Consider the following 144,179-nt stretch of genomic DNA (forward strand, 5'->3'; position numbering starts at 1 on the left):
ACAAAAGAGAGAGGGAAGGAGACAACAAAAAAAAAAAAAACAGGCAGGCCAACCAATAATCAGGCTTCAATATTTGTAATCCAAACTGCAGCAAAAAAATAATCCGTGTGCAAGTCCTCCAGTTCATACAATGTTGGGAGTCGCCATTTGCTTGAATATCTTCTCTCGTTCCGTTGTCCCGTAACAGCAGTAAAGTATCAAAGTAAAGATATAAATCAAACCAACTGGAAGAAAAATAGGACCCAACACGGAAGTATTGCCCAACGAGCACTGAGCAGCGTGTGATAATAGCTATTGCACTAGTATTAGTCGAACCCGCTATAGAAACTGGTAAAAACCAAAACACGGTTGTTTGACATAACACCGACTAGAAGCATGCTATACACAGACTAACTCGTTTTTTCTGCCGTTTGAACAGGTTGCCTGTAAGTTTTTCCTCTCTCTCTCTCTCTCTCTCTCTCTCTCTCTCTCTCTCTCTCTCTCTCTCTCTCTCTCTCTCTCTCTCTCAATTCAATTCAATTCAATTCAATTCAATAAGCTTTATTGGCATGACAGGAATAAACAAGTTTTGCCAAAGCAAAATAAACCTACAAACAGACAGGTACAGTGTATAAACAGACACAATGAAAAGACAATTTTCAGTGCAGGTTAATTTGTTTCTCTTAGACTGTGGCAGGCAGTCACATATTCAGCAGCTAGTGCACATGTTATCCCCACCTCTCCTAAAAATATTTGTAGTTTTTCAGTTTCTGTGAGGTGGGTGAAGTCATTGATGTGACTCGTGAATTTAGGTAAGAATGTGTTCCTGTGCAGCTTGTATTTGGGGCAGTGCAGTAGGAAGTGGAGCTCTGTCTCTATGTGGTGTAACTCACAGTGCTCACACAATCTCCTCTCTCTGGGTCTCCACGTGGCTCTGTGTCGACCCTTTTCAATTGCTAATGTGTGGTCGCTCAATCTGTATTTGGTCAGTAGTTGTTTTGTTTTTGGTCTTTAACTCTGACCAGATATTCTGCCAGGGCGTATGGTCTGTTTAAACTCTGGTAGCACTCTAGTTTATGTTGTGATTTTACTTGGCTCTCCCAATGTATCAGGTATTTGTTTTTCAGGGCGGTGGTTATTTTAGATCTCAATGGGGCCTGATTAGAGCAGCTGTTCTGAGGCTCTGTGATGCTGATCTGGTTCTCCTCACAGAGCTTCTCCATCATGTAGTTGATGGTCTTTTTATTTGAGCAGCTCTCCTGGCTCTTCAGGTCTTGAACTGGTAGGAGTCAGGTTTGCTTTGGTGCAGGTGGCTCCAGTACCTCAAAGCTCTCTTTTGTACAGTGAGCAGTAAGGGAAGACGTCCTAGCTCAGCTCTACAAGCATTGCTTGGAGCATTTCTGTGCAACTGCAAGATGTTTTTGCAGAATTCTAAATGTAAGATTTCTGTTGGACTTTTGTCCCAATTACTATATTCACAATTTAGAGTGGGACCCCAAACTTCACTGCCATACAAAAGGATTGGTTGTATAACTTGGTCAAAGAGTTTGAGCCAGACCGTGATTGATGGCTTTAGGTTATACAGACGTTTCTTTATTGCATGAATGGCTCTGCTGGCTTTTTGTCTCAGTGCACAGACAGCTGGGTTAAAGCTCCCTGATGCACTGATCATTAGTCCCAGGTAGGTGTAATTTGTTGTGTGCTCTAATGTTTTGCCAGTGAAGGTGAACTGGTATTTATTTCCCTGTATCCTGGCTTTTTTTTGGAAAATCATAATTTTTGTTTTGTTCATATTTATGTTTAAAGCCCATGTTTCACAATACTGCTCCAGCAGGTTCAAACTCTGCTGCAGCCCGTGCTCTGTGGGAGATAACAGAACCAGATCGTCAGCATAGAGCAAGCATTTAATCTGATTGTCATCCAGAGTTACTCCTGGGACAGAGGACTGCTCCAGCACTGTAGCCAACTCATCCACATAGATGTTAAAGAGAGTTGGGCTCAGGTTACACCCTTGTCTCACTCCCCTGCCCTGTGTGAAAAACACTGCTTTTATTTCCTGAGTACATTGATTTAATAATATCATACACCTTGCCCCCTATGCCACTTTGGAGGAGTCTGAAGAAGAGACCAGGGTGCCAGATTGAGTCAAAGGCTTTTTTAAAGTCGATGAAACAAGCAAACACTTTTCCTTTGCTGGTCTGATTGACGTGCTTGTTAATGATGGCCTGCAGGGTGTAAATGTGGTCTGTAGGGCGGTGCTTTGGTAAGAAGCCTATCTGGCTTTTACTCAGCACGCTGTGTTCTGTCAGAAAGTTCAGTATTCGGGTGTTAATAATACTGCAGAATACTTTCCCTAAGCTACTGTTTACACAGATACCCCTATAATTATTCGGGTCTGATCTGTCTCCATGTTTATAAATTGGTGTGATGAGACCTTTGTTCCAGATCTCTGGGAAGCAGCCTGTTCTCAGAATGATGTTAAACAGTTTCACCAGGGCCTCTTTCAGATGCTTGTTGCTGTATTTTAACATCTCATTGCTGATGCTGTCGAGGCCACAGGCTTTCCTGGCTGAGAGGGACTTCAGTTTGTCTGTCACCTCCTGCAGGGTGATTAGGGCATCTAGAGGTGATTGATTGTCTTTAATAATTCTTTCCAGGTTTGCTAATTTATCAAGTAATCCATTTTGATTTGGAGTTAGATTATTTTTTGGGATTGGTTTGTAAAGTTTTTCAAAATATTCTTTCCAAATAGTTCCATTAAGGATTGCCAATTCCTTGTTACTGTTACTGGAGTTCAGATTCTTCCAGTTTGACCAGAAAGAATTATTATCGATTGATTGTTCAAGCTGTAATAATTGTTTGCTCACGTAGGCTTGTTTTTTCTTTTTAAGTGTGTGTTTGTAGTGTTTTAAAGTTTGACAGTAATTGAGTCGTAATTCTTTATTTTGTCGATCTCTATGTTTCAGATTAGATAGTTCTCTTAATTTGTTCCTCATTGCTTTACATTCCCTGTCAAACCATTTTTCTTTAGGTTTTGTTTTCTGGATCTTAATAATATTGTATTTTTTCTCTCTCCTCTCCTAAACAGACTTTCAAAAACCCTTTTTTATACCCTATTGGTCTAGCACTTTTAAGCAAAGGAAGCTCCGCCCCCAATTACAGAAAACAATAAATGCAAAAATACCTAAAACTAATTAGTCTAGGACCATAACGTTTTAACCCAAATATAAACAAATGTACCCAGCACACGAACTAAAACAATAATTGCCCCAAGAGTTTATTTTTAAACCAGGCACGGGTATAGATTATATACACACGTATGTATGGCGAAATATTAAGGAGCTAATTAAAAAACGCTGTCATGAAATAACTAGATTGCCTGGCCAGGCTTACTGGCATTCACTTAAGAATGCGCAGGTGCTACGTTTCTTGCAGCACATTGTGTGGCGGCTGCCACATAGTCATTTATGACATCAGTTTGTTATGGCAACTAGAGCTTCATGATGTCACTAGGGATTCCACAGAATCTTGAGGAAACTCTTATTTGCTGTGTTTTCTATGTATTTAAAGAAATGATCTATGTTTTAAAAGGTAAAACACAATCATAGGCACATAAAGATGGTTTAAGTCTACTTAAAGTTTAAAATGCACATAAACTGATTTATTATCAAAGTTCAGCACATTAAGGACAACATGTCCTTCTTCACAGTGTAGGGTCAATTATTGTGCTATATTTTTGCTAGTTTTAGAACATCTGTTTGTTTTTTTTATTCTTTTCCAAGAATAAATAAATGCTACTTTGCACTGGCTTCCAAAGCAGTTTTGACTGTGTCCTTTCCAGAGCTGAACTGTTCATGCAAAATAAGCCTTGTGTACAGTTTCAAAATAAAACCAAAAAAAAAAGTTCCTCAAAACTTGTACTATCACAGATATCATCTTCCACAAACATGTTCCTGTTCAATACTATTTTTAAGATACATTTAGTTCTGAAATGGCATTGACATGAGCTGTGCCCCCAGATGATGACCCCCCCCCCCCCCCCCTTCATAAAACACTCTGTGGGCACATTTCCAGACACTCATTTTTACCGAGGTGTTGAGGAGGTGCTGAGGGCTCAGCTCCAGCCACTCATTTTTGCCGAGGTGTTGAGGAGGTGCTGAGGGCTCAGCTCCAGCCACTCATTTTTGCCGAGGTGTTGAGGAGGTGCTGAGGGCTCAGCTGCAGGGCTGTCTTCCTGTATTTTTTGAGGAATGCCATTCTTCTTGTTTCAGATTCTGGTATGCTGTGTATACTATAGATTTGCACCCTCTAATAAATCCAGGCAGGGTGCAGCCCCATTGCTCTCCTGTGCTGTGATTCGGAGTCACACTGGAGTCACAGAGAGCTGATTACTGTCAAACCCTTTTTGAGAGTATACATTGTATTGTAACAATATTTCTCACTATTTATTTAAATCTCCCCATGTCCAGGTTTCTGTTGGCATGGAAGTCTTAAAGTAAGTGTAGCTAACAAAATAATTTCCTGTGTCTCACTGGCACTGAGCATGAGGTGTGGATTCGTTAAGCAAACACATGTTCCCCTTTACCTGGGCAGCACATCCCATTCATTACTTGATATTGATACCCCTTTTAGGAATTGAACCTCAGTGCTTCCACTCTTTGGATGACAGAAGATTATATTTTACACTGTAGACAAAAAACAAGCAAGCTGCTCACTGCTCAATGACGCAGGCAAACCTGCTCAGGGTGGAAAATCAGACCCAGAGTTTTTAAGGCGGCAAAAGCAAAAGGGGTTTTCCTGAGAAGTTCTGCAAAGACATTTGGTCTTTACCAGAATAATAAGAAATTATAGTACATGGTTTTGTTTGTTTAAATACATTTCTTAAAGTGTGTTAGCACTGAGATTATTAAATCTGTCTGCATATGAAACGACAAAGCAAGCAAACATAGGTGGGCTGAATGGCCTGTTCTTGAATTTCTTATGTTCTTATGAGGAATGAGAAAGGCCAGTGAGGAGACGGAGGAGGAAGGCCATTGAGAGGGAGAGGAGAAAGGTCATTGTGAGGGAGAGGAATGAGAAAGGTCAGTGAGAGGGAGAGGAGAAAGGTCAGTGTGAGGGAAAGGAATGAGAAAGGTCAGTGAGAGGGAGAGGAGAAAGGTCAGTGTGAGGGAGAGGAATGAGAAAGGCCAGTGAGGAGACGGAGGAGGAAGGCTAGAGGGAGAGGAATGAGAAAGGCCAGTGAGAGGGAGAGGAGAAAGGTCAGTGTGAGGGAGAGGAATGAGAAAGGCCAGTGAGGAGACGGAGGAAGGCCAGTGAGAGGGAGAGGAATGAGAAAGGCCAGTGAGATGGAGGAGGAAGGCCAGTGAGAGGGAGAGGAGGAAGGTCAGTGTGAGGGAGAGGAATGAGAAAGGCCAGTGAGGAGAGGGAGGAGAAAGGTCAGTGAGAGGGAGAGGGATGAGAAAGGCCAGTGAGGAGATGGAGGAGGAAGGCCAGTGAGAGGGAGAGGAGAAAGGTCAGTGTGAGGGAGAGGAATGAGAAAGGCCAGTGAGGAGAGGGAGGAGAAAGGTCAGTGAGGAGGGAGAAGAGGAAGGTCAGTGTGAGGGAGAGGAATGAGAAAGGCCAGTGAGGAGATGGAGGAGGAAGGCCAGTGAGAGGGAGAGGAATGAGAAAGGCCAGTGAGGAGACTGAGGAGGAAGGCCAGTGAGAGGGAGATGAATGAGAAAGGCCAGTGAGGAGAGGGAGGAGAAAGGCCAGTAAGAGGGAGAGGAGGAAGGTCATTGTGAGGGAGAGGAATTAGAAAGGCCAGTGAGATGGAGGAGGAAGGCCAGTGAGAGGGAGAGGAGAAAGGTCAGTGTGAGGGAGAGGAATGAGAAAGGCCAGTGAGGAGAGGGAGGAGAAAGGTCAGTGAGAGGGAGAGGAGGAAGGTCAGTGTGAGGGAGAGGAATGAGAAAGGCCAGTGAGATGGAGGAGGAAGGCCAGTGAGAGGGAGAGGAGGAAGGTCAGTGTGAGGGAGAGTAATTAGAAAGGCCAGTGAGGAGAGGGAGGAGAAAGGTCAGTGAGAGGGAGAGGGATGAGAAAGGCCAGTGAGGAGGGAGAAGAGGAAGAGGAATGAGAAAGGCCAGTGAGGAGGGAGAAGAGGAAGAGGAATGAGAAAGGCCAGTGAGGAGAGGGAGGAGAAAGGTCAGTGAGAGGGAGAGGGATGAGAAAGGCCAGTGAGGAGAGGGAGGAGAAAGGTCAGTGAGAGGGAGAGGAATGAGAAAGGCCAGTGAGGAGAGGGAGGAGAAAGGTCAGTGAGAGGGAGAGGGATGAGAAAGGCCAGTGAGGAGGAAGGCCAGTGAAAGGGACAGACAGAGGGAGAGGCCAGTGAGAGGCCAATGGTAGGTATTATTGTTCTTTTTTGTTTGCAGGGTTAGAAACTCCCGCTCGCCCGAGTCCTCTGGGTGAGTACTTAAAACTAATACACATATACTCCCACATTCAGTCTTGCTTTAAAAAATGAAAGGAAGTCTATTTTCTAACAGGGTGTAGCAGTGGTGAATAAATATTCACAAATAATGCTTAGAAAAGTCACTCGGAACTGAAACCTCCCTTCATCTCCCCTGCAATGTCAACCCCACTTAATGACGTTTTACATTTGTGTTCTCCCTCTGCGCAGGATGCAAAGTTTACTGAAACACGTTGCATCTTTTGAAATAAGTGTAAAGTCATTCTACAAAAATGTGTTGATTTATACCGGGTCACAACTGTGACAGAAGATGTCATTAGCAAAGGGGGCCGCTTGTACTAACAAGGTCAAACAATAGGTCACATTTTACTAAACATTTTAAAACTAATAAACAAACAATTACCATCATGAACATTATCGTAGTATGTTGCTTAAAACATAATAACACAATATATTCATAATAAAGTTGAGTTCTTATCTATAAACAGTAACAGGTTTAAAGCTTGGTACTCGTTCTCTGTAGCTTGGTGTTGTTTACATTATTGTCAGCATATTATTTTTTATTAATTATTATTATTATTATTATTATTATTATTATTATTATTATTAAATTTAGTCGTTGCCAATTATTTTTATTATTTTCTCCCAATTTAGAATGGCCAATTATTTTTAGGCTCAGCTCACCGCTACCAACCCTGCGCTGACTCAGGAGGCCAAAGACGAACACACACTGTCCTCCGAAGCGTGTGCCATCAGCCGACTGCTTTTTTTCACACTGCGGACTCACCATGCAGCCACCCACAGGGGTCGCTGGTGCGCGGTGAGCCGAGGACACCCTGGCCGACCTAACCCTCCCTCCCCCCGGACGACGCTCGGTCAATTGAGCGCCGCCCCCTGGGAGCTCCCGTCCACGGTCGGCTGTGGAATAGCCTGGACTCAAACCGGCGACGTCCAGGCTATAGAGCGCATCCTGCACTCTAGCGAGTGCTTTTACTGGATGCGCCACTCGGGAGCCCCACAGTGTTTATTTTTTAGCAAAATAAAATCTAAGCCTATTTTTAGGGACCCCAACTGTTGTTGTTGATTCCAACTTAGGCACTTCACATAAGGACTAGCAAGTTTCAAAAGGTACTAGTCCTTTGGACTAATAGCACAATATTGTTAGTTTCTAACCCTGGTTTGTATTTTGTGAGCTTAATTATTGTTCAGAATAATTGTTTTTACCAAGAAGCACTTACATAAAAATCATACCATGCACAGATGGAAAAAAATAGCGACTCAACTAAATAATATAAATTAATCAGAGCAAATAAATAAACAACAGTTGAGCCATCCTATACTTTTTCATATAAGTCCCTTACATTTTAGATATTTTAGTTGTTCTCTTTCAAGCTTTATAGAAGCCCTTCGTATTTTTGGAGTACTTCAGTACCTTTCTGTAACTTTTAAGCCACTACCTTAAACTCTTAGACAAGTCCCCCTTTAACCTTTATAGGAGTCCTTCTGTAAGTCTTAGATTTAGTTTTCTGAAACTTTTACACAAGTCCTTCTGTAACTTTTAGACAAGTTCTCCATGTTTTAGATGGGTCCTTCTGTAACTTTGAGACTAGCCCATCTGTAACTTTCCTGTAAAGTCCTTTATCTTTGAGATTAATTCCTTTGTAAGCTTTTCAATAAGTCCCACTGTACCTTTGACGAGTCACATTGGCTTTCCACAACCAAAACTGGATTAGTCTAGATGAAGATTAGTTTTGAAGAAAATTCTGTCATATTGACAGGTTCTTCCAAACCTTACGGTACAGTTTGGCTTCAGCTTGGAGCAAGTTATCTTCAAATCATCGACTTTTGAAAAGAGAACATGGCTACCTCTCATCTAAAAAGTAGAGTCCCTCTAACTTTGATGAGTCCTTCTCTAGCTTTTCGATAAGTCTCTCTTGCTTTTCGATGAGTCTCACTAACTTTGATGAGTCTCTCTAGCTTTTCGATGAGTCTCTTTCTTGCTTTTCAATGAGTCCCTCTCTTGCTTTTCGATGAGTCTCTTGCTTTTCGATGAATCCCTCTTGCTTCTTCAATGAGTCTCTCTCTTGCTTTTTGATTAGTCCCCCTTGCTTTTTGATTAGTTCCTCTCTTGCTTTTCGAGGAGTCTCTTTTCAATGAGTCCCTCTCTTGCTTTTCGATGAGTCTCTAGCTTTTCGATGAGTCTCTAGCTTTTCAATGAGTCCCTCTCTTGCTTTTAGATGAGTCTCTAGCTTTTCGATGAGTCTCTCTTGCTTTTCGATGAGTCCCTCTCTAGCTTTTCAATGAGTCCCTCTCAAACTTCAATGAGTTCCTCCCTCTCTAGCTTTGTGATGAGAGTCTCTATAACTTTCCGATGAGTAACATGGGCTTGTCCCAGCCATAACTTGATTCGTCTAGAAGATTAGTTTTGAAGAAGATCAATTATGCCAAATGCCACATTGACATGTTCCTCCAAATATTAAAGCAGTTCGACTTCAGCTAGACAATAATTTCCCTTCCCACATCATGGCTGTTTCTTCTACACAGGGAAAATGTCTACCTCATCTCCTGAAACATCACTCTTTCCTATTTTCCTCTAAAGAAGAGGCCTTTGGGGTCTTGAAAGCATGTGATTAATTTTTGTTTACTTAGTCCAATAAAAGTTATCACATCTCCTTTTCTTTGTCTATCATCTCTGGACTAATACAGCTAGTGTTGTCATGGCAAGTGAGTTTTGTGATGTCACAGCTAACAAGTCCCTCTGTAACTTTGGGCAAACCACCTTTAGCAATTAAAAGACTTGACCTGTATCCATCCCTCTTTAACTTTAGGAAGGCCCACTGTACCAAGAGTATGTGATTATCGGGTGTTGTCAGAAATCAGCCCCAATGATTTATTTACAGTCTCCACTAGACCACACTGCCTCCCTCCCAGTCTCTTAGCTCTAACCATTGACAACACTGCCTCCCTCCCAATCCCTCAGCTCTAACCACTAGACCACACTAAACTTGAATCTGTCTATGTTTGTGGATACTACAATAAGGCTGGTAAACATCTGCTAAAAAAATCAATCTCCATAAAGTTGTTGTATCTGATACCCCTTGTATACATTGCTTTTAGATAATTACTATTGGGTTGTGTCAATCCATGCCTGTATTCCAACCTCCTGATCAGCTGGGCGTTGCCTGGGGCGAGACCTGGCTCAGAGGGTCCTCTGCAGAGCCAACACCTCCACATTTCACAGCCCGATTGCCATGTAGGCCACCCATCAATGTATAAACAGGCCAATCCTTGCTAAACTTGGGATTTGACAAGATCAGGCTTCAGGGTGGACTGGCTGCGCTGACATATTGAAGAAAAAAACCCTGCTGATTAGCGAAGCTTTTATAAATGAGAGGTTTAAAAACTGTACCAGTTCTTAGTGCCAAATTTATTGTATAATCCGTCCTATATACACAGGGAAAGATAAGAGCATGCAGCACGCTGTACCTCAAGATAAGAGCATGCAGCACACTGTACCTCAAGATAAGAGCATGCAGCACACTGTATCTCGGGGATCGGGCGTGTCAGGGTTATGTACACAGCAGCTGGTTATATATATATATAATTTATTAGTGCCTTGCAAAAGTATTCAGACCCCTGACAAATTCTCTCATATTACTGAATTACAAATGGTACATTTGTATATATATATATATATATATACACACATACATACACACATACATACATATATACATACACAGAGAGGGAGAGAGAGAAAGAGGCTATGCTCAAGCAGTTCAAGCCTATTCAAGACTTTTAGCATCCCAGCACGATTGTGCGAGGTCACTGCGCTGTTCAAATGATACACAGTGATTTAAAGAGTGCCTACCAAACCCTGTATAGCAGTGATCATTAATCCAAATATAAGTAAATAGTCTTTGTGAAAGTTGCAGAACCATGAAATGTATTCAGCAGTTCTATGCTGAATGCTCCCCTTCACTCAGGAGTCCTGGTAGTAGCTGTTGAAGTTGATTCGCAGAAGGAAGTCCTCCAGGTGTGGCTGGTAGCCTCTGTTCACCAGCTTGGTCACCACTGAGGGGAAACAAACACCACAGACACTTCAGAAACTGTTTTCTGGAAATGTAAAAAAACATATTATTTGGTACAGATTAGTGATTCCTACTGGACAGGAATCAAGGTTACGTTATTTAGTTTTTCCAGGACACCCCTAATCAGAACTGTGTAAAGCATGGGCAATCACATGCAACACTTCCTCATGCACTGTCCTGCCAAAGTGGCTCAGCCCTGCCCTCAACCCTCCCCACAAGCACAAGGACAGCGGCTCAGCCCTGCACTCGACCCTCCCCACAAGCACAAGGACAGCGGCTCAGCCCTGCACTCGACCCTCCCCACAAGCACAAGGACAGCGGCTCAGCCCTGCACTCGACCCCCCCCACAAGCACAAGGACAGCGGCTCAGCCCTGCACTCGACCCCCCCCACAAGCACAAGGACAGCGGCTCAGCCCTGCACAGCCATGACGATAGAGCTGCAGCTGTCTGAACTGCACAGAGCTGCCAGCTCCCTTCACCAGGGCTGGGGGAGAGGGGAGGGGGGAGCAGGTGGTAATACAGAGAGAGGAAGGGGAGTAATACACAGGATTAGCGAGAGAAGGAAGGGGAGTGAAAAAAAAAGTATTCCAACAAAGTAACTAGAAGGCAGAGGGGAGGCATACATTATTATTATTATTTTTATTATTATTTATTTCTTAGCAGACGCCCTTATCCAAGGCGACTTACAATCGTAAGCAAATACATTTCAAGTGTTACAATACAAGTAATACAATAAGAGCAAGAAATACAATAACTTTTGTTCAAGCAAAGTACAAGTGTGACAAACCACAATTCAATAATACAGCAGATAATAGTGATAGTTACATCAGGATATGATTAAATAGTGATAGTTACATCAGGATGTGATTAAATACAAAGTACTACAGGTTAAACACTTGGCCGATTACAGTATTCTGAAGTACAGGATTAAATGCAGTAAAATAGGGGGCAGATAAGAGCAAAATAAAGCACATTTACATGAAGGGTGATAGTGTCCCAGGATACAAACAGAGGAGTTCTACAGGTGCTGTTTGAAGAGGTGAGTCTTAAGGAGGCGCCGGAATGTGGTCAGGGACTGGGCAGTCCTGACATCTGTAGGAAGGTCATTCCACCACTGCGGAGCAAGGGTGGAGAAGGAGCGGGCTCTGGAGGCAGGGGAGCGTAGCGGAGGTAGAGCTAGTCTTCTAGTGCAGGCGGAGCGGAGAGGTCGAGTGGGGGTGTAGGGAGAGATGAGGGTCTGGAGGTAGCTGGGTGCAGTCTGGTCAAGGCATCTGTAGGCTAGTACAGTGTGGAGTAGTGGCAGCAGTGTGGAGTAGTGGTTAGGGCTCTGGACTCTTGACCAGAGGATCGTGGGTTCAATTCCCAATGGGGACACTGCTGCTGTACCCTTGAGCAAGGTACTTTACCTAGATTGCTCCAGTAAAAACCCAACTGTATAAATGGGGAATTGTATGTAAAAATAATGTGATATCTTGTAACAATTGTAAGTCGCCCTGGATAAGGGCGTCAGCTAAGAAATAAATAATAATAATAATAATAATAATACAAGAGTCTTGAACTGGATGCGAGCGGTGATCGGGAGCCAGTGGAGCGAGCGGAGTAGTGGAGTAGCGTGGGCGAAGCGAGGCAGAGAGAACACCAGGCGGGCAGCAGAGTTCTGGATAAGCTGGAGCGGACGGGTGGCGGACGCAGGGAGGCCAGCCAGGAGGGAGTTGCAGTAGTCTAGGTGGGAGAGTACCAGGGCCTGGACCAGGAGCTGGGTAGCATAGTTGGTGAGGAAGGGTCGGATTCTTCGGATGTTGCTCAGGAAGAATCGGCAAGTGCGTGCCAGAGTGGAGATGTGCTGGGATGATACATGAAGGTAAACCTCAAGTCAAGGAGGATGCATTTGTTAGACCTCCTGTCTTGTCAAGTGAATACTGAAGTGTTTACAAGTTGTTGTTTTTTTAAAAATTAAAAATACAAGTACAGAACACAAAAGGGGGCTAGACACATTGTTAGTGCTACAAGAGGTATAGTGAAGAAGGAAATCAAAAATAATTTAAAACCTTGGTTGGCTCTGCTTGGGAGGTACATAGACAGTGTGGCCCCCTACCTGCCCTCTTGAGGTGGAACCAGATGTCGCGGAGGGTCCAGACCATGTGCTTGAGCTGCAGCAGGAAGGAGAAGATGCGGTTGTACTTGTTCATGCAGCTGTCAGTGATCACGATGTTCAGGGGCCAGTCCACCTGCAGGGGGAGGAGCAGGTTCAATAACTGCAGATACTCTCCCAGCAGGGAGGGCAATAACACTCCCATTGCACAGCAGTTTGATCCATTCCTGCTTCACTAGCAGTTTAATAAGACTCACCTGAGCTTGTTACCTAAACACTGGGGTTAATAAAGCTCCTAGTGAAAACTGGAATGGGTGAAACTGCTACGAGTCTTATTTCCATCCCTGCTCCCAGGAAGCATTGCCCCCCACACTGCGCTGATACAGACAGGCACACTTATCTATCGTAGTGCTAGAAAAAATAACAACTTGATAATAAAACACTACACCTGATAGAGTTTTCTATCCAAGGAATAATTTCTACCTAGAAAAGCCAGCACTCTACCCATGGAAAAAAGTAGGCAAGCAAAGTGAAGACCTGAACTTCATGTACAGTAATTGAGACTTACTTGTTTTACACCATGCCAGTGTGAGTGTGTGTGTCCGTGTGTGTCCGTATGTGTCTGTGTCTGTGTGTGCGTGTGCACGCGTGTCTAATCGCTGGCTGTGTATGCGTAATTGGTGCGTGTGTAATTGGTGCGTGTGTAATCACTGCGTACTCCTGCACCTTGTATCTCAGCTCCAGGCAGGCGAGTGTGTCAGGGGCGTGTGGGTGGAAGCTCTCTGGCAGGAAGCGCAGTGCGAAGGTCAGGTTGGCTGCGAGCTGCGAGTCCCCGTGCAGGCTGTACTGCAGGGACTTGTTCAGGATGGAGTTCAGCACGAGAGGGTTCAGCAGCTCTCCAGGGGTCTGTCCCGAGCCCAGCTGAGGACGCGAGAAACACACACACACTGAGTGAGGGGACACTACCCAGGGCAGCCTCTGCACCCAAACTGCTGCTCTGGTGTTTAGTGCAGTTGGATGTCGTCATGACTGTTCACATGATAATAAGTTCCCTCATTTTGAAAAAACATCGGTCTGATTCCCAGCTTTAGTTCTAAGGGATCACAGTCCAGGTCTCTTGTTTCAACCAGTGGCCATATATTTATTTTCAATCTGCACGATTTACGACAGCATACACAATTCACCTGACTGCAATGCAATTTGTGACTAAAACGTGAATCTGGCCTATCCTGGGCTCAGGAGGCCTGTGCTCACGCGGGTACCTTCTCAAAGAGCAGGTCGCTGAGAGACTGGGCAAACTCTCCATCCTCCATCAGCAGGAAGTGGCGCAGCGCCTCACAGTGCCTCTCCACGTTCAGCTCCATGAAGTAATAATCCACGATGGCCTTGTTCACCAGGAACACGCTGCGGGACAGAGAGGCAGAGGCACGCTCACAGATACCGCAGGGAAAAATACACCGAAATGAAACAATATGTCAATTTATATCTAGTGTTTAGGATGAATCCTTGCAAATTACTTCTTTGTTAACTAAAAAAAAAAAAAAAATACCAAGCAAATAACCAAAAGATCACCACCACTGTTGCTAGTGCCAATAGGATGAATGGGAATTCATTTTAAAACCTTTGTTATCATAACTTTAAAAATGTTATGTTTTGGTGCTGCTTTTGTTTTTTGTTTTTTAAGGGTAGCACTGGGCACAAGGACAGATGGACAGTGCTGTGATCTGACATGTATGTGATTAATTGTGCTTGGTTCACAAAGCTCACAGACCAGCAGCGGGAGCAAGCCACAGCAACACAGCTTTTACAGGGCTGTGGTTCAGACAGACAGCCCAGGGATGGAAATAAGACTCCTATTGATAGCAGTTTCACCAATCCAGGTTTTAATACCACAGCCACAGTGTAGAGGTAACAAGCTCGGTGTGTCTGATTAAACTCGTAGTGAAACCAGGAATGGATCAAACTGCTATGCAACAGGAGTCTTATTTCCGTCTCTGTGGTACTCACTGTGTGAGGAGGGGCGCGGTGACAGAGTGCTTCATCAGCACGGGCAGGGACACCATCTCACTCAGCAGCACGGCCGTGGTGTCTGTGGCTCTGCGCAGAGACGGGTCCACGGGGAACGCGTAGGGGCCGGCCGTCACCTGGTGCAGGAGGTGGGAGTCGGGCGCTGCAGCTATGAGGAGCAGGGAGGGGAGCAGAGTCAGCAAACCCGGCTGCACACGAGGGAAGAGCAGCAGTGCAGTACAGTGCACAAAACACCACTGTACCACATTCACACAGAACAAGTGGTACTGAAAAATAAACTGAACACATGGGCCACATTCTAAATATTGTAAAGTATTCTAAATGAGGTAACACTGTACCTAAGTTAATACTGCTCCCCTGTTAAACAGAGAGGATCAACTGGACGGTTGTCAATTACAAATGAGCGTACCAGCGCTGTGGAGTACATAGTACTGTATGTTGTATATTTAAAGATAAAGGGGTTGTATAATAACATTTCAGGAGGAGGTTGGTTTCTTGATTGGGGAAAATTGTTTAAACAATTATCCAAACAATTCAAAGTAAGTTTGGATAATAGAGGTTTTACTGTAATATGCACATGGGTATGTTTAGACAAAAAGATGTGGCTCTGCAGCACGGCACTGCAGCCTTTCTTGTGTCGCTCGCTGTCCTGTCACACCGGCGTGCGGACGAGAGATCTGTGCTGTCACACTGCAGTGCGGACGAGAGATCTGTGCTGTCACATCGGAGTGCGGACGAGAGATCTGTGCTGTCACACTGGAGTGCGGACAAGAGATCTGTGCTGTCACACTGGAGTGCGGACGAGAGATCTGTGCTGTCACATCGGAGTGCGGACGAGAGATCTGTGCTGTCACATCGGAGTGCGGACGAGAGATCTGTGCTGTCACACTGGAGTGCGGACGAGAGATCTGTGCTGTCACACTGGAGTGCGGACGAGAGATCTGTGCTGTCACACTGCAGTGCGGACGAGAGATCTGTGCTGTCACACTGGAGTGCGGACAGAGAGATCAGTGCTGTTGCAGTTGATTACTCACTCATTAGGTCGTAGTTGTCCTGGTACTGCTCCACCTGGTACTGTGCTGCCAGGGAGTGCAGGTACGCCTGCTCCCTTGGCCACTCGGGCCCCCAACCCTCCCTCTCTCCCCAGGGGGGGCCCTGGCAAAGCAGGCTCTCCACACTGGCCTCCATCTGCTCTGCTGTCAGGCCTCTCTGAAGCACAGCACTCTGACAACAAAACAGCAACATCTCAGGACCCAATTCAGAGGACAGAGGTAAAAAATAAATGCTGGGCGAGCGAAAGCCCTGGAGCGTCAGCCTCTTCTCATACATTTGTGCAGCTCGAGAGCCTTCAGGCTGCAAACCTACAGCGGCAGCAGCAGATGTCTTGCACTATATGGTACTGAGGCTGGGCTAAAGAGCAGCTTCTGGATTATCTTTATTTTTGTATTTTTTAAATAATTAGGAAAAGACACTGAAAAAGAATATTGTCAAAACGTCTTGTAAGGACTGTTGCTGTTATTGCAGAAGGACTGTTGAATAAAGCTCATTGTAAAGCTTGTAATGTTTCAAACTGCTATGTATCATGAGTCTTAGGTAAAGAAAGATTTATTTCTATGAAATACAAAACAGAATCAGCTTAGACAAGGTCAAGGAGGAGATCATTCAAAATATGCAAGTTGGACCAAAGTTTGCAGGGTTTGGTATACTTTACCTTCCCCTCACCCCTAACAGAAGAGATCCTATGCTGTCTTACCTGTGCCAGGGCGCCCTGCTCTCCTCTCCGCGCCCATTCTGAGGTCTCATTCTCAGCACCTTGAACACAAGCACATTCCCATCAACTCTGCCAGCAAACACACCAGGAGCAGCGAGAAACACTCACTGCTTAGGATTAGCTGGCAAAGAAACAACATCAGCAGGGGCGATGATATCGAGAAAGTGGCAAGTGGTGCAACACTTTATATTAAAACTATTTAAAAGACATGTGAAACGTTGGCTGATTTGGTTAGATATTAACTGCTTTTAAATCAGTATCATGCACAACTGGAAAACTAAAAACGTATTCAAACCACTGCCAGTCCCACTTCGCCCCAACTCAGACACATTCCCACTCTTACCTGGTCCTGTTCCAGGCTCCGTGTTCTCTTCAGGAATGCTGGACAGGGCATCACTGCTGAAAGATTTAAAAGGCTCCACATTTGAGAGTAGCTTTCCCAGTCTGAAGTGGGACTGGGAAGCGTGCCCGTGCGAGCTCCACCTGGGTCTGGAGGGCTCCTCGTCAGCTGTGTACTCCCCTACTTTAATGCTGGAGTCCGACGCGTGCCCGTGCACACTGCAGTGAGAGCTTGTCTGCTTGCTGTCTGACACGTAACCTCCCACTTTGATACTGGAGTCTGACGCGTGCCCGTGCACACTGCAGTGAGAGCTTGTCTGCTTGCTGTCTGACACGTAACCTCCCACTTTGATACTGGAGTCTGACGCGTGCCCGTGCACACTGCAGTGAGAGCTTGTCTGCTCGCTGTCTGACACGTAACCTCCCACTTTGATGCTGGAGTCCGACGCGTGCCCGTGCACACTGCAGTGAGAGCTTGTCTGCTTGCTGTCTGACACGTAACCTCCCACTTTGATGCTGGAGTCCGACGCATGCCCGTGCACACTGCAGTGAGAGCTTGTCTGCTTGCTGTCTGACACGTAACCTCCCACTTTGATGCTGGAGTCTGACGCGTGCCCGTGCACACTGCAGTGAGAGCTTGTCTGCTCGCTGTTTGACATGTAACCTCCCACTTTGATACTGGAGTCCGACACATGCCCATGGATACGCAAATGAGGTTGAACATGATCAACGTTCAAGACGTCCTCTCCTACTTTGATTCTGCCTTCAGACGCATGTCCATGAATGTTAACCCTGGGTTTGGACGGCTCTGTGTCTGACATGTACCCCCCAAGCTTAATATGTTCCTCCGATGCATGGCCTTGGATGTGCACATGTGGCAGGATGAGTTCCTTCTCAGATGCCTTCTCCATGATGTTTAGATTTTCTTCAGATGCCTGTCCAGGAACACTGGCCGTTGGTCCAGGAAGCTCTGTAACAGGCACATACTCCCCTAGCTGGACACCAGGTGCTTGATCATGCAGTTCCAGGACCAGCTCGGAGATCCCTGGATCAGGGTCACCCTCACTAACCTCTGTGATTGCTTGAAGAGTTTTACTGTGGACTATGGGTTTAGACTCATCCCCTAGCTGGATGGTGGCCTCTGATACATGCCTGTGAACGCTTGCCCTGGGTGTAGATGGCTCCATGTCAGACGCGTACTGCCCCAGCTGGATGTTGGACTCAGACGAATGCCCATGAACATTTACCACTGGTTTAGCCACCTGCACCTCGGATACATTCTGCCCGACCTTGATGTTGGCCTCCGACACATGCCCGTGAATGCTCGCCCTGGGTGTAGACGGCTCCACGTCAGACGCATACTGCCCCAGCTGGATGTTGGCTTGAGATGTGTGTTGGTGAGTGTTCCAGCGTGGCCTGAGCCTGGCTCCCTGCAGGGGGCTGTAGGGGGCGCTGAAGTCATACTCCTGCTGCAGACCGGAAGCCCCTTCAGGCAGCTCAGAGCCAATGTCCAGCAGAGCTGCGTCCACTGCGGACACCACCGGACAGGTGCCAGCAGGGAGATCAGGAGTTTCTTTGGGCAGAAAGTCGTGAATGTCCAGTGAACAGGCTTGGGGCTCCTGTTCCCCCAGTTCGGGGGGCCCAGTGGGGTGAGGAAGGGGGTCCCCTGGAGCCTCCTGTACACTGTCTGGGGTTGGCTTCTCCGATTCCTGGGGCTCAGCCTCCAGCGCAGGAGGGCGCTCTCTGGGATCAGAGGATTGGGGCTTCAGGATCTCCTGCAATAACAGAAAACACTGAGGTTATCTGTGGCCACCTCCTAGCACAGACGAGTAAAGGTTAGGAAAAGCCTAACATGACTGACACTAAGGTTCCTTTTAGTGGGAAAATCCTTAGTATATAATGGTTGGGAAATGTATAGGACACATAATGGGGGCTCAGTGATACATCAGATTTTCAGAGAGAAGGCATGGAACTGACAAGGGACAGACCTCTCCACTCTCATTCAGCGTTTTTCACATTTAGGAAGGTACGTGACAAACAAAACCCATAATGCACTAGGATGCAGAGATAAGGCTTTGAAAAATACATGTGCCTCGTTTCCAATCATATTCCCAATCCTTCTACCCAATTACAGATTCTCTGCATCTGAAACCCCTCCGTCCTCACCATGCTACTCCAGAGGTCAGTGTTAGAGGTAGATTATCATAACACCTCCCACCGTGGAGGGTTACACTGCAGGCTCATGCTAGTATGAGATGCATCGTTTCTGGGAAGGACACACTAACCTGGGCTCCCTGCTCCCCAGAGTCTCCCCTTCCGCCTGCCGGGAGTCTCCTCGGTGAATCTCCCTTGGGAATGATATCCAGCTGCTCCCTGCGCTCTCCCAGCGGGAATTTCTCCAGCATGGTCTGTCAGAGGAACACAAAGCTGGGGTTGAGCGCCTGACTCAGACAGCGCTGCACAGCCACCCATACACCATGCTGGTTACAGCCCTGCAGAACCTGGAGGATCACCCACGTGCACAAACTTTTACATGAACGGATTACCATTTATTACTTGGAATCTAGCAAACGTAACAATCAAGTGAGTTAAAACTCACTCAAACGACTGAACTGTAAAAGCCAAGTCATGTAGACTTCAGTGTAGGCTGTGGAAGGCACCAGTGGAAACGTTTGTCAGCTTGACTTGGTTTCCTTCACTGCAGTGGCTCACCTGGATGTGACTCTGCTGCCGCTGCAGGAAGCTGTTGCGCTCAGTCTCCAGCCAGTGCCTCTGAACCTTCCACAGCGCTCTCCGCTCCCGCGCAGCCGCCTCCTCCGACAGCCGGCTGTAGTGTTCAATCAGCTCTCTCCTGGGGAAGGGCACAGCGCCGCAGTTACACTTGAAAACTAGATCACACTGCCTCACTCCCAGTTCCTCAGCTCTAACCACTAGACCACACTGCCTCCCAGTTCCTCAACTCTAACCACTAGACCACACTGCCTCTCATTTCCTCAACTCTAACCACTAGACCACACTGCCTCTCATTTCCTCAACTCTAACCACTAGACCACACTGCCTCCCAGGTCTTCAGCTCTAACCACTAGACCACACTGCCTCCCAGTCCCTCAGCTCTAACCACTAGACCACACTGCCTCCCTCCCAGTCTTCAGCTCTAACCACAAGACCACACTGCCTCCCTCCCAGCCACTCAGCTCTAACCACTAGACCACACTGCCTCCCTCCCAGTCTCTCAGCTCTAACCACTACACCACACTGCCTCCCTCCCAGCCCCTCCGCTCTCACCACTACACCACACTGTCTCCCTCCCAGCCACTCAGCTCTAACCACTAGACCACACTGCCTCCCTCCCAGTCTCTCAGCTCTAACCACTAGACCATGCTGCCTCCTCCCAGCCACTCAGCTCTAACCACTACACCACACTGCCTCCCTCCCAGTCTCTCAGCTCTAACCACTACCCCTCACAGCCTATTCTTTAGCCTCATGCCCCAGCCTGCTCCAATGTGCCCATGCAGTACCCAGCAAAAATAGATACCCACCTGGCCTGGCTCTCCAGCTGCTCTTCCAACACCTGCAGCCTCTTCTCTCGGTCCCGGAGCTCACGGGTGAACCCGAAATCGCTGTCCGCCTCCTGCTGCCGAGCTGCAGAGCGTCGCTGAGAGACGGAAGAGGGAGAGATGAGAGGGGAGAGGGAGATTAAAAGGTACTCAGAAGTGCTATCTGTAAGAACCCTACTCGACTCTGAATTGTCAGCATTTAATAATCTTGGTCTAAATACATCAAGCATTATAAAGCCATACCATCCACAATTATAAAACCCTCGCTAGGGCCAAATTTAGAAAAACACAGTGGCTGATTAAGCTCATAATAAAACCTGGCATGTGTGAATTTCTATGGAATAGGAGTCTTATTTCCATCCCTGCTGCAGCACTTCAATCAGACCCCAAGGCGCCTCACCTCCTGCTCCACCTCCAGCTGTTGCTTCAACTCCTGGAATCGCTCCCTTTTCTTGGCTTCCTTGGCCAGCCGCTGAGACACCTGGCACCCTGCGGAGGAGACAGACAGGGCTGGTAACTGCAACCCCCAGCAACCCCCTTGATAACAAACCTCATTACTGCGGTAAAACAAAACAAAAAAGGATCTGATCCATCACCAGTCACTCTGTACAGCCAGAAGGAGGTAACTAGTGTAGAATCTGTCTAAAGTTGTGAATACATGGATACAGGACACCCCTGATTCACCATTACCAGGCACAACACAAAATCCCCACTAGTCACCCTCCTGAAGTCCCCAGAAACACAGCGGAGATGCATGCACACTCCTCCCTTATAAAAGTTTCTGATAGTAAAAGAACAGCAAAGTCTAATATAGCACAGTGAGAGCATGGTAACGTATAGGTAAGCATCATAAAGCACAGAGAAGTATGGCAAACCATGGTACACTTTTCTAAGGGCTCCTAGACTGTTTGAGCAAGGGAGCCGACCGCTACGCACCTCGAACGGTCTCCAGCGCCTTGGCAGTCGTCTCCCGAACCTGAACGATGAGCTCCTGCCTGGCTAGCTCTGTGCGGAGAGCCTGTGGGGGGAAGCAGACAGGCAGTGCTGAGCATCTGGGCACAGGCACAGGGACACTGCAGGGAAGGCATTCCACAGAGCTACACAAAATACCTTTCTAAAATTACAGAGGCTGAGAGCACCGGAAAGCAGTGCAGATTTAAACACAGCGACAACTCTATCCCCTGCCATACTGTACCACTGCCACGTATACAACATGATACACCGGTGGCAGGAACATGAAAAATCGATATGTATTGTAACAAATGCATCTGCACAGGCAAATCAAATTTGGGCAGGAACAGGGTTGTTTCTTGCTTGTAACTAGCGCCTTTCCCTACTGACACATCATGTAGTGTAAGTGGGGCAGTGTAAAGGTGGCGTCACTGTAATGTAGCTTTTTAACAACGTATACAGATTTAGGTCTCGGGGGAAGCTGACTGTTTCTGTTCCCCATTGATTAGAGTTTGTGGGGGTGGATGGTGTGCAGTTCATGTCAGAGTGAGGCAGAGGCCCCTCCCTGCAGTACCTTCTCCTCCCTCTTGATGGCACTGTAGCGGGCGATCCTCTCCATGCGGCCCCCGTACACTCCGCAGTCCCTCTCGATCTCCTCCAGCTCCTGCAGAGAGAAGGTGACAGCGATGCGCGGCACAGGAAGCTCCGACCAGCAGATATAGTGCTGAGAGAGAGAGAGAGCGAGAGAGGGAGAGAGAGAGAGAGAGAGAGAGCGAGAGCGAGAGCGAGAGCGAGAGAGGGAGAGGGAGAGGGAGAGGGAGAGGGAGAGGGAGAGGGTTCACATTAACACAGGAGAAAGGTGCTTCCTGCAATACAATGGGTATTAAAGAGCTATACTAGGGCCTGGAAGGCAGTGGGATCAAGTGCTTGGAGCCCAGGGACTCCCCTTCCCTTTGTTTCAGTACAAGGATGGAAATAAGACCCCTATTTAATATGTGCCTGATTATTCCCAGTGTACAGGTAACAAGCTCAGGCGTGTCTTATGAAAAAGCCATAGTAAAACCAGGAATGGATCAAACCGCTATGCACCGAGAGTTTTATTTCCATCCCTGCAGTATCGATGTAACCTAACAGACAGCACGATATAAGGATGCACTTAGTCTATACAGTGGTAATGAGTCATTAAATACATTAGGGGTGAAAGTGTGAGGAAAAGGACGATGGCAGATGGAAAGGCAGTGCAGTATAGTGGAAAGTGCCGGCTTGGGAAGCAGGATCAGGTGTTTGTGCAGCAGGGGGCTGGCTGGCCTCACCCTGGGGCAGCAGACTCGGAGGAGGTTGATGGTCTTTCCACTGATGTAGATCTCGTTCGCAATGTGTCGCAGGAACACAGGAACACAGTCCTCCACGTCCTTCGAGATCAGCAGGTAGCCCTGCGTCCAGAAGTGTTTATCTGGAACAGAGACAGTAAAGATATGCCCTGTAGACTCCAGACAATGACAATGAGCCGGACACTGCAGCAGGCCTGCAGTGGGTCTTTGTTACCAGATTTACATTCTTACAGCTGCAGAACACTGATCGTTTGGTACCAGAGCACTAACACTTTAAATTAAGTAGCGAAGTCATCGGCGTGGATACTCTTCTGGTGCTATTCCGCACATACCAGTGTTCTTGCTGCAGCTTGTTTTTGCTCATGTTTTGCTATACTGAGTACCTGCTTTTCTTGCTGGTAAAAGCGATCACCTCGTTCTACTGTAACTTCTCACGAGACAGCCGAAGTGGACACTGCTGTGTATGTCACTTTGACACGACACGTAAAAGGCTTTTAGAAATGTCTTTGAATCCTCTTAACATGATAAAACTTCCCAAAAAAAAAAAACACATTGAAGATGTGTTGATTTTCTTTTTTTTGGAGCATGGCAGCCCAGCAGATCCTGAGTGTGCGTGTGCGTGTCTGTCTGTCTGTCTGTGCGTGTCTGTCTGTCTTCCTGTGCGTGTCTGTGTGTGCGTCTGTCTGTGTGTGCGTGTCTGTCTGTGTCTGTCTGTCTGCCTGTGTGTGTCTGTGTGTGCGTGTGTGTCTCTCTGCCTGTGCGTGTCTGTGTGTGCATGTGTGTGTGTCTGTCTGCCTGTGTGTCTGTGTCTCTGTGTGTGCCTGTGTGTCAGTCTGTGTCTGCGGTGGGCCCCTGCCTCTGCTGCACACTCACCTCTGAAGCTCAGGTAGTCCTCGTTCACCTGGATCATGAACTCTCTGTAGACATCCCTGAACACGCCGCTGTACACCCAGTCGTAGATAAACCTGCAGGGACCAGCGGAGTAAGCAGGTGATTCAGAGGGCTGTAACGACACTCTAATGTCATGATACGATGCGTATCCCCATTTGCAGGTCTTGAAACCATACTCAACACGCTACATGTGATGGGGCTGATGGGCTACTTGAATGACAGGATCAAATGATCAATTAATGATGGGCTGCTAATACACTGAGCTGTGCTGTTTTTGGGAGTTAAAAAAGAGGGTGCCATTCTGAACTCATCAGTAAATGCTGGATATTTTTCACAAGTGGAATATTTTTGTCATTTGGAAACAAATTCAAATTAGATACAATCCTCTTGAAATAATATCTCCATCTTTATTTACTATTATTATTATTGCTGTTAAAACCATCACAGCACACTGTTGTCATGGTGGAGGCACTGTAAGCGTTAGATAAATATCTCCTTATGGTAATTTCAGAAAACAATGCTGCTGTAATAGTAACTGTAATTGACCCCCCCTTGTGTAGGGCTCACAGCTGCTCTTGAGCAGGGTGGTGTGTGTGTGTGTGTGTGTGTGTGTGTGTGTGTGTGTGTGTGTGTGTGTGTGTGTGTGTGCACAGGGGGGGGACCCACCTTGTGTAGGGCTCACAGCTGCTCTTGAGCAGGGTGGTGTGTGTGTGTGTGTGTGTGTGTGTGTGTGTGTACAGGGGGGGACCCACCTTGTGTAGGGCTCACAGCTGCTCTTGAGCAGGGTGGTGTGTGTGTGTGTGTATGTGTGTGTGTGTGTGTGTGCGTGCGCACAGGGGGGGACCCACCTTGTGTAGGGCTCACAGCTGCTCTTGAGCAGGGTGGTGTGTATGTGTGTGTGTGTGTGTGTGCGTACAGGGGGGGACCCACCTTGTGTAGGGCTCACAGCTGCTCTTGAGCAGGGTGGTGTGTGTGTGTGTGTATGTGTGTGTGTGTGTGTGTGTGCGCACAGGGGGGGACCCACCTTGTGTAGGGCTCACAGCTGCTCTTGAGCAGGGACAGCAGGACCGGGTAGTTCTCGTTACTGCAGTTATTCTGGGCCTCGTTGTACAGGTAAGACAACAGCTTCACTCCCTGCAACACACACAGTGTAGAGAGGTGTTAGCGTGTGGAAGGGAGCAGAGCACACACACACAGTGTAGAGAGGGGTTAGTGTGTGGAAGGGAGCAGATCACACACACACACACACACACACACACACACACAGGGTGCAGAGAGGGGTCAGTGTGTGGAAGGGAGCACAGCACAGAGCACACACACACACACACACACACACACACACACACACACACACACACACACAGGGTGCAGAGAGGGGTTAGTGAGTGGAAGGGAGCACAGCACAGAGCACACACACACAGGAGGCTGTGCGGTCCACTGGTTAAAGAAAAGGTCTTGTAACCAGGAGGTCCCCGGTTCAAATCCCACCTCAGCCACTGACTCATTGTGTGACCCTGAGCAAGTCACTTAACCTCCGTCTTTCGGGTGAGATGTAATTGTAAGTGACTCTGCAGCTGATGCATAGTTCACACACCCTAGTCTCTGTAAGTCACCTTGGGTAAAGGCGTCTGCTAAATAAACAAAATAATAATAATAATAATAATAATAATAATAATAATAACACACACACATACAGTGCAGAGAGGAGTTAGTGTGTGGAAGAGCACAGAGCACACACACACACACACACACAGTGCAGAGAGGAGTTAGTGTGTGGAAGAGCACAGAGCACACACACACACACACACAGTGCAGCGAGGAGTTAGTGTGTGGAAGAGCACAGAGCACACGCACGCACAGAGCACACGCACACACAGAGCACACGCACACACACACACACACACACAGGTTGCAGAGAGGAGTTAGTGTGTGGAAGGGAGCAGAGCAGAGCACACGCACGTACACACGCACACACACACACACACACAGTGCAGAGAGGGGTTAGTGTGTGGAAGGAAGCAGAGCACACGTGCACGCGCACGCACACACACACACACACACAGGGTGCAGAGACGGGTTAGTGTGTGGAAAGGAGCAGAGCACAGAGCACACGCACACACACACACACACACACACAGTGCAGAGAGGGGTTAGTGTGTGGAAGGGAGCAGAGCACAGAGCGCGCACACACACACACACACAGTGCAGAGAGGGGTTAGTGTGTGGAAGGAAGCAGAGCACACGTGCACGCGCACGCACACACACACACACACACAGAGAGTGCAGAGAGGGGTTAGTGTGCGGAAGGAAGCAGAGCACACGTGCACACGCACGCACACACACACACACACACACAGGGTGCAGAGACGGGTTAGTGTGTGGAAGGAAGCAGAGCACAGAGCACACACACACACACACACACAGTGCAGAGAGGGGTTAGTGTGTGGAAGGGAGCAGAGCACAGAGCACACGCACACACACACACACAGTGCAGAGAGGGGTTAGTGTGTGGAAGTGAGCAGAGCACACACACACACACACACACACACGCACACAGTGCAGAGAGGGGTTAGTGTGTGGAAGGGAGCAGAGCACAGAGCACACACACACACACACACAGTGCAGAGAGGGGTTAGTGTGTGGAAGGGAGCAGAGCACAGAGCACACGCACACACACACACACAGTGCAGAGAGGGGTTAGTGTGTGGAAGGGAGCAGAGCACAGAGCACACGCATCTGGTTATCACTGTAAAATAAACAAGAACGTTTGAATTCCTATTTACACGACACAGGTCTGAACTCGGGACAGTCAGGGGATCTGAACACTCCTGTACCAGTTATACTCCTGTACCAGTTATACTTGAGGAGGACAGTCACTCCTCTCATTCCACACCCTAACCCTGCAGCTCTGCAGTAAAGAACAAGCCTAGAGCAGAGCGTTGGGACTCACCATGGGGAAGGAGGCTGCAGTCCCTCTGTTTAGGCCCTGGGCTCCAGTTCCACCCCCACACCAGCACAGCTCTGAGAGGTACCTGCCGAGACACAGACAGGCTCGCTCAGCAGCGTACAGCATCCCGTTCACTTCATACTCTCAAACCTGCCTTTCTGGTGCCCTGGCACTGGGAATCAACCAGTTCTAACATGCTCGAACAGGACACTACCTGCTAGTAGATACTGCCACTGGGAATCAACCAGTTCTAACATGCTCAAACAGGGCACTACCTGCTAGTAGATACTGCCACTGGGAATCAACCAGCTCTAACATGCTCAAACAGGGCACTGCCTGCTATTAGATACTGCCACTGGGAATCAACCAGCTCTAACATGCTCAAACAGGGCACTGCCTGCTAGTAGATACTGCCACTGGGAATCAACCAGCTCTAACATGCTCGAACAGGGCACTGCCTGCTAGTAGATACTGCCACTGGGAATCAACCAGCTCTAACATGCTCAAACAGGGCACTACCTGCTAGTAGATACTGGTAAAAAAGGGAGATATCACACCTCCTAACAGGGAAGACTGTATAAAGCAGAACATCATTGCATTTGTCACTTTGAAATAACCTTCCATACGTGAAACAGTGGAAGACATCCTGCTTAATTAGGACTATGCCTCTTGCTTTAAGTTGAAGCAGTAGGGTGTACAACAATACATTGTAAAATGATGTCAGTATGCCATACAGAAATGAACAGATCTTTTTAAAAATATATGTATTCATTTCAGTGTATCATGGTCTGCTTTAACATCCCTTATAAACGTTCCCCATAGTAAAAGCACAGCAAAATGTAATAAAGCACAGTGAAAGAATGGTAAAGCACAATTATGCATTGTAAAGAATAGCGAGGTATGGTAAAGCACATTAAAAACCATTGCACACCAGGGTAAACTATGCTAAATGCATAGCATAACCATGGGAAAAGCACAGAAATACTGTGGTAAACGCTTCGAAGGGATGAGCTCCTGAGCAGTCCTGCAGATCCCTGATGATCTCTGCTGCAAGCCTGGGCAGAGGCCCGTGTGGGGACACTTACCGGAGCTGGCGTCCCAGCTTCCTGAAGAGGAACACGATGGTCAGGAGGCTGAGCGTGGGGGGAGTGGAGAGGACACAGGCGCGGTAGTAATGCAGGTATCGCCGCACTCCACCGGTAAACGCCTGCAACACAGACACAGCCCCCTGATCAGCACAGTCACAGTCAAGGGGCTTCTATCCCAGGACAAGCCGTCACAGAGGATCGGAGATTCTTATCATTACTGTTATCATTATTATTGTGGGTGTTGTGGAGAGGCGCTTGAGTGCAGGAACACAAAGCCACAGAGACATTCCAGGCAAAACCAATTCAAAGTAAAATAACTTGAAGGAGAGGGAAAATAATAATAATAATAATAATAATTTGTAAAAGCTTTCATTTCTGTAAATGAGCTCTTTATTGAAATTAGAAGAGAGTGCTATAAGAGTGTGAGAGAGGTATGAGTGGACGAGGAGGAGGAGTCCCTTCATTACAGTAGGAGTCTTATTTCTATCCCTGGTGTAGGGTGAAGTAGTGCTGTTAGTGAATACTGTATTCACAGAGTGCAGTACCTGGAAGACAAATTCAGTGTGATGCGTTTAGTTAAACTGGCTGCAGGGAGAAGGAGGGAGGAGTGTTTGCACGGTACCTGGAAGACCAGCCCCTTTTTGTAGCTGGAGTCCAGGACAGGCTGCAGGGAGAAGCGGCTCAGTCTCCAGTAGTGGGTCCCGTACTCTGCCAGCTCCTCCAGCAGGCTGGCAACACTGTCCGGGGAGGTACCGGACACATACACCCCTGGCATCACATGGAACTCTAATGCAGACTGCAGTGCAGGACACACAGAGATACAGTGTTACTCATCACAGAGACACACACCGGGCAGGACAACACAGTTAATTAGATTTAATACAGAGCATGTACATTGTAAAGGGGAGCCTTCAGTTCACCAAAGAAAATATCCACCATGTGCTGCCTGGTTCCACAGGAAGCACATAGTGTGACGTACTTGGAAACCACACTCACACATTCACTCAGAGCTGTGAGGTCACAGTCACACACCCCAAGGACATCACTGACACTCACACTTCCAGATCCGTCAGTTACAGGCAGAGTGTGAATGCTGGGAGGCCATCTCTGAGCGCACGCACGCACACAGGCACCTGGTCGCGTGAGGTAACAGTCACCATGAACACTCACAAAAGGTTTAAAAAGGCACAAATTATCCCTCTCAGTGAACACTCACACACAGATCCTCACAGCCTCCCTCCCTGGTACCTGGTCCAGTGAGAAGGTGTCAGTGTCAGTGAACACTCACACACAGATCCTCACAGCCTCCCTCCCTGGTACCTGGTCCAGTGAGAAAGTGTCAGTCTCAGTGAACACTCACACACAGATCCTCACAGCCTCCCTCCCTGGTACCTGGTCCAGTGAGAAGGTGTCCGAGGCCACTCCGATGAGCACGTGCAGGGTTTTCTTGACGAGCTCAGCCTCGCTGTGAGGCCCCTGCAGGGGGGGTGTCTGAGGGAGGGTGGTGCTCAGGAGCCGGATCTCTCCCTCTCGAACCTGGTACAGCCGGTCGAAAGCCTCCCGCCCCGCCTCTGTCACATAGGGCTCCTCCTTCTTCCCGGGGGTGCTGTGGGGGGACAGGAGTGAAATGTGACAAACCGCACAGCGACAAACACCGCAAAGCTAGCCTCAATCAATCTGTATTAGAACTGAAAAAATAGTGTAATTGTTTAATGAGGCAAAACCTACTGGCATTCCAATTAAACCTTGGAATATTGATCTTTAAGGATCCCAATGATTCGGCATAAACAACACTGCTAGGTAACCCATTCCATCCCCTCACCACTGTCTGTGTAAATAAGTGTCTACTACCCTCTGTCCTAAGTCTGTCTCCACTTAATTTCCAACTGTGTCCTCTGGTCCTGGTTTCATGCTGCACTAGACTTCTGATCTGAATGGCTCTTCTAATCATTCTGTATCCTTGCATCCTTTTTCCCTCAGCCCAGTCTAGCTTCCCTGAGAGCCAAGAGTGAACACCTGACACTGATCTCAGCATGCAACTCATCCCACCCCCCACGCCTCAGTTATCCTGTCTCTGCAGGGATGGAAATAAGACTCCTATTGCACGGCAGATTAACACCAGTGTACAGGTAACATGTTCTGGTGTGTCTTATTAAACACAGTAAAACCAGGAATGGATCAAACTGCTTTCTAATGGGAGTCTTATTTGCATCCTTGCCCTGTGATGACCTACCAGCCCACTCTCTCCCAGCACCGCCTCTGGCTGGGCTCATAGCTGAGCACAGCATTCCACACGTCAATATCGGGGGTCAGACTGGGCTCTGACTGGGAGTCAGGGGTCAGGTTTGAAGCTGACTGGAACCCCTCGTCTTCAGACTGGTCTAGACTAGGAGGAACCTGTGTCAGAGACATACAGAGGCTTGGACTCAAGGACAGACAGAAAAAAACACATTGCCAGGTAAGCATATAGACAAAAGAGACTAACTCAGACGTATGGGAAATAATTAGGGACTGGTTTATTCCTGAAGAGATATCTGCTAGATGTTAATCGCTCCTCTTATCACAAATAAAACCAAGTAAAAAGATCACTGTTGATTGTACTGTGGATTCCCACTTGTGTCTCAGTGCGTGTCTCTCACTCACCTGGATGGTCAGCCCGATGAGCTCCGCGTTGCTGGGTACTGGGGGCAGGTCCAGCCGGATGTCCATGTCCGCAGAGCGGGTGTGCACCAGGGCCCCAAACAGTGAGAGGCGTGTCTCCCGCTCGTGCCGCTCCTCGCCCTCACCCTCGCCCCTGCCCAGCGGCCCCAGCGCGATCAGCCCAGTCCCAGGGGAGGCCTCCATGGCAGCCAGGGTCCTGTGCAGGCTCTCGGCAGCCCTGCACTCCTCCCTGCACACCAGGGACCAGGCCTGGGCCTCCAGCAGCCTCAGCTCGGGCCCCTCATAGCCCCCCAGCTCCAGGCGCCGGCCCACCTTGCGGCTGCAGCAGAAGAAGTCTCTGCTGTGGCTGGGGGGCGGGGGGGGCACGGAGCCGGCCAGGTGCACCAGCAGGTCGAGCACAGCGTCCATCTCCGAGCCCCCTTGCAGTCCCCCCAGCAGCTCCTCCAGCCGCTCCGCCTCCCCCCCACGGCCCGACACGCGCAGGTTGAAGGACAGCATCAGCATCTTGTTCCTGGCAGGGATCAGGGGAGGCGCGCCCTCACGGGAGGGAAGGGGGCGTTGGGTTTGGTCACCAGAGGGTCCTGGAAGAGCCGGGGCAGGAGGGCTCCATAGGCTCTCCGCTTCAGCTTTCTCCTGAGCGCCTTCCTGGAGACTCGGCCAGCACCTCCCAGCACCCCCTTCCAGGACAGGCCAGCCAGTTGAGACTCACACAGCTCGCTGACCAGCTGAGTGATGCTGCTGCTGCTAGTCATGGCTGTCTCTTCACACCAGAGCCACAGCAAACAGCACTGGCATCCCCACTATCTCTCGGGGTCGATAAACACCTGGGATAACAACACGAGCAATGCAAACATGTTAACATACAATCATTCTCTGTACTTTCACTGCCAAGCTATTCATTTAGAAAGTTTAAGCTCTACTGTTAGCGTTGACTTTAAGAATCTCAACTCTGTGAGTCTGTCATTAGGGGATGGATATAAGACTCCTCTTGCATAGCAGCTTTCCCCATTCCAGGGTGTATTAATTAGCCACAAATTATACATCCAGGAGTGCACTCAAATGAGCTAGCTGCTTAAAAAAATACTAAGAGCAAGAGGATGGCAACTTAAATAACTATTAAAACAGCCTATAGTGAAATGGTTTAATTAGTCTTATTGATTATTTAACATTGTGTCCCGGTTTTGAGCTTTGGAAATCTGGTTCACCCCATATGTGAACTACTAGTAACTACTAGCTAGACTTGCCATGATACGGTACCTTATTATATGTCAGACGTGCAGTTCAGGGACAGACAGACAGACACGGATAGACTTGCCATGATACGGTACCTTATTATATGTCAGACACCGATGAAGCTCTTCTTCGAAACTTATACACAAACTGTATTTCGAGACGGTTCTTGTTTTATTACGAAGATCATTTTAATAATAATACTGAACGGTGTGCTCAATGTCTCACCGCATTCATTCCACACTCTCGTTTATAAAAGAATACTTCATTTGATTTTTACAGCAATTTTAATTAGTTTCCAAAATACGCTTTTTATCTTTCTTTTTGACACCAAACCCAACTCAATTGCCTTAGCTACCGCTCCTCCTCAACCGCCAGCGCTGACGATCCCGCCCACACCTTCACTTCATAGGCCAAGAGGAGTACGGCTTGCTGTCTGGTTGGATAAGCGTTTCCATCATACATATTGGCCGGTGGAAATGACACTAAACACTCTAATTGGACAATAATATTTATAGCCACAGCTTTCATTGGCCAATTTCTTGAGCCCGTCTGTGTAATTGGTCGAACGCTCAGTCTGTCACTACACTACAGAAGCGCAGTTGGCGGTTACCCGCCGCTGCTTTGGGGTTACGTCACTCTGTTTACACATTTGGGATGCGCAAAACTATGGACGCGCTGGTCTAGAGGCAGTCATCGGGAACATCTTAAAACCTTTAATGTGAAAAAACACTAACGTGGCTTAATGTGCATAATGTGAGAACAAGTTTAACACTTCCCAAAACTGTTCCAAAATTGGGGTTCTCAAGCCATTATCTTAATAATCACATTCAGCTACATACAGGGCTGCCAACTTCCCCATAATCCCGGGACAGGAAGACAGGTCAGGTTTTTCAACTCGACTGTTAAACAGCAAAGACGAGAGCATGTTGTGAATCTCCATCGCGTTTGCAGGGAAGGCAATTAAAAACAAACACACTGATGGAGGTGCAGCATTTGTTCCCCATTAATATGGATTATCCTTTGCTGCACGCATTTTTAATATCGCTGTATAACAGATTATTTTGCTCGATGTCTGAATTTAGCCATCTATAGCATGCCCATATTATTATGCCCTTTGAATTTCTGTCCAGGACACAACTAACAAGCACTGCCTCCCGAGCAAGACGTCTCACTTTGCTGAATAATTGTGAAAACTTAAAATACAAAGCGAAAGTTGTTTAATGTCCTAGCAGTGTTTACAAAGACAGCACACACCTTTCTCTACTAGTTTATAACATAAAGCCTTCCGTTCTTTATTTTAGTGCATACATTTTGTCGTGTTATTTTTTTATTTGTGATCTGCTATTTTGTCTTTTTTATCTTTTTTCAATTTTATGTTGCCAAGCTTTTTCTATTTTGTGGACGAAATATCTTTGTTCTCCAGTTTAAATAATCATTGTCTACTCCTAACATTTAGTGAATGTTTAAATATTTTTTGGGGGGGACCAGTTAGGACAGTGAATAGTCAAATTGTTTTCTGAATGGTTTCATGTGGGTACATCCGGCATTAACATTTTTGAAAATCCAGTATTGCACCGAATACAGCCTTGCAGCCAAATCAAATTTCTCAAGAACAGGGAAGGATCGCCCTCCTAGTTTAGAGAGTGAGAGTCTCCTTTTTTCTGGGCTGGGAACCTTCCATAGACAATCTACCCAACAGAGAGATTGGCAGCATTTACAGTTTAACAAGTTCTACTGTTAATTCTAATTATTATACTGATTTATTGGTAGCCTAAAAACTGAGTTCCAATCTTGATATAATTCTTGACATGCAAAAAAAAAAAAAAAAAAAATTCCATCCAATTCACTGTATGCTTTTTACACACCCAGGCGCCCCCAAATAATATCTACAGATCAACTGCTTCATCTTTTTCCATGTAAAATTGACTGCAATGGCCCTGTAAATGTGAAAGATCCCCCAGGGGCTCCACTTCCGCTGATGAAAATGCCCACCGTTGCTCCACATTGGGTAACCCTATAGAGTCCGCTCCCTGTTTTCTGTAGGAGTCTAACCCTGCTCAAATTGAATTGCAACAGAACACAGCTATGCTTTTTGGCTTAAAAGAGCGTCTCAAATACTACAACACAGACACAGACAGGGTTTGCTTGACCTTTTTATTTTTAGAAGCGGTTAGTGGTTTAATGAGCCTTGCAGAGCTTTCTGGCTATCGCTGAAGTTTCTAAGACTAGTGGTGTACGTGCTACAGTCATTTTTGTTGTCCTACAATTCTCTCATGTAAAATGTAAAGCAGTCTGGATACTCCATGTAGCATGTCTTGGTGAGCATGTCAGCATGCCTCAGTGATAGCACAGGGCTTAAGGAAGCAGCTAGGCATACCTAGAAAAGCCACACCACCACAGGTACACTTGAACACAACCAGCAAAGGAACACCCATCATTTAACACAGAGCTTCTACCTTTGGTGGTGGAGAGGACTGAACAGCAGAGTCTCACAGGGGAGCAGGGGGCAGAAGGACATACAAACAGGTCAGAGGTGTGAAAGAAGCCATAGAAACAAAACCATGTCATTTTAAAACAAACAATTCACTGCACAGCAGTAAGAAGTTAATCATTGCAGAGCACAGGAGCACAGCTGTATTTCACACACAACACAGAAGAGTGCAGCAACCATACCAGTCCCCAACATCGAGAAAACAACAGCTTCAGCACAGCAAAGAACACCACCAGGGCGGCGATTCCCTAAGAACACCGCTCCCCTCTTCTGCAGTTAACAAGATAAATATAATCACTATAATAAAAAATCCATTACTGATTTGAACTCCCCCTCCCTGTTCTCCACTGCACAGCCCCGGTTCTGAGCGCATGTAGAATGCGATTCGTTGATCACACGCAATGGCGCAGGGCTCCTGCTGCGGTGTTGCTCTCGAACCATGTTGGGTGTTTCTGTGCTCCTGATTCGGAGACTGCTGCAGTTTTATTAAGGCACACTTTGGCAAATGGAAGGCAGGCAGTCAGCCTTGCAGAGCGCTGTCAGTACTGGAGGTGTTGATGCAAACAACCAGTCTACCTGACCTGGACTCAGTTACACTGGAATGGTGCAATTCACAATTCATCGCAATTACAATGCAGTTGAACCTTGGCACACTTGCGTAATTGATCCATTACAGTTCAATAGTGCATTTATTTGTCATTCAATCATTATTCTTGTATTTTCAGTCTGGTGACCCCCGAGTTTTATATAGTAAGTGTGTGTATTTGTACCTGTGATGATTGCTGCTTATTCAGAATAAAGAGAGTGAGCATGTTAATGTGTGGAGCTGTTCGTGTTTTTTTAATTGTAGTTTGAATTATAATTGTAATTACTGCAGCATCATTGGAATTGGAATTTCAGCAAACAATGCTGCTGTCATTGTGATGTGAACTGAGCCCAGGTCCGCAGTCTACCACCCAGATGAAAGGCAGGCCACTGTGGATCATCCCCCCCGCGACACTAGGGAACTCCTAAAATCCTCCCAACACACACACACAGTCACTGCTGAACAAGTTCACACACACACACAGTCACTGCTGAACACGTTCACACACACACACACACACACACACACACACACTGCTGAACACGTTCACACACGCACTCAGTCACCAGCCCTAACCCTCCGCCCTGGGAATGGCACACCCTCAGTCTGGCTTCACCTCCAGGGCACACTTCCAGTGCAGCCAGAAGCATGTCCAGATATCTAGATATACCATTGCACAGGAAGCACGGGAGGATGCCCCTTCCTCCGAGACACTTCAGAAAGGCTTCCAGCCCATTCAGACAAAAATAAAAAAAAATACATACATACATATTTTCATTCCAACAATAAATACTTTTTCCTCTTTTGTTTGCAATAAGTTTTTGTTGTTTTTTAAAAAAAAACTTTGATGATGTGTAACTTCTAGGGTCACAATTGGAACTATGAGAGAGGCATGTAGAAGCAGGTCTGTTGAGACCTTTACGCATTTCAGATATGCACTGTGGGTGTAACCAGAGAAAAGCACATTCAAAAGACATGAGCAATACAGAAGTAACATTGCTTGAGCGGATCAGACTAGCGTTCCTAATCAGAAATACAATCAAACCCCAGTACTGACAGCACAAAGGAGAACTGAGTGAAATATAGGCTTCTTATTAAAAAAAAATATATATACAGATTCTGTACCGTTACATTAAGTGGTTAATATTCAATTAACATCGATGCTTATTCCTTGAATTTGACAGAAAAGCCACATGACCTCAGCACTATGCTTACATTAGCACTATGCATACATTAGCACTATGCTTTCTCTATCTAGTACTAAAACAGCAGGTACCTATTAGAACACAGCTGAAGCTTTCAGTGTCGCTGCAGTAACAATACAACATTTTAAAACAATTTCAAATCAAGAACAGCATTCCTCTAATAAAAGCAACTTGATTACATTTCATTCCTTTTCAATTCAAACTGATCAATGCTTATAAGAAGTCAAGCCTTGCTGGTGTCCACCCTGCATCACACACGTGTGTCTGCAGCATTGCACCAGAGGAGAGGCAAGTTAAACACTCAAACACAAACAATAGATGGAGCAAGTAGTGAGGGAGTGCAGTTACCAAGCCTCCAGGGTTTGTTTTCAAACACACTTTCCCTTGACAAAGGCATGTTAAACTTTATAAGTAGAAATCTTGCATGGCCCCAGATCCGATGTTTGTGTGGTTTGCAGTGTGCCAGTGCAAATACACCCAGACTGCATTATTGTTCTTGCAGCTGAATGAATGTGCTTCATATTCTATTAAAAATTGGGTTATTAACCACCCCTCCTGTTAAAAATTTACCTCCACTCCCCTGCCAAACACACACTGACATTTTAAAACAGAATAAAACAAAATTATTACATAACAGATGAATCAATTTCATTGGAAGAACATAAACCATTTCACTGAACAGCATCTTGGGTTATGTTCTGATGTGTTCTGATGCGTCCAGAGTGGTTCACTGGGAGTCTGACTCCACCGCTCTGAAGACCACACTTTCACATCTTGGACAGTCAGTGCTGTGTTGCATGGGACACAGACTTAAAAAAAAAAAAAAAAAAAAAAAAAAAAAAACAACTGGCCATTTCTGCAAATTAAAGAAATGAAATGCATGATAAAAATATATAATACTATTTCTTTTTTTTCTACACAGGAAGAAATTCAACAACTGATTAAAAGAGCATCTGACTCAGCAATTAATGCAGGGCTTATTTCACAAAACATTCTGCTCATCAGAAAAGCAACATCCCTGTGGAGGAAACCAGCCCTGTGTGGGTTTCTCAGTCCAGCACAGGACAGCTCTGCGTTTACAATAAACCAGCCCTGTGTGGGTCTCAGTCCAGCACAGGACAGCTCTGCGTTTACAATAAACCAGCCCTGTGTGGGTCTCTCAGTCCAGCACGGGACAGCTCTGCGTTTACAATAAACCAGCCCTGTGTGGGTCTCTCAGTCCAGCACGGGACAGCTCTGCGTTTAGAATAAAAAGTGCAGTCTTTTAACATCGAACCCACACAAAAAAAATTAGACTTTGCAGAGCCCAGACTGTGTTGCTGTTTGTTTTTTTAAACAATTTAGGCACACTCTTATTATTCTTATTATAGTTTGTATCAGGCAGCCAAAGTCCTCCAGGGTATTAAACACCAATCTGTGTGCGGTTCTGTTCACTCCAAAGCCAGCCGAGACAGTAACAGAGTGCAAGGATCCAGAAAGCAAGGAGGAAAGCAACCAGCTGGACTGCTTAAAAACGACAGCCTTTCATCTCCATCCACACGGCCAGTTTTCTTAAATCCAGAGTTTGTTTTCTGTTAAAATAAGCCCTGATTAATGTCTGGACACAGCCCCCCCCCCTCCCCCGCACCCCCAGAGAGGTTAGAGGGCCGTCACTTTGTTTTCCAAAGCGGCCGCTATCTGCTGGAGCCTCACGGTGAGCTGCTTGTTCTGAGTCGCTGGGTCCTCCTCCAGGGAATTGATGATCTGCAGGAGAGACAGAGGGGTTTGTAAACAGCTCCAGAGATAGAGCTCCTTATCAATCATCATTGAAGAGAGACAGAGGGGTTTGTAACCAGCTCCAGAGATAGAGCTCCTTATCAATCATCATTGAAGAGAGACAGAGGGGTTTGTAACCAGATCCAGAGACAGAGCTCCTTATCAATCATCATTGAAGAGAGACAGGGGGGGTTTGTAACCAGCTCCAGAGACAGAGCTCCTTATCAATCATCATTGAAGAGAGACAGGGGGGGTTTGTAAACAGCTCCAAAGAAAGAGCTCCTTATCAATCATCATTGAGGAGAGACAGAGGGGTTTGTAAACAGCTCCAGAGATAGAGCTCCTTATCAATCATCATTGAAGAGAGACAGAGGGGTTTGTAACCAGATCCAGAGACAGAGCTCCTTATCAATCATCATTGAGGAGAGACAGGGGGGGTTTGTAACCAGCTCCAGAGACAGAGCTCCTTATCAATCATCATTGAAGAGAGACAGGGGGGGTTTGTAAACAGCTCCAAAGATAGAGCTCCTTATCAATCATCATTGAGGAGAGACAGGGGGGGTTTGTAACCAGCTCCAGAGACAGAGCTCCTTATCAATCATCATTGAGGAGAGACAGGGGGGTTTGTAACCAGCTCCAGGGACAGAGCTCCTTATCAATCATCATTGAGGAGAGACAGAGGGGTTTGTAACCAGCTCCAGAGATAGAGCTCCTTATCAATCATCATTGAGGAGAGACAGAGGGGTTTGTAACCAGCTCCAGAGATAGAGCTCCTTATCAATCATCATTGAGGAGAGACAGAGGGTTCCAGAGGGGTAGGCAGACACACTGAGGAGAGACAGAGGGTTCCAGAGGGGTAGGCAGACGCATTGAGGAGAGACAGAGGGTTCCAGAGGGGTAGGCAGACACACTGAGGAGAGACAGAGGGTTCCAGAGGGGTAGGCAGACACATTGAGGAGAGACAGAGGGTTCCAGAGGAGTAGGCAGACACATTGAGGAGAGACAGAGGGTTCCAGAGGAGTAGGCAGACACATTGAGGAGAGACAGAGGGTTCCAGAGGGGTAGGCAGACACATTGAGGAGAGACAGAGGGTTCCAGAGGGGTAGGCAGACACATTGAGGAGAGACAGAGGGTTCCAGAGGAGTAGGCAGACACATTGAGGAGAGGCAGAGGGTTCCAGAGGAGTAGGCAGACACATTGAGGAGAGACAGAGGGTTCCAGAGGGGTAGGCAGACACATTGAGGAGAGACAGAGGGTTCCAGAGGAGTAGGCAGACACATTGAGGAGAGACAGAGGGTTCCAGAGGGGTAGGCAGACACACTGAGGGGAGACAGAGGGGTAGGCAGACGCATTGAGGAGAGACAGAGGGGTAGGCAGACGCATTGAGGAGAGACAGAGGGTTCCAGAGGGGTAGGCAGGCACATTGAGGAGAGGCAGAGGGTTCCAGAGGGGTAGGCAGACACACTGAGGGGAGACAGAGGGGTAGGCAGACGCATTGAGGAGAGACAGAGGGTTCCAGCGGGGTAGGCAGACACATTGAGGAGAGACAGAGGGTTCCAGAGGAGTAGGCAGACGCATTGAGGAGAGACAGAGGGTTCCAGCGGGGTAGGCAGACACATTGAGGAGAGGCAGAGGGTTCCAGAGGGGTAGGCAGACACACTGAGGGGAGACAGAGGGGTAGGCAGACGCATTGAGGAGAGACAGAGGGTTCCAGCGGGGTAGGCAGACACATTGAGGAGAGACAGAGGGTTCCAGAGGAGTAGGCAGACGCATTGAGGAGAGACAGAGGGTTCCAGCGGGGTAGGCAGACACATTGAGGAGAGACAGAGGGTTCCAGAGGAGTAGGCAGACACATTGAGGAGAGGCAGAGGGTTCCAGAGGAGTAGGCAGGCACATTGAGGGGAGACAGAGGGTTCCAGAGGAGTAGGCAGGCACATTGAGGGGAGACAGAGGGGTAGGCAGACGCATTGAAGAGAGACAGAGGGTTCCAGAGGGGTAGGCAGGCACATTGAGGAGAGGCAGAGGGTTCCAGAGGAGTAGGCAGACACACCGAGGGGAGACAGAGGGGTAGGCAGACGCATTGAGGAGAGACAGAGGGTTCCAGAGGGGTAGGCAGACACATTGAGGAGAGACAGAGGGTTCCAGAGGGGTAGGCAGACACATTGAGGAGAGACAGAGGGGTAGGCAGACGCATTGAGGAGAGACAGAGGGTTCCAGAGGGGTAGGCAGACACACTGAGGAGAGACAGAGGGGTAGGCAGACGCATTGAGGAGAGACAGAGGGGTAGGCAGACGCATTGAGGAGAGACAGAGGGTTCCAGAGGGGTAGGCAGACACACTGAGGAGAGACAGAGGGTTCCAGAGGAGTAGGCAGACACATTGAGGAGAGACAGAGGGTTCCAGAGGGGTAGGCAGACGCATTGAGGAGAGACAGAGGGTTCCAGAGGGGTAGGCAGACACATTGAGGAGAGGCAGAGGGTTCCAGAGGGGTAGGCAGACACATTGAGGAGAGGCAGAGGGTTCCAGAGGGGTAGGCAGACGCATTGAGGAGAGACAGAGGGTTCCAGAGGGGTAGGCAGGCACATTGAGGAGAGACAGAGGGTTCCAGAGGGGTAGGCAGACACATTGAGGAGAGACAGAGGGGTAGGCAGACGCATTGAGGAGAGACAGAGGGTTCCAGAGGGGTAGGCAGACACATTGAGGAGAGGCAGAGGGTTCCAGAGGAGTAGGCAGACACACCGAGGGGAGACAGAGGGGTAGGCAGACGCATTGAGGAGAGACAGAGGGTTCCAGAGGGGTAGGCAGACACATTGAGGAGAGACAGAGGGTTCCAGAGGGGTAGGCAGACACATTGAGGAGAGACAGAGGGGTAGGCAGACGCATTGAGGAGAGACAGAGGGTTCCAGAGGGGTAGGCAGACACATTGAGGAGAGGCAGAGGGTTCCAGAGGAGTAGGCAGACACACCGAGGGGAGACAGAGGGGTAGGCAGACGCATTGAGGAGAGACAGAGGGTTCCAGAGGGGTAGGCAGACACATTGAGGAGAGACAGAGGGTTCCAGAGGGGTAGGCAGACACATTGAGGAGAGACAGAGGGGTAGGCAGACGCATTGAGGAGAGACAGAGGGTTCCAGAGGGGTAGGCAGACACATTGAGGAGAGACAGAGGGTTCCAGAGGGGTAGGCAGGCACACTAAGGAGAGACAGAGGGTTCCAGAGGGGTAGGCAGACGCATTGAGGAGAGACAGAGGGGTAGGCAGACGCATTGAGGAGAGACAGAGGGTTCCAGAGGGGTAGGCAGACACATTGAGGAGAGACAGAGGGTTCCAGAGGGGTAGGCAGGCACATTGAGGAGAGACAGAGGGTTCCAGAGGGGTAGGCAGACACATTGAGGAGAGACAGAGGGTTCCAGAGGGGTAGGCAGGCGCATTGAGGAGAGGCAGAGGGTTCCAGAGGGGTAGGCAGACACATTCAGTACTTCACGTACAGCCGACTGCACGTTTCGCTTCCAACATTTTGCTACACATCCCTGTCGACCCTTATGAAATCTCAATACCAGTTCAACTGCAGCAGTTTAGCAGGCAGCCAGTGCAGTCCCCAGAATCACCTACCTCATCATAGTACTTGCTGGCATACTGGTAGAGCTGATGCAGAGCTACCTGTGTGTTGAGCTGGTCTGTGTGAGCCTGAAAGACATGGGAGAGGCAGGAGGTCAGGGTCATGGTGCTCCAGCTCTTCACTGCCAGTCCAGACAGGCACACTCCACATTCTCAAACTGTTGCGTTAAATACTGCTGTCCGTACCAGATGTTTTGGTCTATTAAATATTTCTATTTCCGAAGTCATTGTATTTATCTTGCTCTTAATTGTATTATTACTTGTACTGTGATTCTTGAAATGTATTTTTGTTTACGACTGTAAGTCGCCCTGGATAAGGGCGTCTGCTAAGAAATAAATAATAATAATAACAATAATATTGAGAGTACACATATCTTGAGTGGAGGTGAGGCTTGTAGTGGAAAATGCAGTGCTGCCCCTGAGGTTGAACAAGCAACCGACAGTGTTATATATATGCCTCAAAGTGTGATGTCATACTATACACGTGTGTGTGTGTGTGTGTGTGTGTGTCAGTCAGCTTCCTGGTCTGGGGACGTCACCACAATTTATATATATTTATATATTATATGTTATATATATCTCACACATACACACACAAGATATTTAAACATCTTTGAAAGCAAGCAGGCAGGACTTACCCTGGAAACCTCGGCTAAATGCGTGTTCATGTCCTGGTCGCTTACTTGCACCATCTGTCGGATACCTTTATAGTAGCTGTGGAGAGAGGGAGAGAGGGAGGGAGAGAGGGATGGAGGGAGAGAGGGATGGAGGGGGAGAGGGAGAGAGAGAGGACCTGTTGGTGAGTAACGGGTTGAACCAGCAGTGCTGGAGCCGAGGTCTCAAGTCATGCATCACTCCCTCCCGCCCGTCCGTCTCCCTGCCCAGCACAGCAAGCATTTCACAAAGAGTTTCTTATATTGGTTTGCTTGACTGGTTTAATATTGCTAGCAACTGGCCAGGACTCAAATTTGGGTTCATGGCTTCCAGTGTGGGAACAGACGCAAAGGCACGGCGTCTGCTACAGAACGCATTATTTATTGTGTGGTGTTCAAGAGAAAAAAAAAAGGGATGCTACTTACTCATCAACCATTTTCTTGTATGTGGAGATCTCCTTTGCATAGAGTAACTTGTTACTTGGTGAATCCTGAGAAAACAGAAGAACTGTGTGTAAACAACCAAGAATGGAATCAAACGGAGATTAGAAATAATAAACACGACGACTAAACAGTGAAATCAAAGCAAAAAGTACAGAGGAGCACTGAAGTGCAAGTGTGAGTGCTCTTAGTCCTGAATACAAAACTCTTCTCCTCTTGAACACAATAAACAATGCAGTTAAAAACACAGAATTCTTGAACTTGACTGTGACTGGACCAGGTGTGATTTCACTCATATTGTCTTCCTGTAGTTATGGAATAGACACACACACACACACAGAGAGGACGTCTCCTCCAGGTCCCAGCAGCATGGCCGTGAGCCCGTCTGACTGGACACTCACCCTGCTCAGCTTGTGCTCACTCTTGGTGCAGGCGTCCATGAAGGTCTGCGCGATGACGGACAGCGAGGCGTCCACCATCTCATGCACGTGCACGTCGAAGATGAAGTGAGGGTTCTTCAGGATGTTCACCCAGAAGCGCAGGGGCAAGCTGTGAGCACGGGACACATCGTGAGAGAGGAACAGAGACACACGAGACACAGACTGAGCTGTGAGCACGGGACACATCGTGAGAGAGGAACAGAGACACACGAGACACAGACTGAGCTGTGAGCACGGGACACATCGTGAGAGAGGAACAGAGACACACGAGACGCAGACTGAGCTGTGAGCACGGGACACATCGTGAGAGAGGAACAGAGACACACGAGACGCAGACTGAGCTGTGAGCACGGGACACATCGTGAGAGAGGAACAGAGGCACACGAGACGCAGACTGAGCTGTGAGCACGGGACACATCGTGAGAGAGGAACAGAGACACACGAGACACAGACTGAGCTGTGAGCACGGGACACATCGTGAGAGAGGAACAGAGACACACGAGACACAGACTGAGCTGTGAGCACGGGACACATCGTGAGAGAGGAACAGAGACACACGAGACGCAGACTGAGCTGTGAGCACGGGACACATCGTGAGAGAGGAACAGAGACACACGAGACGCAGACTGAGCTGTGAGCACGGGACACATCGTGAGAGAGGAACAGAGACACACGAGACACAGACTGAGCTGTGAGCACGGGACACATCGTGAGAGAGGAACAGAGACACACGAGACACAGACTGAGCTGTGAGCACGGGACACATCGTGAGAGAGGAACAGAGACACACGAGACACAGACTGAGCTGTGAGCACGGGACACATCGTGAGAGAGGAACAGAGACACACGAGACGCAGACTGAGCTGTGAGCACGGGACACATCGTGAGAGAGGAACAGAGACACACGAGACGCAGACTGAGCTGTGAGCACGGGACACATCGTGAGAGAGGAACAGAGACACACGAGACGCAGACTGAGCTGTGAGCACGGGACACATCGTGAGAGAGGAACAGAGACACACGAGACGCAGACTGAGCTGTGAGCACGGGACACATCGTGAGAGAGGAACAGAGACACACGAGACGCAGACTGAGCTGTGAGCACGGGACACATCGTGAGAGAGGAACAGAGACACACGAGACGCAGACTGAGCTGTGAGCACGGGACACATCGTGAGAGAGGAACAGAGACACACGAGACACAGACTGAGCTGTGAGCACGGGACACATCGTGAGAGAGGAACAGAGACACACGAGACACAGACTGAGCTGTGAGCACGGGACACATCGTGAGAGAGGAACAGAGACACACGAGACGCAGACTGAGCTGTGAGCACGGGACACATCGTGAGAGAGGAACAGAGACACACGAGACGCAGACTGAGCTGTGAGCACGGGACACATCGTGAGAGAGGAACAGAGACACACGAGACGCAGACTGAGCTGTGAGCACGGGACACATCGTGAGAGAGGAACAGAGAGACACGAGACGCAGACTGAGCTGTGAGCACGGGACACATCGTGAGAGAGGAACAGAGAGACACGAGACACAGACTGAGCTGTGAGCACGGGACACATCGTGAGAGAGGAACAGAGACACACGAGACGCAGACTGAGCTGTGAGCACGGGACACATCGTGAGAGAGGAACAGAGACACACGAGATGCAGACTGAGCTGTGAGCACGGGACACATCGTGAGAGAGGAACAGAGACACACGAGACACAGACTGAGCTGTGAGCACGGGACACATCGTGAGAGAGGAACAGAGACACACGAGACGCAGACTGAGCTGTGAGCACGGGACACATCGTGAGAGAGGAACAGAGACACACGAGACACAGACTGAGCTGTGAGCACGGGACGCATCGTGAGAGAGGAACAGAGACACACGAGACACAGACTGAGCTGTGAGCACGGGACACATCGTGAGAGAGGAACAGAGACAGATGAGACACAGACTGAGCTGTGAGCACGGGACATGAGGTGAGAGGAACAGAGACAGTACTGGAATGGAGTTCCAGCTCCACACCGCTGTTTATCATCTCATAGTACTGGAATGGAGTTCCAGCTCCACACCGCTGTTTACCATCTCATAGTACTGGAATGGAGTTCCAGCTCCACACCGCTGTTTATCATCTCATAGTACTGGAATGGAGTTCCAGCTCCACACCGCTGTTTATCATCTCATAGTACTGGAATGGAGTTCCAGCTCCACACCGCTGTTTACCATCTCATAGTACTGGAATGGAGTTCCAGCTCCACACCGCTGTTTACCATCTCATAGTACTGGAATGGAGTTCCAGCTCCACACCGCTGTTTACCATCTCATAGTACTGGAATGGAGTTCCAGCTCCACACCGCTGTTTACCATCTCATAGTACTGGAATGGAGTTCCAGCTCCACACCGCTGTTTACCATCTCATAGTACTGGAATGGAGTTCCAGCTCCACACCACTGTTTATCATCTCATAGTACTGGAATGGAGTTCCAGCTCCACACCGCTGTTTATCATCTCATAGTACTGGAATGGAGTTCCAGCTCCACACCACTGTTTATCATCTCATAGTACTGGAATGGAGTTCCAGCTCCACACCGCTGTTTATCATCTCATAGTACTGGAATGGAGTTCCAGCTCCACACCGCTGTTTATCATCTCATAGTACTGGAATGGAGTTCCAGCTCCACACCGCTGTTTATCATCTCATAGTACTGGAATGGAGTTCCAGCTCCACACCACTGTTTATCATCTCATAGTACTGGAATGGAGTTCCAGCTCCACACCGCTGTTTATCATCTCATAGTACTGGAATGGAGTTCCAGCTCCACACCGCTGTTTATCTGTTTAATTTTCTGTGACACCGGAGCGGCGTCCCGGCTCAGCTCCACCCCCGCTTCCTGTCCTACCTGTTTGTTTTCCAGATGTGGACGGTCTCCTCGTCCACATTGTCATGTTTCGCCGCCTGCTCGTCCAGGAAGTCAAAGAAGTACTTCACAGCGGGGGGCACGACTGCACCCGAGCACAGAACACTGCGGAAGAAGTTATCCACAAACTGCTGGAGCGTTCCCTGCAGAGAGAGAGAGAGAGAGAGAGAGAGTGAGAGTGAGAGAGAGAGAGAGAGAGAGAGAGAGAGAGAGAGAGAGAGAGTGTGAGAGAGAGAGGCGACAAGAGGAGTGTCCGTGCAATCAGACACAGCCCGCTGACACAGCCTGCCAGGGAGAGGGAAGCTGTACCCTGACACAGCCTGCCAGGGAGAGGGAAGCTGTACCCTGACACAGCCTTGCAGGGAGAGGGAAGCTGTACCCTGACACAGCCTGCCAGGGAGAGGGAAGCTGTACCCTGACACAGCCTTGCAGGGAGAGGGAAGCTGTACCCTGACACAGCCTGCCAGGGAGAGGGAAGCTGTACCCTGACACAGCCTTGCAGGGAGAGGGAAGCTGTACCCTGACACAGCCTGCCAGGGAGAGGGAAGCTGTACCCTGACACAGCCTGCCAGGGAGAGGGAAGCTGTACCCTGACACAGCCTGCCAGGGAGAGGGAAGACAGAACGAGGGGTGATTATCTATTATATATAGTCTTGAAAACAAATCAATCGTTTTGTCTGATAATTCCTTGTTAGTTCAATTTTGGCTGATGACTAAGTACAAGTGCAATGATCTGATGATCGACATGCTAGTAAGCTGTGTTGTGCTGCACAGCGTTGGTGCGTACCTTGACGGAGAGCAGCCTGGTCAGGTAGATTTCGGTGATGGCTTTGGCACTGCCCTTGTCCTTCATGCTCCCCCTCTTGGATTTGCTCTCATCCACGTCCTCAGCAGAGCGCACCAGGTGCCACACCTTGTTGTCATCCTCCAGCAGAGCGTTTCCTGCAGGTCGGTAAAAACACAACAACGCATCGGACTTGCAGCATCGCAATGACCATCTTCAAATTGAATTCACCCAATTCTCTTTGTTTATCGCATACCAACAGCAGAACCTAATCTAACTGGAACTTTGGGATACAGCATGTTAACCTGAACTGAGGGCCTGGGTGCAGGGCATAGGGTGTCACTAATGCTCAGCCAGGGCATTAGGTAATATAGATTAGGTAATCCTCCCCTGCAGGTACTCGCACTCCTCCCCTCCCTCCCCTGCAGGTACTCGCACTCCTCCCCTCCCTCCCCTGCAGGTACTCACGCACCTCCCCTCCCTCCCCTGCAGGTACTCGCACTCCTCCCCTCCCTCCCCTGCAGTAGGCTCCTCCCCTCCCTCCCCTGCAGTAGGCTCCTCCCCTGCAGGTACTCACGCTCCTCCCCTCCCTCCCCTGCAGGTACTCACGCTCCTCCCCTCCCTCCCCTGCAGGTACTCACGCTCCTCCCCTCCCTCCCCTGCAGGTACTCACGCACCTCCCCTCCCTCCCCTGCAGTAGGCTCCTCTCCTGCAGGTACTCGCACTACTCCACTCCCTCCCCTGCAGGTACTCGCACTCCTCCCCTCCCTCCCCTGCAGTAGGCTCCTCCCCTGCAGGTACTCGCACTCCTCCCCTCCCTCCCCTGCAGGTACTCGCACTCCTCCCCTCCCTCCCCTGCAGGTACTCGCACTCCTCCCCTCCCTCCCCTGCAGGTACTCGCACTCCTCCCCTCCCTCCCCTGCAGGTACTCGCACTCCTCCCCTCCATCCCCTGCAGTAGGCTCCTCCCCTGCAGGTACTCGCACTCCTCCCCTCCCTCCCCTGCAGGTACTCGCACTCCTCCCCTCCCTCCCCTGCAGGTACTCGCACTCCTCCCCTTCCTCCCCTGCAGTAGGCTCCTCCCCTGCAGGTACTCGCACTCCTCCCCTCCCTCCCCTGCAGTAGGCTCCTCCCCTGCAGGTACTCACGCTCCTCCTGGCTATCTTGGTGCAGCTCGTCCTGCTGCTGAGTGTGCAGAACCTTTGACAGCACCAGGGTGGCGTTATCTCTGACCTGGAGGAGAGACACACACACACACACAGCAGTGAACACAGAGTCCATCCCCCAGAGTAGCTTATTGATCCCAGAATCTTATCAAGCAAGAGCTCCCGAGTGGCGCATCCAGTAAAGGCGCTCCGTGTGGAGTGCAGGATGTGCCCTATAGTCTGGACGTCGCGAGTTTGAGTCCTGGCTATTCCTTTGCCGACCGAGGACGGGAGCTTCCAGGGGGCGGCGCTCAATTGGCCGAGCGTCACCCGAGGGGAGGGAGGGTTAGGTCGGCCAGGGTGTCCTCGGCTCACCGTGCACCAGCGACCCCTGTAGTCTGGCCGGGCGCCTGCGGGCTTGCCTGTAAGCTGCCCGAGAGCTGCGTTGTCCTCCGACGCTGTAGCTCTTGGGTGGCTGCATGGTGAGTCCGCAGTGTGAAAAAAAGCAGTCGGCTGACGGCACATGCTTCGGAGGACAGAGTGTGTTCGTCTTCACCCTCCCGAGTCAGCGGTGAGCTGAGCCCAAAAAATAATTGGCCATTTCCAAATTGGGAGAAAATAATAAAAATAATTGGCAAAGACTAAATTAAAAAAAATAAAATCTCATCTAGCAGCTTCTTGAAGGATCCCAGGGTGTCAGCTTCAACAACATTACTGGGGAGTTGGTTCCAGACCCTCACAATTCTCTGTGTAAAAAAGTGCCTCCTATTTTCTGTTCTGAATGCCCCTTTATCTAATCTCCATTTGTGACCCCTGGTCCTTGTTTCTTTTTTGAGGTCAAAAAAGTCCCCTGGGTCGACACTGCCAATACCTTTTAGAACTTTGAATGTTTGAATCAGATCACCGCATAGTCTTCTCTGTTCAAGGCTGAATGGATTCAATTCTTTTAGCCTGTCTGCATACGACATGCCTTTTAAACCCGGGATAATTCTGGTTGCTCTTTTTTGCACTCTTTCTAGAGCAGCAATATCCTTTTTGTAACGAGGTGACCAGAACTGAACACAATATTCCAGATGAGGCCTTACACAATATTCTAGATGAGACCTTCTAGATGAGGCCTGTAAAAGTTTTAACATTACTTCCCTTGATTTAAATTCAACACTTCACAATATATCCAAGCACCTTGTTGGCCTTTTTTATAGCTTCCTCACATTGTCTAGATGAAGACATTTCTGAGTCAACATAAACTCCTAGGTCTTTTTCATAGATTCCTTATTCAATTTCAGTATCTCCCATATGATATTTATAATGCACATTTTTATTGCCTGCATACAGTACCTTTTCTTTTCTTTTTTTACCTTACACTTTTCTCTATTAAATGTCATTTGCCATGTGTCTGTCCAGTTCTGAATGCTGTCTAGATCATTTTGAATGACCTTTGCTGCTGCAACAGTGTTTGCCGCTCCTCCTAATTTTGTGTCGTCTGCTAATTTAACAAGTTTGCTTACTATACCAGAATCTACATCATGAATGTAGATTAGGAATAGCAGAGGACCTAATACTGATCCCTGTGCTACACACACAGTCCATCAACCCAGGCTACAGTGTCAGACTCACATTGCCGTATGCGAGGGTGTTTATAAGTTCAGACTCACGTTATAGTGTGCGAGGGTGTTTATAAGGTCAGACTCACGTTATAGTGTGCAAGGTGTTTATAAGGTCAGACTCACGTTATAGTGTGCGAGGGTGTTTATAAGGTCAGACTCACGTTATAGTGTGCGAGGGTGTTTATAAGGTCAGACTCACGTTATAGTGTGCGAGGGTGTTTACAAGGTCAGACTCATGTTATAGTGTGCGAGGGTGTTTATAAGGTCAGACTCACGTTATAGTGTGCGAGGGTGTTTACAAGGTCAGACTCATGTTATAGTGTGCGAGGGTGTTTATAAGGTCAGACTCACGTTATAGTGTGCGAGGGTGTTTATAAGGTCAGACTCACGTTATAGTGTGCGAGGGTGTTTATAAGGTCAGACTCACGTTATAGTGTGCGAGGGTGTTTATAAGGTCAGACTCACGTTATAGTGTGCGAGGGTGTTTATAAGGTCAGACTCATGTTATAGTGTGCGAGGGTGTTTATAAGGTCAGACTCACGTTATAGTGTGCGAGGGTGTTTATAAGGTCAGACTCATGTTATAGTGTGCGAGGGTGTTTATAAGGTCAGACTCACGTTATAGTGTGCGAGGGTGTTTATAAGGTCAGACTCACGTTATAGTGTGCGAGGGTGTTTATAAGGTCAGACTCACGTTATAGTGTGCGAGGGTGTTTATAAGGTCAGACTCACGTTATAGTGTGCGAGGGTGTTTATAAGGTCAGACTCACGTTATAGTGTGCGAGGGTGTTTATAAGGTCAGACTCACGTTATAGTGTGCGAGGGTGTTTACAAGGTCAGACTCATGTTATAGTGTGCGAGGGTGTTTATAAGGTCAGACTCACGTTATAGTGTGCGAGGGTGTTTATAAGGTCAGACTCACGTTATAGTGTGCAAGGGTGTTTATTCGCTTCCACCGGCCCTCCTTCTGTGATGTCAGGTCTAAGTCAGACAGGATCTGCCCCGTGGAGCCAGGGCGCCACTCTGTGGAGAGGACAGGAAGTTAAGGCAGTGAGGAAGTTGGAGCCTCCTACATCTCTGTCTCTGTTTACGAAACTCAGTTTGAATCTCAGTATCATTCCTTTCTATCCTTTAAACATAAAATCCAAACAAATCCCTGGTTCCACAGACCCTGATTCAGCACTAGTCTTGAACTATCTGAATCAAAGGTAACATCAGGAAGATTAGTGCTAATCGAGATCTGTGAAACCAGGCATGTGGGTTTGGATTTTATTGTGAAAGGACAGAAAATAATTTGATTTGTATTTTTAAAAGGCTGAACATTTACATAAAGGTCCCTTTGTTTGAGCACGGCTGACGTTCTTAGTTCAGTGTTAGTCACTTAACTCACCCAAAACAACTCTGTCGACTTTAGGCCTCTGTGAGTGAGGCGTGTTCCTATAGACCTGGTCTAGTCACTGTAACTCACCCAAAACAAATCTGGTCGACTTTAGGCCTCTGTGAGTAAGGCGTGTTCCTATAGACCTGGTCTAGTCACTGTAACTCACCCAAAACAAATCTGTCGACTTTAGGCCTCTGTGAGTGAGGCGTGTTCCTATAGACCTGGTCTAGTCACTGTAACTCACCCAAAACAAATCTGTCGACTTTAGGCCTCTGTGAGTGAGGCGTGTTCCTATAGACCTGGTCTAGTCACTGTAACTCACCGAAAACAAATCTGTCGACTTTAGGCCTCTGTGAGTAAGGCGTGTTCCTATAGACCTGGTCTAGTCACTGTAACTCACCCAAAACAACTCTGTCGACTTTAGGCCTCTGTGAGTGAGGCGTGTTCCTATAGACCTGGTCTAGTCACTGTAACTCACCCAAAACAACTCTGTCGACTTTAGGCCTCTGTGAGTAAGGCGTGTTCCTATAGACCTGGTCTAGTCACTGTAACTCACCCAAAACAAATCTGTCGACTTTAGGCCTCTGTGAGTGAGGCGTGTTCCTATAGACCTGGTCTAGTCACTGTAACTCACCCAAAACAAATCTGTCGACTTTAGGCCTCTGTGAGTAAGGCGTGTTCCTATAGACCTGGTCTAGTCACTGTAACTCACCCAAAACAAATCTGTCGACTTTAGGTCTCTGTGAGTAAGGCGTGTTCCTATAGACCTGGTCGATGATCTTCTCCTTCACTTGGGAGATGGTGTCGCAGTTCAGAACCTTGACAGCACAGACGTCAGGGCCCTCGCCATGCACCAGCACCTGCAGGGTCTGGAGTCAGACAGAGGAGCACAGTTACAGAGCGCACTCGGGATCACAGCATAGAGCAGGGTCTGGAGTCAGACAGAGGAGCACAGTTACAGAGCGCACTCGGGATCACAGCATAGAGCAGGGTCTGGAGTCAGACAGAGGAGCACAGTTACAGAGCACACTCGGGATCACAGCATAGAGCAGGGTCTGGAGTCAGACAGAGGAGCACAGTTACAGAGCGCACTCGGGATCACAGCATAGAGCAGGGTCTGGAGTCAGACAGAGGAGCACAGTTACAGAGCGCACTCGGGATCACAGCATAGAGCAGGGTCTGGAGTCAGACAGAGGAGCACAGTTACAGAGCGCACTCGGGATCACAGCATAGAGCAGGGTCTGGAGTCAGACAGAGGAGCACAGTTACAGACCACAGCTGTACATCATAACCCTTATCTTACAGTTGTACATCATAACCCTTATCTTACAGTTGTACATCATAACCCTTATCTTACAGTTGTACATCATAACCCTTATCTTACAGTTGTACATCATAACCCTTTATAATCTCACAGCCGCCTGTACATTAATAAGACTGTAAACTCTGGGAGTTCTAATATAATCTATAGGGCTGTAAACGGCTACTACTGAATATTGTAATAATAATTATAATAATAATAATAATATAACAACAACAACTTGGCAATTACAGTATGTGATAATGATAAGGAAAATGTATTATTCATTTTAATATGAAGACACTGATACAATGTGCCCTTCCTGTGCTGAATCCTGGAGCAGCAGCATTCAGATTATACAGTAGTACTGCACTGACATTCCATGCTGCCAGTGTATTTGTCAAACAGACGCGTCAGTGTTTTTACTGATTTTTTTCCCTCTGACATTCTGGATCATCAGAAGAGAGATTTTTGGTCTTTTTCAAGGCTTCAACCAAATACATCTGCTTACATTTGAGCATTACTACAACTAAATAAACAGTACGATTCTATAAGCTTAACATGTCTGTTTCATGTAACGTGCGTACGGCTGCAGGCGCTAATGCACAACAGTGTATATTATTACAGGGATGGAAATGAGACTCCCACTGCATAGCATTCCTGGTTTCACTAGGAGTTTAATAAGACACACCTGAGCTTGTTACCTATACACTGGGGCTGATCAAACTGGTAGCAAAACCTGGAATGAGTGAAACTGCTATGCATGGGAGGACCTGCTGTGCAGAGGCACAGACAGACAGACAGACAGACACACAGACAGACAGACTCACCAGTGTGCAGTACTCCACGTCGTCCCCCAGCAGTCCGGTGTCATTCAGAGTGTACTTGGCTTTCTTCAGCACGCCGTCCACCGGCCCCTTCTCCACCTGGTGCTTGATGGCCTTGAACAGCTTGTAGAGCGGCTCCCCAGCAGAGTCCTGCACTCACAGCAACAACAACAACACCACAGCGCTGAGGAAGCACTCGCCAAAACACTCCTCTGTGTGACTCGAGTTCATCACCTTAACAGCAAGGCACAGCTGCCTCGCCCCCCAGGCTGAACAGCACCCCCTTCCCTTCCTACACTGGCACGGCCTCCACCCACACTCCTGACAGCCTAGCGCCTCGCCCCCAAGCTGAACAGCACCCCCTTCCCTTCCTACACTGGCACGGCCTCCACCCACACTCCTGACAGCCTAGCGCCTCGCGACAGATTACAATAAACCGGAGACAGAATTTAGATTCTAGATTACTGCTGGGATGGAAATAAGACTCCTGCTGTATAGCAGTTTAATCCATGAGCTTGTTACCTATACACTGGGGCTAATCAGGCTCTTTGTAAAGCCTACAGGAGTCTTATGTCCATCCCTGTGTTGTATGAAACCCTCGGGTGCACTGGTTGATGACGATACCTTTAGGAACTGGTACAGGCAGATGGACATCCAGTTGCAAAGCATTCTCTCCACCACCGTCTCGGATCTGAAAACAGGAACCAAGTGAGAATGTGAGATATCCTGGAATGTGCTGCATTTACTTCCATTGCAGAGCCGTTCCAGTCATGCTGGGCATTACTCTAGAGAATAGATGCCCAAACAGACTGCGTGAAAAAGAAGCACAAAAGCAAACCATTCCTTAAACTTTCATTGTAAACCCAGCTGCATTCAAAACCAGAAACACCATCATCATCATCATCATCATCATCATCATCGTAAACCCAGCTGCACTCAAAACCAGGAACATTATTATCATCATCGTAAACCCAGCTGCACTCAAAACCAGAAACATTATTATCATCGTAAATCCAGCTGCACTCAAAACCAGGAACATTATTATCATCATTGTTAATCCAGCTGCACTCAAAACCAGGAACATTATCATCATCATCGTAAATCCAGCTGCACTCAAAACCAGGAACATTATTATCATCATTGTTAATCCAGCTGCACTCAAAACCAGGAACATTATTATCATCATCGTAAACCCAGCTGCACTCAAAACCAGGAACATTATTATCATCGTAAATCCAGCTGCACTCAAAACCAGGAACATTATTATCATCATTGTTAATCCAGCTGCACTCAAAACCAGGAACATTATTATCATCATCGTAAACCCAGCTGCACTCAAAACCAGGAACATTATTATCATCGTAAATCCAGCTGCACTCAAAACCAGGAACATTATTATCATCATTGTAAACCCAGCTGCACTCAAAACCAGGAACATTATTATCATCATTGTTAATCCAGCTGCACTCAAAACCAGGAACATTATTATCATCATCGTAAACCCAGCTGCACTCAAAACCAGGAACATTATTATCATCGTAAATCCAGCTGCACTCAAAACCAGGAACATTATTATCATCATTGTTAATCCAGCTGCACTCAAAACCAGGAACATTATTATCATCATTGTTAATCCAGCTGCACTCAAAACCAGGAACATTATTATCATCATCGTAAACCCAGCTGCACTCAAAACCAGGAACATTATTATCATCATTGTTAATCCAGCTGCACTCAAAACCAGGAACATTATTATCATCATTGTTAATCCAGCTGCACTCAAAACCAGGAACATTATTATCATCATCGTAAACCCAGCTGCACTCAAAACCAGGAACATTATTATCATCGTAAATCCAGCTGCACTCAAAACCAGGAACATTATTATCATCATTGTAAACCCAGCTGCACTCAAAACCAGGAACATTATTATCATCATTGTTAATCCAGCTGCACTCAAAACCAGGAACATTATTATCATCATCGTAAACCCAGCTGCACTCAAAACCAGGAACATTATTATCATCGTAAATCCAGCTGCACTCAAAACCAGGAACATTATTATCATCATTGTTAATCCAGCTGCACTCAAAACCAGGAACATTATTATCATCATCGTAAACCCAGCTGCACTCAAAACCAGGAACATTATTATCATCGTAAATCCAGCTGCACTCAAAACCAGGAACATTATTATCATCATTGTAAACCCAGCTGCACTCAAAACCAGGAACATTATTATCATCGTAAATCCAGCTGCACTCAAAACCAGGAACATTATCATCATCATCGTAAATCCAGCTGCACTCAAAACCAGGAACATTATTATCATCATTGTTAATCCAGCTGCACTCAAAACCAGGAACATTATTATCATCATCGTAAACCCAGCTGCACTCAAAACCAGGAACATTATTATCATCGTAAATCCAGCTGCACTCAAAACCAGGAACATTATTATCATCATCGTAAACCCAGCTGCACTCAAAACCAGGAACATTATTATCATCGTAAATCCAGCTGCACTCAAAACCAGGAACATTATCATCATCATCGTAAATCCAGCTGCACTCAAAACCAGGAACATTATTATCATCATTGTTAATCCAGCTGCACTCAAAACCAGGAACATTATTATCATCATCGTAAACCCAGCTGCACTCAAAACCAGGAACATTATTATCATCGTAAATCCAGCTGCACTCAAAACCAGGAACATTATTATCATCATTGTTAATCCAGCTGCACTCAAAACCAGGAACATTATTATCATCATCGTAAACCCAGCTGCACTCAAAACCAGGAACATTATTATCATCGTAAATCCAGCTGCACTCAAAACCAGGAACATTATTATCATCATTGTAAACCCAGCTGCACTCAAAACCGGGAACATTATTTTCCTCCCTTCCAAGGAATTGGAATTGATATTCTAGAAACATAAGTGTTGTGATTGTTCAACTGCTTTTAATTGAAGTAATTTGTTGCCACTGTGAGAAGCTCATTAACAGAATACTGTTAACTAATTTTGATCACATGATGTGTGGGGATCGATTAAAAGGGAATGGGAATTAAGAATTGATTTCAAAAGGAATTGGAACTGAAGAACAGAAGTTGCCCCCAGCCCTGGTAATAGCTCTAAAGCCCTCCTGCTTTGCCCTACAGAAGTTGGCCCATGTGCTCCACTCACCGACGCAGCATCAGCTTGGGGTTCTTGGCCACATACTGATCCATGAGCTGCAGCAGCAAGGTGTTCATGATGTCAGTGTAATACTCTAGCTTGCCATGGAGGGCGACAGTGAGCAGGGAGGCAAAGTAGACTTTGGCACGGGCGTTGAAATCACGCTGACTCTCCAGCGTGCGAATGAACTGTAAACAAGACGGGATCAAGAAATTATATTCATATCCATAACAATGTTCCCGATTAATATTTACAAATCCAGCAACAAGCATTAGTTTTGGAATGCAAGCTAGTCAGCTAGAGTACTTGCAACAAAATCTGCTACACCCCCCCTCCTCCCCACCCCACCCATTAACGTTTACAATAAAACTGCAATTGAAGAGAGGTCTGCAAGAGAGCAGGTTTCTATGTTTTCAACATTAAGAGTGAGTCCAGTGCCTCAAAGGCAAGGTGTGAGACTGCAAGGCGTACATTGATGAGGAAGGGCTTGCTGTTGAGCAGGTTGGAGAACTGATTGAGCGCCAGGCTCACGGTCTGCTCGCGGCCCGCGGGGATGTCCAGCTTCCCCGTGATCATCACGTCGTTCACCCCATCCTTGGAGGGCAGGAAGAAGACCCGGTCTGTGTAGGTCTTATAGTCCAGGAAGGGAATCCCCACCTCGTTCAGATCACTGGTGTGGTCCTCCATTTCAATCATCAAGTCTGAGAGGGAGGGAGGGGGAGAAGGGATGTGAGGTTTAGACACAAGCTGGCTTCTACTGGCAACAGACGTTGCAACAGACGTTTAACAGACGTCCTACTCGATGCACACATTTGATGCTTGTGTGACTATTCTTTACTTGGGAAAGCTGACCACAGTGGTTCAGTAGTATTCAGTACCATCAGCAGCCAAACTTTGTATTAATTGTACACCGACCAAGGGGAACTAGGATTTTTACAAACCTTTCAGCTGGTTTTACAGCAACTTGTTTAAATCTGATTACCTTTGGCAAAGTGGTCCAAAATGTGTGCTAGTGGGGGTCTATGATCAGAAGATTGAGCCCCCCTGCCCCTGCTTCCATGCTCCCTGCCACTCCAGGGCTCACCTGTGAACTCTTTCTTGCAGCGATCCCTCACGCTCTCCTCCAGGTTCTCCAGCTGATGCTTCACCTTCTCGTAGTCCCGCTCTGCCTGCTGGCTCTGCCGCCTGAAACAAAGAGACATTCCCAGAGATCAGCAGGTGGACGGGCAGCGTGCGCTCAACATGCACCTGAAGAGGAGGGGCAGTCCTGCAGGTTACCTGTAGCAGTACACGGAGATGGCGATGATTGCCACCATGGGGATTAGCACCACAGGCAAGATGATGTGCAGGGGCAGCATGTTCGTAGAGGAGTCGTAATTCACCTTGCCCAGCACCCACCTTCCTGCACCAAACTTTACCTGAACACAACAAAAGAGAAGATTTCAAAATGATACCCACAGAGTACAAAACTACACTGACAAAACAGAGATCCCCACTAGAGTACAAAACTACACTGACAAAACAGAGATACCCACTAGAGTACAAAACTACACTGACAAAACAGAGATACCCACTAGAGTACAAAACTACACTATTAAAACTAACAAAACCACACTGATAAAATGGAGATACAGGCCTAGGCAGTTGCAAAGGCCAAGCTACATAAATAAGTCTTCCAGTCACACCCGTCTTACCAAGAACTCGGGCATGCTGGCGTCCGCCTCCCTCTTGAATCTCTTGGAGAGGACTTGGGGTTTAGTTGCCGGTGGTTTACAGAGCAGAGAGTTGTCTTGGAAGATTTCGATAGTGCACTCTGCGTCTCCTACGTAGGCCTGTGCCTCCTGTATAGTCATTGCACTGGTGAAGCGTTCGCCCTGAGGAGACACACACAGGGTTTTTAAAAGAGACTTGCCAACACAGAAACTGACCGCATGTCTTCACTGAGCACTTCTGTCAGTATGTCTTTATACTGTAAGCTACAAAGAGGATTCCTTCAGTGAAAATGTGTTATTCAGTGCCTGGTGGCCAAAGTGGCCAGATCAAGGTGGAAATAAGACTCCTGTTGCTTATCAGTTTCACCCATTCCAGGTTTTTTCTACTAGGAGTTTGATTTGCCACAGTGTATAGGTAACAGGTGTGTCTTATTAAACTAGTGAAACCAGGAATTGATCAAAACGCTGTGCAATGGAAGTCTCATTTACACCATATTTATAAAAGGAGCTAAATAGCCTGTGACCAGAGGATAGCCAATGACAGGGAGGAATGTGTCTGCATTCACCTTGATGGTTATGAGAGTTTCAAAGGGGAGGATAGCCAATGACAGGGAGGAATGTGTCTGCATTCACCTTGATGGTTATGAGAGTTTCAAAGGGGAGGATAGCCAATGACATTCACCTTGATGTTTATGAGTGTTTCAAAGGGGATGATGCCGTTCTCGTTCTTGTTGAAGGTGGGGTCTAGGTAGTACTTGAAGTTCTGCAGGGTCTTCTCCACATTGTCCAGGACAATCACAGTGCGTAAGTGGAAGTGGTGGTTCCGAAACATCTCAGGGATCACCGGGGAGCGGAACTGAAGCTCCTTCTCGTTCTTGAACTCTGTCATCACCTCTATCTGTGAACACAAACACAGAACAGAAAGAGAGAGTGAGCCTGCTTCAGCTCTCCACACCGGGGTCACAGGACAGCGCAGGAGAGAACAGCAAGCAGGAGAAGAAAGAGAGAGTGAGCCTGCTTCAGCTCTCCACACCGGGGTCACAGGACAGTGCAGGAGGGAACAGCAAGCAGGAGAAGAAAGAGTGAGTGAGCCTGCTTCAGGGTTACAGGACAGTGCAGGAGAGAACAGCAAGCAGGAGAAGAAAGAGAGAGTGAGCCTGCTTCGGGGTTACAGGACAGTGCAGGAGGGAACAGCAAGCAGGAGAAGAAAGAGAGAGTGAGCCTGCTTCGGGGTTACAGGACAGTGCAGGAGAGAACAGCAAGCAGGAGAAAAAAGAGAGAGTGAGCCTGCTTCAGCTCTCCACACCGGGGTCACAGGACAGTGCAGGAGGGAACAGCAAGCAGGAGAAGAAAGAGAGAGTGAGCCTGCTTCAGGGTTACAGGACAGTGCAGGAGAGAACAGCAAGCAGGAGAAGAAAGAGAGAGTGAGCCTGCTTCAGCTCTCCAGATCGGGGTTACAGGACAGTGCAGGAGGGAACAGCAAGCAGGAGAAGAAAGAGAGAGTGAGCCTGCTTCAGGGTTACAGGACAGTGCAGGAGAGAACAGCAAGCATGAGAACAAAGTCCCCTACCGTCTCTTTGTGTGTTGGAGCCGTGCCGATGTTACTGACTGAAGGTTCGGGATTGACAACAACTCTCATGGAGGCTTTCTGTATCACTGCAAATCCAGTCCCTGTCACAGAGATGAGTCTCCCCCCACTGAAACAGGCCGGTAAAACAGAGTTACACTGCGGATCCAGTCCCTGTCACAGAGAGGAGTCTCCCCCACTGAAACAGGCTGGTAAAACAGAGTTACACTGCGGATCCAGTCCCTGTCACAGAGAGGAGTCTCCCCCACTGAAACAGGCCGGTAAAACAGAGTTACACTGCGGATCCAGTCCCTGTCACAGAGAGGAGACTCCCCCACTGAAACAGGCTGGTAAAACAGAGTTACACTGCGGATCCAGTCCCTGTCACAGAGAGGAGACTCCCCCACTGAAACAGGCCGGTAAAACAGAGTTACACTGCGGATCCAGTCCCTGTCACAGAGAGGAGTCTCCCCCACTGAAACAGGCCGGTAAAACAGAGTTACACTGCGGATCCAGTCCCTGTCACAGAGAGGAGTCTCCCCCCACTGAAACAGGCTGGTAAAACAGAGTTACACTGCGGATCCAGTCCCTGTCACAGAGAGGAGTCTCCCCCACTGAAACAGGCCGGTAAAACAGAGTTACACTGCGGATCCAGTCCCTGTCACAGAGAGGAGTCTCCCCCACTGAAACAGGCTGGTAAAACAGAGTTACACTGCGGATCCAGTCCCTGTCACAGAGAGGAGACTCCCCCACTGAAACAGGCCGGTAAAACAGAGTTACACTGCGGATCCAGTCCCTGTCACAGAGAGGAGTCTCCCCCACTGAAACAGGCTGGTAAAACAGAGTTACACTGCGGATCCAGTCCCTGTCACAGAGAGGAGACTCCCCCACTGAAACAGGCCGGTAAAACAGAGTTACACTGCGGATCCAGTCCCTGTCACAGAGAGGAGTCTCCCCCAATGAAACAGGCCGGTAAAACAGAGTTACACTGCGGATCCAGTCCCTGTCACAGAGAGGAGTCTCCCCCACTGAAACAGGCTGGTAAAACAGAGTTACACTGCGGATCGCTTTCTACCTAGTTGTGCATTTTTAAAAGGGTACCAACTGGGATTTTACCATGACAGGGATGGATAGAAGACTCCCATGAAATATCAGTTTGATCCAGTCCTGGTTTTACTATATGCAGATTGCCTACTTATCATTGGAAGTTATTTGTTCAACCTGCGAACGCTCTATAAGACACACCTGAGCTTGTTACCTATACACAGACTGGCTAATCAAGCTCGTACTAAAATCTGGAATGGGTCTAAACTGTGGAGTCTGATTACATACATCTGGGAAGTAGTTTTTCAAATAAAGGTTGAGCTCCATTTAACCTGAAAATGCTACCAGAAAACAGTCAACTGTGTAGGTATTGTTTAGGACTTTTTCGAAGCAAACATAAAAACAAAGAAAGATTACATTTCATTTTAAACTAGAAATCTGTGTTTCTGTGAATAAAAACAAAAAGGTGATGTGAAATCAAATCGTTTGTAAACGTGAAGTAAAATAAATGTGAACGAGTGTGTGATGCGCGTCACCGCGGTGAACATCATAGAGGAGGTCAAAGTGATCTTTTTAGTAAAAAACAGCTGTGCACAAGTATGAAGCCAGCCTCTCAAAGTGTTTAATCATCCAGACTGCAGATGAGAGCGGATAAACGCTACCTCATAAAGCTGGCATCAGGGGAATATGTAGTGACTGTCGGGTCTTCACAGAACTCAAATCCAGACACACGCCTCGTCGTGTGCTTCCCGTAGTTCATCACCACATCATAGGGCCCAATCGCTGAACTAGGTGGCAGTTTACCTGTCCTGCACACAATTTCACTGTCAAATTTCAACCTGTCAAAAAAATTAATACAAAATGATATTCAACATATCCACAAAGAGCTTAAAACAGCATGTTCCTGATTTATTTGCATTTTCCTCTCCGTACTTGCTTTCTACACTGAACAGGTCCTAACACACCTCTCATCACATTCATTACTCCAGTGCGTGGGTCCTTACATTGGTTACCAGTGACTTACCCAATTCATTTTAAAGTTGCTGTCATGGTTTAGGGCCATCCCAGCTCCAAGAACTACTAACTGTATAGTCCTAATCGTTCCTTGAGATCAGAGAAAGCTAAACTAAATCAGCTGGAGCGGCTGCTTTCTGCTGCTGTGCACCTCGCTCGTGGAACGCTATCCCGGCTGACATCAGGCAGGCTGAAACGCTGGATTCTTATGTCCTAACAGAAAACGTGTGCTTTTACATAATTGGTTGTAGCTGGCATCATACTGTACATATGAGCTCTCACTTTGTTTTTAACTCTGGGATGCCATGGCGTGAAGGGAGGGCGTTATATACAAACACATTTGTATTGTATTGTATAATCACTCAATTCGCTGCAGTGCTTTACTTACACGGTGCAGTCGGCTCCCGCTATCTGAATGCGCAGGTCCTCTCTGGTCGCAATGTTCAAATCAGATCCTTCGATTGTGATGCAGGTCCCACCGGCTCGCGGACCCTTCTTCGGAGTCACGCTCTGGGGTTTAGGCTCCTGATAAATCACAGCACTGAGGCATGAACACAACTCCACCCGACACCAGGTACACACTTACACTGCACACAGGAGGACTGGGAATGACTCAAACATCATCTGAGGCATGAACACAACCCCACCCGACACCAGGTACACACTTACACACTGCACACAGGAGGGCTGGGAATGATTCAAACATCATCTGAGGCATGAACACAGCTCCACCCGACACCAGGTACACACTTACACACTGCACACAGGAGGGCTGGGAATGATTCAAACATCATCTGAGGCATGAACACAACTCCACCCGACTCCAGGTACACACTTACACACTGCACACAGGAGGGCTGGGAATGATTCAAACATCATCTGAGGCATGAACACAACTCCACCCGACTCCAGGTACACACTTACACTGCACACAGGAGGGCTGGGAATGATTCAAACATCATCTGAGGCATGAACACAACTCCACCCGACACCAGGTACACACTTACACTGCACACAGCAATGCAATGAAATGCCATGTGGAAACAAGACTCCTGTTGCATAGCAGTTTCACCACCCATTCCAGGTTGTAGTACTGTATGTGCTTGATTAACCCTGTAGATAACAAGCTCAGGTGTGTCTTATTAAAAACTCATTGTAAAACCAGAAATGGAGCAAACTGCTATTCAATTGGAGTCTTATTTTCATCAAGTGAGAGCTACAACTCTGATACAATCACAGCCAGTAGAATCTTCAAACATGTTTTTGTGACTACAAAAAAATAAAACGAACAGGAGAGGGAGCCTCTCCTCCTTACCCTGTAGGCAAACTCCACGTCAGAGTCCCCCGTATTTCCATCAGCCATCATCACCCTCACGCTCCCTTGTTTCATTCCATTGGCTGCTTCAAGTTCACAGATAACACTGAAAATGAGAAACAGCATCCCATTGTGAAGCAAATCCTTGTCTACTAAAAATCACACACACACACACACACACACACACATCAACCCAGCATGCCCTGCAAATTGACACCCACCATACCCTGCACACTGATCCCCAGCATGCCCTGCACACTGATCCCCAGCATGCCCTGCACACTGATCCCCAGCATGCCCTGCACACTGATAGGACCTGCTGTCCTGTACCTGGTGGACACAGAGTATCTGTCCGCCTCATGTCGGCAGGGGACGCCTGCCACAGTGATGTTCCATATGTCCTCCTTCTTGATTCCCATGTTGGACCCTTTGATGGTCAGAGAGATGCCTCCCTCCAGTGGACCGTTATGAGGCACGATCTGAAACAGAGGAGACAATGTAACCCTCACTGCGCTGCACAATCCCAGGACTACTGCCTTGACAAGTTCAACTACACCACCATGAGACCAATATCCTTCTGTCGAGGATCAAAACAATGACATCATTTCCCCAGTGTTGTGCTTTTTGTTTCAGCAGTTCTAGATGAATCCGCCAGAAACACATATTATAGTAAGCCTGCAATTTTACACTGCTGAGGTGAAATGACCCAGGAAGTGAAAGTAATATGGCGAGGAAATAGATAAAAATTATAGAGAACATTCTTTAACTGATTGCAGTGCCAGGTATCGTGTTTTAAAATGCAAATACAGGTTTGCTGCAATTGCACATATTCTAGAGCTGTGTAGCCAACAGAAGAGCACCACGGGGTGGTAGCAGGGTGGTCCAGTGGTTAAAGTCCAGGGCTTGTAAACAGAAGGTCACTGGTTCTAATCCCACCTCTGCCACTGACTGACTCAGTGTGTGTGACCTTGAGCAAGTCACTTAACCTCCTTGTGCTCCACCCTGTGGATGAGATGTTAAATCAAATGTCCTATTGTAAGTGACTCTGCCTATAATGCACAGTTCACACCCTACCTCTGTAAAGTGCTTTGTGATTGTGGTCCACTATGAAAGGCGCTATATAAAAATATAGATATTATTATTATATTATCAGTCCTTTCAGGGAGAGGTGTTTCCAGCTGAACTCACATCCAGGATCTTTGGCATCGGACACAGCTCCTCCTCTCTTGGGCAGGTTGTGCTGTAGAGGCAGGACTTGGGGTGACTGCACCAGACGCAGCCATACTTCGGGTCCGCGGCTTTACACAGGCTGCAGTCCTCTCGTCCGAACGAACAGTTATACAAGGTGACTGGCGAAGAGGGGAAGAAAGAGATGGAAGTTGAGGTGCTTCACAAAGCGCTTTTCAGATAGTCCAGGAAAGCTGGTGGCTTGCAGTCTGGTGGTCCCCAAGCCAGCACCTTAACCGCTGTACAGTGCAGGTGTGTGTAAGAGCAGGGTGCGTTCTAACAACACCCAGCCTGCACTGCAACTGGGGATCCTCACATGCAGCTGTCATTAACACAGAGAGTATACTCTGTGTGCTCTTTCAGAATTGTACGCGTGCACAGGACTGGATTTTCAAACGCTGCTCCTCACTTGCAAGGCTATTCATGGTTGTGCCCCTGCCTGTTTGCAGGACTTGCTTATTGCCTACACACTGGCCAGTGCATTGAGATTGGTAAATGATGACCTCTTAGTAATTTCAAGAACTATTAAAAACCTCCTGTTCGAGCTCTCTTCCAAATGTTATCCTGAATGCGGAGTCTGTCACTGAAATCTAACCTCAAAACACCTCTCTTTCATTTGCACTTTGGAGCTCTTTCGGCTTGCTGTGTATTTGTGTAAAGCACTGGGATGCTTGTACATGAAGGACGCTGTATAAATGAAACTGGTCTGGTAAATTGGTATACAGAGGTGTTAAAACTCCAGCTTTAAGGGCTCAAATGCAGCTTCAAACCTGGCAATTCACTGCAAAGGTTACTGCACCTTTAACTTCTGTACTTGCTTTACAATGAGATCAGTCTCCAATGATAACTTCAGGAGCAGCTACACACTGATCAATAAAAAAGAAAATGAGGCTCACCATTCAGATTGCTGTCTATCTTATTACTGCCTTCTTTCACATAGAACAGGAGATCCCTCATCTGCCCTTTATCGTAGGAGAACTGTGTGAAGGGACACAAAGAAGAGAGGGTTACTGTGACTCTGCACACAGGGATTGTGTTTAACTTGCACAACGTGTCTCTGAATACCAAACATGTAATTACTGCAACATTCCCCATAAGGGGGAGCCAGAGCATCACATCTAATTTAAATCACAGATCACAAGAAAGAGGGGTTGCAGCTCAAACCACCACTGAAATCTCTCTTTTAAAAGGGTGCGCTTTATATTTGCAACACTGAGCTGTTAAAACATTTCACAGGACACGCTGCAGGGAGCAGACACATGAGGAAGAACTGCACCACTCACCTCGTAACCCTGGAACTCGTAGGTTTGATCCTCTTTTAATACAATCTCCACCTCCGTTGAACCCATCAATTCAGTGCCCATCTTGAACGTTTTGCCCTGTGGGAGTAGGAACAGGACTTCGTTTTAGTGCCGGTGTGTGCGTGGCTCAATTATAAAAAGTTCATATTACTTTAGGAACATGTCATAAGCATTGTGCATCCCTTAACTCAATCTCTTTTACAGTATACAGTACTTCAGGAAAGATATTAAAACACATTATACTATATACTTCAATTGTTAAAGCTGTCTGGTTTGTTGCATTGTGTGTATTTATTTTTACGAGGCTGACAGTGTGATTTCTATCCCTGGTAGTGCAGGGTGACCGTTAAGGACTGTTGTGTGCCTCTCAGTGAAGGCTACGATACAGCTTACACACAAGTCAAAGAATGAAGTTAGAATTCCTGCTCCACTTGCCTTGAAGAAATCCAGATTCCTCCCAGTGAAGGTAATGCTGGTCCTCAAGCCCACCGAAATCAGAGGATGGGAGGGGCTTTCAAACCGAGGACAGCTCATTGGCTAAACAATTAGAAAACAATAAAACAAACACAATGTTATAATAAAGAACTGATAATCTCAGCATGCCAATTCAGTAAAGAAAACAGTGTGTGTGTGTGTGTGTGTGTGTGTGTGTGTGTGTGTGTGCATGCATGTGTGGGAGAGAGATTTAAAAAGTAGTGCTCGGACATTGCTGGATATGTAATCGAATGACAGAAAAGCATGTCCACATCTGCCAGAAATCACTCACTTTGCCAGAATTTTCATGACATATGGTATGTGGGAAAAAAGAGCTCCATCTGGGATTAACATATTTAAAAAAAGCTAAAGCAGAAGATCAATACAGCTGCTCTTGATGCCCTATTTAAAATAAAGCTAAAGTCTTTTGACAGCAAGAAGTAACCAGAGTCCAGATCAGGATGAACCTGCAACCCAAGCTGCCAAATAATGACTGTTCTGAAGGTGACAGGTGCTGCTTCAGAGAGGGAGTCTGTTTCTGTCTGCGATACAGACGCAGGTACATCACTCCACCCTTCCTCGCACTTTCCAACACAGGCCCAACTTGCAAGGGAAATGCCCCCATTTGTAATTTTATTTTCAGAAATTTGAAAACAGTTTGTGTGACCTCTATGGAGTTCGAGAAGCTGCCCTAACTTTGAAAAATAGAAAAAATAGATACATGGATAGGACACTGAACATGGTCCAATTGTGCATGCAGTGACCGAAGGGGATATAGTGATCAGTGTGAACTAAAAGAAAAAAAATAGTAATAATCCACACTTTGTCAACCCCTTGCCAGAAGGACAAGCTAGACCACAAACTCCACACACGCCCTCTGACCCTTACCTGTGCGTGCTTTATGACGTACACGTCCTGAGTCTCTGCGTCATTTTTGCTGCACTTGTGATCCTTGATGTTCCACTGACAGCGCCACTCGCTGGTCACACACGAGGCGCACCTAGTGTTAAAAACACACAGGATCAGAACGCTGCCACAGTGCTACCACAGAAGACACGTCCCTGAACCACAAGACAGCCTCAGTCCGAGCCACGAGACAGACACAGTACTCACGGTGTGTTCGTGAGCATCTTTGCGGCCGCACTGCAGTCGTAGAAGCGGTACTGTCCGACGGCCAGCTCCACGTGGGAATCCTTATAGGTCAACTTTACCTCCACTGCAACGAAATCTGACACACAAACAGCATTCAGCACACATGTTTAACAACCGCTTGAGTTCTTCTGCAATCCCAGAATTAAACCTGTAACCCACGTGTCCTACAGCCAGCTCCTGTTTTTGTAACTAACTTGCCGAGATTCATTACAAAAACAAAGAGATACCTTCAACAATGAACATTCAGGCTCCTCACTAATATAGATATAGTTCAGGAGTTCTCTTTTCCTTAAAGAAGTCTCACTTTACCATTGGTCATTGATGAGAATTGGCAACCATGAAACGATACTGATTTATCTAAACCGAATTTAAAAGGCGTCCGATCATTTTTTTATCTGTAGGATGTAAAACAACAAGTGGATTCTGCTGTAAAGCACATAACATTGGGTTTAAGGATCCAAGAAGATCAGGGTGCACACAGAGCAGGGTGCATTGCAGAACAGGGTGCACACAGATCAGGGTGCACACAGAGCAGGGTGCATTGCAGAACAGGGTGCACACAGAGCAGGGTGTATTGCAGAACAGGGTGCACACAGAGCAGGGTGCATTGCAGAGCAGGGTGCACACAGAGCAGGGTGCACACAGAGCAGGGTGCATTGCAGAACAGGGTGCACACAGATCAGGGTGCATTGCAGAACAGGGTGCATTGCAGAGCAGGGTGCACACAGAGCAGGGTGCACTGCAGAACAGGGTGCACACAGACCAGGGTGCATTGCAGAGCAGGGTGCACACAGAGCAGGGTGCATTGCAGAGCAGGGTGCACTGCAGAGCAGGGTGCACCACAGAGCAGGGTGCATTGCAGAACAGGGTGCATTGCAGAACAGGGTGCACTGCAGAGCAGGGTGCATTGCAGAGCAGGGTGCACACAGAGCAGGGTGCATTGCAGAGCAGGGTGCACACAGAGCAGGGTGCATTGCAGAGCAGGGTGCACTGGAGTGCGGAGTACTGCAGAGCAGGGTGCACTGCTGAGCAGGGTGCATGGTTAGCAGGCTCACCTTGTGATTCAGGTGTTTGGGGGATACTGACGACCTCTGGAGGAGAGCAGGTTATAGACTTGCCCGGTTCAATCACAGCCTGACTCTTAGAGCCTCCGAAATCACACTCCAGCTGATCGCTCTCTGTAATGTCTGGGAAAGGCACCAAAGTCATACTGACCTGAAAATGGAAAAATGATTGCCTTAGTTATTTATCGTGGCTATCTAGAAAATGAAAAAAGCAATAGCTCAGATCAAAGCTAATTCAAACAGAGATCTTCCACAGCCCCCACCATGTCTGTAAATTCAAGATAAGAGTTGAATGTAATAACATAAGAAAGTTTACAAACGAGAGGAGGCCATTCGGCCCGTCTCGCTCGTTTGGTTGTTAGTAGCTTATTGATCCCAGAATCTCATCAAGCAGCTTCTTGAAGGATCCCAGGGTGGGGAATTGCATATCAGTTTGAGTCGTCTCAAAGCATGCAGTAAAATGGAGAAAATGTATTGTATCTGCGCCATTGGTAGGTTCGGTTTTACAGAACAGCAATTGAAATCGAAAACTTTTTAAAAAGTCACATGACCTCAATATTAGGTCTGAGGTCAATGTCAAAGTCTCGATGGATTGCAGTCACCCCCGCAATGGTTTCTGGGACACGAGGCTTTGACACAGCGATGGCGGCAGTTCTGTAAACTCACCGACACAAGTGTTCATTCTTCTCGCACAATACACAAGACTGAACTTGACAGAGAAAACAATTCAGAAGTCAGCGTTTTACGGACTTCTAGACTCAAGAGTGGGTGTGTCTTACATGGTGACATCACTACTTTTATTTTTCAGGACACACCCAAAAAGAGTCCAATCTGGGGCTCCATAGACAACAGCAGGCAGATCCCCTGCAGCCCTGTTTGTCAGCAGTGACATACCCACAGTGGTTGTGTCACGGGTGTGACTATTTATTTATCCACTATTTCACTGATGTATTTTTGTATTCACATTATTGTAACTGTGTGTGTTGGTATTACTAAGCACTATTCTGATTTGCGCAGGGTGTGTGTTGTATTGATTTGCACAGGGTGTGTGTTGTATTGATTTGCAGGGTGTGTGTTGTATTGATTTGCAGGGTGTGTGTTGTATTGATTTGCAGGGTGTGTGTTGTATTGATTTGCGCAGGGTGTGTGCTGTATTGATTTGCAGGGTGTGTGTTGTATTGATTTGCAGGGTGTGTGTTGTATTGATTTGCAGGGTGTGTGTTGTATTGATTTGCGCAGGGTGTGTGTTGTATTGATTTGCGCAGGGTGTGTGTTGTATTGATTTGCGCAGGGTGTGTGTTGTATTGATTTGCGCAGGGTGTGTTGTATTGATTTGCGCAGGGTGTGTTGTATTGATTTGCGCAGGGTGTGTGTTGTATTGATTTGCAGGGTGTGTGCTGTATTGATTTGCAGGGTGTGTGTTGTATTGATTTGCAGGGTGTGTGTTGTATTGATTTGCAGGGTGTGTGCTGTATTGATTTGCAGGGTGTGTGCTGTATTGATTTGCGCAGGGTGTGTGCTGTATTGATTTGCGCAGGGTGTGTGCTGTATTGATTTGCAGGGTGTGCGTTGTATTGATTTGCGCAGGGTGTGTGTTGTATTGATTTGCAGGGTGTGTGTTGTATTGATTTGCAGGGTGTGCGTTGTATTGATTTGCAGGGTGTGTGTTGTATTGATTTGCGCAGGGTGTGTGTGTTGTATTGATTTGCGCAGGGTGTGTGTTGTATTGATTTGCGCAGGGTGTGTGTTGTATTGATTTGCAGGGTGTGTGCTGTATTGATTTGCAGGGTGTGTGCTGTATTGATTTGCGCAGGGTGTGTGCTGTATTGATTTGCGCAGGGTGTGTGTTGTATTGATTTGCAGGGTGTGTGTTGTATTGATTTGCAGGGTGTGTGTTGTATTGATTTGCAGGGTGTGTGCTGTATTGATTTGCAGGGTGTGTGCTGTATTGATTTGCAGGGTGTGTGTTGTATTGATTTGCAGGGTGTGTGTTGTATTGATTTGCAGGGTGTGTGTTGTATTGATTTGCGCAGGGTGTGTGTTGTATTGATTTGCGCAGGGTGTGTGTTGTATTGATTTGCGCAGGGTGTGTGTTGTATTGATTTGCAGGGTGTGTGTTGTATTGATTTGCGCAGGGTGTGTGCTTTATTGATTTGCGCAGGGTGTGTGCTTTATTGATTTGCGCAGGGTGTGTGCTTTATTGATTTGCGCAGGGTGTGTGTTGTATTGATTTGCGCAGGGTGTGTGTTGTATTGATTTGCAGGGTGTGTGCTGTATTGATTTGCAGGGTGTGTGCTGTATTGATTTGCAGGGTGTGTGCTGTATTGATTTGCAGGGTGTGTGCTGTATTGATTTGCGCAGGGTGTGTGTTGTATTGATTTGCAGGGTGTGTGTTGTATTGATTTGCAGGGTGTGCGCTGTATTGATTTGCAGGGTGTGCGCTGTATTGATTTGCGCAGGGTGTGCGCTGTATTGATTTGCAGGGTGTGTGCTGTATTGATTTGCAGGGTGTGTGCTGTATTGATTTGCAGGGTGTGTGCTGTATTGATTTGCAGGGTGTGTGCTGTATTGATTTGCAGGGTGTGTGTTGTATTGATTTGCAGGGTGTGTGTTGTATTGATTTGCGCAGGGTGTGTGTTGTATTGATTTGTGCAGGGTGTGTGTTGTATTGATTTGCGCAGGGTGTGTGTTGTATTGATTTGCGCAGGGTGTGTGTTGTATTGATTTGCGCAGGGTGTGTGTTGTATTGATTTGCAGGGTGTGTGCTGTATTGATTTGCAGGGTGTGTGCTGTATTGATTTGCAGGGTGTGTGCTGTATTGATTTGCGCAGGGTGTGTGCTGTATTGATTTGCGCAGGGTGTGTGCTTTATTGATTTGCGCAGGGTGTGTGTTGTATTGATTTGCAGGGTGTGTGTTGTATTGATTTGCAGGGTGTGTGCTGTATTGATTTGCAGGGTGTGTGTTGTATTGATTTGCAGGGTGTGTGCTTTATTGATTTGCGCGGTGTGTGCTTTATTGATTTGCGCAGGGTGTGTGCTTTATTGATTTGCGCAGGGTGTGTGCTTTATTGATTTGCGCGGTGTGTGCTTTATTGATTTGCGCAGGGTGTGTGCTTTATTGATTTGCGCAGGGTGTGTGCTTTATTGATTTGCGCAGGGTGTGTGTTGTATTGATTTGCAGGGTGTGTGTTGTATTGATTTGCAGGGTGTGTGCTGTATTGATTTGCAGGGTGTGTGCTGTATTGATTTGCAGGGTGTGTGCTGTATTGATTTGCAGGGTGTGTGCTGTATTGATTTGCGCAGGGTGTGTGCTGTATTGATTTGCAGGGTGTGTGCTGTATTGATTTGCGCAGGGTGTGTGTTGTATTGATTTGCAGGTTTGTGTTGTATTGATTTGCAGGGTGTGTGCTGTATTGATTTGCGCAGGGTGTGCGCTGTATTGATTTGCAGGGTGTGCGTTGTATTGATTTGCAGGGTGTGTGCTGTATTGATTTGCGCAGGGTGTGCGCTGTATTGATTTGCAGGGTGTGCGTTGTATTGATTTGCAGGGTGTGTGTTGTATTGATTTGCGCAGGGTGTGTGCTTTATTGATTTGCGCAGGGTGTGTGCTTTATTGATTTGCGCAGGTTGTGTGTTGTATTGATTTGCAGGGTGTGTGTTGTATTGATTTGCAGGGTGTGTGTTGTATTGATTTGCAGGGTGTGTGCTGTATTGATTTGCAGGGTGTGTGCTGTATTGATTTGCAGGGTGTGTGCTGTATTGATTTGCAGGGTGTGTGCTGTATTGATTTGCGCAGGGTGTGTGTTGTATTGATTTGCAGGGTGTGTGTTGTATTGATTTGCAGGGTGTGTGTTGTATTGATTTGCGCAGGGTGTGTGTTGTATTGATTTGCGCAGGGTGTGCGCTGTATTGATTTGCAGGGTGTGCGTTGTATTGATTTGCGCAGGGTGTGTGTTGTATTGATTTGCGCAGGGTGTGTGTTGTATTGATTTGCAGGGTGTGTGTTGTATTGATTTGCAGGGTGTGTGTTGTATTGATTTGCAGGGTGTGTGTTGTATTGATTTGCAGGGTGTGTGCTGTATTGATTTGCAGGGTGTGTTGTATTGATTTGCGCAGGGTGTGTGTTGTATTGATTTGCGCAGGGTGTGTGTTGTATTGATTTGCAGGGTGTGTGTTGTATTGATTTGCAGGGTGTGTGTTGTATTGATTTGCAGGGTGTGTGTTGTATTGATTTGCAGGGTGTGTGTTGTATTGATTTGCAGGGTGTGTGTTGTATTGATTTGCAGGGTGTGTTGTATTGATTTGCAGGGTGTGTGTTGTATTGATTTGCAGGGTGTGTGTTGTATTGATTTGCAGGGTGTGTGTTGTATTGATTTGCAGGGTGTGTGTTGTATTGATTTGCGCAGGGTGTGTGTTGTATTGATTTGCAGGGTGTGTGTTGTATTGATTTGCAGGGTGTGTGTTGTATTGATTTGCAGGGTGTGTGTTGTATTGATTTGCAGGGTGTGTGCGGTATTGATTTGCGCAGGGTGTGTGTTGTATTGATTTGCACTTTACTATCACACAAGGAGGGCATGGACCTGTGCTTTTAAACTGGAAGAGCACTTCCTACTTTGCTGAAGTGACCGCTGGGGGATGGGACTCCATTTGTTTAATTAACAGGCATAGATTTTGAAAGGGCAAACTTGTAACACAGAAGGGAGTTCTGCAGGGACAGCGTTCCATGCTGCACCACACTGTATCCACGGAGGGGATCGGTTGCTGTGTGCTGAGGAGAGCTGTGTTATGTTACTGTTTGTGTTAAACAGGACATCTGCAATTACAGAACAACTTATAAATTAATTAAGCAGTACTGGGCAGCTGTGAAGGAGGGATGCTGGGAAATGAAGTCTTTCTTTTTCACGTTAATGCGCAAGTCCAGCTGTGAAAGGGAGGGATGCTGGGAAATGAAGTCTTTCTTTTTCAATTTAATGCACAGGCGCAGCTTTCCTTCAGTTCTGATGTCAAAAGGAAGCAACAGAACCGGAAGCCAGACTGGGAAGTTTTGTACGCTGGGAACTATTGTATCCGACACGGACCGGCTCGCGGAGGAAAGCCGAGGAGACAGCCGCGCCACCACTATCTGTTACACTGCTGGACAGACAGCTTCGAGGACGGGTTCCCAGAGGCTTCAAGTCCTTATATTTGAACTTGGAGCCCAGAGAAGATTACACCACTTTTATTGACTGGGAATAAAAACTGTGAGAACTACTTTGTTTTAATTCCCTCTTCTAGTTTGTTTCAGAGCTAGTTAGCAGTAGTTTTAGGCACTGGGTTTTATTTGTGTTTTAAAGGATAATATATAAACAGTGATATTTTACTCTTTTACTGATGGAGAGAAAACAATAGGCTTATTTGCAGTTTCTGCTTCATTTAAATTTTACTTCTCTGTGCTGCTACTCCATCGGTAATAAAACCATTACTGTGGCATTGCTTTGGTTAAATCTGAATGTAATAAACTGTTCTAATTAAATTCTGTCTTTTTGCATGGTGGGGTTTTGGTGTTGCTCCCCTGAAATTCAAAGCATCTGTGTGCTTAGTGATCGTACAGCACAACTATTTCTTAGGGCGTAATTCCCCAAGTGGCGTAGATCGATGACTACAATAGATACAATCACAAATACAATAGCCACCCTTGGCCATGACGGTTGCATGCGACTCATGTTCTCTGGAGAGTAGCTGGTGATCTGGACACACTCCTGGCTGAGGCTCCAGATCCAGTGGTTGTCCTCCATAGCCCTGGGGCAGGCTGACCTCCTGGTGCACCTGGGGGGAGGGGACAGGTTCTCGTTAGCTCATTCATTTGTGTTTTATCCATCAGCGGTGTGTCAATGCTTCTCAATGGCACAGTTAACACACTGAAACAGCACTGCAGCACCACGGAAACAGCAAGACCTGCAAGAGGCTGGTTTAACGCAAAGTTGTTTTTTGTAGGAAACAAACAGTCCAAAACATAGATCATGTATTTTTACTTGCACTGGAGATAATGACCGTGTGATCTCAACAGAACAGTTTGAAACATCGAGATCCTGAGATAATGACCGTGTGATCTCAACAGAACAGTCTGAAACATCGAGATCCTGAGATAATGATTGTGTGATCTCAACAGAACAGTCTGAAACATCGAGATCCTGAGATAATGATTGTGTGATCTCAACAGAACAGTCTGAAACATCGAGATCCTGAGATAATGATTGTGTGATCTCAACAGAACAGTCTGAAACATTGAGATCCTGAGATAATGATTATGTGATCTCAACAGAACAGTTTGAAATGTTAAGCCCTGCAGAGCATGCACTCTGCTCAAGCGGCTCCCCTTTGACTTACATCAGCAAGGGGACAGGGATTCTGTGACACGCACATTAAGAAGGCTGAAGGGTACAGTACTTACTTTCCATCAGCCACACACCAGCCACAGTACGGGTCTCTCGCTGCCACACAGGACTGGCAGCTACTTCTCCAGTGGCACTCCTGCACCGGGACACGAGTTACCTGCACCACAATTTACAGCACAGTCAAAACAGATGACCGACAGAACAACAGAGTGATCACTTAGGCAGTTTTTTACATCTGTGATTTCTGGAATGAACGGGTTGACATGAAAATGCATGCAGTACAGACATTGCATTATTTAAAGCTTACATTGCCTCGACTTACTTTCAGGGGAAGGTATTTCACAAGAATGCTACTTCAGCTACAGGTTCTGCACCAAGCGAAGTGCAAACAGGAACTGCATCAGCCGACCGTGACACAGCCGACCCCCGACCCCAACTTCAAAATGTATTACCCTGACCCACTGACCCCAGAGAACAGAACACAGCATCTTACCTCCTTCAAAATGTATTACCCTGACCCACTGACCCCAGGGAACAGAACACCGCCTCTTACCTCCTTCAAAATGTATTACCCTGACCCACTAACCCCAGTGAACAGAACACAGCCTCTTACGTCATTCAAAATGTATTACCCTGACCCACTGACCCCAGAGAACAGAACACAGCATCTTACCTCCTTCAAAATGTATTACCCTGACCCACTGACCCCAGAGAACAGAACACCGCCTCTTACCTCCTTTTCGGTCGTGATGTAAATGTGATCCTGATCTGCATCAAAAAATAGGTTTTTGTTCACCCTGGTGTTCCCCACTGTCTTCTTGTCATACTGTTCAGCCGAGCCACTGAGATGCACCTGAAACAGGTAAAGAAATACACTGTTACGCTGCCTCTGTGGCGCCTCCCGCAGGGTGAGGGGATGATACAGCCCTCTGCCCCACCTGGTCTCTCTAAGGACCTTGTAGACAAGAGAGAACCAAAAGAAGGACATCTGCTCAGAGTGAGATGAGAAGAGGGCACCTACCTTGTAGATCAGAGGGAGGTGAGAAGAGGACACCTACCTTGTAGATCAGAGGGAGGTGAGACGAGGACACCTACCTTGTAGATCAGAGGGAGGTGAGAAGAGGGCACCTACCTTGTAGATCAGAGGGAGGTGAGACGAGGACACCTACCTTGTAGATCCAGCCTCTGTCTGTTCCCAGGAAGGCGATGGTGTGCTCATTCTCCACTGCCACAGCCACTGCACTCAGGTGCTCCTCGTAGGTTATGACTGCCTCAGCCGAAATCCCAAAATCAGGCGTGCTCGCAAGGGGAGAGGGAAGAAAGTCTGCTCCACACGGATGGTCACCTGGTGTCTGATAACCGCAAAGTAAAAATAATTCTAGTACAGTCAACATCGCACGAGCAAAACAGGGAAAAAATAACTCATGTCCCAGAATAAATACAATCAAGAAACCACAGCCATGAATACATAGTTTTTTAAATAAATTACTACGTACCCTTGTAAAGTTATAAACAGAATTTGATGTTTTTAAAAATCTTTAACAAAAGAAAAATCTGTAAAAATGAAGTACAATCCTTGCGCTGGACAGTGACAGTGCAGTTTCAAATTAAGAGCTGGTAACTAAGGCTTTAAATCTGGAAGACAAGTCAGGTTTTTTAAAAAAAGGTCAATTAAAATGTTGTTTTTTTCTTAATTTATTTTATTAACTATAATAAAACATCACAAGGGCAAAGAAAAGGGTTTGCTAGATGAATATTTTAAAAAGCCAGTACCTTCAGATCACAGTTAGTTGGCCAGACCCCGTTTGAAATAGTAGAGTATGGTGTGTAGACAGCCTGCTTCTCACCAATGATCCCAAACCCATTGTAACAAGCATCCTGGATTTCTTTCAGTCTCTTGTTGATCTCCTTCAGAGAGTACATACAGAGGGCCGAGGCTTGGCTCTGATCAGTCTGACTATCTGTACCGAACACCACGAACAGCACCTTGTCCGCGGCCGTCACCCTCCCGTAATGCCCCGACGCATCCATACTCCTCGCCAGGCGCTCCCCAGGGAAGGCAATGAACGCTGCCTGCACCTTGCTGTACTGCTGCCCCCCGCCTTGGCTGCAGTTCAGCTGGAGCTCCATGTAGGAGTAGTAGTGGATGTCTGTCTGGCACACCCGGGAGATGAAGGTGTAATTCCCCATTTCGTTCTTGGCGTTTGTGCGGGAGAAGAGGAAGTAGGTAAAATTTTTATGCTGGAAGGCCAAGCGGAAGATGTGCCGGAACAGGTTGGTGTAAGCGCTGGCCTGCCAGACCGAGGACTCGTCATAGCTTTCGAATAAGTCCACCCCCTCGGACTCCTGAAGTAGCCGTGTTGTGATGAGCTTGGGGGTATCGAAGGAGCCGTACCCCTTCCCCACAAGAAATACACTTGTGTTCCTGCCGTGTCTCTGCACAACGGTCAACACTCCCACCACAGACACCTTGTCATCAGTGCTGACCACATAGGTCTTCTCTCCCTTGGAGTCACTGTAGTACTCCACCTTCGAGACATTCTCCAGGGACAGCAAGGAGCAGATTCCTCTGAAGAGGCTCCCGCACACCACCAGGGTGCCGTTGGCCCGATTCACCAGCAGCAGCTTGTTACTGTTGCTTGTCAGCTTGGTTACACACTCAATAAATTTGGGAGGGGTGCACGCCTGGTTATCTTGTTCGGGACCCGTTTTTCTGCTGTCCTGCTTTTGCAGCATGTTGTCTAACTGGTAGATGGTGTTGACAGCACCCACGTACACCCGGCCAGTCCCGGGATCCTGCACCACGTTGTTGATTTCGGTGTTACTGGAGAAGTGCCTGTATGAGTTTGACGCCAGGCTGCCAGAACAGAGACACTGCAGCAGACAGAGAGTCAGGGGCCAGGCTGCCATTTCTGAAACACACAAACAGAATCAAAATAAGGCATTGAAAAATTATATTCTAGTTAAAACAAAAACCCATGAAATCAGAGCAGATCGAACATGTCTTTCTAAAGTCCCACAAACCCCAAAACATTCAGTAAAAGAAGAACATTTATGTTACTACAACGTTATGACAAGACAACGCAAATACATTTATACATTTTGGTACGCATTCATGCTTACATTGTACTAAAAAGTTACAACATTTCACGTGATGGAGTACTGTACATCCAGCCTGTCTGCTATGTGCATTGATATCCTGTACATCCAGCCTGTCTCTGCTATGTGCATTGATATACTGTACATCCAGCCTGTCTCTGCTATGTGCATTGATATACTGTACATCCAGCCTGTCTCTGCTATGTGCATTGGTATACTGTACATCCAGCCTGTCTCTGCTATGTGCATTGATATACTGTACATCCAGCCTGTCTCTGCTATGTGCATTGATATACTGTACATCCAGCCTGTCTCTGCTATGTGCATTGATATACTGTGCATCCAGCCTGTCTCTGCTATGTGCATTGATATACTGTACATCCAGCCTGTCTCTGCTATGTGCATTGATATACTGTACATCCAGCCTGTCTCTGCTATGTGCATTGATATCCTGTACATCCAGCCTGTCTCTGCTATGTGCATTGATATACTGTGCATCCAGCCTGTCTCTGCTATGTGCATTGATATACTGTACATCCAGCCTGTCTCTGCTATGTGCATTGATATCCTGTACATCCAGCCTGTCTGCTATGTGCATTGATATCCTGTACATCCAGCCTGTCTCTGCTATGTGCATTGATATACTGTACATCCAGCCTGTCTCTGCTATGTGCATTGATATCCTGTACATCCAGCCTGTCTGCTATGTGCATTGATATACTGTGCATCCAGCCTGTCTCTGCTATGTGCATTGATATACTGTACATCCAGCCTGTCTCTGCTATGTGCATTGATATACTGTGCATCCAGCCTGTCTCTGCTATGTGCATTGATATACTGTACATCCAGCCTGTCTCTGCTATGTGCATTGATATACTGTACACCCAGCCTGTCTCTGCTATGTGCATTGATATACTGTACACCCAGCCTGTCTCTGCTATGTGCATTGATATACTGTACATCCAGCCTGTCTCTGCTATGTGCATTGATATACTGTGCATCCAGCCTGTCTCTGCTATGTGCATTGATATACTGTACATCCAGCCTGTCTCTGCTATGTGCAGTGCATTGATATACTGTACATCCAGCCTGTCTCTGCTATGTGCAGTGCATTGATATACTGTACATCCAGCCTGTCTCTGCTATGTGCATTGATATACTGTACATCCAGCCTGTCTCTGCTATGTGCATTGATATACTGTACATCCAGCCTGTCTCTGCTATGTGCATTGATATCCTGTACATCCAGCCTGTCTCTGCTATGTGCATTGATATACTGTACATCCAGCCTGTCTCTGCTATGTGCATTGATATACTGTGCATCCAGCCTATCTCTGCTATGTGCAGTGCATTGATATCCTGTACATCCAGCCTGTCTCTGCTATGTGCAGTGCATTGATATACTGTGCATCCAGCCTGTCTCTGCTATGTGCATTGATATACTGTACATCCAGCCTGTCTCTGCTATGTGCATTGATATACTGTACATCCAGCCTGTCTCTGCTATGTGCATTGATATACTGTGCATCCAGCCTGTCTCTGCTATGTGCAGTGCATTGATATACTGTACATCCAGCCTGTCTCTGCTATGTGCAGTGCATTGATATACTGTACATCCAGCCTGTCTCTGCTATGTGCATTGATATACTGTGCATCCAGCCTGTCTCTGCTATGTGCATTGATATACTGTACATCCAGCCTGTCTCTGCTATGTGCATTGATATACTGTACATCCAGCCTGTCTCTGCTATGTGCATTGATATACTGTGCATCCAGCCTGTCTCTGCTATGTGCAGTGCATTGATATACTGTACATCCAGCCTGTCTCTGCTATGTGCATTGATATACTGTACATCCAGCCTGTCTCTGCTATGTGCATTGATATACTGTACATCCAGCCTGTCTCTGCTATGTGCATTGATATACTGTACATCCAGCCTGTCTCTGCTATGTGCATTGATATCCTGTACATCCAGCCTGTCTCTGCTATGTGCATTGATATCCTGTACATCCAGCCTGTCTCTGCTATGTGCATTGATATACTGTGCATCCAGCCTGTCTCTGCTATGTGCATTGATATACTGTACATCCAGCCTGTCTCTGCTATGTGCAGTGCATTGATATCCTGTACATCCAGCCTGTCTCTGCTATGTGCAGTAATGACAGAGTTGAAGAAGGCTGCTTGGAATCTGTGGGAGGTTATTTCCTATCCTGTCCAGTGCAGTGTTGCCAAACAAAACTTCAGCAAGTTTCTAGCTCTGCTTGCAAAAGCTGCTTTGGTATCTGCAACATACGAAACAGGGCATCATGACATCAATACAAGACAACGTCCTGTACAGTATGTATCAATTTTGTTCTGAGGAGCTGTGGTGGACAGCTTCCTATTATAATTCTAATTAAACTTCTTTGCTTGGCTGAATCCCAGAGCTGATGAATACCCTGCAAAGCATTACATCTCAGCTAATGAAGCTTTTTAGATTTATTAAATCTCCACGTGCACAATACCAAACTAATTCCAGCACAGCAAATCCCACAATGGCACTTCTCATTTCATTTCATACAATCAAGGAGGTGCTTATCGCCTTAATAAAACCTATTTGTACAGTATCCAGTCTTTGGGGGAAAGCAATCCATAAATACCGGGAAGTATCTAAATGAAATGTTTTAGGGTTAGCAGGCAATAAATTACTACTATTATAAGAAATGGTTTATTGTTACTGAATAAACTGAGAATGAAAAGAAGAGACAGCTTTTAATTCTTATTCCAATCAATATTACATCTGAGTGCTACAGTCACATACAGTAACAGCAAATAAGCCAGCAGGTCACCAGTCACAACATACTGTATGTGGCAAAGAAAATGGTACAATGCTCATTATGACACTCCATAAAGAGAACCCAGCTGTGTAGAACATGTCAGAGACATGCTGACCCTATCAGAGTTTAAAAACAGTGTAGCTTTGAGCTGGACTGGAACTCCTAGTGGTGACGACAATCTGTCACACTGGGTCAGAGGTCACAGATACATTTAACCACCAAATATTTTATTATTACCAGACAATACCCGTAAGAATACTAGCCCTAGAGAATAAGAACATGTATCCCGAAAACTAAGATATCTAAGAAAAAAAAGGGTTTGAATTAAATTACATAACCACAATATGGCAGCCAGAAAGTGGACAAAGGTTAAAGTTCGCCCAAAGAGTTTCCAGAACACTGGGATATGAAGTCTGGATCACAAACGAAATACTGAGATATGAAGTCTGGACCTTAAATGCTTTATGGGATATCAGCAGTTAATAAAAAGGGCTGAGGTTTCAGGATTTAAAAGTTGCATTGATATCATTCTAGTTTCAATATAGAGCATGCGTATGTATGCACAAACACCCCCCCCCCCCCCATACAGACACAGATACAGTAGCTTGGGATAGCAGTTCCTTGGTATCCTACTCCAATTCCTGGGATTTCAGCAGCATTCCCTGCTGCCTCAGTCTTCTGTGGCTGGATGCCTTGCCTGCTCAGCGCCACTTCTCGGGATGAGAACAATACCAGCTCACATATGGTTTCCATTGGACAACATCCTAACCGCAGGAGGAAATTAGTGTGGTCTCCGATTAGAGCTGCACTGCAAAACACAGTGAGTCACGGATCCTGCTGCTGATCACACTGCAGACTGTAAACAAACAGCTTCACTCCCAGTGAGATCTACAAGCAACAGCACTACCAGAGTGTGAAATACATTCAATACAGCAGCACTACCAGGGTGTGAAATACATTCAATACAGCAGCACTACCAGGGTGTGAAATACATTCAATACAGCAGCACTACCAGAGTGTGAAATACATTCAATACAGCAGCACTACCAGGGTGTGAAATACATTCAAGCAACAGCACTGACTGCATTGCTAACGATGTCTTTCAGAGCCAGCAAGCTTACCATACTACTGTACATCAATGATGTCGTAGAGTACCCAGTCCTACTCTCACTGCAATATATTGTATTACATTATATTATTGGAAGTCACTAACTCAAATACTTTCTGGGATATGATGCTTTGTCACTGGTGATGGAAACTTTATAAAAACAACTGGCGTGCAAGAATAAGGAACCCTTTCATAACACCCACGATCAAAGCTAACAGAGCGACTCCCAGAATGCAGCCGTGTCCAGGACTAGAGCACTGAAGCTAACACAGCGACTCCCAGAATGCAGCCATGTCCAGGACTAGAGCACTGAAGCTAACACAGCGACTCCCAGAATGCAGCCGTGTCCAGGACTAGAGCACTGAAGCTAACAGAGCGACTCCCAGAATGCAGCCGTGTCCAGGACTAGAGCACTGAAGCTAACAGAGCGACTCCCAGAATGCAGCCGTGTCCAGGACTAGAGCACTGAAGCTAACAGAGCGACTCCCAGAATGCAGCCGTGTCCAGGACTAGAGCACTGAAGCTAACAGAGCGACTCCCAGAATGCAGCTGTGTCCAGGAGTCGAGCACTGAAGCTAACAGAGCGACTCCCAGAATGCAGCCGTGTCCAGGACTAGAGCACTGAAGCTAACAGAGCGACTCCCAGAATGCAGCCGTGTCCAGGACTAGAGCACTGAAGCTAACAGAGCGACTCCCAGAATGCAGCCGTGTCCAGGACTAGAGCACTGGCGAGTCCTGGTGTAACACTTCCCACCAGATACTGCTCTCTAAAGTGAGATCCATGTGCCTCCAAGATAATGAACTTGAAGACGGTCCGATTAGTTTTCAGAATCTCATCTGGAAGATTTCAGCATGATCTCATCTGGGCGGACCGGTTTCTGCAAATCAGCTTTTAAGGGCCTTCTGTTACACCCCTTTAGCTCTCTGACAGCCAGCTGGAGGACTGAGGGCCACTGTAGGAGTGCAGGGATGGGGCTCTGGAGCAGAGGAACCGGGCAAACGACTCGCCTGCCACTGATCAGCCATGCACAGAACAAACAAACAAACAAACAAACAAACAAACAAACAAACTGGTCTGCATTTACACACACACACAGGGATGGAAATAAGACGCCTATTGCATAGCAGTTCTACCCATTCCAGATTTTGCTATGAGCTTGATTAGCCACAGTGTATAGTTAACACACTATTGGTTGTTTTCTTAAACTCATAGTATAACCAGGAATGGATCAAGCTGCTGTGCAATATATTCCATGCAATGCACTGACCTCTAGTGGTTGAGATTGGTGCAGAGTAAAGTGACAGGGCAACACTCTTGAGGGCAGTACAGACATGACCAGAGGCAGATTGTAATTAGCTGCAATACTACTGTAGCCGGGTCACGGTACAGCAAGGGAGTGCAGTACCCCTGCAGCCTTCACAATGGAGTGGGGTTCACTCTACCTTATTGGAAGAGATTGTTACCCAGTTAAGAAAAGAGGTCAAGCTTTTTTTGTACTGAGCTAGTCACAGACGATTACACATCCAGCCCAGGTTCCCAGAACCCTTTACTGAGTGAACTGCATACACAAACAGTCCTCCAACAGAATGAAGCAGCCGTTTCCAGAACTAATGTGCACTTTCACGGTGAATTCCTGGTGCAACTGTAACCCTCTGGTTTTATTTCTCCCAGAATTACTGGAAGTGACTGGCTTAGGAGAGCAGCAGAGTGAAGAGGGGTGGGAGGGAAGCTTGGAGTTGAGCACACAGTTGGGATAAAGTCTGGGAAAGACCCCAGAGCCACTGGGAGACTCGTACCAGCTCTGATACAGAACAGCCAGCTGCCATCCCTGCACAGACAAACTTAACCTCCTACTGTATACTAGAATAGAATTCCTTAGAAACTGGCAGGATTTACTACATTACTACATACACACACACCCCCCCTCATTACATCATGGAATTGTGTTGTTCCAACAGAGTCCCGCGCCGTTCCAACAGAGTCCCGCGCCGTTCCAACAGAGTCCCGCGCCGTTCCAACAGAGTCCCGTGCCGTTCCAGTGGCGTCGTGTTTCCGAGGCTTGTCCACAGGTCTGCTGTGTTGGAGGAGGAGTCACACATGCTGGGGCGGAGAGCCTCAGTCACTTCTCAATTTGGGTTAATCTAAATGTTTGTGGCGTGCTTGATCCACGGAGTTACATTTTATAAAAGTAAACTGCTTGAAAATCTCTCTATTTGTTGTATTCCCCCCTCCCCATGAAAAGTAATGGCATTGCATGCATTGCATTCTGAATAAAGGAATACAACGTGAACATAAAAATAATGATTTTTTGTTTATTTTACAGACTAAACAAAATGAAAATATGACATACCAAACTGACACACTGGGTAAACAGTAAAATGTGAAAAGAGCTACATTTTTTAAGACAAACAAAACCGCACGCATGTTGGTCAATTCATCTGTTCTGAACACAAAGGTTTTGTCTACTTTGTTACACAACTGAGGCGCACGTGAGTCTATAATATTGCATTTTCATAGCTCCTTAACACAGACAACAAACAAACAAATACCACAATATTTTAGGATTTCAATATGTAAATGCACAGTGAAAACAAAAGCTACGACAATGCCATTGGAAGCTGTTTTATTGCCGAGTTATTGCTCACTAGTTTGGTAAAACTATCAGTTTTAATTTTCCTCCCACATCAAACAGCTTGATCCTGTAAACCTCATACAGAAACATGTTTAAAAACAGTGACTAATATTGCAGTAGGGTCAGCATACACACAGAGAAGCTGTCTGGAGCACAGCCAGTGTCCCGTCAGGTCAATCCTAAGACCTGGATCAGGTGTGTCTTATTAAACCCACAGTAAAACCTGAACTGGATCAAACTGCAATGCAACGGGAGCTATACTTCCATTCGGTTTTTGTTACATATACATATTTTAAAAACATCTGCAACATACCCCTCAGGTCTGCATCTCTACCCTCTCCTTCCCAGGGAAGGGTCTCTGCTACCCTGGCAGTAAGCAGGATCAGTGCCGGACTGAGACAGACTATCATTCTCTCCAACATGCAGGTGGGATGAGGAGGGTTTATCCAGGGATCAGATTAGGTTTGGCTCAGACCGTCATTACACAAATGGAATATTCACAACAGCAGGGATTAGTATTCCTCTCACGCTTGTCGCAGTGCAACGCTTTCAAAGCATTTGCTAGCTTAAGATATTTTGCGCCAGAACTGGAGAGCTCTAGAGTAAACAGAGCGCCAGAACCGGAGCGCTCTAGAGTATACAGAGCGCCAGAACCGGAGCGCTCTAGAGTAAACAGAGCGCCAGAACCGGAGAGCTCTAGAGTAAACAGAGCGCCAGAACCGGAGAGCTCTACAGTAAACACAGCGCCAGAACCGGAGAGCTCTACAGTAAACACAGCGCCAGAACCGGAGAGCTCTAGAGTAAACAGAGCGCCAGAACTGGAGAGCTCTACAGTAAACACAGCGCCAGAACCGGAGAGCTCTAGAGTAAACGGAGCACCAGAGAGATCTACAGTAAACAGGGTTTCAGAACCGGAGAGCTCTAGAGTAAACAGAGCGCCAGAGAGCTCTACAGTAAACAGGGTTTCAGAACCGGAGAGCTCTAGAGTAAACACAGCGCCAGAACCGGAGAGCTCTAGAGTAAACAGGGTTTCAGAACCGGAGAGCTCTAGAGTAAACACAGCGCCAGAACCGGAGAGCTCTAGAGTAAACACAGCGCCAGAACCGGAGAGCTCTAGAGTAAACAGGGTTTCAGAACCGGAGAGCTCTAGAGTAAACACAGCGCCAGAACCGGAGAGCTCTAGAGTAAACAGAGCGCCAGAACCGGAGAGCTCTAGTGTAAACAGAGCGCCAGAGAGCTCTACAGTAAACAGGGTTTCAGAACCGGAGAGCTCTAGAGTAAACAGAGCGCCAGAACCGGAGAGCTCTAGAGTAAACACAGCGCCAGAACCGGAGAGCTCTAGAGTAAACAGAGCGCCAGAACCGGAGAGCTCTAAAGTAAACAGAGCGCCAGAACCGGAGAGCTCTAGAGTAAACAGAGCGCCAGAACCGGAGAGCTCTAGAGTAAACAGGGTTTCAGAACCGGAGAGCTCTAGAGTAAACAGAGTGCCAGAACCGGAGAGCTCTAGAGTAAACAGGGTTTCAGAACAGGAGAGCTCTAGAGTAAACAGAGCGCCAGAGAGCTCTACAGTAAACAGGGTTTCAGAACTGGAGAGCTCTACAGTAAACACAGCGTCAGAACCGGAGAGCTCTAGAGTAAACAGAGCGCCAGAACCAGAGAGCTCTACAGTAAACAGGGTTTCAGAACAGGAGAGCTCTACAGTAAACAGAGCGCCAGAACCGGAGAGCTCTAGAGTAAACAGAGCGCCAGAACCGGAGAGCTCTACAGTAAATGTTCCCATGGGTCAGAGCACATCAGACGGACCCTCTTCTTTCTGACACTCAGCAGTATCGCCCCCTCCGGCTCAGGCAGCTGGATTAGAAGAATTTTCCACTTTGTAATGCCACACTCAGAGGGCTCCAGACGCGCATGCACTAGGAACAGATATTTTATATCTCGCACGCAGAGGGGCTGGCTTGTAGTGACTGAACTGGATTTCTGCTGCCTGTTAGGGAGTCCCATATCAAAGGAGAAACGCCTCCTCACAGGAGGAGGGTGACAGCGCTATGTTTTCACAAGGCGAGGTCATAAAGGTATAGGTGTGTCTCTATTGAAAAGGAAAGTGAAATTGCAGGTGAACTTAAAACACATGCTATATCATATTGTGTATCGTTTATATTGTGATACATGAGCAAAAGCACAACCAAGCTCATTGCAGTTCACCAAGTGGATCATGAATGAATAGTGTGTGTTTTATAGTTGGTATGAACACACACTCTGCCCTTGTCCCTGCCCCCAGTGTGAAGTGACCAGCCCTCTCTCTGCACTGCTGAGCTCATTAGCATACCACCCACAACAAGAGATCAGAATGGATACCACCTAGAGACTGCCTCCCTGCCTCCCTGCCTCGACAGACTCAACTGCCAGTGCCAACCTGCAATGGGAATTGTTGTAAACAAAGACGAAGCATCCCTGCTGGCTGAATCAGTGTGGAACGTCATTTCAGACTGAGTGGTTTGTAAACATGAGGCAGCATGCAAAAAATGAAGAGATCTGTATCACTGACATGCCCAGAGGATAAAACAATGTGGCAGTGCAGGGATTCAATTCTACTGGACACGGCTCCAGCTTTACTGAGAGAATCACAGAAGACAGCTGGAAGTCAAGTGGTGTGGTCACCATTACTGATGTGGCCAGAGGTTAAAACAGTGCCACTGTTGATTTTACTGGACACACCAGCAAAACTTAACGGAGAGATTCACACTCAAAAGCGTGCTATCTTTATAGTGCTGAAACATCAAAGGTCAGCGAGACGCGAGACGGACACATTCAGCTTGAGGCAGCTCCTTGAACAGGATTTATTACGCTGATTTGAGTTCAAGCCCTACACCACTTACTGCCCTTATTTTTCTTCCAAAAGGAAACTACTAATCAATTTCAGGGTGTTGACACACTCATTCACTTTGACTCAAGATCATCCTCTAGTTCACTTTGACTCTAGCATCCTCTAGAATCTTAGAGGTAAAAAAAAAAAATTGGGTAAAACTACTGCACATGCCAGTCATGGTGGTCGTGCAGAATTGTGGGTTAAAGATTATAAAGAGATTCTGGCCATCAGTAAATGTGCCCGAATCACTTTATATAATAAACTGGAGCATGCCTTGGTTTTAACCCTCGGTAAAGCCAGGATCTGCTCATCACAAGAGAGCAGAAGTGGGGTAAATGCCATACTGCTCAAATGAGGATTGTGTAAACTCAGCTTACCCGCGTTTACCGTCGACCACACTACTGCTTCGCTCCCCCGGGGAGCTGCATCGCCCCCAAGGACAGAGTGATCAGTGTCAGCAGCGCCCCTCCTTTCTCAGCCACTAAGCACACCTTTTGCTTGTTCATCCTCCGAGACAGACAGGGGGTTCAGACTCCAGTGCTGTCTTACCTTTAACCTGGTTTGCATGGTATTTTTGTTTATACTCTGTATGGCTGCTGTCTGCCTTTTTTTTTTTTTTCTTGGGTCAGTTACCAGCTTTTAAACAAATTTCTCAGGGGATTTCGTTCTTCCGCAAAATGATCGTGGATTTCATAGCGGTCTCAGAAGGAGGTCACGCAATACTTTCATCAAAAAAACAGAGGAATGAAAAAACACTGCTGAAAAAGACTAAAGCAGGAAAAGATCAGATTAACAGGAAGGGGAGCTGTCAAGACCCCCCCCCCCTCTGCTCCAGCTCAGAGAGAATAATGAGAGGAGTGCAGTTATTGCACTGCCCCTCTTTATTTACAGAGTCCTTTACAGTACTCACTGCCCTCCCCACCACAGCCCTGCTCTTAGGAGCAAACACAAGGGAAAAGAAAAGCCAAGCGATAAGCAGTCCTCACACAGGCCTGTTGGAAATGGGCAGTTTGAGTTAAACATGGATGAGCTGAGAACGCAGAGCCTCTGAGAAAACGCAGCTCTTTGTGCAGCGGGAAGGCGTGCCGCTGCCAGCACCAAGCTGCACTCCCAATGTGAACCAGATGTGCTCAGACTTGCTCAGGAATCCTGTCCTCCCGAGAGAGCAGTGGATTGTGGGATGTGTCCATGGAAACCACAGGGGCTGCAGGCTGATTTGGGACTTTAAAAGTTGGGCCTGAAAGCGACGTTTTAAAAAAAGAAACAAGGTATATTGTATTCATGTGAACATGGCCACTGTATGAATCATTAATAAAAAAGGTTAAGATTTTGAAAACCATCCAGCAGTGCATGCAAGTCTCTTCAGTTTATGTCTGTCTGCAGAAAAAAAAATTATAAATAAATACCAAAAAACGTTCAGTTAATGTATTAATGTTTTGGGGAAGATGAGATTTTAAAACAGCCTGGAGATGCATTGAATTGAATTGACCCCCATCCTTGCACTATGGATGACATCGAATCAAGTGGACTAATGTTTTGGCTAAGGCTTTCATCAGTGTGCACAAGATTTACCTCCTGGTTTTTACAACGTGTGGGAGTTATGGACGGGTAAATACTTCAGTCTGTGCTTCTTGTTATTTTGCATCTCTGTGTGCCGTGGAACCTGGGAGGCAGAGAGAAGCTGAAGGAGTCAAAGCTCACTGCTGGAGCCGCAGCCTGGCTGGCGTTTCTTTTTATATCCAGAATAAACAACAATAAACTGTGAAATGCACAACCACAAAGAACTGGCTCCAACACTGGAACCACAGACAGGTCTTTACTGCTCACTCCACGGAGCCACCGCTGGCTCCATCACAAGCCTCCCCAGCTCCTCGTCTTCCACTGGGGTTCAGTCCCATGACCTGATTCTACAAGCAGAACGTTACTGTTTCATTTAAAAGGGGTTTAAATCAAAAACGTGGAAGAAAAACTGGACACGTGCCATGCAATCCAGCCTAACTCAGAGACAGAAGAGAGAAAGGAAGGGGTTGACAAAACGCAGGAGAGAGGGGGGCTGCCTGCCATTAACTGATTGTACCTTCACAGCAGTTTCATAGTTATGAAAACCTATTAGGAACAAAGAAATCAAACAGTGAAAGAGCTCAAGCTGTAAAGGGAGAGGGAAATGTTTTTAAAGAGGTTACATTAACACGACCCTCCCAGTACTGAATTAGCCACATTAAGAAAAACAAAGCCGCTGTCATGAGAGTGCAGAGTGACAGCAGCTCAGGAAGAGAGAAGTGCAGAGCCAGCTCTCTGTAAAGGGAGCCGCACAGTGTCAGCACACACATCTGTTTTCACAGGTGCTGTAATAAAGAGATTCAAAATGATGGCTGTAGTTTAGCGGCATTGTTGTTATGAAGGGACTGCTGACGGGTGGGAAAATACGCTGCAGTTATATGCTTTGGCAACAGCCACCTAAGGGTTTGATAGTTAATATTGATAAGCAGACAACCTTGCGGTTTACTCTGGCTGTCGCTTTGCAGTTAGCAGCTCAGGTCTGAAATACAGCAGAAATGCACAAAGCACACAAGAATAGCTGTCACGAGATCTCCTGGAGCAGCTTTGTAAGCTACAGGATCGCCGAGTATCTCTTTACAGGGTTTCAGCTCAGCCTGATGGGAAGGGTGCACTGGATAGAGGATCGCTGAGTATCTCTTTACAGGGTTTCAGCTCAGCCTGATGGGAAGGGTGCACTGGATAGAGGATCGCTGAGTATCTCTTTACAGGGTTTCAGCTTAGCCTGATGGGAAGGGCGCACTGGATAGAGGATCGCCGAGTATCTCTTTACAGGGTTTCAGCTCCGCCTGATGGGAAGGGTGCACTGGATAGAGGATCGCTGAGTATCTCTTTACAGGGTTTCAGCTCAGCCTGATGGGAAGGGTGCACTGGATAGAGGATCGCTGAGTATCTCTTTACAGGGTTTCAGCTTAGCCTGATGGGAAGGGCGCACTGGATAGAGGATCGCCGAGTATCTCTTTACAGGGTTTCAGCTCAGCCTGATGGGAAGGGTGCACTGGATAGAGGATCCCCGAGTATCTCTTTACAGGGTTTCAGCTCCGCCTGATGGGAAGGGCGCACTGGATAGAGGATCGCCGAGTATCTCTTTACAGGGTTTCAGCTCAGCCTGATGGGAAGGGTGCACTGGATAGAGGATCGCTGAGTATCTCTTTACAGGGTTTCAGCTCAGCCTGATGGGAAGGGTGCACTGGATACGGAGACGCGTTATCCTGGAATATGATTTATTGTGTCTCATGGGGGGGTTAATTACAGAATTCCTTGAGGCAAGAAGGTTACAATAGATCTCTCAATTGATCAGCAGGGTAGGGGGTTGTCAGCAGCACACAGGTTCACTTTAACAATGCCCCCCCCCCCTTCACCTTCTCTCATATATCAGAACAGAACACGAAGGACCTACAATTAGCAGTTTTAGAAGAAATGCAATTAGATAACGTATAATACAGAAGAATAAAAGTTAAACAAATGGATAAACACATTCAATACCATGATGCCTGAAGGTTTAAAACAGAAAGGAACAGTAGATTGTTACATCATTAACTACGTAGTAAATGACACGACAAATACATTAATGGACTTAAATAGAAATAAGTGAGGGTAGTTACCATGGCATCAAAAACCTTCAGGTACCTCCACTGGCTCTTAGGACAGAAACACACTATATACTTGACATTTTTAGAAGAAAACAGCTGCGGCGTTGCAAATAAAATTCCTCCTCGCCTTTCCAGCTGGCTGTTTATTTGTCCGATATAAGTAGATCAGCTTGTAACCTTGTGTCTTAACATTTTCACTTGGACATACCGCTGCTTATTTCAATTGTGCATTAAAAGTAGGAAATCCCAAGCAGCACTCACTGTAACTATTCTGCTGAAGAAAGATTGAGGGAAAACATTTCAGAGCAGAGCTTCCCAAACGTATTGTTTTTGACACAACAGACCAACTTGAACTTTTCAGAACTTCAAAAACAAAAAAGACTTATGAGAAACTAAGTAGACAAGCATTTAGTTGGCAGTCATCGATAAAGAAATCTACTTTCCAAATACCCACGAAACAAGGGAAAAAAAAAAAAAAAGATAACAGTACTTTTACATAAGAACCGCAGACTGCAATAACACTGTGTGCGAGATCAGGACAGGACAGGACAGGACAGGACAGGACCACAGAGTGCAATGACACTGTGTGTGTGTGTGATCAGGAAGTACAGGACAGTGAGCTGAATCACCCAGGTCCTTTCAGCATTTCAACACCAACAAATACCTTCCGGTTTAAATCCAAACAGTTTATCCTGGAGTCATGTTTTAAATAAACAAAGTGGGACAGTTGGCTAGAACAGCACAGATTTGTGTAAATGAAACCGAGATCATTATATACGAAAAACAAAATCAAGTGCAACGGGGCAGTGTTGTGTGATGCTCTGCTGTTACGGATTCTGTCCCCGGTTATGAGGTGAGGTTAAAAACTCCAAACCCACTAATGCAGATGAGCCTGGCTCTTTGTTAAGACGCTCGCTTGCAGCGCACGGGGTCGCTGGGTCACTCATCGCTCGCCCACTTACACATGCTTCTGACCTTTGAGATTCAAGGTTTCTAAACATCACATGGAGGCAGATCTGCATCTACCAGGGTGGTTAGGTACAGCTGCTATGAATGCTTGCCGTCCCATTGGCACAACTCAGTCCTGAAGAGGCCTATGGGACGAACCCGACTTGCAACTCCAGGCAAGTCAACACTAACCTCCAATATGCTGCACTGCTCTGTTGGAGCCTTTGTTAGAGGGATGGTCCCAAAACACCCAAGACGACACAGATGCCATCCCAGATAAGTGGAGGCTGTTTGAGCAGACAGCCTGTGACTAATTCCACACTCGGACACACTCTGCATCCCCACGGCCCACGCGCAAACCACTTTCCATAGTTGCTCATCACCTTTAAAATGTCATCTGAAGCGATGAGTGCATCCCTAGTGAAGAGATGTTCCAGTTTGTTTGGTTTTTAAATCTTCCTCTAGAGGGAAAGGACGCGAGCAGATCGTAAGCCTGCGTTCTCGCCCTGCCCTTGATCCTGCTCAGGAGTCCGGACTGACTTCCACCTCAGAGGAGAGGCAAAAGCCGCCCCGACTGCCTGGTGCTTCCAGAAACACAGCAACTGCCCATCGCTTGGCAGCACGCCTCAGCCAGCTGGCACAGAGACTCAACAGCATCAGAGAATGTAGAGTGGCTAGCGATGCCTCCCCGGAGAGGACAGGCTGATCACACTACTCCAATTCCACTCCCAACCTAATTAACACGATTCTCATTGCTTCACTGAAACATCTGATGATTTCTATACCTCATTACAGAACTCATTCACTCAGTGCTGGAGATGTGAGAACGGGGAGTGTTTGTGCACCAATAGGAACGGTGCTGGAGATGTGAGAACGGTATGTATTTGTGCACCAATAGGAACGGTGCTGGAGATGTGAGAACGGTATGTATTTGTGCACCAATAGGAACGGTGCTGGAGATGCGAGAACAGGGTGTGTTTGTGCACCAATACGAACGGTGCTGGAGATGCGAGAACGGGGTGTGTTTGTGCACCAATAGGAACGGTGCTGGAGATGCGAGAACGGGGTGTGTTTGTGCACCAACAGGAACGGTGCTGGAGATGCGAGAACGGGGTGTGTTTGTGCACCAACAGGAACGGTGCTGAAGATGTGAGAACGGGGTGTGTTTGTGCACCAATAGGAACGGTGCTGGAGATGCGAGAACGGGGTGTGTTTGTGCACTAAAAGGAATGGTGCTGAAGATGTGAGAACAGGGTGTGTTTGTGCACCAATAGGAACAGTGCTGGAGATGTGAGAACGGGGTGTGTTTGTGCACCAACAGGAACGGTGCTGAAGATGTGAGAACGGGGTGTGTTTTAGTGCTCATTAAGGGGACGGCACTGGAGAGCTGGGAATGGAGAGTAAGAGTTAAGTTAGTTAGATCTTTTTCACACTGTAGCATGTCCCTCTAGAATAGGGGTGGCCAACCCTGGTCCTGGAGAGCCACAATCCTGCAGGTTTTCTGGGTATATTTAAATCATCTATGGCTAAAGACCTGTCAGTGTTGGCCAATTAAGAAAATAACTGGTTCAATTAAGTAATTGAAAACTTAATTGGTGGAATGAAAACCAGAAGACCCCGCGGCTCTCCAGGACCAGGGCTGGCCACCCCTGATCTAGAGATGCCCCTCCCACATTCCACCAGCATTGAACCATTCCGAGGGGGGGCGAGGATGTCGGGGTTCTTTCCAAGTACGATTTTGACCCATGACCTCTTGTTGGAGTCAATAGTACTCCCCGAGCAGGAACGGCTTTTTCATTCCTCCATCACGTTAAAAACAGCACCTCCTGTACAAGTGAACCAAAAGCGCGCAGATCAATTGCATTCTCTCTGTAATGCAATGAATGTAGAGAGAGATGCATGTAATGTATTTGAAACCTGGAGCAGACAACAAGGAGCCGTCCCCCGCGCCGGCGATGCAGAAGGAGCCAGGCAGGGGTTAAACATCTGCTTCCACTCAGCCAGTCTCAGATTCCAGGCCAGGCTGCTTCATGTTATCCACAGGCCTCCAACTGCTCAGAGAAAACTGCAAACTATTTCATAGTGCAGCTCCGCCCACCTCACCCCAAACCCCAGGGAGGAGGAGGAGGAGGAGAAGGAGAACGAAGACCAGGCGCTGAAAAGCCGACTCGCTTCCATATCATTCACCTCTCCGGGGCATTCCTCTTCCAGCAGTCTAAAAGATTACCGGAACATGGAGGCAGCAGCCACTCTGCACAGCACCACAAGTGCACATTATTGAGGGAAGAAAAATGGGAAACAGAAACTGCCTTGATTATGTGAAACCAGAAGAAACCTCTATCCTTCCCTGTGGCTGTATCCATAGAGTCATTCTGTCAGCACTTCCACTGTAATCACAGTTAACGCAGCCGGTTTGGAGAAGGAAGCCGCTCTGCATTCACGGACAATGTAATAGAAATTAAAAACACAGAACATTTACAGATTCAATTCAAACACAACTTTCTATAGTTGTATTTATAGTTTTAGTTCCATTTCCTATCCTTGCTAACAAACAGCAGGCTGCAGCTTTCAACAGCCCTCAGCCAGGTCGGCTCCAGCCGGGGTTCAAACAGTCCCTCCGGCTCCTGGCTCGTTTGTCTCAGCTAAAGGAAACTCGCAGACTCAGGAATTGTCTGAGTGAGCCCCGACTTCCTATTACAGCTGGATGACTTCCTGGAGCTGCCTTCTAAGGGTTACGGATATGTATTTGTTGAAAACAGCCTCTGAGCATTTCTCCATGATCTTCTACCAGCGGTCCTTTTATAAATCAATCAATGCATCAACCAATCAATACATCAACCAATCAATACATCAATAATAATCGCACCACCCACCACCACACTCTTTCTGGCAATGCCCATCCTACCAATACTACTGTACATAAATCTACCATCACTTGCATTGCCCCTGCACCTTTCTGAACAAAAAAGACTAATCATACACTTACAAATAAAGAAGGTTTAGAAAGTGTTGCTGGTCGCCATAAAGTCACAAACATGCCGTTCTCCCTTTACAGTAAAATGCAAATGGGAAGTTTGTAGTTATTGGTTGCAAAACCGCACACAAATCAACAAGTCTCTGTGTTTGTTTCCGTATGCAAGCTGGGCTCCAGAAATACATCTTGCTGACATGTAAAACATTTTTTGTTGATATGCATTTGCTGTTTCGCTCCAGGGACACGTGTAAATAAGTTTCTTGTGCTTCTCAACTCAGAGGTGAATTATCTGGAATAAATAAGAGGGCGTCTGGAGACTGATGCTGTTGAAAAGGCAGCAGGAGAAACACGGAATCCAACAGAAATCTGGAGCCTGTTTTTCCCCAGACAAAGCCAGACAGAATAAATCTGTGATCCGTCACGGTGAAGCTGCCAAGAGAACAGAGTGGGAGGCAGGTGTTTCATATTTGCTATTTTGATGTCCAGAGCTTTGTGACGGAGACTGGCTTTCAGTGCCCTGCTTGATTATACAGTAACAGCAATGTGTGGAGATGGATTTCTTCTCTCTTTGCCAGTGCTAACACAACACACTGCATTGCAAGCTTCGCAGAGAGAGAGAGACAGCAAGAAGGGGAAAGAGGCAGGGTTAAAAATGAAGAGACACTATGCACTGAAACACATTTAGGACTAGGAACACAAATACATTTGAATTCTAGCAACTGAAAAGTACCAAACAAACAATCAACTGCGATAATGAGAACAGGCTTTTTAGTGTTAGCAGTAAATAACTGTGCAGTTATCACACTGTAGCTTTTGTGGGGAGGGAGGGGAGGGGATGGGAGGAGGGTGGGGATGATCTTCAGTTATCTTAGCCAATTGTACTTGGAAATCCAATAATGCACTCAAATGAGTTACTCTGCATTCAACACAGTTCCAAGCAGCAAGATGCAAACATCTTTACAACAAAATTACTTAAAACAACTGAATGCAACGTTTGACTTTTCCACCACAGCAAGCGCTCCAATGAAATAAACAACAAATCAAAAAGCCCTCGAGTGGAGAGGTGTCAGTGTCTGCAGCGTGAAGCAGCCATCGGGGACGCTCGCGACTCTGGTAGTGACAGGACGACAATACCAGCCAGAGCAGCTTAACGAGCGGGGGGGCGTGCTAATTACTGCGAGCGCTGCTTTAGAGAGCGGACTGAGGGGCTCCACTCCTGCACACACTGCACTGAGCTGAGATAAAACAATGGGCTGCATAAAAAAAGACAGACAGACATTGCTGGAAGCTAATTTATTGTGGCCCGTTTCCAAGACAACTGTGGAAATTGTACAATTCACACATTATGATTGGAAAGAGAAGGAGGCCTGTGTATGCTGGGGCGCTGGTTCTGCTGGAGAGGATTTCAGCACAGCAACGCCTCAGTGAAGCCTGAAGACAGGCCTGTGCAAACCCCCCCACTTCACAGAAGACGAAGACATTTGTGCTAGCTAGGCCCAGCACGGACAGACTGTGGTGTAATGGGAAGGAGCCCGGCAGGCAGTCACAATGCTGCCAGAGCTCACAGCACACAGAGCTCAACAGGGTAGGAGGAGTCCCCAGCTACGCTGCCCGGGTCTCAGGCAGGGGACAGGAAGCACTTCTCACTCCACAGCAACTCTGTTTAATCCCTGCTGTGCAAACCTCATTATGGGTCTGCAGTGCATTGTTAACCTTCTGAGGTCTGTAGAACAGAACCCTGAGCCGCTCTGAATCTCAAAGCCTGTCCAGGAGCCCAGAGCACAGCCTGTAACATGCTGGCAGGAGATTACACCAGCACAGAACCCCAAGCTGCTCTGAATCTCATCAGCACTGTGAGGAGTGTGGCATAGCGGCACCACGGGCGATGAGCTGAACCCAGAGCCGCCATCATTCCAAACACACTAGCCAGTGTATAGATAACATGCTCAGGTGTGTCTCAAACTCATAACGGAACCAGGAATGGATCAAACTGCTATGCAAGGGGAGTCTTGTTGCCATCCCTGTTTTGTGTTTCTAAATGGCTGAAGACACATCCAGACTTTGGTCTTCAAGCAATTTCCAGACTGTCAGCTAGAACTGCCTCTTTTCCTACTTAGCCAGAGCCCGAGGCATTATTTCTACCTATCCTCTGAACAGAACAGCCCAATCCAGGACTATGAAAGCCAGCAGCACCTACACAATTCCCTGCTCAAAATTATACTGCAAGTCAAAGAAACATATATAAAACAGCCCCTACTGTATGGGACATTTACATCCAATGTCAAACATCTGGGAAAAAAACCTTTATATTCTGTACAAAGACACAGTCCCACTCCCACACTCAGAGAGACCCAGCACTTCAATAGAATTTGATGAGAAAACGGTTTGTGCTCAGCCAACCTCTATTGGGCTCACAGCTTCGACAAAGATTCCTGGATTAAATCTCATCCTAAAACACAAGCAGGTTCTTTGCATGTACTTGCACAGTGGCTTTCAGCAGCCCTTACACAGACAGAAAAATCCCACTGGCTTCCACTTCCAATAAAGCGAGTGAACTCTGAGACCAAGCTCCAGCCCAATCCAAATAGAGACTGCAGTAGCCTAACCCATACAGTAAGGAGTCCACATGCACCCCCGACAGAGGATTTCTACACATGCTGGCAGACAACGGGCCGCACCCAGCAGAAACACAGCAATGGAAAAGCCTGTGGAAGCTTCTGGCAGACAGGGCTGGAATTCCCCTGTGATGCAATAACAAGGCGCTTCGCTTCTATCAGAGTGTGCGCCGTGTCACCTGGGAACGCACGGAGCTCCCTGCCCCTCCAGCAGCAGACACAAAGCTGAGCAGAGAAACAGAGATGCTGTGGCTCTGCCTGGAATACATGAGGGGCGTGGCACTGCAGCACTGAGAAAGGTTTGCAGTTGGGTGGAGAGTTCCACATACACCCTTATCCAAGCCAACCTATTTCTGAAGATCAACATCACTTCCATTACCTTCATCACGGTATGGGTCTCCACACACACCACCCTCACAATACCTTTGTCCTAAAATCTGGGGTAAGCAACAGGAGTGCTGCTCCAACAGGTGCACCTCAATGATTAAGTTTTTTAGGCCCTCGTTAGGGGTTTTATCAACTAAATGCAACAATTACGCACACTGTTAGAACACAGTCCTGGACTTGGGAGTGCCAAGGTTGCCTGCCCCTGTCCTAAAGATTTAAATTATTCAGACACGTGCCAATGGAGGCTAAAGAAACCCAACTATTTAAAAAAACACTTAACATGGACGGCTGGTTTACTTCAGCCTTTGTTATCACATGTGTTTGTAATAGTAGTTTCAAACTTTTACAGATCTTGAAAAGCTTGTTTTCTAAAACAGGGACATGCCACTCTAGGGAATGAAGGCAATTCAAAATCTGTGTAAGAGATCTCACAGATTTCCTCTGTCTATCAGATTCCCCTTCACTTCCCCGTTTCATTCATTCATTCTTCTTCTCTTCTCTGTTTCATTCATTCATTCTTCTTCACTGCTCCTTCGTTTCACTCACGCAGGTCTCTGGCAGTCTACCGCCTCAGGGCACTGGTAAACTGGTTTGATCAGCAGCACTGTGCTATTTGCAATGAAGTTGTCTTATAATAGAGAGGACTGCTGTATCTAACATTCTACTGACTCATTTCTAAATCAACGCTACACAAGAACACTTGTATCACCTCACTGTCACACAGGCAAGTAGAACCTGAATTCCTAGTTGGCTGGTTGCCAATTATATTGGTATCCTCACGATACAGTCCACTTTACTGTGAACAAATAATGAGATGCCCATAGTGACAGCCTGAATGAGCGGACTGGTTAAGAATGACATCTCCGGGCTCCCGAGTGGCGCATCCCGTAAAGGCGCTCCGCGTGGAGGGCAGCGCATCCCGTAAAGGCGCTCCGCGTGGAGGGCAGCGCATCCCGTAAAGGCGCTCCGCGTGGAGGGCAGCGCATCCCGTAAAGGCGCTCCGCGTGGAGGGCAGCGCATCCCGTAAAGGCGCTCCGCGTGGAGGGCAGCGCATCCCGTAAAGGCGCTCCGCGTGGAGGGCAGCGCATCCCGTAAAGGCGCTCCGCGTGGAGGGCAGCGCATCCCGTACAGGCGCATGGCACATGGAGCGCAGGATGCGCCCTATAATCGCCGGTTCGACTCCAGACTATTCCACTGCCAACCGTGGACGGGAGCTCCCAGGGGGCGGCACACAATTGGCCGAGCGCCACCTGGGGGGGGGGGCGCTTAAGTCGGTCAGGGTGTCCTCAGCTCGCAACACACCAGCAACCCCTGTAGTCTGGCCGCGGGTGGCTGCAGGCTGCCTGTAAGATGTGTTGTCCTCCGACGCTGTAGCTCTGAGATGGCTACATGGTGAGTCTGCAGTGTGAAAAGAAGTGGTCGGCTGATGGCATGCCTTGGAGGACAGCGTGTGTTTGTCTTTGCCCTCCCGAGTCAGTGCGGGGGTGGTAGTGGTGAGCTGAGCCTAAAAATAACTGGATATTCTAAATTGTGACAAAATACAAAAAATATTAATTGTCGGTCACTAAATTAAAAAAAAAAAAATAAATAAATAAATAAATAAATAAATAAATAAATAGAAAGGAATGACGTCTCCACAGTAAAAATGTCATTGTGACTTTACAGCTATCTTGCATGCACAGCCTGTACTGTATGTCTGGACCCACCATCCAGACAGATGAGTCTCTATGGCAATATGCAACAAGGTAGACATGTCATGTAACAAAGTTACAAAAAATGAGGTGTGTCCTTACTGGGACGATAAAGCCCATCCCCTCATTCACCATTTACTGGACGACAACAAAGCTCATCCCTTCATTCACCATTTACTGGACGATAAAGCTCATCCCTTCATTCACCATTTACTGGACGACAACAAAGCTCATCCCTTCATTCACCATTTACTGGACGACAACAAAGCTCATCCCTTCATTCACCATTTACTGGGATGATAAAGCTGATTCCTTCATTCACCATTTACTGGACGACAACAAAGCTCATCCCTTCATTCACCATTTACTGGACGATAACAAAGCTCATCCCTTCATTCACCATTTACTGGACGATAAAAGCTCATCCCGTCATTCACCATTTACTGGGATGATAACAAAGCTCATCCCTTCATTCACCATTTACTGGACGATAAAAGCTCATCCCGTCATTCACCATTTACTGGACGATAACAAAGCTCATCCCGTCATTCACCATTTACTTCAAGCTAACAGACAACAATGCATGTTTGACTTGCTTAACCCAAGCCCTTAAACCCTTGTTTTAACCCAAGGGCTTAAAACACACCCAGCTGCTTTTAAACATTCTGACAAGCAGTTTACACACAACTGACAACACAGTCTCAACAGAGCCAACACCGACACGCCTGCATGTGTTCTTTTCTTTTTTTGTTCTCTGCACCGAAAGAATCACTGAAACTGCAATTCTCATGCGAGAGACAGAAACAGGCAATGCGAGAGCAATCGGCCGTGTCAGGAAGTGAACGCTCGCTCACTGCTGGGAACCATCTGGAAGAGAGATATACTGTGAACAAACAACAAATGACAGCCGCCACACCCACAAAACCATTTGGTGAACATCAAGTCAGGGAAACAACCACCACCACCCGAGGTTAAAATAGAACAGGACTTCATGCCGTAGCTTCTCAGAGAGTGCAGCTGAGAGATGGAGACCACGGCAAGCGGGGGTCACTGTAGCTCAATCCAGGACAGCCAATCTGTACACCAGCATGGATTTAAATACAGACAAGAGTAGCCACGGCTTCAGTGCAGCTGCACAAGTTTACATTCTTTTTGTATATTAGGAACTGGTTGTAAATAAATCCATTCACAGTCTACTGTACTTTGAACTTCAAGTCTCTAAGTCTCCCTCCTTGTACCCTTCCAGTAACTCGTCAGGTTTCAGTTTTTAAACAGGAACCTCATTGTACAGCTCTATCCAATATCATTCACCACCAGCCTGTGTCTGCACGGACTGCTGTCTCAGGTGTAATGAAGCAACAGCGACATTCTTCACAGCTGCTTCACAAGAACAGCCTTGCTGAAAATGTCTACTAGAGTACTTCAACAGAAGAAACAAAAAGTCAGGTTATCAATAAATACATGCTGGTCCAGCCCAGTTCTCACAGCAATGCTGTACGTGTAACTCTGCCACAGATAGGGCTGCCACTCATTAAACGGGACATCTGAACAAAAGATGTGGAAGCATGACATTTAAAAAGGGGACAAGATTTAAAACCAGGATCTTTTAGGATCCCGGGTAAGGTATATTGAGTTCCCGGGACACCTTCCTCAAAACCGGGACTGTCCAGGGAGAACAGGGCCAGGTGGCCACATAACTACTTTAAAATGTATTGCAATAACCCCCAAAGAAAGTTATAGCACACACACAATAAAACAGCAAGACAAGCCAGCAAGGGCTGTGGTAAAGCAAGGGGAACAGTATACCAATGCAGTAGATGGTCAATGAAGATTACATTCATACCACAGACATGCAGATACACAGGGAAATGTGTTGAAAGAATGTAGAGATAGCATGGCTGAAAGGAGGAGCAAGCATGTAAACAGACCAAACAGACAGACAGATTGAGGTCTTTATAGCAGCAACAGAGAGGAATGGAGCAGAGATAGAATCTGCACAGCCAGGGCTTACTGCGTCACTCCCGCTCCAGACTGGACGACAAGCACATTCATTTGCAGAATTAAGTTAGCTAAGCGAATTTGCACTGTTCCTTCAGCACTCAATAACACATTGTGAAGATCTTAATAAACAGCACAGATTCTTCCACAGTCCCCCAACGGGGGACAAAACTAATTCCACCGAGCAGATGGGTTTGAACAGACACACTGCTTTCCTAAGAGGAAATGGGTTTGAAACAGACACACTGCTTTCCTAAGAGGAGATGGGTTTGAAACAGACACACTGCTTTCCTAAGAGGAGACAGGTTTGAAACAGACACACTGCTTTCCTAAGAGGAGACGGGTTTGAAACAGACACACTGCTTTCCTAAGAGGACAATATAAAATAGGAACAGGAAGCGCAGACTGGGGGAGTGCTGTCAGAGCCATCAAGGGCCTTGCTATCTCACACTGAAGCTCTCACAGTGTAAGCAAAGCTGATGCAATGACAGCTTATTACCGAGTGCTTCACAAACTTATAATTGTACTTCTGGGACGAAACCCAGAGCCCTAGTTATACTCGGGGTAGTTTCTACTGAAAGACACGAACAACAGGTGGAGACTGACAAGCCAGAGATTAGTTCCCAGAGACTATATGCATAGTCCATATACCAAACCAGCTGAGCTATAGGTGGAGATTTAAAAAACTGTGTTCAGGAAGGAAGTCCCAGATGACCCCTGTATTATATCAATTACCAAACCCCACACGCCGTGCCCATTGATTTGTCACCTACACATCACTGCATAGAGACACTGTAGCTCCTAACTGCAGTAGCTATTCCTTATGAATAAATTCTAATGCTAGAATTAAAATCAAAATCACAACTGCAACCAAACTCTGCTATTCGGGATTGCAATGCAATTTCATCCAGGAAGTGCAGTTTTAAAGACAGATTTGGAAACCTGATTAAGTTGTGAAACAACAAGGGAGCGCTTTTAAAAAAATGTTTTATAAGAAATGTTTTCTGGACGGATTTTGGTCAGACTGCTCAGTATTTATTTATTTATTTATTTTTAAAAGGCCTCAGCGAGAGACGGAGCACCCAAATCCCATTGGTATGGTACAAGTGAGGGAATGTGGTTTCCCTGGCAACAGGTATTATCTCTCTTAACTAGGGAGTCTAAACACCTCAAAATGAGCTTCTACTGCTATTCTTACTGCCCCTGTCTTACTGTGCTGGGAATGCTTTGCTCCTGACTTCCAGTTATTTGAGAATATTAGTAACGACGCGTACAACACTACACCAATGCATCCTCGTAGCTGTGCTGTAGGTCGCCTGGTCCGACTGGAGCGAGCTTCAGCATCTAAACAGAAGTATAAAATGCAATAAAAGAACCAGAAGATATTCAACATGATACGGACACTCATGAAACCGACATACTGAGGAGACTGATAGTTTTGTTTGTTTTACAGATTTATTTTGTCTTCATTTTTAGTTCAATTTTTTTAGTTCAATGGTGTGAATGAACGCACAAGGACTGCAATGGATTTGGTGTGAATGAACCCACAAGGACTGCAATGGATTTGGTGTGAATGAACGCACAAGGACTGCAATGGATTTGGTGTGAATGAACGCACAAGGACTGCAATGGATTTGGTGTGAATGAACCCACAAGGACTGCAATGGATTTGGTGTGAATGAACCCACAAGGACTGCAATGGATTTGGTGTGAATGAACCCACAAGGACTGCAATGGATTTGGTGTGAATGAACTCTGGGGGGAGAGTTTCAGTCCAGTATCACATTACAGCAGTGACGTTTAAAGTCAACTTTTTGTTCCGAGTCATTTCTTATCAGCTTTTTGCCATTCAAATGGTTTTACTCTGAATACTAATCTTCAAAAGGGTCCATAATCTCCAGGGGAAAGGGGTACAGCTCAGACTCTCTTTACAAAAACGTCTTAAACACACTAACCCTGACTCCTTGAAATAAACAGGTTTCACAGACAATAAACAGGCCATTTGAATCTGTCTTGCACCCTGTGACAGAAATATAATGAATGTTGGTTGTAAATCTCCCTCCCGGCCTGTGAGGGCGTGAAGCAGTGAAAGTAGAGTTCTTTGGACGGGCTGGCCTGACAGTTCTTTCCCAGGGCCGGGAAGTCGGTCAGTCTGGAAGAAGGCAAGACTCCATTGCAGGAACGTATTGACCCGGAAGGGAAACGACGTAGCAGCTGCAGATTGTAGAAACAGCTGCACTCGTTTACCAAGGGGTCATGCATGATAGCATAAAAGGGGACGGAGAATCGCAATCTACTCCTTCGCTTGGTTTTGAGCAAGAGTGGAAATGGAAGGACCGGGAGAAACCCAAAAAGAATAAAAAGGATTTGTGAGTGTTTTTTGTTTGTTTGTTGCTGTTAGTAATTGTCTTTTGTTTGTGAATCACTAGACGGCTAACATGTATCCGAAGCTGTCGCCTTGGGCCAGCACTACCCGGAACAACACTACACCACAGTCACTTTATAATTGTTATCACCCACTAAGAGCACTACTGCACGCACCCGGACTGGTGACCGTGTACTGTATTATTGTGGGGCAGATAACGTGTGTTTATTATTTGGGCTGCAACCCATTATTATTGTAACCTCTGTGCTTTACACATTGGTGTGTATTGCCGGAGGTTTATTGTTTGGTCGCCTGTTAGGAGCCCTGCACACACTCAGCTGCTGCACTCCAGACTGGCTCAATCTGCCTTCAACACACACCAGAATGAGCAGTGTGCTTCCTGTGAGTGGAGGAGCCCTGCACACACTCAGCTGCTGCACTGCAGACTGGCTCAATCTGCCTTCAACACACACCACAATGAGCAGTGTGCTTCCTGTGAGTGGAGGAGCCCTGCACACACTCAGCTGCTGCACTGCAGACTGGCTCAATCTGCCTTCAACACACACCAGAATGAGCAGTGTGCTTCCTGTGAGTGGAGGAGCCCTGCACACACTCAGCTGCTGCACTCCAGACTGGCTCAATCTGCCTTCAACACACACCAGAATGAGCAGTGTGCTTCCTGTGAGTGGAGGAGCCCTGCACACACTCAGCTGCTGCACTGCAGACTGGCTCAATCTGCCTTCAACACACACCAGAATAACACTGGTATGAAGGCAGGAAAATGACTTAAAATATACATTAACTAATCAATCAAAAAATAGGCTTTTCAACTAAACATAGCAGATAAGGTCTGGAGGAAGCTGAAAAGCTCAGAACCCTGCCCCGGTATTTATACTGTACTTACCCATGCTGGTGCACCCTGTGGCTATGGGTTAGCTGGGATAATAAGTACAGTATGAAGCCATTGAGACTCCCAGTACGATAAGCACTGCTCCTCGCACACTCTCACGCTTCGACTCACTACATCACACACATCTACCACGCTACAGTTTTATATTTGATCTAAACCAGTTCCCAAACTAGGGGGCAGGGCAGAAATAATCTCTCCCAGCTGAGCCTGACATCTGACAAAGCACTGATGAAACCAGACCGGGGGATGCATTCATTCACATGAACATCTGAAGACCACGAGAAAAACTCAGTCAAAACGCTTGCCATTAGAAGTGTATACGCGTCTTATAACCCACCACCGCTTGTTCTATATATGGATGACTGTGGCAATATGCCCCGCCCCTGTGTGCATATTATGTGTTGTATGTTGCGTGCGTGTGTTAATATTGGTGTATAGATTGGTACATGGGATATAAACGGGTCTGTGTTTCACGTGTGATTTAAAAAGGTAGATTTGTATTTAGGCACGAGGAGGGCACAAATCACTTCACGTGCTGGTTAAATGTAATATGTGAGCACGGGGTTGCACAGAATTAATTCACGTGCTGGGATTCAAGTGAATAATTAATTAGTAATTGAATCCCAGCACAACAGTATATATAGAGACACGTAGCATTCACTCGAGGTTGGGTGTTCGGTGAGTGGAGAACGGGAGAGAGAGAAGGAGAAAAGTAAATAATAAGTAAAAAATAAGTGTTTTCACTCACCGTGTTTGTTCGTCTGTCTGTTTAAGTGTTTAGTACGTTTTGTTTGTCTATTTATTTTGGCCTCAAGTGCCGTGCCCTGTGTTTTGTCTGTTCCAACCTTTTATTTTCTGTTCTGTTTCACCAAACCACACATCTTTGTTTATTTATTTCCTGGCTCTGGTCTGACGCCACCCACTCCGGCCGTCTTTGTGACAATGACACAAAGAAAGAAAGCAAACTCATTTCTCTGCTAATCTGCTCTTTTGGCAAAAACATACCTAACCCATTTTCCTCCAGTATGTCATCATTGGAATCAGCAGCTTCTTACTGTCCCGAGTGCAATCCAGCAGAGTGCAGACCTCAAACCACCAGGGCTGTTTATGAAAATGCAGCCCTGCTCCTGAAGGGGTCTTTCCCAGCACTGGAAGAGAAGTCAGCTGCCCGCCAGACCGTGTCATTACTCAGACAGTTTACTGGATTGTACCTGCTTAGGTACAATCCACAAATGCCTCTTTCCCAATAATGGAATATTTGGAAAGAAAACATTCCAGAACTAAATCAACTAAAAATAGCAGCAGGGGGTTTTTACACTAAAGCTTTCTTTCACCGGAGACTCCAGGAAAGTCCCAGGCTGCCAGAAGCAGCTCTAACCAACAAACAGCTTCACCTGGAAAGCACAACAACATGACCATGAGGGAGGAAGGGGGGCCAGCTGATCAGCAGCACAGGGGTGGAGTGTGTCAGTGCTTAGAAGCCTGGAGATCGGTTTGAATCTCAGCTTGACAGCTAGTCTCAGTGGTGTGAGCTGGGTAGAAGCCTGGATCCCACTGAAAGTTATATTGAGCTGGACTGTCCTGCAGGAAACATGGTGAAGACACCTGTCCCTTCAGAAGGCTGTGTGGTCCAGTGGTTAAAGAAAAGGGCTTGTAACCAGGAGGTCCCCGGTTCAAATCCCACCTCAGCCACAGACTCATTGTGTGACCCTGAGCAAGTCACTTAACCTCCTTGTGCTCCGTCTTTCGGGTGAGCCGTATTTGTAAGTGACTCTGCAGCTGATGCATAGTTCACACACCCTAGTCTCTGTAAGTCGCCTTGGATAAAGGCGTCTGCTGAATAAACAAATAATAATAATAATAATAATAATAATAATAATAATAATAATAATAATAATAATAATAAATCACGTCAGACACATTATACAGACCTGCTTATGCAACTGTGATGAAACTCTCAGGACAATCTTTAGCACAGGTTATCATTCTCAGAATCCAGTGGCGTATGGAGGAGCCTGTCCGTCTACCCCGGGGGGGGTGGGGGGCAGCCCTGGTCCTGGAGAGCCGCATGGTCTTCTGGTTCATTCCACCCGAGTTCTCAATTACTTCATTAAACCAATTATTTTCTTAATTGGTCAACACTAAAAAAATGTTCCTTGTCTTTAGCCATTGATGATTTAAAGATACTCAGAAACCCAGGTCTCCAGGACCAGGATGGGTGACCTCTGGTCTGTCCATATGACACACTTCACACCATGATACCAATAGCTGTGATGTTATATTTATAGCTGTGGCATTACTAGCATACTTGTCTCTGCCCTCTCTGTGATCAGCACACGGTCATGTAAGATTACATGCAGCAAGCATTTCTCTTTAAAACTTAACAATAAAACTATTTTGTTTTAACCTGCATCAGCTGCTCTTCACAAAGTCTATTGAGCAAAGGTATTTAAGTGTGCTTTTACCTGACTGACCTGTGACAATTGCACTGCCTCATTCTGCTTACAGAACATATCCTGCTGAACAGAGCTAAGCCAGCACTGCCCATACAACATCCTCGAAGGACGATTTAACCAAAACAGCATTTCAGCTCGGCCAACAGCGTTCATGGAAAACCTTGTGGTGCCTTACCTTAATGATATTCAACAGACACTGTCTGCTCACTGAATGGACAGCCTGCCTTCATACATTTAACCCTTTGCGTTTAACCTGGTCCGACATCGCAATTTTCCCTTTCCTGTCCAATGTCAGACCCTGTCCGACATCAAAAAGATGCAAAAAACAGGTCTAGTCGTTTTTTCTCCGGAAAAGGCCAAGAAAACCATTCAATGGCCGAGTGAGACCGATAGGAGCCGAGAGAAGCCGGAAAAAAAGGGCGTATCTCATGAATACTGATAGACCCGACACCACATAGATAACACAGACATAAACAAGATAGCTGCTTCCGCATCCAGCGCTCAGAGAACATCACACACATTTGCAGAGCTTTTTTAGATGTTACAGTAATAAAATAACGACTTGGATCGCATTATTGAGGAGTTAGGTGATAAAACGAGTGATCAAGAGATAATTTATCAGTATGTACTATTAAGAGGTATTTGAAAAATATAGTGAACAAGGGGTGGGGCAGGGCTGGAGATGCAGTACTGAGTGTCCTGTTGATATGCAGTGCCTTTTAAACCTGTTTTACTGTGAAAAAAAATACTGAGACGTGGTGAATAAATGGACCGCTAAGGGTTAATATAAATGATATTCAACAGACAGGTCTATCTGCTCACTGAATGGACAGCATGCCTTCATACAGTGTGGGAGCTGGGGATCACAAACTGCACCTTCCACTCAGGATGCATAACTTTCTCTTGCACTGCACAATTACTGTGACAGCACTACGACTACATGGGTTTCACTCATACTCTGCTCCTGCTGATGGGATCTCCTTGGGAAATGAGATGCATGGCTCCAAGGCACTGTCTGAACATGTCTGCAATGACCTTCTCCCCAGTATAACCCCACAGGCACACCTCCTGGGGGGCTGCTTCTCCCCTGATCTGAGGCTAAGCAAGGCTGGGCCCGGTCATGGAAAGCAAGGTGCTGCTTGTCCCACATAGAATCTCCGTGTTCCTATAATGACACAGTCCCACTGGAGTTTCTCTCTATAAACTTACCATCAGATTGTTACTGACCTAGATTCACTTTCAGGTGGAGTCTCTCCTCTGCCTCTGTGACGTGGCACAGTTTACTAATTGCAAACAGACTCTCTTCAACACAGATTTAACCTAGTTTGTAGTCCTCTATAAAGTCTCACACACACACAGATGAATAAATACAACACACAACGAAACTACATCCCCGAACAGACGCCACACTGTCCCTAACACCAGCTTAGACATGGCTCTGCACAAGAACATCTCATTTCATTTAACTTGTTAAGGGAATCAGATGGGGGCAGTTAGACATGAAGAACATCTCAGTTCCTAAAAAGGGATATGAAATTTAATAAATAGTTTAAAAACACAAATATCAGACTATCTAAGGTTTCAAAGAAGAAATGAAAGAGAGAAGACAAGGAAGCAGTCCTATCTGTTGGCATTCCAACGTCAGAGCCAGAACAATCTGGAGCTGAAAACGGATCCTGCCTTGCTTTGTTTGAACCTTTCCTGGACACCTCTGCAACCGGCCAGGAGGCAGATCTCTGATCAAGATAGGACTGAATCGGAATGCTCTGTTGAAACCAGATGAAGTCCAGTGACAAGCCCCTCCCCCCGACTGAACAGCAGATACAGCACCCAGGCTTTCAAACACAGCTCAGTGTCTGGCTCTGTGATCACAGTGGCTCAGCGTGCCGCTTTGTGACATCACCGATCCCAGACTGTCACCAGGCACACACACTGGCCTCTGTGACATCACTGATCCACTCAGGCCTGGAGGGGAGCACTACCAGCCAGTGAAAGAATGGATTCAGTGAGAGTCTAAAGGTTCCACAATCTACACAGACCTTTAAATCCGAGTACAACTAAGACACTTCTCAGTCTATTAGGAAAGTATTTCACATTCCAACAAACAATCAGGTCTGTATAAACAGGATTAGAGTCATCAGGACCAGGGAAAAGTAAGAGTCCCCATGACCTGCATCCACAGCATGTACAGTACACGTGGACGTGTGTCATGGTACAGGCGTGCCATTGTACACAGCCCTTACCGGGGAGAAAACTGATCGAGACATTCAACAAAGCATTGGTCTACTTCTGGGGTGTCCAGAGTTAGCCCTTCCACTCCTGGTCTTTGTTCCAGCCCTGTTCTAAGCTGTTCAATTGAACCAATTAAACATCCACCCAGCCCCTGAAGCAGTTCATGATCTCATTGTACCTGTTAAACCTGGAGTGGAACGGCCCTCCAGGACCGGGAATGGACACTCTAGTCTAGTTGACAGACCTATGCCCAGTCAGGATAAATCGCAGCGGTAGAATTGTGCAGAATTTTACAGGACCAGGGATTCCTATGGACTGCATCAAACACTTATTTTTCAGGATAATCAAGGATAGATGGAGGATTCCCCAGCGCTGTAAACTCCTCTAAATAAAATACATTCGGGGACGTGTTTAGTGTAGATGCGCTTGTAAAAGAACAATTTGAGACCTGCAAGTGATTCTTAATGGAATCGTTTGTCAGATTATTTCAATTGCAACCGATAATGAAAAAAAAACAAAAATAAAAAAACACAAAGTTGTTTGTTCCAGACCCTATGTAGACATTGTGCAACACAAGATACAGCATATCACTTGACTGCAGGAAAGGAAGAATTCTTTCAAGGAAGGAACCTCTGATTATTGTAGTGTGCGATGCCCTGGCTGTGAACACGGCCATGCTCCCAGACAGCCCCAGCTGGAGCAGGGCAGCTCTGTTAATGGGCATTGCTGAGATTCCTGGAACTTACTGTTCGTCCGCAAAGGAATGTGCTGCTGAAACTCACTGCAGTCTAATCACACGGACAGTGCCAGCGGGGACTGAGAGGGACCCAGTCTCCCTGTCTATAGTGTAGCTGAAGCCCAGCACGCTGGGACCCTGCACCTGATCCACCTTCAAGCTCCCAGAATGAGGTACGGGGGCAAAATATGAGGGCTGAGGACAAGGGAGTCTATTCAGCTGGTTTAAATAGCAGTGCATTCTAATATGTCAGGGATGGCAAGAAGACTCCTATTGCACAGCAGTTTCATCCATTCCAGGTTTTACGAGGAGTTTGATTAGCCCCAGTGTATAGGTAACAAGCTCAGGTGTGTCTAATTAAACTCATAGTAAAACCAGGAATGGATCAAAGCGCAAGTGTATTTCTGCTTGGAGAAAAAAAAGAACAGAAAAAAAAAATATTAAAACAAAAAAAACCTCAGGGAAGGCAGTGTTTTGATGTTATCTGCCTACCTTATGTTTGATGAATTCAAGAGGCTCCCAAGTCTTTGTTCTGCGAGATGCTGAACTTCAGCAGGTGTTTACCTTCACTTCACACTGCGGTGTGTATCATGGTTTTCTTCGACTCCCAGGCTAGCATGAGGAGACATTTCCCACAGCAAAGTAAATAGGGTTCTATTCCTTGGAGACTGTAGCTTAGTTAGTTACTTTTTGATTAAAAAAAAAAAAATAAGTCATCTTGGTGGATGACGTTTGACACTTTTTTTGACAATGGGGTCAGGGTTGTGAAGAGTGTCCCGCCCCGAATTATTATTATTTGTATTATTGTTTGCGGCGCGGATAACAGCGCTGCGTATTTCTTCTTTATATTTAAAAACCTCGTGAGGATGCATGACTGACCAGCTACTGATTATTTAACTAGCTGACAGTCACGCATCCTTACCAAACACGTGCAGACTGTGGCCGAGGGGTAATAAGATAATTAACAGCTAGTTAACCCCTCGGCCAGAGTATAAGAACCTGCAGCTGTCCGTTCTGCAGGGGGGAGTGTGCAGAGGAGAGTACGGGGAGAGAGCGAGGAAAAATAACATTTAAAAAAACGATTGCTAAACTGTCTTTGTTTATTCGTTTGGCCCTCGTGCCCTTTGGTTTGTTTTGTTTGTTTAAATCTTGTTTTGTTTATTAGTAAATATGCTGAGTGCCGTAGCATTCAGCTTCACCCGCCCATCCATTGTTTTGGTTTCTGTACTTCCTGGTGCGTGACTCTTCCCCGGATTCTTCAGAAGGTTCCACGGAATCCTTTACAACCACAGAGGGAGGGACAGGACCGGGAGACATTGACCCAACAAGTCATCACGACACAGACAGGTACAATCATCATTCCTGTGAACCGATTCACCGGGCTTTTTGAGATATCATCATTATTATTATTATTATTATTATTATTATTATTTTTATTTATTTATTAGCAGACGCCCTTATCCAGGGCAACTTACAATCGTAAGCAAATACATTTCAAGTGTTACAATACAAGTAATACAATAAGAGCAAGAAATACAATAACTTTTGTTCAAGCAAAGTACAAGTGTGACAAACCACAATTCAATAATACAGCAGATCATGATCATCACCACACACTTCAGAGATTTCCATTGCGAGACACAGCCTGGGCAGCAAGCCTGCCTTATAACTGGCTGGCAGTGAAAACACAAATCCCATTCTGAGCTGGTGCAGACCACATAACCAGCAGAGTCACACCTGAACCTGCGGCTGAATCACCCTCCGCCAACAGTAAAAACTGGACTAGCTCAAAACCTGCCTATGAACAGGAGACGAGACACCGGCATCCTGAACACACTCCACTGCAGTCAGAAACGCTAAGAAATAAATAATAAAAACGCGCAGAAGCAAGACCCGGGGCCCAGGAACTCTGCTTCTGTGTTTAGGGGGTTTATTCGTTTTGGTAGACTGCACTAGATGCCTGTCATTGTGAGAGACATCTACACAGGGCTGCAGTGTCCAGAGTTAAAAATGGTACTTCAGAGACGGGAACAAGACTCTTATTGCATAGCAGTTTGATCTATTCAAACTGGTTCTACTATGAGTTTAATAAGACAAACCTGAGTTTGTTACCTATACTCTGTGGCTAATCAAGCTTGTAATAAAACCTGGAATGGATGAAACTGCTATACAATATGACTCTTATTTCCATCCCTGTACTTGTCCAAATCATCCCTACACACACACACCCGCTCACTTCAGTGTGGCCTCCTCAGAAGCTGGCAGGGAGGCATGAAGCTGGAGTGCTACCCTGTATCATCCTCACATCGATTCAAACAGCTGCCATCTTAGTGAGGAGTATGGGGACACGTGAGACTCGAGGCCATGCTGCCCTCTTCCACTAATCCCTGTTCCCTGAACTCTGCACAGGATTTGCAATGCAGCATTCCTCAGCATTGACTAACTCTCCTGCAACTCGATGAGTCAAAGGCTGGTCAGAGTACACATGTCTGTTTCCAAAACAGAACTGCTTTAACCCCTTAGCTCACCATTAATCAACAGACACGGTTTTAGAGGACTCAGAATGTATACCCCAAGAGCAAGCTTCATTCAATACAAGGAATGATCAGCAGCGATATGTGAAACCAAATACATCGGATTAAAACAAGAACAGAACTCAGTCCTACACACCCAAGGGTTCACAGAACAGATGGCTGGTTTTAATGACCCAACCTAGTTTTAAGTTAACAGCACAAACCCGGAGAGCCGGTGCTGGGGTTGAACTCTGCCTAATCCCATACACAGTGATGAGGACGCTTGTTTAACATGATTTAAATGGGATAATCCTCTGGGAAGAGGTGGATTGTTTACATTGTGTGTGGGGGGGGGGTGCAGATGAAGCATGACTGGGGTGTACAGTATAGAGGGCAGGGGCAGGTTAGAGTACTTGAGTATGGGGTTCTGCACAAATCATGAGAGGAGAGAGATCAGCACGTCAGCCATTCCCCATAGTTAGAGTCCATGAGACTGGTACCCATGCCAGCATAATGACAACAAAACCAATAAGCACAGGCTACTGGGATGGAGATCGGAGTTTCACCCATCCCAGTTTTAACAGGAGCCTGATTAGTCCCAGTGTGTGCTTAACTAGGTGCCATTCGATTTGTCACAACAGCTGTGGAAACCCTTTGGTTTTGTTTAAGTCAATGCTGCTGATCCCATACCAATACCACTGCAGTTTACCTATACAAGCAAGCCAGACAGAGAGTTACCATGGCATTATAACTCTGGCCAGGGCTCGGACCCCTAGCCCTTCTTTCATTGTATCTCATTTACAACAGCACATTACAATCACATAAAAACATGAAACCACATTTCAAACTACACATCTACACAACTACACATCTACACACACACCCACACACACACAGGGCCTCTTCAGATAATGAAACAACACATTTCAAACTCTACACATCTACACACACACACAGGGCCTCTTCAGATAATGAAGCAACACATTTCAAACTCTACACATCTACACACACACACACAGGGCCTCTTCAGATAATGAAGCAACACATTTCAAACTCTACACATCTACACACACACACAGGGCCTCTTCAGATAATGAAACAACACATTTCAAACTCTACACATCCACACACACACACAGGGCTTCTTCAGATAATGAAACAACACATTTCAAACTCTACACATCTACACACACACAGGGCTTCTTCAGATAATGAAGCAACACATTTCAAACTCTACACATCCACACACACACACAGGGCTTCTTCAGATAATGAAACAACACATTTCAAACTCTACACATCTACACACACACAGGGCTTCTTCAGATAATGAAGCAACACATTTCAAACTCTACACATCCACACACACACACAGGGCTTCTTCAGATAATGAAACAACACATTTCAAACTCTACACATCTACACACACACACACACACACACACACACACACACACAGGGCTTCTTCAGTTAATGAAGCAACACATTTTTTAATTGGCAATGCATTCCAATCTGAAACTGCAGCAAAAGATTTCCTTCCAGCAGCAATTTTTACCATCAGTATTGTTAAATATTTGGTTCCACAAAGATTTCGTAAGCTGTAACCACAGATAAACTCCTGGAACAGATTACTCAAATAAACAGGCAGTTTGTTACACACCCCTTTAAAAAGAATCCGATTCCAGTGTACGTTCCTTCTGTTATCAGGTGACAACAAGTTTAACCTGGAATACAAGGTACTGTGATGTTCTAAAGGAGTACTCTGAAGAACAAATCTACAAATCCTGTTGAACTTTGTATCAATCTTCATCAGCGACTCCTTACTAGCAGTCATGTAAATCAAGTCATTATAGTCCAGAATAGAACACAAAAGCTGCTTTGCTCATTTAAACCATGATGTAAAAGTTAAGCAATGTTGCTGGCCACACAATCCCAGATTTACTACACATTTATCTGACGTGTTTTTCAAATGTAAGAGTTGTATCGACATTGACACCTAAGTATTTAAAAGTATCAACTCTCTTCAAAGGTGTATTATTACAAGTAACAATAATACAATTGGAATTGTTGCTTAGTATCATTTTCTCCGAACCAAATAACATGATTTTTGTCTTTTTTCATTTAAAAATCAAACCAATCTTGAAGTTCAAAGAAGTCATTCTGTAGTGTTTCAGTTAAATCATGGACATTGTCAGAGCTGTAATAAACCACAGTGTCATTCGCATGTGTGCAGAACTTACTCTGCAGTCAGCAGGTATTTCATTAATAGAAATAGAAAATAAAAGGAGGTCCAAGATCTGACCCCTGAGGGACACCTAAGGATACAGACAGAAAATCCAATTTCTTCTACTGACCGCAGTGGTCTCACATCAGTATGTAAACTGTACAGGTACTCAATACAACATTCATCTGTGCCTAACTACATTCAGACTACAGGGTGATCTGATTCAAGCATTCCAAATTCTAAAAAGGTATTGACAATGTCAAGGGGCTTTGTGAAAAAAGAAACAAGTACCAGGGGTCACAAGTGGAGATTAGACAAAGGGTCATTCAAAACAGAAAATTCCCCAGAGAATTGTGAGGGTCTGGAACCAACTCCCCAGTAATGTTGTTGAAGCTGACACCCTGGGATCCTTCAAGAAGCTGCTTGATGAGATTCTGGGATCAATATGCTACTAACAACCAAACGAGCAAGATGGGCTGAATGGCCTCCTCTCGTTTGTAAACTTTCTTATGTTCTTATGTAAACAGATACAACTGAAAGGATTCTTCTTAATGGGATGGGGTCCCTGCTCCCTGCCGCTTCCCTGACCTCCACTGGGGGGTACTTTGACCCCTCTAGGAGGTCGATGCTGGACGGCTTTTCTGAAGTCCATACAGAAGTGTCTGTTTTCTTGTGTTTAAAAAATAAATAAAGCGAGCGAGCAATTATTTAAACTGCTACAATTGTGGCCGACTCTACTTCTACAGGAAGCGCTTTACTGCGCTACACAGGGCCAGACTCACTTCTTCAATTCCATTTTAAAAGGGGATTGGGAATGGCATTGCATAAGAAGGAAAAAAAATAGTTAGTGCTGACCTCCTCCCCCCCCCCCCGTCTGGTTTATATGTAAAAAACACACACTACAAGTTGCTCGTCACGTGCTTGCTTTCCTCTCACGAATAGTGTAGCGTTTAATAACAGTCACGCAACAGATAAAGCATTTCCCATGGTTTAGTGAAAACCCTGTCTAACCGATCATGGTGTTTATTACTGTATTTTCTTTCTTCCGTCGCTTTTGAGCAGGGAGGTACCGCTCCCCTTTTCTGAGGGCAGCACCTCTCACACTGCAATACTGTATTTTGTATGATAAATGATCAGGCAGAACTCCTCCAGCCCGTAAAATGAGAAGCGAGCCCGGTACAATGAAGTCCAAATCTTTCCTTGTATTCATTTATTCGACACTTGTTTGGTTTGCATACGGCAGCAGGGAACATACTTTCTAGTACATTTCAAACTCGTCAGAAACACACATCAATGGTATTTCTTTTTTTTAAATGGACGGAACTTAATTGGTATTATTTTTTATAATAAGCCTGCATTGGTAAACCTCTTTAAAACAGCGGCATGGCTGGGAATGTGAACCCTGACACACTGTAGTAGAAGCCGGGTAGCACAGATTCATTTTTGCGAAGTATTTATTTTTTCGGGGGGAGGAAGAGGGGGGCAAGCTGTTGCTGGCCATACCCCAATAGTTTAGTTAAACTTAAAAGACTAAACTGTCGTGTTAAAAAGTGACACATTGTGCCCACAGCAGTCGTTTCTCATTAACAGTTTTGAGAAGCGTATCCATTTTGTACCTGGTTATTCTTTTTACTCAACGCCTTTAACTCCCATTCCCGGTGGAGAGTAATCTGATTTTCTTAACCGAACAATTAGATTTGCAAACCCAGAGTCAAGTTTCACAGTCAGCTCGTCCAGAAACTTAACACAGAGAAAACAAAAGAGAAAAACAAAGATGAGCGCACGAATACAGAGAGTCTTACCTGGGAAGTTTAGAAGTTAGATAATCCGCGGTCCCCTGGATGAAACTCAAGAAAGAGAAAAACGAATCCAGGAAGAAAGTTTACATGTTACGCTTTCGTATAGCAAAATAAAAGACGGACCGAATCCCTTTGAAACTGCTCAGCATAACATCGCTCTAGAAACCACGATTTGGGGCGATGCTTACAAAAAAAAGAATGCAAAAGACTTATTTTCTGTTTCTCTACTCCACCCCAGAGGTGAGGGATCACATGATTAGCTCAGAGGTGTGTGACTGTTATCGGCGAGCTCACGGGCACACCTGGGAGAGCCACCCACATCCGCTCGGGCTCACAATCGCCAACAGGAAACCGAGAAAGCAATGTTCTAGAATGAGAGAGGAGAGGAGGGAGAAAGAGAAAAGAGCGGGGGGGGTATCCTCCTCCCTCTTTTTCTAAAAAAGAACGCTGACTCCAAGCAGAGATCGGTTTACACAGGGGGCGCAGGGGAAACGACGAAAACAAAAACCACCAAGCGATTTGTCTTTCTTTTCTTTTCCTTCTTTTAATGCATTCTTTTCCCAGTGCGAAGCAGCCGTCTGTTTTCTCTCTGCCCGAGGTCGCAGTGTAGGGTGCTGTATAGATAGTGTGTGTGGCGGTTCTGGTTGCGGTTTCAGTGTAATTCTTAAAAAGATGTCATTTGTTTTTTGAGATTAAATGCAGACAGAGAGCGCGGCGGCGGAGATTCTAGTAGATGTCTCATGAGTTTAAGACTTGCTTTTGTATTGCGGTGTTTGTTTTACTGTGGTGGTCGGGGTGGTAGTTTGGTTAAAGGGACACGTTGTGTTTATTACTTCATGACGTTTTTGGCACACAAAGGAGGGATTGTAATCCGGTGTATCTGGAGAGTGACACATTGTGAGGGATTGTAATCCGTCGTATCTGGAGAGTGACACATTGTGAGGGATTGTAATCCGGCGTATCTGGAGAGTGACACATTGTGAGGGATTGTAATCCGGTGTATCTGGAGAGTGACACATTGGGCTCGTTGGTTCATTCTAGAACCAGCTTCCTACCAACAGCAGCCCTGCACACCAGACTGTCCATTGTTTGAAGCACTTTTTTTATTTCAGGAAGCTGCAGTGCTATTTTATACAATTTCTTGTTTGTTTTCATGAAACTTGCAAGGCTTTTAAAGTCTGAACGCATTATTAAATTGATGTGACAGTTTGCATACAAACATAACACAGAGGGGTATAGAGCCTGTTGCATTGAATCAATATAGACCCCCCCTCTTAATAACAGAAGAATAGAGAGAGAGAGGCTGAGGTAATATGCTGAACTCATCCAATCCACTCGTGATATTTTACCATCTGTTTCACCCAAAACATTGGGCAACATTTGAGACCAGAAGCAGCTCACTTGCTTGTTTGAGTAACAAACATTTCCATTCAGGACTGCCATGTCTGGTTTCGTTTCCTCTTTTCTGTAAGTGATCATGAAAGATGAGTGGCCGTGGCACTGGATACAGGCAGGCAGGCAGAGAGACAGACAAACAAGCAGCTAGGCAGGCATGCATCGTTCAGGCAGGCATGCATCATTCAGGTTTCTCCCCCACAGCTTTGTGAGTCTGCACCTTCACCCTCCTGAGCACCCCCAGCTATTGCATCTCAGTCCTCTCTCAAACCCCAGACTGCCATTGGGGGGGTTCAATAGCTGCCATCACAAACAATCACAGATGGAGGGAGCCTCCTTTAGAAGGGGTGGTGGTTGCCCCCGTGGTATCCCTGTGGCAATGCTGATACCGCTGATCTCCGCTGTGAACGTGAGCACGTGGTCTCCCTGTGGCAATGCTGAGCTCCGCTGTGAACGTGAGCACGTGGTCTCCCTGTGGCAATGCTGAGCTCCTCTGAACCTGAGCACGTGGTCTCCCTGTGGCAATGCTGAGCTCCTCTGTGAACATGAGCACGTGGTCTCCCTGTGGCAATGCTGAGCTCCTCTGTGAATGTGAGGATGTGGTCTCCCTGTGGCAATGCTGAGCTCCTCTGAACCTGAGCACGTGGTCTCCCTGTGGCAATGCTGAGCTCCTCTGTGAACGTGAGCACGTGGTCTCCCTGTGTCAATGCTGAGCTCCGCTGTGAACGTGAGCACGTGGTCTCCCTGTGGCAATGCTGATACCGTTGATCTCCACTGTGAACGTGAGCACGTGGTCTCCCTGTGGCAATGCTGAGCTCCTCTGTGAACCTGAGCACGTGGTCTCCCTGTGTCAATGCTGAGCTCCTCTGTGAACATGAGCACGTGGTCTCCCTGTGTCAATGCTGATACCGCTGAGCTCCACTGTGAACGTGAGCACGTGGTCTCCCTGTGGCAATGCTGAGCTCCTCTGTGAACCTGAGCACGTGGTCTCCCTGTGTCAATGCTGAGCTCCTCTGTGAACATGAGCACGTGGTCTCCCTGTGTCAATGCTGATACCGCTGAGCTCCACTGTGAACGTGAGCACGTGGTCTCCCTGTGGCAATGCTGAGCTCCTCTGTGAACCTGAGCACGTGGTCTCCCTGTGTCAATGCTGAGCTCCTCTGTGAACGTGAGCACGTGGTCTCCCTGTGTCAATGCTGATATCGCTGATCTCTGTGAACCTGAGCACGTGGTCTCCCTGTGGCAATGCTGATACCGCTGAGCTCCGCTGTGAACGTGAGCACGTGGTCTCCCTGTGGCAATGCTGAGCTCCTCTGTGAACGTGAGGATGTGGTCTCCCTGTGGCAATGCTGAGCTCCTCTGTGAACGTGAGCACGTGGTCTCCCTGTGGCAATGCTGATCTCCGCTGTGAACGTGAGCACGTGGTCTCCCTGTGGCAATGCTGAGCTCCTCTGTGAACGTGAGCACGTGGTCTCCCTGTGGCAATGCTGAGCTCTGCTGTGAACGTGAGCACGGCAATGCTGATACCGCTGATCTCCGCTGTGAACGTGAGCACGTGGTCTCCCTGTGGCAATGCTGAGCTCTGCTGTGAACGTGAGCACGGCAATGCTGATACCGCTGAGCTCCTCTGTGAACGTGAGCACGTGGTCTCCCTATGGCAATGCTGAGCTCCTCTGTGAATGTGAGGATGTGGTCTCCCTGTGGCAATGCTGAGCTCCTCTGTGAACCTGAGCACGTGGTCTCCCTGTGGCAATGCTGAGCTCCTCTGTGAACGTGAGCACGTGGTCTCCCTGTGGCAATGCTGATACCGCTGATCTCCGCTGTGAACGTGAGCACGTGGTCTCCCTGTGGCAATGCTGATACCGCTGAGCTCCTCTGTGAACGTGAGCACGTGGTCTCCCTGTGGCAATGCTGAGCTCCTCTGTGAACGTGAGCACGTGGTCTCCCTGTGGCAATGCTGAGCTCCTCTGTGAACGTGAGCACGTGGTCTCCCTGTGGCAATGCTGAGCTCCTCTGTGAATGTGAGCACGTGGTCTCCCTGTGGCAATGCTGATACCGCTGAGCTCCGCTGTGAACGTGATCACGTGGTCTCTCTGTGGCAATGCTGAGCTCCTCTGTGAATGTGAGCACGTGGTCTCCCTGTGGCAATGCTGATACCGCTGAGCTCCTCTGTGAACGTGAGCACGTGGTCTCCCTGTGGCAATGCTGAGCTCCTCTGTGAACATGAGCACATGGTCTCCCTGTGGCAATGCTGATACCGCTGAGCTCCTCTGTGAACGTGAGCACGTGGTCTCCCTGTGGCAATGCTGAGCTCCTCTGTGAACGTGAGCACGTGGTCTCCCTGTGGCAATGCTGAGCTCCTCTGTGAACGTGAGCATGTGGTCTCCCTGTGGCAATGCTGAGCTCTGCTGTGAACGCGAGCACGTGGACGGTGGCGTCAGTATGTGGTTTTATAATTTTGCTGAGACTTTTATTTATTACATTTTTTATTATTATTATGCATGAAGCAGTATTTTATTCGAAACCACATACTGTATGTCACAAGAAAAAGCGGAAATAAGGGTTTCATTTTCAGCCATTCTGCAGAAGAGATTGTGGCTATTTTAAGTACGTCTGAAAATCCCCACTTTCTCAATCCTCTGTCCTGTCGAGGCTCACTGGACTGACTGCCATGTCTCTCCACAAGCAGCCATGTACCACAAAAAATAAATACTGCAAGTACTGTATTTATTACAAATCTGCATCCATTTCTCCCTGATAAGTGCTGATTTTATATCCAGTTCATTGTCTAGGGGACGTATTTACTTATTTATTTAAATTTGGAATCGGCAATTATTTTTCTCTTTCTCCCCAATTTGATAAGCCCAGTTATTGTTTATTTCAACCCAGCTCACTGCTGCCACCCCTGTGCTGACTCAGGAGAGACAAAGACGTGTGCCATCAGCCATCTGCTTCTTTTCAGTCTGCAGGCCCGCCATGCAGCCACCTCAGAGCTACAGAGTCGGAGGACCAACTTACAGGCAGGCCCGCAGGCGCCCGACCAATCTACAGGGGTCGCTGATGCGCGATGAGCCGAGGACACCCTGGCTGACCTAGGCCCTCCCCCCCAGGCAGCACTCGGCGAATTGTGCGCCACCTGGGAGCTCCCGTCCATGGTCGGCTGTGGAATAGCCTGGACTCGAACCGGCGACGTCCAGGCTATAGAGCGCGTCCTGCACTCTAGCGAGTGCTTTTACTGGATGCGCCACTCGGGAGCCCTGTATTTTAATGATCTAAACCAAGGGAACGGCCACTCTAGCTATCCAGTCCCAGTTGTTCCAGCCATGTTCTTAACGGTTTATCTTAATCAATGAACCCGTCACCCAGGTCCTGAAGCAGTTAACAAAACGGCCCTCCATGACCAGAGCAGCACACCCTGATCTAAACTGGAGCAGATCTTAATAATGCAACCCCAACGACCAGAGCAGCACACCCTGATCTAAACTGGAGCAGATCTTAATAATGCAACCCCAACAACCAGAGCAGCACACCCTGATCTAAACTGGAGCAGATCTTAATAATGCAACCCCAACAACCAGAGCAGCACACCCTGATCTAAACTGGAGCAGATCTTAATAATGCAACCCCATTGACCAGAGCAGCACACCCTGATCTAAACTGGAGCAGATCTTAATAATGCAACCCCAACGACCAGAGCAGCACACCCTGATCTAAACTGGAGCAGATCTTAATAATGCAACCCCAACGACCAGAGCAGCACACCCTGATCTAAACTGGAGCAGATCTTAATAATGCAACCCCAACAACCAGAGCAGCACACCCTGATCTAAACTGGAGCAGATCTTAATAATGCAACCCCAACGACCAGAGCAGCACACCCTGATCTAAACTGGAGCAGATCTTAATAATGCAACCCCAACGACCAGAGCAGCACACCCTGATCTAAACTGGAGCAGATCTTAATAATGCAACCCCAACGACCAGAGCAGCACACCCTGATCTAAACTGGAGCAGATCTTAATAATGCAACCCCAACGACCAGAGCAGCACACCCTGATCTAAACTGGAGCAGATCTTAATAATGCAACCCCAACGTTTATAAACCTGATGTTTCACAGGCATCGTTCCACCGGGTTTTATTGTATTAAGTAACGTTATAAATGGGATCACACGATGACCCCTGGGTGGGGAGAGACTCCACCTGGATTAAATTAGAGTTTACAGTGGTGGTATGTACTATAGGTCTGCCTCTGTTAAGATTACTGAAATGGACCTTGAAGAACTATTCATCTCCACTGAGCAACATTTAACAGAGATAAAAAGTGTCATGCCAGAATAGAGCAGAATTGGCAGGTCTGTTATTATCTTCCTTTAAAGAACAGCAACATGACAGACAATTACCCATGTGTCTCAAGCAGTCAGAGAAATGCAGGGCAGCAGATCGGCCGATAGTTTTCAAGAAAGAAAGCAGGACAGACTCCCATGCTTCAGATGAAAGCCACTATGGCAGGAAGGCAGTCTGCTTGTTTGAGTTCGCCTGCAGAGGGGTCCGATCCCGGCGTGGTAATGCCAGGGCAGCCTTCATCTAAAGCCAATGCAACACCAAAGCACATGCAGGCAATTTCTCAAGCAACTCGCTGTACGTCTTCAAGGATCTTTCACTAAGTAGCTCAAATCAAGCTTGTTCAGATGTGGTGAGAACATTTAAAACAAGCTGCTTCATATGTTACCAGATCACGTTTCTAGAAGCTGCCTGGCGATTCTCAGGCTTTAGAGGCTGGGAGATGCAGCAGGATTTGCCCAGTTTGAGAATCGTTAATAAAAGTTTATTAATGCACTGTATTGTATTGCATTATGAATATTTTACATGTGCGACCGCTCCCTGCAGTGCTAATGTAAATATTTGTTTTCATTCGTTCTCTTCTTTACCTTTCCTGCACACAGATTTCATCCAAGTGAATTGGTCATGACACTAGCATTTCCATTACTGAAGTTTAGCAGTGCCAGTATGCATGGTCCTGTTTCACTTCACCACATGTGCATGACAGGGCAGTGGTTTTCAACAGTCCAGGTTTGTGTTTCAGCGTGCAATTCAGTATTTGTTTTAAACCTGCATTGTTTTCCAGTGCACAAAAGACAGCACTTACAGACAGACAGTCTCTGAGGCTTGTTTAACTGTCTAGCGATCATGCTTGAGCTAGACTCTGTTCATTGCCAGACTGCAATGCAAATATACCAGGGACACCTGTTCTAATCCTGCAGTGGGGTTTGTTGTAAAGCAAAAAGCATAATCACAGTGCTTATATTACAAAACTAACAAATAAAACACTGCTAAGATTGAGGATCAGTCAGAACACCTCAAACAAGCCTCCTGAGCTGTGGACAGTACACCTGCATCAAAGTTTCATTTTAGACAAAAAAAACAAATGGTGTTAACTTAGCATGGTGGTAAGCTCTAGGTGGAAATGAAAGAGGAACCTGAATAACCAGCCACACATGTGTAGCCTGCAGGTTGATTCAGGTTTTGCTAAAGAAATGGGTGGATTGATGGATTTTCTGCTTCCGACCTTCTTATTAACGGCAGAGGGAACGCTGCCTGATGTGCTCACGCTTCTTATTTCTCTAGATACTTTGTCAGGGCATTTCTGGGAACCTGTTCTTACAGGCGAATGCAATGCCTGGTTTTACATTAAAAATGTAGAGTACAAATCCAAGAAGGTTACGATGAGGCTGTATAATGCGCTGGTGAGGCTAGGACTTACAACACTTAAATTCTAGTCTTCGCCACACAAAAAGACGCTGTGGCCTTGGAGAGAGTCCAGCAAAGGGCAACCAGACCAATCCCAGGGTTTGACCAGAACTGACGGGCTGAATTGTCTCCTCCCGTTTGTAAGTTTTCATATGTGAAACTGGGCCTGTGCAGCTGCTTTCTTGAGATGCTTGTTGCTGTGGGCTCTGCCTCCACTGTGGATCCCACGTGGCTGCTTTCTTGAGATGCTCGTTGCTGTGGGCTCTGCCTCTACTGTGGATCCCATGTGGCTGCTTTCTTGAGATGTTTGTTGCTGTGGGCTCTGCCTCCACTGTGGATCCCACGTGGCTGCTTTCTTGAGATGCCTCCACTGTGGATGACAGTCTCAGTCAGGTCAATGTGAGCAGAGCTCGGAATCCCTGTGAGAATGCTCAGCTGATGCATCCCGTGCTGCCACACACTTGTCAACATGGAATCAAACGAGGGGGATAGGGCACCAAAACCAAACACAGCACCAGCCAAGGTACACACACAGCGGCTGAGTCATCACAAGCACTTTCCTCTATTTCACTGGCCGAGCGGACATGATGTCACAGCATATTATCACAACTAACCTTCCAGCCTCCAGCCTCTCTTATCTCTCAGCTCTGTTTGAACAGTCCTTCATGAAAGCTGAACTTGTGGACTCTGAACACGCAGTGCTGTAATGGATGAGTGCTGGTGCCTGGATCACTCCCCAAGCCCAGCAGGCAGGAATGGAGCGTAATAATACCTGCTGCTAATCCGAACCTGGACCAGAACCATAGAGACAGTCTTCTCGTGGGCAGATGGACCAGGTTGGTGGGTGCCTGGTCTTTAACTCTTTTATTTATGTTTTTTTTTCCACAGATCCAGTGATCAGGTGTCCTGATCCATTGCCTTTCACTTTTGAATGAATGTGAGCAGCTGGGTGGTTTGGGTTGAGGTCACACTGAGATAACTGACCCCTACTACCCATGCCATGATCCACAGTGGCTTCCTCCGGGCATTGTCTTGTGGGAGCCATGTCCCTCTTAACTGCCCCCCCAAGCCACCACTAGTATTGGATGAGGAAAAACACCACAACAACCCCCCCATGGATCCAGTATAAGAAGGGTTATCTTTTTCAGGGACAGTCACTGAACGTGTGTGGTGTGAGGACCGCGTACGAACCACATTAAAATCAAGAACATTGTAGCGATAAGAAAATGCACTGAAAGATAGAGAGGAGCGCATTAGCAGCAGGCCCTCTGAGTGCAGTATTAATTAGTATTCGTATTAGTATTCTGCACACAGCATTTCTAAAGGGTGTTGAAAGGGAGGTAGCTGGGAGGCAGCTAGAGGTAAGCTACAAACTGTGTGCAAAACAAACAAAAGCACAGTTTTTGAGGCCGAGATCAGAAGCGTTGCTACTCTCACCACCCTCACCAACCCACAAACACGTTAATCTCAAAAGGACTGAATCTGTGTGGAATGATGTGCAAGGGATTGTCATTCAGCATGCTCTCGGGCTCAGAGTCTGTGTGTGTGAGCACACTGCTCAGCGCTAGCCTGGCACACTTGAAAAACACCCCCCTCCCTCAGGCAGATCCACGAGAGGCAGATAGGAGCTCCTTTTCAGAGATCTCACTGACAGAGTGTGAAGGACAGCAGGTGACCTGATAATTAGGATTCAAATCACACATTGATTGGTACATGCAAAACCCATCTGAGTGCTTTGACCTGAACTACTGTACGCAACGGGACCTGATTAATCCAAATGACAAGAACCCAAGACACATGACGCTTTTCAACCTTGTACCACAATTCCTGACCGGAATACAACCAGCGATCCCGGCCAGCCCAAGGCTTACAGGAGGGAGAGGGCATGCGAGCACAAGGCACTTTTTAAATGGGATTCATTTTGGGTCAGCCGCAAGCCTGCTGAATGACCACTTATTCACACATTCACAGATCAACCACAGGGATACAGCACGCACAGAACAGTTCCATCCAAAGTGCCACCCCAAGGAAAATACATGAAATGTTCAGTAGCTTCCTAACCTTGAGCTTGGGCTTGTTCCTGGGTTCTGAAAAAGAATGCGGATAGCTTATGTTTGATCTAAGGCAGGGGATTTTACGCATGCATCATAAAGGCTTTCGGGTCTGTATTCATTATCAGTAGTGGGTGATCTCAGTACCAGCCACCGTAAACCCAGTATGGGTTACTCACCCCCGGCCTATTAGCTTTAATAAATGCAATACAAACTGTAGCAATAACGTGTGCTGGTCATTATACAGTCAGAGGCATGGCTCGCAGAAGCAACACAGCTTTCATAAAACAGAGCTATAGCATCAGGAGGAACTCTGCTCTGCTGGCTTTCATTTCTTTCTCTTTTTCTTTATTTCCAGCAGATCGATATTTCAATCCTGGGGCTGTGTGTGAACCTGCACTGTATCTCAGCAGGGGAGAGTGGATTCTGTACAGCACTCCCTATTGAAATCACAGCCCCACCCTGGAGAGTGGATTCTGTGCAACACTCTCTATTGAAATCACAGCCCCACGCTGGAGTGTGGATTCTGAGCAGCACTCTCTATTGAAATCACAGCCCCATGCTGGAGAGTGGATTCTGTACAGCACTCTCTATTGAAATCACAGCCCCACCCTGGAGAGCGGATTCTGTACAGCACTCTCTATTGAAATCACAGCCCCACGCTGGAGAGTGGATTCTGTACAGCACTCTCTATTGAAATCACAGCCCCACGCTGGAGAGCGGATTCTGTACAGCACTCTCTATTGAAATCACAGCCCCTCGCTGGAGAGTGGATTCTGTACAGTACTCTCTATTGAAATCACAGCCCCACGCTGGAGAGTGGATTCTGTACAGCACTCTCTATTGAAATCACAGCCCCACGCTGGAGAGTGGATTCTGTACAGCACTCTCTATTGAAATCACAGCCCCACGCTGGAGAGTGGATTCTGTACAGTACTCTCTATTGAAATCACAGCCCCACGCTGGAGAGTGGATTCTGTACAGTACTCTCTATTGAAATCACAGCCCCACGCTGGAGAGTGGATTCTGTACAACACTCTCTATTGAAATCACAGCCCCACGCTGGAGAGTGGATTCTGTACAGCACTCTCTATTGAAATCACAGCCCCACGCTGGAGAGTGGATTCTGTACAGCACTCTCTATTGAAATCACAGCCCCACGCTGGAGAGTGGATTCTGTACAGCACTCTCTATTGAAATCACAGCCCCACGCTGGAGAGTGGATTCTGTACAGTACTCTCTATTGAAATCACAGCCCCATGCTGGAGAGTGGATTCTGTACAACACTCTCTATTGAAATCACAGCCCCACGCTGGAGAGTGGATTCTGAGCAGCACTCTCTATTGAAATCACAGCCCCACGCTGGAGAGTGGATTCTGTACAGCACTCTCTATTGAAATCACAGCCCCATGCTGGAGAGTGGATTCTGTACAGTACTCTCTATTGAAATCACAGCCCCCACGCTGGAGAGTGGATTCTGTACAGCACTCTCTATTGAAATCACAGCCCCACGCTGGAGAGTGGATTCTGTACAGCACTCTCTATTGAAATCACAGCCCCATGCTGGAGAGTGGATTCTGTACAGTACTCTCTATTGAAATCACAGCCCCCACGCTGGAGAGTGGATTCTGTACAGCACTCTCTATTGAAATCACAGCCCCACGCTGGAGAGTGGATTCTGAGCAGCACTCTCTATTGAAATCACAGCCCCACGCTGGAGAGTGGATTCTGTACAGCACTCTCTATTGAAACCACAGCCCCATGCTGGAGAGTGGATTCTGTACAGCACTCTCTATTGAAATCACAGCCCCACACTGGAGAGTGGATTCTGTGCAGCACTCTCTATTGAAATCACAGCCCCACGCTGGAGAGTGGATTCTGTGCAACACTCTCTATTGAAATCACAGCCCCACCCTGGAGAGTGGATTCTGTACAGCACTCTCTATTGAAATCACAGCCCCACGCTGGAGAGTGGATTCTGTACAGCACTCTCTATTGAAATCACAGCCCCACGCTGGAGAGTGGATTCTGTGCAGCACTCTCTATTGAAATCACAGCCCCACGCTGGAGAGTGGATTCTGTACAGCACTCTCTATTGAAATCACAGCCCCACGCTGGAGAGTGGATTCTGTACAGCACTCTCTATTGAAATCACAGCCCCACGCTGGAGAGTGGATTCTGTACAGCACTCTCTATTGAAATCACAGCCCCACGCTGGAGAGCGGATTCTGTACAACACTCTCTATTGAAATCACAGCCCCACACTGGAGAGTGGATTCTGAGCAGCACTCTCTATTGAAATCACAGCCCCACACTGGAGTGTGGATTCTGTACAGCACTCTCTATTGAAATCACAGCCCCACGCTGGAGAGTGGATTCTGTACAGCAGGCCCACCGAGAGGGCGGGGAGGATGGGGAAATTTCCCGGGGGCCCAACGCCTCGAAGGGGGGCCTTGATGAAGGGGGAACTTTTTTTTTTTTTAAATATATATATAAAATATTTTAAAACAACTAGTCCTGCACAAGACCCTTTGCGTTCCCACCACCACATTAAAAGGAAAAACTCCCGCACTGCACCCTGAGCCGATGTGCTTCTGTTGTGTAATGATTTGAACTTTCGCATTTCATATTTTACTACACCAAAAAGCTGAAAAAAGGCATAGCAGTTTTATGTATTTTTTTAGAGACTTTTAAAAACTTTAAAAGAACTCTAAAGTTGCACAATATATACCACAGTATGAATTATTCTATTATTAAGATCATGAATTTGCTCAAAACAACGTGATGGCTCTCGGCGGCCCTGGTGCACAGGACCCAGTCTGCGTGGACTGAGACTGCAGTGCACAGGACCCAGTCTGCGTGGATTGAGACTGCAGTACACAGGACCCAGTCTGCATGGACTGAGATAGCAGTGCCCAGGACCCAGTCTGCATGGACTGAGATAGCAGTGCACAGGACCCAGTCTGCGTGGACTGAGACTGCAGTGCCCAGGACCCAGTCTGCGTGGATTGAGACTGCAGTGCCCAGGACCCAGTCTGCGTGGACTGAGACTGCAGTGCCCAGGACCCAGTCTGCATGGACTGAGATAGCAGTGCACAGGACCCAGTCTGCGTGGACTGAGATAGCAGTGCCCAGGACCCAGTCTGCGTGGATTGAGATAGCAGTGCCCAGGACCCAGTCTGCGTGGATTGAGATAGCAGTGCCCAGGACCCAGTCTGCGTGGACTGAGATAGCAGTGCCCAGGACCCAGTCTGCGTGGACTGAGATAGCAGTGCCCAGGACCCAGTCTGCGTGGACTGAGATAGCAGAGCCCAGGACCCAGTCTGCGTGGACTGAGATAGCAGTGCCCAGGACCCAGTCTGCGTGGATTGAGATAGCAGTGCACAGGACCCAGTCTGCGTGGACTGAGATAGCAGTGCACAGGACCCAGTCTGCGTGGACTGAGATAGCAGTGCACAGGACCCAGTCTGCGTGGACTGAGATAGCAGTGCCCAGGACCCAGTCTGCGTGGATTGAGACTGCAGTGCCCAGGACCCAGTCTGCATGGACTGAGATAGCAGTGCACAGGACTCAGTCTGCGTGGACTGAGATAGCAGTGCCCAGGACCCAGTCTGCATGGACTGAGATAGCAGAGCCCAGGACCCAGTCTGCATGGATTGAGATAGCAGTGCACAGGACCCAGTCTGCATGGACTGAGATAGCAGAGCCCAGGACCCAGTCTGCGTGGACTGAGATAGCAGTGCACAGGACCCAGTCTGCGTGGACTGAGATAGCAGTGCCCAGGACCCAGTCTGCATGGATTGAGATAGCAGTGCACAGGACCCAGTCTGCATGGATTGAGATAGCAGTGCACAGGACCCAGTCTGCATGGATTGAGATAGCATAGTAGTTCCAGCTGTCAGCAAGAGCCACTATAATGGGATCCAATAAGCAGTAAGATTACATTCTCTGTAAGATTACAAACTATCTGTGCAAATTAAAAAAAAAAAAAAAAAAAAAAGCTTGCTTGACGTAATGCAATTCCAGCATTTAAATGACATTTATCCAGAGTCAGTGTGCTTTTGTCCTCTCTTCCATTATGAACAGCGGTCAGGAGTTTGATCAGTTGCTGCTGTCATGCTTGTGAAATGCATGTCTCAGCCGGCTGACCTGATAAGCTCTTGCAGAAGAATATAACCATTAAATACAGAGAGAGTCACAGTTACGAGTGATCCAAACCTTTTTCTTACATTCTGACATGCAACAATTGTAAAAATAATGTGATATCTGTATAATGTGAAATCTTGAACAATTGTAAGTCGCCCTGGATAAGGGCGTCTGCTAAGAAATAAATAATAATAATAATAATAAACAATGAAATGCTTTGTTTTTTTTTTAATGATCCTTTACTAATTAGCTACTGTGCCTTTAAGTTTTGGATGCATTGACAAACGGGCAAATTACAGAAGCTCCCGACTCTGAAGCTATTGTAAATAAATGTGCTCTGTGCTTGTACCCGCAATCCATGTCTGGACTCGCCATACTGCCTTCTATTTGTGTGGTGCCTGCCTGTCTGCCATGCCTCTTTCAGCTCATCGCTGATTGTCAAACCCCACACTGTCCTGTACCCCTGGAGACCTCCAACAGGGCTTCACACACACACGAGCCATGTGTTTAATGAAGTGAGTGTGAGCTGTGCTGGGAGCAGAAGGCACACTGCAGCCTCTGAATCCGTCCCAAACCCCAGGAAGGCTGGTGTGTGTAACCCTCTAGCGTAAGCATCGAGGCAGGAGAGCCAACTGATATTTATTCTAAAACATGAGGTTACAAACGCCATGGCTGACCCCCTGCACGAATACTGACTGCAGTATCACTGGTTAATGAATGACAGCAGCAAAGGAAGTTTTCAAAACACATTGGGACAGCTAAGGACCGATTTCAATTACATTTGTATTTCTTTCCTGTTAACAAGAGGATGGCGTGTTGCCTTGTTTGTGTTTAAGGGCCGCTACCTCCCCGTGTTTGTTTTTGATACGCTGCAAAGCTCTGGAAGGATCCTCCACGCGCACGGGCAGGGCAGCTCCAGGTCTCATTGCAGCGGGCTGCGGGGGATGTCATGGGGACGATGAAGCTGCTCTGCTGTCAGAGAAGATGATCACAGGCATTGCACAGCACAGGGCAGGCTATTCAATGAGAAACTTCACAGCATCAGTTCAGCTGTAGGTACTGTGGGCCTCTAATCGCTAGCAAACACAAAGAAAAAAACCAACAACCCTGCAGCAGTATCATGCAGGATTCATTACAATCACTGCAATGGATTCTCTGCAGGCGCAGAGCTGAGTGGAGTTAGATTCGTCTCAGGACATACTGCCAATCATTCCCTTACGTACATAATCAAAACCAATGGAACTGAGCGAATACCAGAACGTGTAGAAACAGAATGGGTTTGTCTCATTTGACCGTAGCTGTTCCATGCTGTTCTCCGTTTCTTCTCACCCTTCATGAATCTCAAAAAATCGACCTGCAAAATAACTGAAAAGAAATACATGTCTTACCATCTACAGATCTCCTCTGCATCCCTACATAAACCAGCTGGGTATCTAAAAAGACCTGCAACAACTGGAGCGATTTGACAGCGAGCTGCGCTCGGGTACACTCCACAGGGAGGGAATATGTTTCTCATTCAGTGTACTGGCCAGGCAGAACATGGCATCCGTCCCATCTTTATTGCTCAGAACAGATTATCCCCATCAAAGATCAATTACCAGGGCTGAGATAAGGTCTGAGTGACTAGAGGCGCAGCAAATCGAGTTAGTGACGTTGTGAGCTTGGGAGCAAGGCTGTCTTACAATAACTCTCAGTTCTGAAAGGATGATTAAGAGGGAAGACTGCGCACACGCACACTTGCACACACACTGAGAGAGCTGGGGAGCACTGACTCGTGACTTGAGGGAGTGGGGAGCGATTAAAGACCTTCGGCTCTTGTGTTTCTGCGAGTCTCTTTACAGTTCTTAGATGTAAACATTGAAGTGTTTGTACCAGGACAAGTCGTTCTGTGTGTGTGAACATCAATTCAGAACTCACAGCTGTGGCAATAACTGATCAGGGCGTGCAAATGAAGCATGGTGGAATTGTTAAAGTGGGAGAGAGGGAGAAGCGGGGTGAGGATGAGAGAGGAGACAGGTGGCACAGTGAAACACGGGGAGGTCGTCTGGAATTACTTTAAGCATCTGTTTAATTTCATTGCACAGCTGCTGCTTTTACATGACAATATGTATAGTCTTGTAAGAATAAAAAAGAAATGACAATCAATTGAACAACAATAATCAGAGCCCAGACTACAAAGAGAGCCCCTGTCTGAAAGCACAGCCTGGTAAAGCCATGATGTTCTGCACAGCTCGCTACGGAAACTCCCGGTGCGTATCCACATGCATCTCACACCCTGGGTTTCCATGTGAACACCACCCAGCACTGTAGGTACACTGCATTCAATACACAGGAGGGCCGGCCTCATCCAACACAGAGACACATGCTGCAGCGCTAGGAAATGATCTCACCCCCAGCTACTTTTAAACATGACCTCTTTCAGGTATGATACTGTGGAGCCCCACGTCCTCTACTTGAACTACTTATGGCTTGTATTGAAATACCTGAGCCTAGGCTGAATTCAAGGACATGACTGCAAGACTAAGTACCCGGCCTAGCGCAGCATGCAGATAGCAGGTAATACTCTACTGCTGGGGCACTAGCAAGGGGAGCGGGGCTGGGGTTCAAACACACTGCTGCTGCTGGGGCACTAGCAAGGGGAGCGGGGCTGGGGTTCAAACACACTGCTGCTGCTGGGGCACTGGCAAGGGGAACGGGGCTGGGGCTCGAACACACTGCTGCTGTTGGGGCACTGGCAAGGGGAGCGGGGCTGGGGTTCAAACACACTGCTGCTGCTGGGGCACTGGCAAGGGGAGTGGGGCTGGGGCTCGAACACACTGCTGCTGCTGCTGCTGCTTCATACTTTTAAACATTTAAAAAGGAGCTGAAACTGCCTGGATTAGAGTGTGATGCTGCATTACTGGCAGCACAGCGAGAGAGAGAGAGAGAGAGAGAGAGAGAGACAGATGGGGTCAGCCAGGCCCACAGGGGGCGCTCACTGCATGAGCTCCACGTATGTGGCAGGGAACAGTCCGACCCGGCCGCGGCACTGCCCCTTCCACCACGACTCGTCCACAATCTCAATGCCTCTGATGATGTCGTCCGGGTCGAAGGAGATCTCGTCATCGCCCTCTGCAGGGAGAACATAGAACAGAGAAAGACAGACCGTCACAGACTGGACATATCCACTCTCCATCAGCCTCACACAGACACACCCTGGATGTGCTTCACAGCATCGTGTGTACATGAGTCAAGGTAACTGTCCCTGTCGAATGCAGGACAATGAGATGTAGGGGCTGCACAGCACACATACTGTTTTCATGCGACTGGATGTCCGTTTCTATGAAACCTTCTGAGGCTTATAACGCCTTGTTGAATAGAACTGAAAATGTATATACAGTACAGCAGGGATGGGAATAAGACTCCCATTGCATAGCAGTTTGATCCATCCCTGGTTTTAGTATGAGTTTTATAAGACAGACCTGAGCTTATTACCTATGTATTTTATTAAAACCGCTATGCAATAGGAGTCTAATTTCCATCCCTATACAGCTTCATATTGGTGGGGGACTAAAACAGCTATAGATTTGATATCCAACAGATTCCCCAAGACACCCCAACACGCTGGCTGTTAGATCTATGAGCATCGCCATCGCTGCGTTAGGTAAACCCTGTTGCAGTTACACAACTCAGGGTCTGGAAACAGGGTTAGATATTTCCAGTGAGGAGGATGGAAACAGGGTTAGATATTTCCAGTGAGAGGTCTGGAAACAGGGTTAGATATTTCCAGTGAGAGGTCTGGAAACAGGGTTAGATATTTCCAGTGAGAGGTCTGGAAACAGGGTTAGATATTTCCAGTGAGGAGGATGGAAACAGGGTTAGATATTTCCAGTGAGGAGGATGGAAACAGGGTTAGATATTTCCAGTGAGGAGGATGGAAACAGGGTTAGATATTTCCAGTGAGAGGTCTGGAAACAGGGTTAGATATTTCCAGTGAGAGGTCTGGAAACAGGGTTAGATATTTCCAGTGAGGAGGATGGAAACAGGGTTAGATATTTCTAGTGAGGAGGATGGAAACAGGGTTAGATATTTCCAGTGAGGAGGATGGAAACAGGGTTAGATATTTCCAGTGAGGAGGATGGAAACAGGGTTAGATATTTCCAGTGAGGAGGATGGAAACAGGGTTAGATATTTCCAGTGAGGAGGATGGAAACAGGGTTAGATATTTCCAGTGAGGAGGATGGAAACAGGGTTAGATATTTCCAGTGAGGAGGATGGAAACAGGGTTAGATATTTCCAGTGAGGAGGATGGAAACAGGGTTAGATATTTCCAGTGAGAGGTCTGGAAACAGGGTTAGATATTTCCAGTGAGGAGGATGGAAACAGGGTTAGATATTTCCAGTGAGAGGTCTGGAAACAGGGTTAGATATTTCCAGTGAGAGGTCTGGAAACAGGGTTAGATATTTCCAGTGAGAGGTCTGGAAACAGGGTTAGATATTTCCAGTGAGAGGTCTGGAAACAGGGTTAGATATTTCCAGTGAGAGGTCTGGAAACAGGGTTAGATATTTCCAGTGAGGAGGATGGAAACAGGGTTAGATATTTCCAGTGAGAGGTCTGGAAACAGGGTTAGATATTTCCAGTGAGAGGTCTGGAAACAGGGTTAGATATTTCCAGTGAGGAGGATGGAAACAGGGTTAGATATTTCCAGTGAGAGGTCTGGAAACAGGGTTAGATATTTCCAGTGAGAGGTCTGGAAACAGGGTTAGATATTTCCAGTGAGGAGGATGGAAACAGGGTTAGATATTTCCAGTGAGAGGTCTGGAAACAGGGTTAGATATTTCCAGTGAGAGGTCTGGAAACATGGTTAGATATTTCCAGTGAGGAGGATGGAAACAGGGTTAGATATTTCCAGTGAGGAGGATGGAAACAGGGTTAGATATTTCCAGTGAGGAGGATGGAAACAGGGTTAGATATTTCCAGTGAGGAGGATGGAAACAGGGTTAGATATTTCCAGTGAGAGGTCTGGAAACCGGGTTAGATATTTCCAGTGAGGAGGATGGAAACAGGGTTAGATATTTCCAGTGAGAGGTCTGGAAACAGGGTTAGATATTTCCAGTGAGGAGGATGGAAACAGGGTTAGATATTTCCAGTGAGAGGTCTGGAAACAAGGTTAGATATTTCCAGTGAGGAGGATGGAAACAGGGTTAGATATTTCCAGTGAGGAGGATGGAAACAGGGTTAGATATTTCCAGTGAGGAGGATGGAAACAGGGTTAGATATTTCCAGTGAGAGGTCTGGAAACAGGGTTAGATATTTCCAGTGAGAGGTCTGGAAACATGGTTAGATATTTCCAGTGAGGAGGATGGAAACAGGGTTAGATATTTCCAGTGAGGAGGATGGAACCAGGGTTAGATATTTCCAGTGAGGAGGATGGAAACAGGGTTAGATATTTCCAGTGAGAGGTCTGGAAACAGGGTTAGATATTTCCAGTGAGGAGGATGGAAACAGGGTTAGATATTTCCAGTGAGGAGGATGGAAACAGGGTTAGATATTTCCAGTGAGGAGGATGGAAACAGGGTTAGATATTTCCAGTGAGGAGGATGGAAACAGGGTTAGATATTTCCAGTGAGGAGGATGGAAACAGGGTTAGATATTTCCAGTGAGGAGGATGGAAACAGGGTTAGATATTTCCAGTGAGAGGTCTGGAAACAGGGTTAGATATTTCCAGTGAGAGGTCTGGAAACAGGGTTAGATATTTCCAGTGAGAGGTCTGGAAACAGGGTTAGATATTTCCAGTGAGAGGTCTGGAAACAGGGTTAGATATTTCCAGTGAGAGGTCTGGAAACAGGGTTAGATATTTCCAGTGAGAGGTCTGGAAACAGGGTTAGATATTTCCAGTGAGGAGGATGGAAACAGGGTTAGATATTTCCAGTGAGAGGTCTGGAAACAGGGTTAGATATTTCCAGTGAGAGGTCTGGAAACAGGGTTAGATATTTCCAGTGAGGAGGATGGAAACAGGGTTAGATATTTCCAGTGAGAGGTCTGGAAACAGGGTTAGATATTTCCAGTGAGGAGGATGGAAACAGGGTTAGATATTTCCAGTGAGAGGGATGGAAACAGGGTTAGATATTTCCAGTGAGAGGTCTGGAAACAGGCTTAGATATTTCCAGTGAGAGGTCTGGAAACAGGGTTAGATATTTCCAGTGAGGAGGATGGAAACAGGGTTAGATATTTCCAGTGAGAGGTCTGGAAACAGGGTTAGATATTTCCAGTGAGGAGGATGGAAACAGGGTTAGATATTTCCAGTGAGGAGGATGGAAACCGGGTTAGATATTTCCAGTGAGGAGGATGGAAACAGGGTTAGATATTTCCAGTGAGGAGGATGGAACCAGGGTTAGTTATTTCCAGTGAGAGTTCTGGAAACAGGGTTAGATATTTCCAGTGAGGAGGATGGAAAACGGGTTAGATATTTCCAGTGAGAGGTCTGGAAACAGGGTTAGATATTTCCAGTGAGAGGTCTGGAAACAGGGTTAGATATTTCCAGTGAGAGGTCTGGAAACAGGGTTAGATATTTCCAGTGAGGAGGATGGAAACAGGGTTAGATATTTCCAGTGAGAGGTCTGGAAACAGGGTTAGATATTTCCAGTGAGAGGTCTGGAAACAGGGTTAGATATTTCCAGTGAGGAGGATGGAAACAGGGTTAGATATTTCCAGTGAGGAGGATGGAAACAGGGTTAGATATTTCCAGTGAGAGGTCTGGAAACAGGGTTAGATATTTCCAGTGAGGAGGATGGAAACAGGGTTAGATATTTCCAGTGAGGAGGATGGAAACAGGGTCAGATATTTCCAGTGAGGAGGATGGAAACAGGGTCAGATATTTCCAGTGAGGAGGATGGAAACAGGGTTAGATATTTCCAGTGAGAGGTCTGGAAACAGGGTTAGATATTTCCAGTGAGGAGGATGGAAACAGGGTTAGATATTTCCAGTGAGGAGGATGGAAACAGGGTTAGATATTTCCAGTGAGAGGTCTGGAAACAGGGTTAGATATTTCCAGTGAGGAGGATGGAAACAGGGTTAGATATTTCCAGTGAGAGGTCTGGAAACAGGGTTAGATATTTCCAGTGAGAGGTCTGGAAACAGGGTTAGATATTTCCAGTGAGAGGTCTGGAAACAGGGTTAGATATTTCCAGTGAGAGGTCTGGAAACAGGGTTAGATATTTCCAGTGAGAGGTCTGGAAACAGGGTTAGATATTTCCAGTGAGGAGGATGGAAACAGGGTTAGATATTTCCAGTGAGAGGTCTGGAAACAGGGTTAGATATTTCCAGTGAGAGGTCTGGAAACAGGGTTAGATATTTCCAGTGAGAGGTCTGGAAACAGGGTTAGATATTTCCAGTGAGAGGTCTGGAAACAGGGTTAGATATTTCCAGTGAGGAGGATGGAAACAGGGTTAGATATTTCCAGTGAGGGGATGGAAACAGGGTTAGATATTTCCAGTGAGGAGGATGGAAACAGGGTTAGATATTTCCAGTGAGAGGTCTGGAAACAGGGTTAGATATTTCCAGTGAGGAGGATGGAAACAGGGTTAGATATTTCCAGTGAGAGGTCTGGAAACAGGGTTAGATATTTCCAGTGAGAGGTCTGGAAACAGGGTTAGATATTTCCAGTGAGGAGGATGGAAACAGGGTTAGATATTTCCAGTGAGAGGTCTGGAAACAGGGTTAGATATTTCCAGTGAGAGGTCTGGAAACAGGGTTAGATATTTCCAGTGAGGAGGATGGAAACCGGGTTAGATATTTCCAGTGAGGAGGATGGAAACAGGGTTAGATATTTCCAGTGAGGAGGATGGAAACCGGGTTAGATATTTCCAGTGAGGAGGATGGAAACAGGGTTAGATATTTCCAGTGAGAGGTCTGGAAACAGGGTTAGATATTTCCAGTGAGGAGGATGGAAACAGGGTTAGATATTTCCAGTGAGGAGGATGGAAACAGGGTTAGATATTTCCAGTGAGAGGTCTGGAAACAGGGTTAGATATTTCCAGTGAGGAGGATGGAAACAGGGTTAGATATTTCCAGTGAGAGGTCTGGAAACAGGGTTAGATATTTCCAGTGAGGAGGATGGAAACAGGGTTAGATATTTCCAGTGAGGAGGATGGAAACAGGGTTAGATATTTCCAGTGAGGAGGATGGAAACAGGGTTAGATATTTCCAGTGAGAGGTCTGGAAACAGGGTTAGATATTTCCAGTGAGAGGTCTGGAAACAGGGTTAGATATTTCCAGTGAGAGGTCTGGAAACAGGGTTAGATATTTCCAGTGAGAGGTCTGGAAACAGGGTTAGATATTTCCAGTGAGGAGGATGGAAACAGGGTTAGATATTTCCAGTGAGAGGTCTGGAAACAGGGTTAGATATTTCCAGTGAGAGGTCTGGAAACAGGGTTAGATATTTCCAGTGAGAGGTCTGGAAACAGGGTTAGATATTTCCAGTGAGAGGTCTGGAAACAGGGTTAGATATTTCCAGTGAGAGGTCTGGAAACAGGGTTAGATATTTCCAGTGAGGAGGATGGAAACAGGGTTAGATATTTCCAGTGAGAGGTCTGGAAACAGGGTTAGATATTTCCAGTGAGGAGGATGGAAACAGGGTTAGATATTTCCAGTGAGGAGGATGGAAACAGGGTTAGATATTTCCAGTGAGAGGTCTGGAAACAGGGTAAGATATTTCCAGTGAGGAGGATGGAAACAGGGTTAGATATTTCCAGTGAGAGGTCTGGAAACAGGGTTAGATATTTCCAGTGAGGAGGATGGAAACAGGGTTAGATATTTCCAGTGAGAGGTCTGGAAACAGGGTTAGATATTTCCAGTGAGGAGGATGGAAACAGGGTTAGATATTTCCAGTGAGAGGTCTGGAAACAGGGTTAGATATTTCCAGTGAGGAGGATGGAAACAGGGTTAGATATTTCCAGTGAGAGGTCTGGAAACAGGGTTAGATATTTCCAGTGAGGAGGATGGAAACAGGGTTAGATATTTCCAGTGAGAGGTCTGGAAACAAGGTTAGATATTTCCAGTGAGGAGGATGGAAACAGGGTTAGATATTTCCAGTGAGAGGTCTGGAAACAGGGTTAGATATTTCCAGTGAGAGGTCTGGAAACATGGTTAGATATTTCCAGTGAGGAGGATGGAAACAGGGTTAGATATTTCCAGTGAGGAGGATGGAAACAGGGTTAGATATTTCCAGTGAGGAGGATGGAAACAGGGTTAGATATTTCCAGTGAGGAGGATGGAACCAGGGTTAGATATTTCCAGTGAGGAGGATGGAACCAGGGTTAGATATTTCCAGTGAGAGGTCTGGAAACAGGGTTAGATATTTCCAGTGAGAGGTCTGGAAACAGGGTTAGATATTTCCAGTGAGAGGTCTGGAAACAGGGTTAGATATTTCCAGTGAGGAGGATGGAAACAGGGTTAGATATTTCCAGTGAGAGGTCTGGAAACAGGGTTAGATATTTCCAGTGAGGAGGATGGAAACAGGGTTAGATATTTCCAGTGAGGAGGATGGAAACAGGGTTAGATATTTCCAGTGAGGAGGATGGAAACAGGGTTAGATATTTCCAGTGAGAGGTCTGGAAACAGGGTTAGATATTTCCAGTGAGGAGGATGGAAACAGGGTTAGATATTTCCAGTGAGAGGTCTGGAAACAGGGTTAGATATTTCCAGTGAGGAGGATGGAAACAGGGTTAGATATTTCCAGTGAGAGGTCTGGAAACAGGGTTAGATATTTCCAGTGAGAGGTCTGGAAACAGGGTTAGATATTTCCAGTGAGGAGGATGGAAACAGGGTTAGATATTTCCAGTGAGGAGGATGGAAACAGGGTTAGATATTTCCAGTGAGGAGGATGGAAACAGGGTTAGATATTTCCAGTGAGAGGTCTGGAAACAGGGTTAGATATTTCCAGTGAGAGGTCTGGAAACAGGGTTAGATATTTCCAGTGAGAGGTCTGGAAACAGGGTTAGATATTTCCAGTGAGGAGGATGGAAACAGGGTTAGATATTTCCAGTGAGAGGTCTGGAAACAGGGTTAGATATTTCCAGTGAGGAGGATGGAAACAGGGTTAGATATTTCCAGTGAGGAGGATGGAAACAGGGTTAGATATTTCCAGTGAGAGGTCTGGAAACAGGGTTAGATATTTCCAGTGAGGAGGATGGAAACAGGGTTAGATATTTCCAGTGAGGAGGATGGAAACAGGGTTAGATATTTCCAGTGAGAGGTCTGGAAACAGGGTTAGATATTTCCAGTGAGAGGTCTGGAAACAGGGTTAGATATTTCCAGTGAGAGGTCTGGAAACAGGGTTAGATATTTCCAGTGAGAGGTCTGGAAACAGGGTTAGATATTTCCAGTGAGAGGTCTGGAAACAGGGTTAGATATTTCCAGTGAGAGGTCTGGAAACAGGGTTAGATATTTCCAGTGAGGAGGATGGAAACAGGGTTAGATATTTCCAGTGAGAGGTCTGGAAACAGGGTTAGATATTTCCAGTGAGGAGGATGGAAACAGGGTTAGATATTTCCAGTGAGAGGTCTGGAAACAGGGTTAGATATTTCCAGTGAGGAGGATGGAAACAGGGTTAGATATTTCCAGTGAGAGGTCTGGAAACAGGGTTAGATATTTCCAGTGAGGAGGATGGAAACAGGGTTAGATATTTCCAGTGAGGAGGATGGAAACAGGGTTAGATATTTCCAGTGAGAGGTCTGGAAACAGGGTTAGATATTTCCAGTGAGAGGTCTGGAAACAGGGTTAGATATTTCCAGTGAGGAGGATGGAAACAGGGTTAGATATTTCCAGTGAGGAGGATGGAAACAGGGTTAGATATTTCCAGTGAGGAGGATGGAACCCGGGTTAGATATTTCCAGTGAGGAGGATGGAAACAGGGTTAGATATTTCCAGTGAGAGGTCTGGAAACATGGTTAGATATTTCCAGTGAGGAGGATGGAAACAGGGTTAGATATTTCCAGTGAGGAGGATGGAAACAGGGTTAGATATTTCCAGTGAGGAGGATGGAAACAGGGTTAGATATTTCCAGTGAGGAGGATGGAAACAGGGTTAGATATTTCCAGTGAGGAGGATGGAACCAGGGTTAGATATTTCCAGTGAGAGGTCTGGAAACAGGGTTAGATATTTCCAGTGAGGAGGATGGAAACAGGGTTAGATATTTCCAGTGAGAGGTCTGGAAACAGGGTTAGATATTTCCAGTGAGAGGTCTGGAAACAGGGTTAGATATTTCCAGTGAGAGGTCTGGAAACAGGGTTAGATATTTCCAGTGAGAGGTCTGGAAACAGGGTTAGATATTTCCAGTGAGGAGGATGGAAACAGGGTTAGATATTTCCAGTGAGAGGTCTGGAAACAGGGTTAGATATTTCCAGTGAGGAGGATGGAAACAGGGTTAGATATTTCCAGTGAGGAGGATGGAAACAGGGTTAGATATTTCCAGTGAGGAGGATGGAAACAGGGTTAGATATTTCCAGTGAGAGGTCTGGAAACAGGGTTAGATATTTCCAGTGAGGAGGATGGAAACAGGGTTAGATATTTCCAGTGAGAGGTCTGGAAACAGGGTTAGATATTTCCAGTGAGAGGTCTGGAAACAGGGTTAGATATTTCCAGTGAGAGGTCTGGAAACAGGCTTAGATATTTCCAGTGAGGAGGATGGAAACAGGGTTAGATATTTCCAGTGAGGAGGATGGAAACAGGGTTAGATATTTCCAGTGAGGAGGATGGAAACAGGGTTAGATATTTCCAGTGAGGAGGATGGAAACAGGGTTAGATATTTCCAGTGAGAGGTCTGGAAACAGGGTTAGATATTTCCAGTGAGGAGGATGGAAACAGGGTTAGATATTTCCAGTGAGAGGTCTGGAAACAGGGTTAGATATTTCCAGTGAGGAGGATGGAAACAGGGTTAGATATTTCCAGTGAGGAGGATGGAAACCGGGTTAGATATTTCCAGTGAGGAGGATGGAAACAGGGTTAGATATTTCCAGTGAGGAGGATGGAACCAGGGTTAGTTATTTCCAGTGAGAGTTCTGGAAACAGGGTTAGATATTTCCAGTGAGGAGGATGGAAACAGGGTTAGATATTTCCAGTGAGAGGTCTGGAAACAGGGTTAGATATTTCCAGTGAGAGGTCTGGAAACAGGGTTAGATATTTCCAGTGAGGAGGATGGAAACAGGGTTAGATATTTCCAGTGAGAGGTCTGGAAACAGGGTTAGATATTTCTAGTGAGGAGGATGGAAACAGGGTTAGATATTTCCAGTGAGGAGGATGGAAACAGGGTCAGATATTTCCAGTGAGGAGGATGGAAACAGGGTCAGATATTTCCAGTGAGGAGGATGGAAACAGGGTTAGATATTTCCAGTGAGAGGTCTGGAAACAGGGTTAGATATTTCCAGTGAGGAGGATGGAAACAGGGTTAGATATTTCCAGTGAGGAGGATGGAAACAGGGTTAGATATTTCCAGTGAGAGGTCTGGAAACAGGGTTAGATATTTCCAGTGAGAGGTCTGGAAACAGGGTTAGATATTTCCAGTGAGAGGTCTGGAAACAGGGTTAGATATTTCCAGTGAGGAGGATGGAAACAGGTTTAGATATTTCCAGTGAGAGGTCTGGAAACAGGGTTAGATATTTCCAGTGAGAGGTCTGGAAACAGGGTTAGATATTTCCAGTGAGAGGTCTGGAAACAGGGTTAGATATTTCCAGTGAGAGGTCTGGAAACAGGGTTAGATATTTCCAGTGAGAGGTCTGGAAACAGGGTTAGATATTTCCAGTGAGGAGGATGGAAACAGGGTTAGATATTTCCAGTGAGAGGTCTGGAAACAGGGTTAGATATTTCCAGTGAGAGGTCTGGAAACAGGGTTAGATATTTCCAGTGAGAGGTCTGGAAACAGGGTTAGATATTTCCAGTGAGAGGTCTGGAAACAGGGTTAGATATTTCCAGTGAGGAGGATGGAAACAGGGTTAGATATTTCCAGTGAGGAGGATGGAAACAGGGTTAGATATTTCCAGTGAGGAGGATGGAAACAGGGTTAGATATTTCCAGTGAGAGGTCTGGAAACAGGGTTAGATATTTCCAGTGAGGAGGATGGAAACAGGGTTAGATATTTCCAGTGAGAGGTCTGGAAACAGGGTTAGATATTTCCAGTGAGAGGTCTGGAAACAGGGTTAGATATTTCCAGTGAGGAGGATGGAAACAGGGTTAGATATTTCCAGTGAGAGGTCTGGAAACAGGGTTAGATATTTCCAGTGAGAGGTCTGGAAACAGGGTTAGATATTTCCAGTGAGGAGGATGGAAACCGGGTTAGATATTTCCAGTGAGGAGGATGGAAACAGGGTTAGATATTTCCAGTGAGGAGGATGGAAACCGGGTTAGATATTTCCAGTGAGGAGGATGGAAACAGGGTTAGATATTTCCAGTGAGAGGTCTGGAAATAGGGTTAGATATTTCCAGTGAGGAGGATGGAAACAGGGTTAGATATTTCCAGTGAGGAGGATGGAAACAGGGTTAGATATTTCCAGTGAGAGGTCTGGAAACAGGGTTAGATATTTCCAGTGAGGAGGATGGAAACCGGGTTAGATATTTCCAGTGAGGAGGATGGAAACCGGGTTAGATATTTCCAGTGAGGAGGATGGAAACCGGGTTAGATATTTCCAGTGAGGAGGATGGAAACAGGGTTAGATATTTCCAGTGAGAGGTCTGGAAACAGGGTTAGATATTTCCAGTGAGGAGGATGGAAACAGGGTTAGATATTTCCAGTGAGGAGGATGGAAACAGGGTTAGATATTTCCAGTGAGAGGTCTGGAAACAGGGTTAGATATTTCCAGTGAGAGGTCTGGAAACAGGGTTAGATATTTCCAGTGAGGAGGATGGAAACAGGGTTAGATATTTCCAGTGAGAGGTCTGGAAACAGGGTTAGATATTTCCAGTGAGGAGGATGGAAACAGGGTTAGATATTTCCAGTGAGAGGTCTGGAAACAGGGTTAGATATTTCCAGTGAGAGGTCTGGAAACAGGGTTAGATATTTCCAGTGAGAGGTCTGGAAACAGGGTTAGATATTTCCAGTGAGAGGTCTGGAAACAGGGTTAGATATTTCCAGTGAGAGGTCTGGAAACAGGGTTAGATATTTCCAGTGAGGAGGATGGAAACAGGGTTAGATATTTCCAGTGAGAGGTCTGGAAACAGGGTTAGATATTTCCAGTGAGGAGGATGGAAACAGGGTTAGATATTTCCAGTGAGGAGGATGGAAACAGGGTTAGATATTTCCAGTGAGAGGTCTGGAAACAGGGTTAGATATTTCCAGTGAGGAGGATGGAAACAGGGTTAGATATTTCCAGTGAGGAGGATGGAAACAGGGTTAGATATTTCCAGTGAGAGGTCTGGAAACAGGGTTAGATATTTCCAGTGAGAGGTCTGGAAACAGGGTTAGATATTTCCAGTGAGAGGTCTGGAAACAGGGTTAGATATTTCCAGTGAGAGGTCTGGAAACAGGGTTAGATATTTCCAGTGAGAGGTCTGGAAACAGGGTTAGATATTTCCAGTGAGAGGTCTGGAAACAGGGTTAGATATTTCCAGTGAGGAGGATGGAAACAGGGTTAGATATTTCCAGTGAGAGGTCTGGAAACAGGGTTAGATATTTCCAGTGAGGAGGATGGAAACAGGGTTAGATATTTCCAGTGAGAGGTCTGGAAACAGGGTTAGATATTTCCAGTGAGGAGGATGGAAACAGGGTTAGATATTTCCAGTGAGAGGTCTGGAAACAGGGTTAGATATTTCCAGTGAGGAGGATGGAAACAGGGTTAGATATTTCCAGTGAGAGGTCTGGAAACAGG

At 46.7% G+C, this 144,179-nt stretch overlaps 2 protein-coding genes and 1 pseudogene across 5 annotated transcripts in view; all 3 read right to left on the bottom strand.

Moving 5' to 3' along the window:
* Nucleotides 1–9,832: 9,832 nt before the first annotated feature.
* Nucleotides 9,833–31,832, bottom strand: LOC117414957 (gamma-tubulin complex component 6-like; annotated as a pseudogene).
* A 3,489-nt stretch (nt 31,833–35,321) lies between these two features.
* On the bottom strand, nt 35,322–116,380 carry LOC117414839 (plexin-B2-like). 3 transcript variants are annotated; one of them, XM_059027764.1, is made up of 37 exons: nt 116,005–116,380; nt 75,754–76,892; nt 75,150–75,332; nt 74,714–74,833; nt 74,037–74,137; nt 73,279–73,411; nt 67,598–67,757; nt 66,504–66,618; nt 66,279–66,390; nt 65,352–65,453; nt 64,899–64,994; nt 64,512–64,593; nt 63,577–63,737; nt 62,719–62,867; nt 62,389–62,494; nt 61,462–61,598; nt 60,722–60,898; nt 59,019–59,145; nt 58,131–58,346; nt 57,431–57,610; nt 57,015–57,154; nt 56,821–56,921; nt 56,208–56,437; nt 55,746–55,924; nt 53,180–53,246; nt 52,559–52,705; nt 51,196–51,297; nt 50,907–50,961; nt 49,970–50,070; nt 47,445–47,529; nt 46,301–46,455; nt 45,496–45,656; nt 42,551–42,698; nt 42,135–42,199; nt 41,694–41,769; nt 41,050–41,124; nt 35,322–37,430 (listed from the first exon to the last, which is right to left on the bottom strand). In XM_059027764.1, exons 2-37 carry the CDS (start codon nt 76,888–76,890, stop codon nt 37,326–37,328), a joined length of 5,586 nt encoding a protein of 1,861 aa, XP_058883747.1. In that variant the 5' UTR covers nt 76,891–76,892; nt 116,005–116,380; the 3' UTR covers nt 35,322–37,325. The 3 variants fall into 3 exon arrangements, with proteins under 3 accessions (XP_058883747.1, XP_058883746.1, XP_034778142.2); XM_059027763.1 differs by lacking the exon at nt 50,907–50,961 and adding an exon at nt 51,063–51,117; XM_034922251.2 differs by lacking the exon at nt 50,907–50,961 and having other exon boundaries at nt 51,141–51,297.
* Nucleotides 116,381–131,392: 15,012 nt separating this feature from the next.
* Nucleotides 131,393–144,179, bottom strand: part of LOC117414840 (src substrate cortactin-like) — a 34,428-nt gene continuing 21,641 nt past the window's right edge. For both annotated transcript variants that reach the window (XM_059027766.1, XM_059027765.1), the window contains exon 16: nt 131,393–132,453. In XM_059027766.1, the coding sequence (XP_058883749.1) occupies nt 132,317–132,453 (137 nt within the window). In that variant the 3' untranslated portion in view covers nt 131,393–132,316. The remainder of the gene's footprint in view (nt 132,454–144,179) is intronic.

This window comes from Acipenser ruthenus, chromosome 7 (assembly GCF_902713425.1).
Source record: "Acipenser ruthenus chromosome 7, fAciRut3.2 maternal haplotype, whole genome shotgun sequence".
NCBI classification, from domain to species: domain Eukaryota; kingdom Metazoa; phylum Chordata; class Actinopteri; order Acipenseriformes; family Acipenseridae; genus Acipenser; species Acipenser ruthenus.

Coding starts and splice junctions, on each gene's coding strand:
- LOC117414839 (XM_059027764.1), bottom strand. CDS start 76,890: ATGGCAGCCTGGCCCCTGACTCTCTGTCTGCTGCAGTGTCTCTGTTCT. Junction 61,599..62,388: donor ACGTGGAGTTTGCCTACAGG/GTAAGGAGGAGA, acceptor GTGATTTATCAG/GAGCCTAAACCCCAGAGCGT. Junction 47,530..49,969: donor ACACCCTTGCACACTATAAC/GTGAGTCTGACC, acceptor TCTCTCCTCCAG/GTCAGAGATAACGCCACCCT.